Genomic DNA, 102,559 nt, shown 5'->3' with positions numbered 1-102,559 from the left:
AACGTATTCTAATTGCCCGTATTTGACAGTTTACGTGACATTTTAATATTATCGTGTAATACTTTATTGGACGGATAAGTTTTATCCAAGCATTGAAAAATCGGCCCTAATACAATTAAACTTTTTTATAATTATATTATGCTATTTAAATAAATACCTAGTAATATTATGTATTACTTATAAATACCAGTTTAAAAAAAATATCAACGAATTTTTCCGTTAAACAAAATAAACAACAAAATAAATTTCTTTAAATCTTAATACATATATATAAATCTCGTGTCACAATGTTTGTCCTCAATGGACTCCTAAACCACTTAACCGATTATAATAAAATTCGCACACCATGTGCAGTTCGATCCAACTTGAGAGATAGGATAGTTTAAACATGCAGGTACCACGGGCGAAGCCGGGGCGGACCACTAGTTTTATTATAAAACATGCTTATACTAGATACTTAAATTTTAAATATCTATTAATATATAATATTAATATAATTTTAAATATATAACTGTATATTAGAAGTATATTACTGTATATTACACGAAACCTTTTTAAAAGGGTTGATAAATTTCTACATAATTGTTTTAAGTAAATAATGATTTAAAATAACTAATTTTAGATTTTTATTTTGGTAAGACAGACGCTTGTGTATTCTGTTCCTTTGTATTTTTTAACAAAAATGCCTGTTAAATTAAAATAAGAAAATATGTAGAAAAATTGTAAGAATATTAATAATATGTTTTCGTTTTTATTTGTTCTAAAAAAAAGGTATTTAAAAAAAATTATATTTATTACTAATAGACGCAATCTGTAGTAATCTTATATATAAAAATGAATCGCAAAATGTGTTGGTAAGCGCATAACTCGAGAACGATTGAACCGATTTCGATAATTCTTTTTTTATTATATTTCTTGAAGTACGAGGATGGATCTTATGTAGAGAAAACGTAAACATGTACCACGGGCGAAGCCGGGGCGGACCGCTAGTTTAAAATAATAATAAATTTTTAATAATAAATTTTTAATAATAATAATTAATGCCAGTGAGCGAAGCTTTGAACTAAAAAAAAGATTAATTAGATATTTGAAATTTTTAATTAAATTTATCTGACTTAAGTTCCTCAATTTTGGTGTATTTTGACAATTAAATATGTAAGTACTATCAAATAAGTACATAACGTTAACAAAATATTATTTTATAATAATAAAAATGTTTTTATTTGCTACTTATTTGTCATGAAGCTTATTTCTTTATATATTGTACACATCAAGAAGCTTATATCTAATACACTGGAGATTGCACTATGAACGTTGACTTGTCACGGGAAGGTATGACCTTGAATGACGCCTGGTTGTTTTTTGTCCCTTTCACACCTAACTTGGCAAGTTGGTGTGAAAGGGATGAAGGAACAACCAGGCGTCATTCAAGGTCATACCTTCCCGTGACAAGTCAACGTTCATAGTGCAATCTCCAGTGTATTAGATATAAGCTTCTTGGTACACATTGTGCAAATTATCATTATAAATATTTATTAGGTATGTATGTATGTTTATCAATTGTCTAGTCGATGTATAGACATTGCGCTTCTAAAAAAGTACTCCTTAGAGCTCTTTTCATTCTTTCTAGATCTTCCGTTTAGCTTATCTGTCAGTTAAAATAACAAAGTGTATGGGAATACATCAAAAAGTGGTAAATAGACTATCAGGAACATAACTGTCAAATGACTTTTCTTGTAAATTTTAATTTTGACATAACCTCTATGAGAAAAACGTTAAAATTCAACTTTAAGATTTAAGAAGGATTCGTTCCTAGTACTCGAAAGTACATATTTATATTTAAGTAATAAAAATAGTGGGAAAATAGCTGAATTATGTATTTTTAAGACCTTTTTCTTATATTCTAAGGGCTTTTTGTAACTGTCGTAGTTAATAATTTTGACAGTATTGTTGCAATGTGATGTCAAGAAAGCTTATGTCAATGATAAAACTAAAAAAAAAGTTATTTTTTTTAAAGAAGAGCACGTGTGCCGAGCACACCTGTCAGAAGTGAAACTTCTTAGCAAGATTCAAAGAAACCAAAATCGTCGCCTTAATCCATGACGTGACGGTATTGCCATGACGCGACCTTGAAATTTTACTCTCAATGTGACTAAAGAAGTTTCACTTCAAAAATGTCTTACCTTGCTGTATTGTAAGAAAAACATATTTTTAGATTATAGAAACTGACACATAAGTGAAATGCTGTTCACATTCAATATTATTTTCAATGTTTAATAGTTAGCGTTAGGGAGTTGCGTCGCTACGTGTGCGTACTTTCTTACTAGCCCATAGAGTTGATGGGAGAGACTCAATAGTGAAGGAGACAAAAGTTGCTCGTGCGCGCTAGCTCTAAGTCAGAGTTTCTTAACAATTGTGATTTTCATATTGTACCTACACAAAACACAAATTGTTATGCACATTTTTTAGATAATAAATGAATATTCCGAATGTTTTGTTTTTTATTTTAAACCTTGTATATAATATAAGTTTAAGTAGTTTAAGGAATAATAGTTTTTCCTGACAAGAGTCATTTTATTAGACAACATTTGACACTTCAACAAAATTCAACAACGTAACCTTGTAACGACGGGCATAAAATAATATATTATTTCGTTTCGTTCTAACTGCACATTGGCTTCTAGCTTACCGCCCGGGGCTTCGCCCGCTTTGTCTAAAACCTAATAAATTATATACTAAAACCTTCCTCTTGAATCACTCTATCTATTAAAAAAACCGCATCAAAATCCGTTGCGTAGTTTTAAAGATTTAAGGATACAAAGGGACATAGGGACAGAGAAAGCGACTTTGTTTTATACTATGTAGTGATGATGACCGATACGAGTTATTTAGACGAATATACGATGCGATGTTTTTAAGCGTGTCACTTCTGGAAGGTAAAACTGATAAGACGTCAAATGTTGCCTATGAAAATGACTCCACATTCCACAGTCCATTGAAATGTTACATTTTTTAGGCCTAACCTACCGTTTTGAAGAGTACTGAAAAATAGTACTCATTTCGGAGCGCTGTAAAACCTTAGCTATTGACTTAATGAAAAAATGTTGCATATAAAAGATGTTCCTCGAAAAACAATCTACAGAAATGGTTTGATCTATTTTTTTCGTACTATTTGTATGTTTTAAACCAAAATGTGTGTGTAATATGTACTGTGTACCCATGTGTACCTATACAATATACATCCATATGCATTCAGTAAAACGCGGTTTTGTTTTATATTACAGACACTCGCAAGTTTATTATTGGTAGGTATATAAATAAAAAAACTCAAAAATTGTATTCAAAATACTTTATTAAATTACAATTTTACACTTATCATTCAAAAATTAACAAATCTTACATACTATCAACATTATGCTTAAGTAACGGTCTTCTCAACATCGTGTTGTCTCTCTCACTTCCAAACAAAACATAGAAATAGAAAGAGACAGACTATATTGAGAAATACGAGGTAAAATTCGTCTTGAAAAAGTGACATATTTGCTTATTTCATTCATATCATATTTTTACATATTTGGTTTATTGAGTTTTAAGTATTATATCAAATCATACAATTAGAATGGAATAAAGGAGGACATAATAAAATCAATAAGTAATACGAATATAGCAAATAATCATATTTCACAATAAACAGATACAACCAGTAGGGAAACTTCATACGACATGTTCAAAATGACTCACGCACACAAGCAAGCGTGTTTAAGAGAATCATAAGGGCATTATCACACTTCACAGATATAAGAATACCCTTACGATTCTCGTAAACGCTTGCTTGTGTGCATGAGCCATTTCGAATGTGTTGTATGAAGTTTCCTTACTGGTTGTATCTGTATATTGTGCTTTTAAGCAATATTATATACATATATAAAAAGGTGTAAAATAGATAATAAACACAACATTTAATCTTCACACGGCACACTAACGTCAAAGTGAGATGGCATGATTCAACTATCGTGTGCGAAAGAGACAACTGAAGTAAATTAATTTTGACGTTGAATTGTGGCCAATTAGCCACATTTCAACGTGCCAGTCCCGGGATAATAACTGATCTAAGCGTTTTATAATATAACATAACTTTTCGTGGACTATCATAGTAAATAATATGCAGTAGGTATACTATTTTTCACTTCTACTGACTAGTACATGGTATATTATCTGAATTTATGACAAAAGGAAAGTAAATAGAGATTTTATAGTAACTTTGCTTTACGTTTCAGTTTCAAATTGTATTTAATTTAACTCAAATGAATGCAAAATAATATTTTTTATCTATATGGGCCGGATTATGACCTCTTATTTCCAGACAGTTTACGCCGTGAATTGAACTGACTTGCAAATTCATATAATACAGCTTATCGCCCGCGGCTTCGCCCGCTTTCTCTAAAACGATTTGAGATGTAAATTATCTTATCTCTCAAGTTGGATCTAACTGCACATGGTGTGCGAATTTTATTATAATCGGTTATGTGGTTTAGTCCATTAAGGACAAACATTGTGACACGAGATTTATATATATTAAGATAATTAACCATGGCTGGTTATAGTGATCATAATATGAATTTGCCAGTCAGTTCAATTCACTGAGTTATCTGTCCAGAAATAAGAGGTCCTAATACGGTCCGTTTTTAAAGAAACATATTTAATGGTTTTCGATTGACGTAAATACAAAACAAACAAACATATAAATTTACATCCTCCTTACGGCTAAATCAATCATTACATTAAAATTATATTATAATGAGCATCATTATCTCTTGATAGATGGCATTCTCTTTATACACTATAAAATCGATGAAATCGAAACATTGACATACTATTAATATAAAAAAAACACGATTAAACTCACGAAATTATTGAATTGTCACCGATCCGTACCGTACACAAAGTTTCAATTAAATCTGTCCATTTAAAATGGTTCAAAATCGAGTCTAAAGGAATCACACTTACAAACACACAGGTAAAGCTAATACAAGCGCAGACGAAACCACAGGCAAAAGCAACATAATATAACATAGCTTATCATATAAGCTACATCACTGTTAAATCTTACTAAAATTCGTTCAGTGGTTTTTCCGTGGGAGTAACAAACATATTTAATATACATCCTCACAAACTTTCGCATTTATAATATTAGTAGGGCTAGACTTAGAACCTCTTACTAAAAGGTCTACAAAAATGTCCGAACAATATAAAATATATTCAAGCAAATTAGCACCTTATTTCGTGGCAGTAATGTTCAAAGTCGTAGTAAACGCTCATTAGAAAACTCTGCTTAATAGACGAATAGGCAGACATTTGCTTTGGACGATTTTTGATCGTAATTGACTATTTTTTTATATGAATAGTACGTCAAAGCTTCGATTTCAAATATTATGTTGGTCAGACATATTATAATCATTTTAAAAATATTTTAAAAACATTGATACAAATATTCTTTAAACATCAAATTACTTAAAAATCATAAGCGAAAGCTTTTCCATATGTTACATAGCATTGTATTTTTTAAATTATTTTAATCATTTTTAACACTGGATTGAGTTGGATTTAAATTCGTGACTATTTAATTCAGGTTTTTATACATTACCAAATGTATTATTAATAATAATAGAATCTAGTTCTAGAAAATCTTAACAGCGCTTAAGACACTTATAGAAAACAAATATTCTATCACTGAGGCCAAAACAGCAAAGAAAATTAGTCGTCAATCTAAATCAGTCTTCGTTCCCGCAATCTGTTGTAGTACTAATCAATTTGGACTTTAATTTCTCCGCAGCCAAATACGTATTCATTACTGGCATTTCATTTTCTTGAGGTTGAAACTCCGTGACAACTACTTTGTCTATATCAAAGGTGTTTTCTCTATGCCCTCTCATGTGAACACCAAGACATTCACAAAGCAGTTGTAGGTCACATATTTTACAGCCTATATATTCTGTGGAATCTAAAGGCGTGTGGTTGTTAGTATGCTCCCAACACATATCGTAGGATGTGAAATAAACATCGCAGTTTGCACATTTAAACAACGTTGGCGCCTCTGTTTTAATAACCGGCGGAATTTCTTGCTCTATGACTATTTTCGTAGCTTCGCTCGAAGAAGGCATTTTCGCGGTATTTTCCACGCTTAAAGGTAAACTGTCTACATCGTAGAAATACGTTTCCGATGTATATATTCTCATTTTAAAGTCTACCGGTTTTAATTTTAGGATATCATGGTGCATAAATGTATGTCTTTGTAAGCTCAGTTTTGTAAAAAGCAGTCCGCATTGTAAACAGGGCATACATTTTGAACCATGCGTTCCTGCGCTCATGTGTTTGCCTATTGTATCTTCGTGCAGGAAACTTAACTTGCATACTTCGCACTGGTAGATCATCTTAAGTTTTTGTATAGGAGTTGTAGACAATTTCCGAATTATACGACTCTCTTCAGCTGTGTGATATTTACGTTTGAGCTCAGAAACATCGAATATGCCTTCAACATTTTTGGGCTTCTCCTTAGGAACCTTCACCGGCGTCGGTATCCTTTCGGTTTTAACTGGGATACTTTCAAAACTATAATTAGACGACGAGTCCTGTGACTCCCTTTTTATCGGTCTTTCTTTAGGATCAGAGACGACTACAATTTTGAAATCATTTATCGTATGTTCTGACGCGTCATGCCGCCTCAATACGATCTGTGTGAAATTCAGCCCGCAATACTTGCAGGGAAACCTTTTATGATCATGCTGATTTCTTTCGTAATGATAATAAAGTGTTTTCCGCTGCGTAAAGTGCAAGTCACAATCCGAACACTTGTATAGTATCGCGGATTCGAATTCCTCTTTCACACTACTAGTACTTAACTCAATCGAAGGACCAATTCTCAAATTTACCAAATCAGAGGTGGACATGGCACCAAAACTTTCTATATTAAGCTCTGATACAGTGAGTTTCATTGTTTCGTGATGTTTGACCACGTGTTCCCTAAAGCGCTTTTGAGGGATTCGCACATTACACTCTGTGCAAACGCGAATCATCCGTTTCAAGTGACCTTTTGCCATGTGTATTTTTATACCTTTGACATTCATGTAATATAGGTTACACTGAGAGCAGTTGGCTATCCAATGGTCAGGGTCGTGTGTGTGTTGGTTGTTAACAACAACTGTGCCAACCAAATAAAACTTATTTTCCGCACATAAATTGTCCAATTCGTTATGTCTCTGTATATCTTCTTTGTGGAACTGCAATCCGCATAGCTTGCAAATGACGGGGTTACGGTCACTTTCACATATTTGCATATGCTCAGCCAAATTAAGTCTATTCTCAAACAGTAAATTACAGGCACACTTGTATAACACAGGCATTCTTCCATAATAACGCACTAGGGGGTCTTCGGCCACTGTATTCGATTCAGTTTTGATCTTCTTACGAGGCGTTGCGATCTCGTCTAGTTTTCGTTTACACGTTTGGTCTGGCCAAAGATTGTATTTCACTACCATTACATTCGCTTTGGTCATGCCTGGATTTTGTTTGTGTATGTTCTCGTGAAGACTAAACTTTACCCTACGGAAGAGTACTTTACATACAGGGCAGGGGACTAGGAATTGCTTGTCTTTCACACATGAGTGGTTCTTTCGTTTTGATGAACTGCTAACGCATGCTTTACATTTCTGACATTGATATAGTGTCAATAATATATCCTTATCTCTCTTCGGCGCAGGCTCTTCGCTTTGCTCGTTTGGCGAGTCACTTCTTTCATTATCAAAAGGTATTACGCTGATCGTATTTTTATTGAAGCTGGGTTTCATTTTATGAAATGCGTAATGTTTCGCAAGGAAGGACTTTCTAATTTTCAAATTACAGAGTTTGCACACTTTGTACAGCATAGGTGACGTGCGCGTCGGACATTTATGTCGTTTGAGATTGACCGAATTAAAAACTGTTCCTTTACAATGCATACATTGGTATACATCATATAGTTTCTGCTTAATCCCTTTCTTTATGGCATATGTCACCTTTTTAGGCTTATGTTTCAGTAGGTGCTTATTGTAGTCTTGCTTCTTGATCAAGAGACTACACTCTTGACACCAGTTGAATTTCAAACTGTCCTTTCTGGGCAGGTTGCACATTACGAAATTTGTCGAAAAATCGTTCACGTCATTAAAGGTAACTAGACGAATAGAATTCTCCTTAAATCTATTGGTATTATGATCGCGTTCGTGTGCAAGTTTTGTGTTTTTATTCTGAAACACCAAATGGCAGTATGAGCACGCAAACCTTGGCTTACTCTCTTCGCACGCATCTTGATTCTTCGCGTGTTCCACCACACAATCTCTATCAATTATATTTTTACAAATGTTGCATTTAAACATCGTACTGTTGGAAAAACCGTCTATTTCTAGCTTAAATCTTATAGCTCTCTCTATATTATACGCGCTTTTAGCTAATATATGGCCTCTTTGCTCTTCCGTTATCGGCTTGAATATATCAAACCACGCATCATTTAGAAGATTTTCATAGTTAAATTTGAGTATTTGAAAGGAACTCTTCTTTACAGGATTCAAATGAATGTCCGCATGATTTTTATACGACGCTTCGTCAAATTGCAAATTGCATACATAGCACTTTTCGATTTTAACATCGAAACTCTCCATATTGCAAAAATGATCCTGACAGTGCTCTATCACTTTGTCGTAATTATCGTAAACTATATCGCACACTTGGCACAGATAAATAATGTTCCATAAGGATTGCATTGATTCGTATTTTTTAAGTAAATCCGGTATTTCGACCTCTTGATTTATTTCGACCTCCTCTTCCTGCTGCGTATTAAAAGCGTGAAACGGAGCGTGCAGCTTGTATGCCAAGTCACTAAAACCTTCGTCACATTGGGCACAAATCTTGAACTTCTCTTCAAAACAGTTATGTTTACTCAGCGCTCTTTGACCGACGAAATTTATGTTACACTCCAAGCACTTTTTCCACTCTGGCAGCGGTGGAGTGATTCTCCGTTCCGTTTGTAGATCCAAAAACTGAATGTTGCTCAATTTGAAATTCTTCTCTTTGTGTTCTCTAGCAACATGAGTCGGGAAGGTTTTAATCGTGAAGCACAGACCACATATTTTACAAGTGCGCCGTTTCACACAAGTCATATCAGAACACGCTCCCGTTAAATGGAACTGCGTTTTGGAATGACAATACGTCTTGCACGAGTTGCAATAGTACAAAATGTTCCCGTTTCTATATTCGATAGTAGTCGGAGTTATATACTCCGATTTAACTGGACTTTTATACTCAATTTTAGGCATCCTATACTCTGCACTCGCGCTCTTTTTGACTGTCACTTGTGTATTCAAATCCATGTGGCCGGAGACAAATTCGATTGTCAAAATTTTCAAATTTTCCGCGTGCATTCTGTCATGTTTTAACACGGAAGAACGTTCAATTTTCAAACCGCATATTTCACACCGTTTCGACACCGTCTTATCGCATTGTATCGAGTGACACCTCCAAAATGTTCTTTCACTGAATAGTATACCACATTTAGGGCATTTACACACTACACGCTTCGTCAAATCATGCGTGACGGTTATAACATTGAATTTCTTAAACAGCCTGTGTTGTACCTTATGCTTTAGTTTGTCTGACGATCTAAAGGCGCGTTTACACAAGGCACACGTCCATTCGACTGCCGATTGAAGGCATCGTACGGAGTGTGAGAACGCCGCGCAACTAGCGAGAAAATGTAACGGGCACTTGTCACATTTGAACAAAATCTCCTTTGGCACGACACCAGTATAAAGCGTGGAGGGTACTTTAATAGGCATGTGCGCAGCTACTTTATGTATGTTCAGCGCATTTGCTGATGTGAACGTCAAGTCATGCTCAGAGCAGGCATATTTCTGCGTATATAACTTCCTAAATATTTTATTATGCACGTGTTGAAGGTGAAAATTGTACATTTTGATGTTAATCGTTTTGTAAAGGCAAAACGCGCACTGTCCGTTAAAACACTCATTGATTGGGGTCAAATCACTAGTCCCGTGGTTCTTTATAAAGTGACCCTGTATATGTCTCTCGCTTGAATAGTAACACTTGCAAACCGGACACTTTTTTAGGTTCACCATACCGAGTACGTTCGACGCACTTTGCTCGCTAACACTAAACACTTCTGTTCTCACTTTTGCCGTACTTTTTACGGCTTTGTTATGTCTAAACCCACTGTAATTCAACATGGCGACATTTTTAGTTGTACTTTTCTTGGCCTTATTAACTCTCGGTGGTTCCGCACTATCTTCAAACAAATTATCATACTCTTGCACTGCTATAAGTAACGAATGAGCGGCCATTCTGTGAGCATCTATCGTGTTCTGCGTAGGGAAAAGTATCATACATTCTTGGCAGTAGAACTTATGTTTGTTGAGAAAATATTTCCAGTCTTTTAACGACACATGTGCGGTATAAGGATCTCTTTCAGGCACAGGTTTCGTTCCTAGGATTATTTTATTCTGCGACACGTGGTGAAAGCTCGTTGTATCTATTAGATGTATGTCATTTATCTCTTCATGTTCATCGATGCTATTGTTTGCATTGATTCCGTCGAACCTATCTGTGTCTTCGCCTAGATACATTTCTTCTAGGTTATCATTGTCATCCGCGTATTCTGGCATTTCTGAAACGTACAATGAATAAATTAATAATAATGAAGATAGTTATTTTATACAGAGAATGGACATTCAAGTAGATAAAAAAGAGCATATTGTGTGCCGAGCACACCTATCTAAAGTGAAACTTCTTTGGAAAGATCATTGTAATGAATAATGATACCAAAGTCGCACCACTCCATGACGTTACTGTATTCCCATGACGCGACCTTGAAATTTTACTCTCAATGCGCCTAAACAAGAAGAATTAGTATAAAATACCTATAGTATATGTATTTTCCTGCCTGTGACAAGCATAAGATTTTAGATGAGGATATTATTAAAAAAAGTTTGGAAAATCCAAAAGTGCACGCCTCATAATCTCATCCTTTACAATAAAATTGATTATTTATAAAGGTGTATATAATATAAGTATGTAGATATTTATGAATACGGTGTAAATAAATAATATATATAGATATACTAAAATTATGGAGAACAGTCGATATTTTTGTGGCGTGGCGTGGCGTGGGGAGTGTAGGCTGACAGTGATGTGATGATGATGATGAAACCACATCGAATCAGACCCTGAAAAATGAAAGGGTTCTATTCCTGAGCATACTCAAGCGTAAGAGAAAAAAAAGACTCGATTAGTAAAGTATTTCGGTCGCTATCGTGTTAACAAGAAAATCCTCCGCACATACAGACACACGGACGTCCAAGACAGAACTTTTTTAAACTGTTTTTTAACTAGTTTAAATAACAAAAATGACATCAAAAATATCATGAATGTTAAAAATAGTGTTTTTTCTTAATATGTGTGTGTATGTATTATCTTACAAGTGCAATGTATGATACATAACGACATTTTAAGTTTGAAAAATCAGATGTTTTGCGCGAAGTGACAGTAGTACCCACCTCAACGCTTCGCTTATGAGGCGTGCATTAAATGATAGGAATGATTTTTAAGCTATTGCATAGCTACTATCGCGGGCCTTGCGCGCGGGGACCGAATCGAGAAATTCCGTAACGAAAAAACCTCACGCTCCCCACTGAGACGGGTGGAGGTGTGGCTTTGACATAGCATGCATGTCGTTTTTTTGTTTATTAAGATTGTATTCCTAGTATTTACTATTGAGCAGCAGTCTAATAACAATAATTCACTTAGCAAAGAAACAGTTTTTTGAATTGAATATAATATCCGTGCGAAACCAGGGTGTAGGTATAGAAGCACTTTTGAATCGTCATAACATATTTAAACATTTACCACCGATTCGGAAAGCAGTATCTATGGAGAAGAACGGGCAAGAAACTCCATAGTTGCTTTAATTTTATAAAAAATGTGGAACGTAATAAATAATAAGAGCTCTAATAAAAAAAAACATAAAAATATTTATGATAGCGCAAATTTAAAGGAAATGGTCATCCAATTTGCTATCATAATCTCTTTCCGCTTTTATAAACATTTTTGTATAAACATGATGCAAGTAATATTGTTTACATTCTTTAACATTATGCGATAATTAATGTGTTTTTTAATAGTTTTGTTTTCATGTACGTATAGATAACTCGAATATTGTTATGAAATACTTTAAAAAAGTGTGAAAAAGTGAAGTCCATGTCCCCAAGTTGGGTAAGAGGCAAGTGCATTTTGCATACATCTGTTTCACTGATCGATTTTCTTTAGGGACAAGTAGGTGATCAGCCTTCTATGTCCTGCCAGACCGAGACATTTTCTTTCCTTCGTCTCCACCGGGAATCGAACCCAGGCCCCTCGGTTCTACGCTCACGCATCAACCACTGTACCAAGGAGGCGGTCAAACTTAATAATTACTTTAATAACTATATTTTAATACAATTATTATTATTAGACTCTTTCAAGGAAAAAACACTGAACGTATTTTGATAATACTTTGCAGTTACGTAGTTTATGTAACCAGAATAACACATAAGCTAACTATAAAAGTTTGTCCGCAGGTGAAACCGCGTGGGACAACTAATACCACAGGAATTAAACACAATGCATGTAACTACAGTCTAAATCTAATATATTATGATACTAACTTTCTCCCGCGGCTTCGCCCGCGTTTCCAAAGAAAACCCGCATAATTCACATTCCCGTGGGATTTCCGGGATAAAACCGATCCTGTGTGTTAATCCAAGTTAACCTCTATACGTGTGCTAAATTTCATTGTAATCGGTTCAGTAGTATTTGCGTGAAAGAGTAACAAACACACACACTTCTTCACAAACTTTCGCATTAATAATATTAACAGGATAGGACAGGATATGATAAGGCTAATATTTTCCTGCCAGGACATCATTATAGCTTGGGTGTAAAAATTACTTAATATTATATAAAGTGTACAAACTGTTTTAAGATAAGACCTATTGCATGCAAATTACATAAAGATGGTTATTATCAGTGTGAAATAAGTATCTATACTAATACTAGCTTACCGCCCGCGGCTTCGCCCGCTTTCTCTAAAACGATTTGAGATTTAAACTATCCTATCTCTCAAGTTGGATCGAAGTGCACATGGTGTGCGAATTTTATTATAATCGGTTAAGTGGTTTAGGAGTCCATTGAGGACAAACATTGTGACACGAGATTTATATATATTAAGATTATAGAGCTGAAAAGTTTGTTTGTTTGAATGCGCTAATCTCAGGAACTACTGGTCTAATTAGAAAAAATATAGCAGTGTTAGATAGCCCATTCATCGAGGAAGGCTATAGGCTATATATCATCACGCTTAGACCAACAGGAGCGAGGGAATGTGGATAAAACCGTACAGCACACCTAGTAAAATATATATATATATGGATGTACTCACCCTCATCATCTATGTCCACAATTTCTGTCTTTATACACGAAATGTCCGGAAATATTGTCTTTATCTTCGGATGGTCGAACACGTTGTGCTCCTCGATGTCAATGTCTGACGACATTGTCTGAAAAAGATTTATAATATTAAGAATGTTTATATTAATTAATTAATAATAGAATCTTCGCCCACTTTGTCTAAAACCTAATAAATTATATACAAAAATCTACCTCTTGAATCACTCTATCTATTAAAAAAAACCGCATCAAAATCCGTTGCGTAGTTTTAAAGATTTAAGCATATAAAGGGACATAGGGATAGAGAAAGCGACTTTGTTTTATTCTATGTAGTGATTAACTCTTATATTCTGCATTTGAAATTTAAATTTTATAAGCGAATGCGCAAAACAATGCTTTATTTATCTATGCATTGCAATGGAAAGATTTAAATCTCTCCATGTAAATGATTTTTGCAAAAATCTACTCTATTATCTAACATTTTCTATTTGTTTCTATAAATATAAATATATTAGTGTATTTGATTGTCTTTCACATTGATTTTGAGTTATTAAAGTTTAAACACAGTTTTTAAGTATTTTTTTACACATCACTTTGCCCACATTGTCTTAAATCCATACTATTAATTATTAATACATTATCTATACTAATATTATAAAGCTGAAGAGTGTGTTTGTTTGAATGCGCGAGTCTCAGGAACTACGGGTCCGATTTGAAAAATTCTTTCGGTGTTAGATAGCCCATTTATCGAGGAAGGCTATTATAGGCTATAATATAGCCTATTGATATATTATATCATCACGCTATCACCAACAGGAACGTAGCAATCCGGGTGAAACGGCGAGGCAAAGCTAGTAAATTATAAATAGGAATGACATGATAAAACAATAAGGTCATTATTACACAAATAGGTCCTGAGCCTTTAAGAATAATAATTAAGTATCATTTTTAACAGAAAAAAGAATGGGATACTCATTGAAGTTAATTTTATAACAGAATCCAATGGTAAAAACCTAAGTTATTTATAAATCTTGGTCATCCTATCTGTAGGGTCACCTTGAATAATAATATACAGCATAAAATATAACCTTAAAAACTGCAACCGTTGATATTTAAATCATGACTATTCATATTAAAAATGTAGAATTATTGTTCTATTCACTATTCAATTGTTTCAAATGTACAATTAGCCAATTATATGTATAATTTTTCTAATGTTGGATAATGTACATGCTTAGTTAATGCTTTCCCTTAGTTTAATATTTCAGAAATCTGTGTTAGTTTTAAGTATTTGGTTTCCTTGCAACAGATATCAATTATTGTACAAGTGAGTTTTTTTTTTATACTTTTTCTATTTATGTTCACTGTGAGACGTAGAGGAAACAATTGTTAATGTTACCATTGTATGTCATTAATATATATATTTCACGGGTTTAATTGTTTCTGTAAGATCTCCAAATGAATAAATAAATATTATTTATTATTAACAAAATATAACCCCAATACGATGTTTTTACTATTGACTTATATGTTGATATTTAACCCTTAAATGCATGATGATGTATATATACATCGGTGTTTTCGTCCTTAAATAATTTCTAAACGGTAACTCAAATACAGTATTTTTTACTTTTAATAGGTGTTAAAAATATTTATCTTAGTTTTTGAACGCAAGCTTTCACAATATGACAGTTCACTTTTTTACTTATCATAAATTGACAGCTTGGTGCCACATTTTCTAATACACACTTTGGCGGTCAAATTGAAATGTTATTTTAGTGGATACTAAATAGTATTATTACGTGATAAAAGTGATTTACGAGAGGATAAAGGTAAGGAGATCCCGTTCCATTTTTTTTTTTAGAATACAATCACAGTTTTTGTAAATATCAGCGGCATAATTGTGATGTAGAAATACATCAGTATGCAAAATCGGCAACAAAAATTTTTATTGACGGTATAATATATATTTTTTATTTTTGACTTATTTGTATACAGATACATAATATATTCATACGAATTTTATGATTTTTTATCCAGAATGTCCCGTAAAGTGGCAGATAAAGACATAGAACAACTTCTGGCAGCTTTAGAAGATGGAAATATTTCTGAGGATGGCTTGGAAGATGAAAGTGAAGATGAAGAAACCTTTTTCGCTAATGCAAGAGAAATTATTCAAGAGTTGGAAGACGAGGATGCAGAGGACCATGAAGATCCTACCTATAGTGATCCACCACTAGTACAAGATTTGCCTGGCCCATCAAGTCAAACTATTATTTCATTACCCATGCAAGAAGGTCATCAACAATATGTAGAGTTTGATAAGAGGAAACTCGTTTGGAAAAAAGACAGTTTGTTGTTTGACGAATCGAAAATAATTCACCAACCAAGCACAACAGACTCTGCTATAACTGAACTTGATACACCATATAAATGTTTTTTGCACTACTTCACACCTGAGTTTCTTCAAAAAATTGTTGATGAAACTAACTTATATGCAGTACAGAAAAACCCTGCAGTATCTTTCAATATTACTGTTGGGGAGTTAAAAAAATTCATAGGTATTCTTTTATTTATGTCAGTGGAGCAATTCCCTAGTGTACGCTCATACTGGCATTCCAAGTTTGGGTACGATCCTGTAAAGAGCGCGATGCCTGTAAATCGGTTTGAGATGATTAGGAGCTACTTACATTTCAACGATAATAATAAACATCTTCCGCGAGACGATTCCGATCACGATCGCCTTCATAAGATTCGGCCGGTGATAGAACAGCTAAATACGACATTTTCATCAGTTGCAATAGACCAACGACTTTCTATTGATGAGCAGATGTGTTCCACTAAAATTGCACATTTCCTCAAGCAATATTTACCAAATAAGCCTCACAAATGGGGCTATAAGCTTTTTGTTCTCTGTAATCTTATGGGATATGCTTACAGATTTGAGATCTATTCTGGACAAGAAGAAAAAAAAGACAAACCAGCCGATGAACCTGATCTAGGAATAACAAATAACGTCGTTATACGTTTGGCGAGAGCTATACCAAGGATGAACAATCATATTGTATTCTTCGATAACTTTTACACGTCCCTGCCTTTGGTAAATTATTTGAATAAACAGGGTATACAATGTGTCGGAACTATTCAGCAAAACAGGCTACCGAATTGTCGACTCCCTGATAAAAAGGAACTTATGAAAACTTCTGTTCCGAGAGGCACATATTATGAACGCGTTGCCCATTCAAATGGAGTAGACTTTTCGGCCACTGTGTGGAAAGATAATAAAGTCGTCACTCTTTTATCGACTTACGTTGGCGCCGAGCCTGTTGGAAAAGTATCAAGATACGACAAGAAAGCTAAACAAAAAATTGAAATCGCTTGTCCCAAAATTGTGCAAGAGTACAATATGCATATGGGAGGAGTCGATCTAATGGACAGCTTTTTAGGACGCTATCGAATTCGAGTAAAGAGCCGGAAATGGTATTTACGCTTATTTTATCATCTACTGGACCTCACTACAATCAACTCATGGGTGCTTATGAAAAAAAATCTAATTGCTAAAGGTGTCACAAAAAAGCAGCTGCCTAATCTTGGGGAGTTTCGTAATTGTTTGGCTGACACACTGTGTAATATAGGTATGTCTGGAGGTAGTAAAAGAGGGCGCCCTAGTACTTCCTCTCTAGAACGCGACCTTCAAATAAAAAGGCATAAAGGTCCGCAACATCCGCTCCCGTCAAAAGATGTGCGCGTAGATGGATTCGAACATTGGCCTGTATTTGCGAATCGATTACGGTGCAAGATGCCCAATTGTAAGGGCACCACACAATGGTCGTGTACCAAATGTAATGTACCGTTGTGTCTAAATCAGAGAAACAACTGTTTCAAAGATTTTCATTCACTGCAGTAAGCCTAATTCCATAATTAGGCTAATTCTAATTCTAATAGCATAGTACTTAGGCTACATTATTATTATTAACTGTAATGCATAGTGATGTAGATCTACATCAGTAAGTTTTTTTTATAAAAATATACTTTTTGCAAAATAAATATTTTTTTCTTTATTTTTCCCTTTATCTATGTTTAATTACCTACCTGTTTCAATTTATGGTATTTAAAAAGGAAAAATCATGCATTTAAGGGTTAATTCGTTTAAACGGTACTATAATATTTGTGTGTTTAAAAAAACAAGCCGAATACTTAATGTAGGTTAAAATATAATAATGTTAAGTATGTATTTATAGTAAGTTTTATGAAGCTTACCAAAATTTTCCTCAAAAAATCAGGCTTTTCGAAGGCAAGTTATTTCTTGTATGGCGTCGAAATAGAACGTAAGTAAACAGATAATATTATGTTTTACTCCACATATTGCAAGTTTTTAATAATTCATCATGTCAAAATTAAGGTCCAAACAACACGACAAAGTCAAAATCTAAGAGCATCTTAGGTCAAAATCATAAATTCAAAATTCTTATCATGTCAAAACGGAACGCGCAGACCACAGAGAAACTTTGGTCAAGACACAGACTACATCACTACATTAAATAACAATATTATTTGTCTGTGTTCGATGACAATTTTTTATTAAATAAAATGCTTGTTAAAATCGAGATGTTATTTCTCACAGTTATTTCTAGTATTTCTAGAATTTTGAAATTATCGAAAACAAAAATCAAAATTTATTTATTACTCATTTATCTGCGCATTCTATTGGCGCGTGTGTGGGCGCGTGATTGGCGCCTTATAAACACATAGGTATTTGTGTAAAAAAACTAGTGACGAGGTGAATGGTGCTAGAAAAACACGAAGTAAAAAATGTGTGTACTAGTGTACACACGTAAGAAGTGAAACTTCTTTATGACCTTATTTTACAAAAAATAATTTACTAGAGGCAACTTTACAGAAATACGTCGAATCACGCGTGGTAGGGATAAGAAAAAGATGGCGCGTAACGGAAAAATGTCACGCGTAACGAAAAAATGTTACACTAAATTTTTTCCAACCCCGATACAGAAGTTTCACTTCAATAATTTACTATATGCAACTGTACAGAAATACGTCGAATCACGCGTGGTAGGGATAAGAAAAAGATGGCGTGTAACGGAAAAATGTCCCGCGTAACGAAAAAATGTTAAACTAAATTTTTTTCCATCCCCGATAAAGAAGTTTCACTTCAAATAAAGGTATCATTATAAAATTCTAGCCGATAGGACATGTTTATTAGTTATTACAAGGTTTTGGTAAAGCAGGAATTGGGTGGATTTTAAGGCAATGATATGACATATTTCAATAAAATATAATATTCAGTAACCGCCTTGACTATTCCTACGACTTTAAGGTTTTCCAATTACGCAAAAACTCAAATAAACTAGAAATGTAGAATTCAGCGCCATTTAGCGGAACATTGGCTGGGAACAGATCGTAGCAATCACCTTAAAATAGGCGGCACGCAATTGTAATACAAAATTAATATTCGTGCATTACGTCAGGTTCGTTGTTCGCGTTTTTCTTCGCAAATGTGGAATAGGCATGACGACAGTATCCATAAATGATCATATTAGTGTTTTCAAGGGAAAATGTATACTAAATAAGTTAAATATAGTGACTTAAAAATCTAAAAAACATTAAGATTAATGAGATTATCAATAAAATAAAACATTAAAATTCTGCAGTTGGCCATTTTGACTAAAACACGCGTGACGTCACGTTTAAATAAACAACTCACGTCAGATGTATTTTGTTGTTATGAATATGTTGAGAATACGCATTTTTATTTATTTTCTTTTGTTTCACGTATGCTTTATCGACTCAGAACAGAAATATAATTGCGAATTCACAATACGTGGTTTCGGGGTTCTCCGCACCCACTTTATACAATCATTTCTTATTATTTTCTCGCTTGAAATAATTACTAACACATTTTTGAGCATTATTTTTATGTGGATTCACACTGCAATACTGCACACCACTTATAAACTTTGAAATTCGTTTCTATAACACATATTAAATAAATATTTATTTAATTTTCTTCGCAATGCGTACAAATAATTACGTATTTACTAAAGAGTGACGTCACACCTACGCCATGACACCTGCGAGCTGTTTTGGCACAGTTTATAAATATTTTTTGAAAAATGGCTTTTATCTTCGTTAAATTTAAGTATATTACCGAAATAGTTTTTCTTGTATATTAAACGTATACACACATTATGGAAGAGGATTTCAAAATCTTTCGTCATGCCTATTGTGTGTGGAATTATCAATAACGACACCATCTTATAATATATAAAAATGAATCGCAAAATGTGTTGGTAAGCGCATAACTCGAGAACGGCTGAACCGATTTCGATAATAATTTCTTTATTATATTTCTTGAAGTACGAGGATGGATCTTATGTAGAGAAAACGTAAACATGTACCAGGGGCGAAGCCGGGGCGGACCGCTAGTAGAAGAATAAAATATAATTTGAAACTTCCATAAACTGACCACAAATTTTGTACACACAGTTGTACTGTATAAATAATTTTGATTTAACATGTTATAGTGAAAAAAAAAACCTCTCAGTTTCAATCAAAATTTTGAGCTTTGAAAATTAAAGCAGCATTAAACCAACTTTGGATAAGCATTAAACATTAAACAAACTTGCAGGTGGAAACGCGGAATTAGACTTGCAAGTTGCTGTCAGACAGACTGTCGGACAGTTCTTGCAGAAGTTTACTTGCAGGTGGAAACGGGGCCTTACTTTGTTTTGTTGCTCTAATGCCTCCTCCACACTACTCGCGAAGTTCCTCGGCGAAGTACTCGGCCGAAGTTGACTGAAGTCCGCGGTGCTACACTACACACTCGTTCAACTTCGCGAGGAACGCATACGTTCATATTCAGAACGAACTTCAGGTAACTTCGTGCCCTTTGACTCGGGCGCAAAAACCGACAACAAACGGAAGTCGGCCGAGGCGAGGTAAAGTTGGACGAAGTAAGCCGAAGTGCCTCTCTACACTATTCTATTCGTCTAACCTCGTTCAACTTCGCGAGTAGTGTGGAGGAGGCATAACTTTTTAAATTTGACACTGGCAAATAGTTCAATAGCAAATTGCCATATAAAACATCTAGAATGTCAATTGACATGTGACAGTCGACACTCGACAGCGGTTAATTGGCATTTGGCGCCAAACTTTGTGTTTTGCTCAAAGTTGATAAAAAAGTTATAAATTGATAAATAAAGATTACCGATTAGAAAATATCATACAGGTGGTTTATGTAAGTTAAGACTTGACAGGTGTCAACAGCAAAGTTAACATCAGCTGTTAGATTTTAAAATATAATATTATTTAAAACTAATTGTATATAGTGCTTAAATAGAAAATATTATTAATTATTAACCATTACATTGATGTACAAGTGAAAATTATTGTGAAACACACCTTCTATGGGATCTACGCAACGTTTAACTTTTTAACGCGGAGGTCAACGTGTCAACGGTTATCCCAATTCAAATATCTTCGATAAACCAGGGGAGTACTAGTTTTATAATTTCATATTTAATTATAAACAACACCTATATTCATTTGTATTACCAACACCGCTCATATTTAATGAGCTACGTCACAATAAATACATTGGCACAAAAGTTACCGTCTCACTTTGCTTGACAAGTTGGAAGCAATTTAGAAGACAAAAACTTATCGCCCCAGACAATATTATTCTTTACTCTTTACTACATCATACCGTTAATCACTTATCAACATTCAGTACTACCATAATAGTATTCAAATATAATTATCTCATACATTTTCTTTCATCTGTTTCAGCAACTACAAAATACAATATGCTGACCCGCAAGGCAGTAGCTAAGGACATGGAGAATAAATTAAAAGCTACACTCCATGATTTGAAAACATCACAATCTTTATGTGAAAAACTCATACAAGAGCGGGATGAAAGTGAATTAGAGATTCAAGAAATAATTAAAAAGAACTCTCTTCTAAAGGCCGAGCTGGCAGAACTACACATGAAATACATTTATAGTGAAGACAAGTGCAAAGCCCTCCAAGACATTGTGGACAGCTTCCAGCAGTGCTCTAGTGACCATGAGATGGCTCTTAGCCGTATCGCTAAGTTGGAATGTAGCCTAATGGAAGTGCAAGAGGACAATCCCAAGCGGCAATGCAACACACCAAGTAGTCTTCATGATGAATTAGTTGAATGTGGACAGTTAAGTGGCTCTGTAAACTTTAAAAAAATCAATTTCTCTTCACATAAGAAGTTGAAAAAATACCTTAGATTAAGTAAGTTTATCAAGCGTACCCAATCAATTGTTAGAAAGAGTTCTTTTAAAAATGTAGTTCAATTAGAGAAAGTCAATAAAAATCTGGTTCAAGAGTTAGACAAATATCATAGGGATCTAGAATATTATAAAATCTTGTATGATGTAGAAACAAATGAATTAAAGGAGAAGATAGACTCTTTAAGTCAAATGTTAAATGATGTCAACCAGAAGTATTCTGCTGCCCAAATGCAAATAAACGAGCATATACAACAGGCAGATGACTTAATTAAGTTGAGTAATGAAAATATGGATCGCTTTGAGTCGCTGACCAATAAATATGTATGTCAGTGTTCAAAAAGTGACAATGAGCAAACGTCGCCCCATAAGCTTGACTGCACAGACATACATAGTGTTAAACCCGTGACAACAATTTCAACTAGTAAAACTAAACACCTTTCCGAGCAGGAAATTATTGTGTTGTCAGATAGTATTGGTCAGGGTTTTGGCGCTATGCTCAACAATTTAGGGCTTAAAGTCACTAATATTTGCACTCCTAACAGTTCATTTAATTATATAATCAAATCACTTGATCATTTTAGCTTTAATAAGAATAATATTGTAATTATACTATATGGAGATAGTTTAAATATAAAAAATAAGGATATTGATGTAGGATTTCAAAAAATGTTGGAAATTAGTAGTCAGACTAAATGTAAATTTATGTTGTGTACATTGCCGTACCTACCTGGTTTGACACAAGAACAAAATAGATTAATTCATAATATGAATTTAAAATTGTATAATGTAACAAATCATCATCGTGATGCATTTCTTTACTTTGACATTAATTTGTGTATTAAATCTTTTACTTTGACAAAGAATACAGTGTATCTGCCATCTAGATATAAGCGAGAACTTGCTATGTTAATAGCATATAATATTAACCAGTCTGGTACATGTTTGTTATCAGACCCTGGATCTACTATAATTTTATGTAGTAGTAATAATAATTATATACACCAACCTTGTGTTGACAGAAAATCTAGCCCTAAGCTAGATTTAAACTAGTATATAAGACAACAGCTAAGCAGACTTTTTCTATTGTACATCAAAACATTCAAGGCTTGGCTAGCAAATTATTAGAAATAGAATTATTTTTAAATCATAATAGAATTAAGGTTTTTTGTGTAACAGAACATTGGCTTAAACAATGTCAGTTGGTAATAAATATTGATAATTATACATTAAAAAGTATATACTTCAGGACATATGCTATTCATGGAGGTTCTCTTATTTTTGTACACAATAGTGTAAAATGTAAAGAACGAACTGACATTGTTAGTCTTTCTGTAGAACGGACCATTGAACTGTCCTGTGTTGAACTGGAGCGTTACATTATTGTTTGCGTTTATAGACCCCCTTCCAGTGACTATAATATGTTTGAGACAGTCATGGAAGAAATATTAAAGCGTTTAAGTAGGAGTAAAAAAAAAGTTATAGTATGTGGTGATTTTAATATTGATATACTTTTACAAACACAAACGGCTACACGAATTGTTAATTTGTTTCAGTCATTTAATCTGTATAAACTTTTTAATGAACCCACACGAATTACACCTACTTCTGCAACCTGTATTGATAATATATACTGCGACTGCTTCTGTTTAGAGAAAAATATTCTCAATACACTCACTTCGGATCACTGTGGCCAGAAAGTAGTTTTTGAATGGGATTGCTTACCTGAATTTAAAAGAATTAATGTTAGGCCTATAAGTAAAAAAGGCATTAATAAATTTAGAGATAATATTAATAAAAACCTGCCCGTACTGAATGATCAATCCTGTAATAATAATCCTTGTGAAATGTTTAAAAATCTTTTCAATTTAGTTCATAATGAATTTGAAAAAATATTTAAAGTTAAATCTTTAAATATTACCAAGGATTTACCATTTAGTAAATGGGCGACACCTAGCATACATAGGTGTAAGATCGTTCTTTATGAGTTATATGGTATGAAGCAATATAATAAAGACCCATCTTTTCTTAGTTATGTTAGAAATTACTCAAAAACTTTTAAAATTGTTTGTTTTACTGCGAAGCGATTGTATATCAGAGATAAAATACGCGAATCGGATAATAAAGTTAAAACAGTTTGGTCTATTATTAATGGTGAAATGGGTAAAAGCAAATCAAGTAATACTATAAAACTTGTAAATAATGACAGGGTTATTGACAAAAGTGCTGATGTTGCTCTTGCTTTTGAAGAATTCTTCAGTAGTGTCCCTGTTACTATTACTAATAGTTTAAATTCGTCTTCAGCACTTGCAGAAACCTTTTTGAGGGACCATGTTGCGGGGTGCAGTACATTATTTGAATTACGACACGTAACTGCTAGTGATATTGTTACTGCCTTTAAGACGCTTAATCTAAAAAATACTTGTGATCTTTGGGGAATGTCCGTAAATTTAGTTAATAATATCATAGAAAATATTGCGAAAAATTTAGCTTTTATATTTAATAAGTGTTGTGACTATGGTACATTTCCTAATTTACTAAAGCTTAGTAAAGTTATACCTCTATTTAAGAAGGGCGATCAAGAAGACTGTAACAATTATAGACCTATCTCTATTTTACCAACATTAAGTAAGGTATTCGAGAAGTTAATATTAAACCAACTGAGTAGTCATTTTGCATCTAATGATTTACTGCACACCAAACAGTTTGGTTTCACAAAGGGGCGCTCAACCACAGATGCTGGGGTTGCACTTCTAACACATATATATAAAGCATGGGAAAACTCAAAAAATGCTCTGGGGATATTTTGTGACCTCTCCAAGGCATTTGACTGCGTTGAACATTGTACTTTGTTACGTAAACTTAATCACTATGGAATTAAAGGAAAAGCACAGAACCTCATAGCGTCATACCTGCATGATAGGATACAGACTGTAGTTGTTAATGGAGAACGTTCTAGCGGTGCGTCAATTAACATTGGTGTTCCACAGGGGTCAATTTTAGGTCCCTTCTTGTTCTTGGTATATATCAATGATCTTCCCTATTATTTGCAGGATAGGTGTGAAATAGTTCTGTTTGCAGATGATACCTCATTAATTTTTAATGTTGATAGGCATGACCCAAATGTTGACGAAGTGAACAGTGCTCTTTTACACATATCTGAATGGTTTAATGCCAATAATTTATTATTAAATGCCAAAAAAACCACTTGTGTTGAATTTCTACTTCCTAACGTAAAAAAGTTGAACAGAGATATTACCTTGAACGGGGAGGTATTGCATCCTACTGAGTCTACTGTATTTCTAGGGTTAACATTGGACGAGAAACTACAGTGGGGAGCCCATGTCAACACCGCTGCAGGTAAGCTCAGTTCAGCTGCATATGCAGTCCGAAAAATAAGGCAACTCACCGATGAAGATACGGCTAGACTGGTTTATTTCAGCTACTTTCATAGCATTATGTCCTATGGAATTCTACTGTGGGGCAGGGCTGCAGATATAGAAACTATATTTATCTTACAGAAAAGAGCCATTCGCTCTATATATAATTTACGTGCTCGGGATTCACTAAGAGATCATTTTAAGAATACTGGTATCCTTACTGTACCATCACAGTATATATTTAATAATATTTTGCATGTACACAAAAGCTCCGACTTACACACAAGAGTAGGAGATAGACACGATTATGGCACAAGGAACAGGAATAGAATTGAAATGCCATTTTTCCGATTAGCTAAAGTTAAAAATTCATTTATGGGTCAAGGTATACGCTTTTACAATAGAATTCCTCACAATATTAAAGAGTTTAGTAGTTCTAAATTTAAAACTTATATAAAAAATGTATTAGTTCAGAGAGCGTACTACAGTATTCAGGAATATATGGACGATAAAAACCCATGGAGGGTTGTCGCGTAAAAACCACAAGACAGTTCATTGGCATATTATGTAGTTAGATATAAGTTTCATATATTGTAATATTTACATGATTTTAAAAGAGCAACTATGGAGTTTCTTGCCGATTCTTCTCCATAGATCACTGCTTTCCGAATCGGTGGTAAATGTTAAAATAATTATGTAATGACGATTCGAAAGTGCTACTAAATAGTAGTCTAATTGAATAAATGAATGTTTGAGTTTGAGTTTGAGTTTAAGTGTGTGATATAAAATGGCTAGAACAAAAGCATCAGTGGGTGCAAAAGGTATACAGTGTAAATTTATCATATAAACATTTGAGAAACATTTCGTTGTCTACCAAATTTGAAATTATCATAATATTGTAACTAGCGATCGTAAATGTAAAACAAATGTATTTATTATATATCCTCTTTTTCATTTATTGAATAGAATAAACTCACAATAAACTGCGATATGTTTGTTGTTGTGTATGCGTATCCCTATTAAGTACATACACTATAATATTATAAATGCGAAAGTAACTGTCTGTCTGTTTCGCTTTCGCCCTTAAACTTCTCATCTAATTTTGATGAAATTTGGCACAGACAATCTTTAGACCCTGAGATCTTTCTCAGGGTCTAAAGATTGTCTGTGCATTTTATTGCGAAATATGTACCACGGGCGAAGCCGTGGCGGACCGCTAATACTACATAAATACATAATGTATGTTATACTTTGTGACTCATTGATAGAATTTTATAGTGTTTTGTGGATAAAAATCAAAAGATAACTAGAAAAATAATTGATACTTGACAATTTTAAATGTTATGTTACCTTTTAGATTTATGTTATTCAATTAATTCCTTATTACATTTATTCATCATTATAAAATAGCCTTCAAGAACATAAATTCTGTTAAAGTCTATAAAATAAGTAATATGATAAAAAGCTTGATTTTTTATTAAATCTATATTCTATAATAGAAAAATGAATCACAATATGTGTTGGTAATCGCATAACTTGAGAATGGCCGAACCAATTTCATTAATTCTTTTTTATATTCCTTGATGTATGAGGATGGTTCTTATGGAGAGAAAACATAAACATGTACCACCAGCGAAGCCGGGGACCACTAGTTGTAAATAAATGAAATTAAAATTTATTTGTTAAATAAAATGTTTTCTATTGTTTTCAGTATCGGCAGGAAAGAGTAGTAAAGCCAGATGTAGTGTAGCGCCTCCTTCTAGTAGCAGTAGTTCTTCAGGTATATTCCTACTTATATTATAAATTCAAAAGTTTGTATGTTTTCTTATTACTTGTAAATGCAAAAACTGCTGAACCGATTTTCATAAAATTTGGAACACACAGAGTGTATCTTGAATTGCCACAGATTTTTATCCGGTAAATCCCAAAGGAACGGGAACTATGCAGGTTTTCCTCTGTCTCCGAAGATGCAAGATCTTTTTACTGTAAGACAATAATGAGAAACCATTTGAGTAAGTGTAGTCCCATGTCCCCTAGTGGGGTAAGGGGCAGATGCATTATGCATCTGTTTCACTGATCGATTTTCTTTAGGGACAAGTAGGTGATCAGCCTTCTGTGTCCTGCCAGACCGAGACATTTTTTTACTTCGTCTCCACCGGGAATCGAACCCAGGACCCCTCAGTGCTACGCTCACGCGTCAACCACTGTACCAAGGAGGCGGTTAACCATTTGAAAAACTATGTATTAAATTTCTAGTGTTATACCACTCAAATCCATACTAATATTATAAATGCGAAAGTAACTCTGTCTGTCTGTCTGTTACTCAATCACGCCTAAACAACTGAGCCAATTTTAATGAAATTTGGTATGGAGTTATTTTGATACCCGAGAAAGGACATAGGTTACTTTTTATCGCGAGAAAATGACGCAATCCCGGAAATCCCACGGGTACTATGCGGGTTTTTCTTTGACTGCGCGGGCGAAGCCGCGGGCGGAAACCTAGTGCTTTATAAAGGAGAAATATTTAAAAAATGAAAATATTCTTCACGAGGTGGGATTGGAACCCGCGTCTTTTGCCATACCGTGGCAACACCTAGACACTGCCACCAGTGACAAAAATTATTATTAGTACTCAGAAATAAAAAATAAACTATTCAGAAGAAATTAATTATAATTTTAAACTAACTGGTGAAAATATTAACTTTATCATCTACAATAATTAAATAATTATTTTATTCATTAACTGCAGGCGGCGAGAAATCATCCCGGAATTATTCAGGTGGCAACCCCGTGTGTCCGAGAGAAACTCCCAAATGGCAAAAACCGATCACTAACTTCTTTATAACAAATCAAACAAAACCGTGTGATGATGGCGAAATTGGTAAGTTAATTCATTGTAAACTAGCTCACCGCCCGCGGCTTCGCCCGCTTCGGGTAAAACCTAATAAGTTATGCACGAAGACCTTGTGTAATTTTCAAAGATCTAATTTTAAGCATACATACATCCAGACAGACGCGGCAAGTGTCTATCACTTCTTCACGCCAAAACCCTTGAACCGATTTGAGTAAAACATGTAACAAATGTAGTTTGAGACCTGAGATAGACACATAGAATAGGTTTTATCCCTGAAATTCCGTAGGAACGGGAGCTATGCAAGTTTTCCTATAACTACTTGAGCAAGCCACAAACATTTAGCTAGTTTTCCAAATATAAAAAGGCGGTAGTAATCATTTATATCATAATAATACATATAAGAAACAACAATTTTAATATTTACAATCTAAATTTCTTATTTTGCAGCTGGCAGTTCAAAATCAAAACCAAAAAGGAACATAATTCATTCAGACGAAGAAAGTGATACGGAAAAAGAAAACAAAGAAAGCAAACAAGACGAGAATGTAAGCAAAGAAGTCGAGAATGAAAGCAAAGAAGTCGAGAATGAAAGCAAAGAAGACGAGAATGAAGGGAAAGAAAGTATGAAAAGTACAGAGAATGAAGCGGAAAGTCAAGAATATGAATGTAGTCAAAATTACGAAGATTCGCCGCCAAAAAATAGAGAATTAGATGAATCTATCGTTCTAGAACCCCTTTCTGGTGAAAATAGTCATAAATTGGAGGAATATTACACGAAAGATAAAGGAAAAGGTAAAGGAAAGAAAAGCAAAGAGGACAATAATAACAGGGTATCTTTTAAACGACAGTCTGAAGATATAGAATCTCCGATACCTAAAAAGATTCGAGTTAACTAAACTATTGTTATAAAAAGACATCTTAATTTAAATTTTAAAACCATTAACTTTAGTTCTTTTTTGTTTTATGTAAGTTACTAAATTTAAAATAAGTTGGTATTTTCTTTTGCATTTTTTATTTATTTTTTACTGTTCTTGACAAAACCTTTAAATTTTTAGCATGAAATATATGTGAAGGAAAAAAAGCAAGTTTTTTAAGCATCAATTTTGAAGGAAAACTGCAAAAATGATATTTTACTATGTATAACTTTTGTCCTAAGTCTTTGTTCATACCTCATTTTATGTGATACCTTTGTTAAGTTTTATTCGAACTAGTATCAATAAATGAATTAATTGTTTCTTGTTTCTTTTTCAATCCCATTTCTTTTTTCCGGTGATGTCGCACTTGCATTAAGCAACGAGGGGGGCCGTTTTAAATTCTTGTGATTTTACACCTTGTAATTGGTTTTAACTACTTAGTTTGCATTAATCATCATGTAAATTAAAATTTTGCACCTAATCACATTTAGATTTTTCGATTGAAGCCTTATGAATAACTAGCTTTTCGCCCGCGTTTACAAAGGAATACGCGCATAATTCCCGTTCCCGTGGGATTTCCGGGATAAAACCTATCCTATGTGTTAATCCAAGTTACCCTCTATATGTGTGCTAAATTTCATTATAATCGGTTCAGTAGTATATGCGTGAAAACCATACATACATACAAACCTCTTTATAATATTAGTATAGATAAATGAAATTTTCAGGGTTAGGAGTTATCTGATAAAGTATAAATTTATAAATATTATCTGATAGAGAGCAAGTTTTTAAAAGCCAACCGGAAATCATTTTTATGTGATTTTACGGGCCCTTGAAGTTGTGAACATATTGGGTAATTTTATCATTCTTGGCCTTTCTTGGCATTCAATTCTTTTTATATTCCATTCAAAGATCTAACGATAGTAAATATTACCATACTGAATTGGCCTGTCTTTCAGCTTAGCACACAAAAAAAATCAAGCATCTACCGTAATAAGTTACGTCACCATAAATAAAAATCTCATCGTACTCGGCGACCGGAAGGAAGTTAGCGCGGAAAGTTTTTTTTTTATTATTATTAATATCTCAAAAAATTGCTCCTTAAATGCTCCATCAGAATCTGTAATTGCTCCACTTCTATAATTATTAGTTTATTTATAATTAATTTTTAAAAAAATCCAAATACTGAAAACTTGATTTCCCTATAGAATGAAAAATATTCACTTTTCATAAAAAATTTTTTTGCAAAAAAATTGCTCCCGATTTGCTCTATCAATTACAAAAAAAAATTATTTAATTTTGATAATTTTTACAATAATTAACTGAAAAACTATGTTTGCATAGTAAACTACTGCGCTGTGACGTCATCAATTATTGTCGTTGCGACGCATAAGGGCCATATTTACATGTATCAGCACTGCAGCGATATGTATAGACCTTAATGTTTATGTTTTCTTATTTATATTATTCACTAGATTTCCGCCCGCGGCTTCGCCCGCGTTTTCATAGGAAAACCCGCATAGTTCCCGTTCCCGTGGGATTACCGGGATAAAACCTATCCTATGTGTTAATCCAAGTTACGGTCTATATGTGTGCTAAATTTCATTGTAATCGGTTCAGTAGTATTTGCGTGAATGAGTAACAAACACACACACATCCTCACAAACTTTCGCATTTATTATATTACTAGCGGTCCGCCCCGGCTTCGCCCGTGGTACATATTTCGCAATAAAAGGTAGCCTATGTTCTTTCTCAGGGTCTAAAGATTGTCTGTGCCAAATTTCATCAAAATCGGTATAGTAGTTTATGCGTGAAAACCATACATACATACATACAAACCTTTCCTCTTTATAATATTAGTATAGAAGTATAGATTAGTAGGATGGTATTACTTAAAAGGTTATTAATTATTATCATGTAATTATTTGGTTCTGATCACAGATCACAGAAACTAAAGGGTTCTGATGATAAGAATAATAAGAAATAATTATAATTTTTGTTTTATTGAGTCTTCAAGTTAGGATTGCAGGTTCGAATGATAATAATTTTTGTATACCATCGTATATATTACATATAACATAATATGGAGACATTTCATCATGTCCACAACAATATCAAGGTTAGTAATAAATATTTCTACTATCAATTATCATCAAAGTATTAAATCGGTAATAAGTATTTTTATAATTGAATTTGAATTTCTGTTTACTATAAGAAAAATTAATAGGCACTTTTTATTTTAGGGTGTGAAGGGATTCAGTCAAGGAGTTTTAAATTATTGAAGAGTGGTAATTATTTAGAAGTAGGGTTCGCGAAAAAATTGAGCCCTACTTTTATATAATCACCTGAAAATTTTTCACTAGAGTATAAATAATAAAATATGTGCTAATTATAAAGAATTTTATTTTTGACAAAAGGTTTTACATACAAGACATAACTGCGTTAAAAACAACCGACTTCAAACTTGAACTTGCAACATTTACAAATACAGACAAAAATGCTCATAAAATAAAATACTGGGCCTATCCTAATAAAATTTTTATGGGACCAATTCGACACCATCCCGCATCGAACAAAAAAAGAATCACGTAAATGATAAATCATTAATAATATCACAAATAAATAATTCACAAAACACGAAGATTGAATTTGATATTTTTGGTTTTATGACATTCAAATGCTTTATAAATATAAATTTATAAATATAAAGAATATAAACATTCGATCACGAAATTATGCGGGTTCGAGTCCCGCCTCGTGATCGAATTTTTTCTATTCTTTATAAATTTATAAAACACGAAGATTTTAAAAATGTAACCAATGAACACAATCAATATTAGATTAATTGTAATGGTGTATAAAAAGTATTATGTCCTATGGAATTCTACTATGGGGCAGGGCAGCAGATATAGAAACTATATTTATCTTACAGAAAAGAGCCATTCGCTCTATATATAATTTACGTGCTCGGGACTCGCTAAGAGATCTCTTTAAGAATACTGGTATCCTTACTGTACCATCACAGTATATATTTAATAATATTTTGCATGTACACAAAAACGCCGACTTACACACAAGAGTAGGAGATAAACACTGTTATGGCACAAGGAACAGAAATAAAATTGAAATGCCATTTCACCGGTTAGCCAAAGTTAAAAATTCATTTATGGGTCTAGGTATACGCTTTTACAACAGAATTCCACATTGTATTAAAGAGTTTGGTAGTGCTAAATTCAGGTAAAACTCATGTAAAAAATATATTAGTTCAGAGAGCCTATTATAGCATTAAGGAATATATGGAAGATGAAAATGATATATTATGAAGTTAGATATAAGTTACAGATTATGTAATATTGACATGATTTTAAAAGAGCAACTATTTAATATGATTAATTACCTTAAAATGACATTAATAAGTTTTATGCTGGGAATAATAATATTATTATTTAATACTTAGTACTTACCTTATGTTGCTATTAATTATAGGTACTCTAAGAATATCTAAGCGCCATATTTTAATTATTGAGTTTTCATCTAGCAAAATTTCAAGGAACAGATATTATTATGTACCTATTTAAATCATTCTTATTATAGGTATTTTTATAAACATTTCCCTACCCATCCCTAAACTCGTACGTTTATTCGTATTATTAAAACTTCAAGTAATTATAAATTAATTTGTGTTTCAGTCGTTTGTTTCATCTTTCGGTGTCAAGTTGCTATCGTTTGCGTTAGCGGGAACTACCTATGCGGGTTTTTATGAAAAGTAAATATTTTTCATTCTATAGGGAAATCAAGTTTTCAGTATTTGGATTTTTTTAAAAATTAATTATAAATAAACTAATAATTATAGAAATGGAGCAATTACTGATTCTGATGGAGCATTTAAGGAGCAATTTTTTTGCAAAAAAATTTTTTATGAAAAGTGAATATTTTTCATTCTATAGGGAAATCAAGTTTTCAGTATTTGGATTTTTTTAAAAATTAATTATAAATAAACTAATAATTATAGAAATGGAGCAATTACTGATTCTGATGGAGCATTTAAGGAGCAATTTTTTTGCAAAAAAAATTTTTATGAAAAGTGAATATTTTTCATTCTATAGGGAAATCAAGTTTTCAGTATTTGGATTTTTTTAAAAATTAATTATAAATAAACTAATAATTATAGAAGTGGAGCAATTACTGATTCTGATGGAGCATTTAAGGAGCAATTTTTTTGCAAAAAAATTTTTTATGAAAAGTGAATATTTTTCATTCTATAGGGAAATCAAGTTTTCAGTATTTGGATTTTTTTAAAAATTAATTATAAATAAACTAATAATTATAGAAGTGGAGCAATTACTGATTCTGATGGAGCATTTAAGGAGCAATTTTTTGAGATATTAATAATTAAAAAAAAAAAACTTTCCGCGCTAACTTCCTTCCGGTTACTCGGCGATAGGTGAAAATTTAAAAAATAATGGGCGTAAATGTGTAGCGATGAATATGCTTGTTAAGAACTAATCGCATCTCTTTATTTACCTCGCATCGCTAAGCACAGCCTTGGTGGAAAACTGGAAACGGCTCAGCCGTGCTATCAAGCGAGAAATGTGTGCGAGGTTTTAATCACTTCATAGTATAAAACAAAGTCGCTTTTTCTGTCCCTATGTCCCTTTGTATGCTTAAATCTTTAAAACTACCTAACGGATTTTGATACGGTTTTTTTTAAGCTATTGCATAGCTTCTATAGCGGGCCTTGAGCGCGGGGACCGAATCCAGAAATTCCGTAACGAAAAAACGCTCCCCACTCCGACGGGCGGAGGTGTGGCTTGAAGACATGCTATGCAATAGCTTTACCGCGGCAGTCCCCGAGTGCCACACGTCTTTTTTAAGATAGAGTGATTCAAGAGAAAGGTTTTATTATATAATTTATTAGGTTTTAGGCAAAGCGGGCGAAGCCGCGGGCGGTAAGCTAGTAGTTGTATATTGTATAATGTTGAGTAATAGAAGACGTCATTTCCACGCATTCTCGCACCGCATATTTGCCTCGCACAGCTTTGGTGAAAAATCACCCTACTAAGCATAATATGTTGTGATATTGTTGTGTTATCCTGCCTTTTTTTAGTCGATCTGAGTATGTATGTATCCTACTAATACCCATAATATACAAGTAAAAAAATAAACATTTTACTTACATGTTTAGTTGTGCTGTTTCATTTGAATCCAATCAAACATTATTATCTACTAGCTGCGTCCTGCGGTTTCACATAAATTTATTTATTAATCATGAGGTCCTTTGTCCTTATGAAATATCAGAATAGTCCTTATAACAATAACATCAGCTTTATTTAAGTGAAATTCCCTTCAAAATTGGTTTAGTCGTTCCAAAGATTATCCGAAACAAGACATACAAAAATTGTAAAAATTACTATTTTGGTATAATATGCACTATCTACATACATCTACATATATGCATTTAGTAAAAAGCTGTTCTTTTAATTTTACAAACAGACACTCCAATTCTGTTATAGGTATTGACGAGGAATATCGAAAAAGGTAGGTGAGGTACACAAATAAAAAACGTATTATTTTTGATATTATTTATTTCAATACTAAGTACAATGGTTACAAAATTGATTTAATATAATCGAGATATTACAATATAACATTATGAGTGATTAAAACAGCGTATTATTCATACATACAATTTTATTTCATACTGTGACAATGTTCGATATAAGTCTATAAGAGTATATAAGTATTTTCTTATGTAACTTTAAAATTTTAATGGATTTTAAACGCGATTTAATAGTCTTCAACCATGACCATGCTTGCTGCACACGTCGAGATATATCTTGAATAGATCGCGTTTAAAATGCGTTAAATTATTTAATTTCTAACGGTCTTACTAATAAAATGTTACCCATTCGCTATGCAATGGATTCGTTATTGCAACAACCTGTCTTGTTTTTATGATTGACGTTTCATGTGAGCACAGCTATGGTAGAAAATAGTTGAAATTTATCCATTGTTTAACTTTTTATTAGTAAGGCCGTAAATGTTTAATAATATTTGGGAACAGTGTATAATTGTTACTAAAGATACAAACGGTGTGACAATTTTTACGTTATTAACTTTTAAATTATATTACACTTAATAATAATATAATAATATGAGCTGCCAATAATTGCATAAATTACTAGTCTAGTACGAAATAAGATCAATCTTAACCTATCTGAGTACGTATTTAAAAAAAAATGTTATGGGCACTTTTTGATAGGCAAGTGATTATTTTTAGGCATATTTGTATATATAAATCCATACTAATATTATAAATGCGAAAGTAACTCTGTCTGTCTGTTACTCAATCACGCCTAAACTACTGAACCAAGTTGCATGAAATTTGGTATGGAGATATTTTCATACCCGAGAAAGGACATAGGCTACCTTTTATTGCGAAATGTGTACTGGTTTGCCACTAGATTGTATATAAATTATCTATAATGTTAGACGTAACTTTTGATTCAATATTTTTGTGGATGAATAGTTGTCGATGTAGTTGTCATTATTTCATATCTGAACATGCTTAGCTGTCGAATACTATAAAAAGCCGCGTTCCTTTGACTCGTGGCGCATTCGTACGAATCGTGCCCGGTGGTGGTGCGGGGGGGGGGGCTTGGACGTTGTTTATACGACGTTCGACCCAACTACCCTCACTTTGCTAATAGTCGTTGACTTGCTGCGATTTGTTATCAACTACCTACATCAATTAGGTAGCTGTGTAGAATCGCAGTACATTCTTATTACATTTCAAAATTCAAACTAATATTTAACCATGCCTCCGTTTAATTTCTAATAAAAATGAATCACAAAATGTGTTGGTAATAAATGTATCGTTTCTCAGTGTCAAAAATAATATATTTAACTAGCGGTCCGCCCCGGCTTCGCCCGTGGTACATATTAACGTTTTCTCTACATAAGAACCATCCTCGTACTTCAAGGAATATAATAAAAAAAGAATTATCGAAATCGGTTCAGCCGTTCTCGAGTTATGGAATTACAACGAAAAGTGGCATTGATTTTTATATATTAGATTGCAAAGAAACAATCGAATACAATAATATATTTTAGTGAATACATCTTTTTGTTACTTAACATTATGTGTATGAAAAAATTCTAAATAATAAAAAAAAACTAATATACCGTATAATAATTAGATACTTATATAATCGCAAATAGGCAAGCAATTTCATTCAGGATGCTTTTCCACCAATAAGCGAGGAATGTGTTTGTAAATAACCAATAGTATCGCTTCAAACTTCAAACGAAATGAAGCGATATGATTGGTTATTCACAAACACATTCCTCGCACATTATTGGTGGAAATACACCCTTATATTGCTACAAATCTTTATACACTGGAGATTGCACTATGAACGTTGACTTGTCACGGGAAGGTATGACCTTGAATGACGCCTGGTTGTTTTTTGTCCCTTTCACACCTAACTTGGCAAGTTGGTGTGAAAGGGATGAAGGAACAACCAGGCGTCATTCAAGGTCATACCTTCCCGTGACTTGTCAACGTTCATAGTGCAATCTCCAGTGTATTAGATATAAGCTTCTTGGTCTTACCACAAAACAATTTAAACACAGTCTAACTTTAAACCAGGGATCTGTCACTTTAATTGTCTATGTGAAATACGACAAAAAGAACCCGCAAAGTTAAACCCTGTTTAAACTTTTTTGTGGTAAGACAGTATATTTTGATTTCACATCGATAGCATTGAGAAAAAAAAATGTGTGCGTGTACTAGTGTACACACGTAAGAAGTGAAACTTCATTATGACCTTATTTTTCAAAAAATAATTTACTATATGCAACTTTACAGAAATACATCGAATCACGCGTGGTAGGGATACGAAAAAGATGGCGCGTAACGGAAAAATGTCACGCGTAACGAAAAAATGTTACACTAAATTTTTTTCCAACCCCGATAAAGAAGTTTCACTTCAAAAAACTTAAATAAAACAATTATTGTAATGTTTTAAATTATTTTAATAATTATAATTGTCAATATAATACTTTTGTCATGTAAGTCGATATAAAAATGAACTACAACTACAAGCTATGCTAATCTAATGAAAATTTTATTAAATACGTATTTAGCTGTTCTGACTCCGTTCATTGTAATTTTTGATAAGATCCTACTAATATTATAAATGCGAAAGTTTGCGAGGATGTGTGTGTGTGTTTGTTACTCTTTCACGCAAATACTACTGAACCGATTACAATGAAATTTAGCACACATATAGAGGGTAACTTGGATTAACACATAGGATAGGTTTTATCCCGGAAATCCGACGGGAAAAGGAAATATACGGGTTTTTCTTTGAAAACGCGGGCGGAATGCTACTATAACATAATTTGTACTCAATCAATGGCACATATGTCCCAGAAACGGTATTCTAAGCCCCAAGGAGGTTATAGTTTTGCATACGCTGAGTACGTAAACAATACTTATAAAATTCCAGACCCATTTTTGACAAATAGATGAATTCTTTAAACTCTATGTGTACACCCATAACAAGCAACCCGCCCAACTTTGCCACCAGCACGTGAGCTATCGTTTAAGATTATGTTTTCATAGACAAAATGCTCACATTAGAGAAGCGGTATATTTTCAGGAAAAAATTAGCAAAAATTTTTTGGCGTAATTTTGTTGTTTAAGTATTTTTTACGTGATCAGTGTATGCAAAACTACAAGTCCCTTCGCGCTTAGTATACCGATAGTGGGACACCTTGTAAAAAAATAAAAATCAACGATCATAGTCAGAACAGCTACAGTCGACTCTCGTTAATTCAAACCTGTAGTATCATTCGGTTACTGTAGAATACCATTTAATCTATACTAATATTATAATGCTGAAGAGTTTGTTTGTTTGAACGCGCTAATCTCGGGAGTTACTTGGTCCGATTTGAAAAATTCTTTCGGTGTTAGATAGCCCATTTATCGAGGAAGGCTATAGGCTATATATCATCACGCTGCGACCAATAGGAGTGGAGCCAATAAAGGGGGTGAAACCACGGGGAGCAGCTAGTAAATGCATAAATGATTAAAGTTTAGAAGTTATATTTATTTTCTCTCGCAAATTTCGAACCATTTGATATTTCAAACTCTTGATAATCCATACTTTATATTATAAATGCGAAAGTAACTCTGTCTGTCTGTTACTCAATCACGCCTTAATTACTGAACCAATTTGCATGAAATCTGGTATAGAGATATTTCGATACCCGAGAAAGGACATAGGATAGGTTTTATCCCGGAAATCCCACGGGAACGGGAACTATGCGGTTTTTCTTTGACAACGCGGGCGATGCCGCGGGCGGAAAGCTAGTTCGTAATATTTCGAGTCCCTCGAGTTTTGTATTAACGAGAGTCGACTGTATATCTTAAACTAAGTTACAATAAATTATCTAGAAAAAATTTGGCTCCTTTTATTGTTTTGAGAAAATCGTCTATATTTCCACAAACTCGGCAATTTTGAATAAATACGAATTACAATATTGATAATAATATAATATATTAAATAAGTAATATAATGTCGATACTTAGCGGTTGTTGTCACAGTCATCTGTTTGAATTTGCTATTTGATTGAATGACTAGCGTGTTTATTGAATGACGACATTAAATTGAATGCAATGAATTGAATGCAATCGAAGGCAATGCTAAATGACGTTTAGTCAAAACATTGAACGTTACATTCAACAACTTGACTGAGTTATCCAATCAAATAGCAGATTCTACCAGGTGACTGCGACAATTACACTAACTTCTTAACCTAAACGCTCGGCTATTTAACCAAGATATTTTAATCATCTGCCTAGTCTACATGCTCAGCTATTAAGACAAGATATTTAATCATATGCCTAGTCTACACGCTCGGCTATTAAGCCAAGACATTCATTCATCCGCCTAGTCTAAACGCTCTCGAATATTTAGTCATCTGCCTAGTCTACACTCAAATATCGATATTTGCCTAATCTACACGCTCTCAGATATTTAGCCAAGATATTTAATCATCTGCCTAGTCTACACGCTCTCGAATATTTAGTCAACTGCCTAGTTTACACACTCTCGAATATCATTATCCGCCTTATCCCCACGCTCCCAGACATTCAATCACCCGCCTAGTCTAAACGCTTTCAGCTGGGCTCTGGAACTCGGCCAACGCGTGCACAGGGCTCGGCTGTTTCTTCTGACTCCCGCGTCGCACTTTGGCCCGAACTTCTTCCGGTTTCTCCGGACGGATCAACGGCTTCTTTTCCGGCGCCTTCATACGCCATACTACTATCGGCGACTGGTGGAAAAAAAAAATATATTCAATAGGATATCTACAGTAAAAAAAAAACAACAATTTAGTAAGATATCGGTGGTACAGTGCCACAAACTTATCTGACCCGGTGGTAAAAACTGGAACTACGTGCCGCCATTTTGAAATGTCACATTTTCTCAGACTTTTCATACGGAATATTTTGTTTAAATAAAAATAAATCGACATCAGTGACACTGTCACCAGAGCCCAAGAAGCTTATAACTAATACACTGGAGATTGCACTATGAACGTTGACTTGTCACGGGAAGGTATGACCTTGAATGACGCCTGGTTGTTTTTTGTCCCTTTCACACCTAACTTGGCAAGTTGGTGTGAAAGGGATGAAGGAACAACCAGGCGTCATTCAAGGTCATACCTTCCCGTGACATGTCAACGTTCATAGTGCAATCTCCAGTGTATTAGATATAAGCTTCTTGCCAGAGCCTTTAGTAACGTAAAGTTCAATATAATCTATTCTATTGAAGAATATTGTAGTCTACTACGAATGTATGAGATTGACGTAAGTCGTCTATTCTATCAAACTTTACGCTAACAGAAAGCCACTTGTCTAGGGGGGCTGGTCAGATAAGTTTGCGGCACTATAAATGTAAAAAATATGTAAAAATATGACGTTTCAAAAGGGCTCCTCGAAGAAGTCTGATTGAATAAATAAATGTTTGTATGTGTTGAGTTTGAGTTTGATAGAAAGAATAAACATTTAACACGCACACACGTTAATACAAAAAAAATATAGTAAGGAAGCATGCGGTAATATCAAACCAAGCTGCTCAAAAAATAAGGAAAAAACGTAAAAATGTACATGGTGCTACAAAATACCCTCTATAAAGTAAATAAAAAAATACTTCATAGCTAAGTGCTATAAAATTACATTTATTAAAGCACAAATAAATAAATAAAAAAGACTATTACAAGAGTCGGGATTCGAACCCGCGTCTTTCACCTACGAATCTCGCCTTGTAATAGAATTATTGCTATTCATTAAAAATCTCACAATTATAAAGCATTTGAATACTATAAAAATAAGTAAAAAAATGTGTGCGTGTACTATAAGTGTACACACGTAAGAAGTGAAACTTCTTAATGACATAATTTTTCAAAAAATAATTTACTATATGCAACTTTACAGAAATACGTCGAATCACGCGTGGTAGGGATAAGAAAAAGATGGCGCGTAACGCAAAAATGTTACACTAAATTTTTTTCCAACCCCGATAAAGAAGTTACACTTTTTTACAATTGAAATGAGCTAACTATAAATTTACATTTATTGAAGTGAAACTTCTTTATCGGGGTTGGACAAAAATTTAGTGTAACATTTTTGCGTTACGCTGTAGGCGTGACATTTTTGCGTTACGCCGTAGGCGTGACATTTTTGCGTTACGCGCCAACTTTTTCTTATCCCTAAGTTTCACTTCTTACGTGTGTACTCTAGTACACGCACACATTTTTTATTTTATTTATTTATTTAGTGCTATCCCATTCATCTAGCACTTACATAGTTATTCTGCATCGCCGGCAAGCGGGGTATAAATATTATATTAGCTGTATAGGCTAAGCTAAGCTGTATGCACCAAATATATTCCTTCATGACACAAAACTGATGGACCGATTTCGATGAAACTTTTTTTTTTGTTTTGTTGATTTTGTTGAGCGTCGTTTATATATCTGGTTTGCACATGCACATTAATGGCTTGATATATATGATATTGCTCCCACACGCACTCAAACAGCTCCCACACGCTTCCCCACGCACTACTATTGTAGTTACATATATAGTTATAGCTCCCACATGCTCCCACACGCAGTACAATAGCTCCCACACGCTTACCCACACTAGAAATATAGTAATTTCCAATATTTGTGTAATTTTTATTAAATTTTATTATAAAAATCATATTCAACACCACACTTACCGCTATAGTGCCCTGCCTCGTGTATTTAGTGGAGGCCACGTATGATGCCTTCACTGTTAGCACTACGGCGTTCATCAGATTCTTCGCAGCTTGTATCAGTGATGTGGCGCTGTCAAGCTGAGAAACAGTGAAATAAAGTGGTGAAATAATCTTATCTTAATCTATATATATATAAAACTTAAAAATGACTGATATAGTGATCTATCAACGCACAGCCCAAACCACTGGACGTATCGGGCTGAAATTTGGCATGCAGGTAGATGTCATAACGTAGGCGTCCCCTAAGAAAGGATTTCCCGAAATTCTTGCGGGAACGGGGAAAAACGGGGATGCACGTACAAAGTCGTGGGCGGAAGCTAGTAATAATATATATAAATCTCGTGTCACAATTTTTGTCCTCAATGGACTCCTAAACCACTTAACGGATTATAATAAAATTCGCACACCATGTGCAGTTCGATCCAACTTGAGAGATAGGATAGTTTAAACCTCAAAACGTTTTAGAGAAGGCGGGCGAAGCCGCGGGCGGTAAGATAGTAATATTATAAAGCTGAAGAGTTTGTTTGTTTGTTTGAACGCGCTAATCTCGGCAACTACTGGTCCGATTTGAAAAAATATTTCAGTGTTACATAGCCCAATTATCGAAGAAGGCTATAGACTATATATCATCACGCTACAACCAACAGGAGTGGAGCCACGCGGGTAAAACCGCGGAGCACAGCTAGTATACACAAAAATAACTCACCCCGCTAACAATAAGCTCGCCGGATATATTCTGCACGTCCGCCTTCACTTTGCTCGTGATCTGTATCTGATGGCAGTACAGCGCTATGCGTTGGAGGTACGCAAGGAGATCTTGTTTCGTCGACGATTCCGGGCACTGACGGACAGACAGACAAACATATAGATTAATAGTAAGTTGTCGAGATAGTAATGCTAACGCGTAAGTTGATTGGATAACAATTCTGGGCACTGGACAGACAGACAAACGAAATATGTTTATTATAATGTTATACGTAAATTGTTAGGTTAACATTTCTGGGCACTGATGAACAGACAGACAAACATATAGATTCAGAATAATTTGTCTATTGACTAGATATAATTTTAATAACGCGACTGAATGATATAGAATAACATTAAAAGAAGGACAAAAATAAAAATAAGCAAATAAAAATTAAGAAATGTGATAAAAATCAGAAATTTCTGAACGATACAGAATGAAAATGAACAGAAATCGTAAAAATTACGTCAATCAAAATTAAACAATTCGTCTTAATTTAAATGATGATAAGGTGATAAATTGTCAAAAATAACGCGAGTATTGGATTGGAATTTCGCAATTGGGAATTAAAGATTTTAACTTGCGTTAAATATAATGAATAAATCACGTTTAAAATCCGTTAAAACCTTAAATTTCTAAATCCGTTTTATATTAAAACACACCTGTTCAGCGATCTCTCTCGTCAATTTGTCCAACTTCGTACCGGCCTCGGAGATCTTCTTCGCTGCGTTGATAACGTCCATTGTTGTCTTCAACGGACCGCGACCCCTGTTATAAAGACAAATATTGTAAATAGATAACACTTTTTATTTCAAACTACTTCAGATGTAATTATAACAATTACTAACTCACTTACAAATTACCTACAACTGTAACAAACAATACTATAACATCGTCTAAATATGAAAACTAAAGTAAGGCCAACGAGAAGCGATACAAAAGGTCATTCACCTAAAAAAACAACTGTGTCGTTGACAATCTAATATCTATCTCTTTCCATCTTGTGCCTTTGTCGTAATGTCTCGTACTCCCGCCAAAAACATAACAACGTCAAGACGGATTCGCCAACATTCGGGCGGCAATTTTATAATTTATTATTCTTATTATATTTTATGATTCAGAAAATTATTATTATTCGCGTTATTTCATCTACATTATACAATAATTCAAATTATGATAAAATTTCCTTTTTGGTATTATTACAATTTACCGGATATTTTTTAAAACTATATAAATCCAACTTTCAAAAAGTTACGCACCCCTGCAATTCCTAATGACCTTGCATGTGTTTTGTTTACATATTTTGGTATCGCTTCTCGTTGGCCGTACTTTATCTAAAAACTACATGCTACACGAACCTGGTGAAATCCGTCATCTCGAGCATAATCATGCACATGTGCTTCCCCAACATGACGATATCGTTCCCCGCATGATCCCACTTACTCACCTACTAACTTACTAACTACCAATTACCAACATAGCCAAACTGTACAACATTGACTATATATGAAAGTTAAGTTCTACACTGACCTTTTATTTCTAGTGGGTAAAATCTTGCATAGATACCACAGCCTCTGGGATAGAAGCCGCACTTATTTGCCTACACACACCCTACTTTCTGTACCAAACTACACAAAAAATCGTCTATATATGCAACTATATGCCACACGAACCTGGTGAAATCCGTCATCTCGAGCATAATCATGCACATGTGCTTCGCCAACATGATGATATCGTTGCCCGCGTCATCCCACTTGGCCACCTCGTTGTCGAACGTCATCTTCTCGCGACGGAACAGCTCCACTTGCTGGAGGATCTTGCGCTTGTCCTCCTCTGTCATCTTGCGCATCGCTTCCTGTAATGACAATGTTTTGTTAAAATATGATAATATTAATGAAATACAAGTATTAATATGATAAATTATTGTATGTATGATTAAAGATGATGTAAGAATTTATTGTTGATACGGTAATTGAGTATAAGGTTAACAAATGATTTTTTAGTAACTATTAATTTAATGTCGTGTTTCGTGCAAATTCTTGAAGCAAGAAATTAATATGTTCGAGAGGTAAAGCTATTAAGAAACAGATAAGAATTTATTATTTATGGAGGAATCCAATACTATCAATAATTTGGCAGGTTCAACAACCAATGTGATGAAATGAATGTAGATAATAAAATCTGTCATGTGGCCAATGATCACCTACCACTTCATAAAAATTGGTTATTTTATAGCAATATTTTGAACTACTTGTGTACTTTTATTAAATTGGTATATTATAGTGTAGTGTATGTCCTTCGCTATTATCGGCTCTTAGACGCACGTGCCCTCTGACTCCGACCGCCTGCAGCCAACTGAGCTATGTCACCGTTGCACGTGCGAAAGAGAAGACATAATACTTCCCTCTCTTTCACTCACATACACTACATATAGCGAAAAGATAAAATTAAGAATAAACTTACCCTAGCGTTAGTAATTCCGCTGATGTCAGGATATTCATCCACGCCGTGCTCACCCGTGTGAGCGCTCGCTGTACAAACAGACAAACATACGATAAAATCACTTGCTTTACGCTAACATTATTAATACTTCCATTGATAATATCGATTTAAGACAAAGAATCGTTAATTATTTAGTAATAATAAAACTATAAATTTGTGAAATTTGTCAAAAATTTATCGAGAAGTAAAGTGGTTGGTCAATTACTTCTATTTCTAATTTCTTCCATGGTCCGATTCCTATCTAAGGGCTTGATTACATATATTTATTAATAGTTATTTGAAATTTAAATGAATAAAATAATTATATTATGAACAAGCAAAATCTATTTAATTTTCATGCATTCAATATACATTTATCTATATTATTTAAATCTATTTTTCAAACATGCTTAACAACACAAACATTAAAAAAAACGAATAAAGCAAGTCAAAATATATAATGTAACGATAAATGAACCCCAAGTTTGTTCCCATATTGACTATGCGTTTGGCCTCTTTATGATATGAATAACATATTAAAAGGTAGATGATGAGTTTCACAAACTATATTTTTGCAGTGAAACTTTTTTAGGCGCGTTAAGACTAAAATTTCAAAATCGCGTCATAGCAATAGCGTTACTTCATGGAGTAAAGGAAAGATTTTGGTTTATTTGAATATTGCCGAAGAAGTTTCATTTCTGACACGTGTCATACACGCTCTTATTTATCAAAAAGAGGCTACACACTAGCCAATAGCCATCAGGGGTCACCAACCCACAACTCCCGACCCCCATGACCCCCATACTCACATCGACTCCGCGTCTCCATAGTCATGTCCTCGACGGGCTCGAACTCCGTGTCCGTGTCGAGATCGTCGCTCGTCTGTACACAGCGTGCAAGCATGCTCTATTATTGTGCGGGTATTGTGATAGTTATTTTTAAACGCGATTTAAAAGGTGTTTAATTCTTTTTTAAACGCGATTTAAAAGGTGTTTAATTCTTTTTTAAACGCGATTTTTTTAAGTTTGTAGTTATTTTTTTACTATTATCATGATCATCAGCCTATATACGTTGCCACTGCTAGGAAACGGGCCTCCTATGAGTATACACCTTCCTTTGTATTCGTAAAGGGCTAATAGATGTATAGATTCATTAAACGAAGTTAATATAACTCAATTCGTAAAGTATTTCTGTGACTATTTATTTTATTTATTACGATTCGTCAACAGTTTCAATTGTTATTGTTAGACTTTCTCCTTATACAACAATAGTAACTGTTCTATAATTTCACACAACAATAATTGCATGATTAATATTTTGATAAACTATTTTGTAAAATATACACAGAATTGCTCCCTAATCAAAGGTGAATTCGGACAAAATTTTTCTCTATAAGCAGCCTAACGTGACGATCACGTAGGTTATACGTCTTACTGACGATATTAAATTAAGAACTATCACAATAACCGCACAATAATATACAACATAAAACATAATATAAATGAAATGGAAATAACGATCCGAACTTTTAATTATCAAATAACAATAGAACAAATAACAAGATATTTTCATCGAGACATTAAAAAATTCGGATCAATGCAATGATAAAAACATAAAAGACAACACAAATGAAATAAATATCGACAGCGACGCAAAAACGAACGAACAAACGAAAATATATCATGCAAAAACGAAACCCTGAGACATTCGGCATATAACACCTAAGAGACAGGTCTATGACCATACACGATGAACATTAAGCAGTTAATATTGGATTAGGAGTAATAAATAATATCTCATTAATAAGATTATCAAATTAATTCCGAAAACCGTTATTAAATCAGTTATGGAAGTGAATCTTGCCAAAGGAGTTTCACTTCTGACACATTTTTATTTATTACAAATTATAACTAACGCATAATTAAGAAATAATAACAACAGCAAATTAAATCAAAATCTGGTCCTTCGAGACTGGATACCAAAAAATACAATAAAAAATACGTGTGTCACTCGGGGACTGCCGCGGTAAAGCTATTGCATGCTATGCCTTTAAGCCACACCTCCGAACCCGTCGGAGTGGGGAGCGTGAGGTTTTTCGTTACGCAATTTCTGGATTCGGTCCCCGCGCTCAAGGCCCGCGATAGAAGCTATGCAATAGCTTAAAAACTTATTTACCATTATTTCACGTAAATAATGGCAAATAAAGAGCTGAAATCAGAAATTTACTCTAAACCGCGTCTATATCTTCTAAACTCTACAAATCCAACATAAACAGCCGCATGCAAACAAAGCGGAACGCAAGACAAGGACCCTAATGTTTATCGCAACGCTCACATTTGCTCCTCGTCTCTAGCGTGTATTGTTCGTCGAGTTCCACGTCCTCCGGGTCTAAATCTTCTTCGTCCTATAATTATTCATTTGTATTGACCAATCGTTCTTCTACACTAATATTATAAAGAGGAAAACTTTGTTTGTTTGTTTGATTGTAATGTATAGGCTCATAAACTACTGGACCGATTTTAAAAATTCTTTCACCATTCGAAAGCTACATTATCCACGAGATGGAAGGATAGCTTTTATCCCGGAAATTCCACGGGAACGGGAACTAAGCGAGTTTTTCTTTGAAACCGCGGGCGGAGCCGCCGGCGGAAAGCTATACTAGTCGATACAGCATCGTCCGGGATACAAAACGAAATATTACGAAATATAAAGCAATTTTTTTTTTAATTTCCAAATAGTTTCCAAAATCGGTCCTGTAGTAAATGAATTTACACTTTTGTTTTTATCAATAACAAGCTGCTCCGCGCGGTTTCACCCGCGTGTCTCCACTCTTGTTGGTATTAGCGTGATGATATATAGCCTTCCTCGATAAATGAATTATCTAACACCGAAATAATTTTTCAAATCGGACCAGTAGTTTCCGAGATTAGCGAGTTCAAACAAACAAACTATTCAGCTTTATAATATTAGTATAGTAAAGATGCATTAAAATTTATTGTAACATTCAGGCCAAATAAATGAAAACTTTATTGACATAACGATGTCTTTTTCTAAAGGCCATTGACGTTTCTTTATTTATTTGGATTGCATTAAACAAGTGTTGAGTTAATTATTAATCTATACTAATATTATAAAGCTGAAGAGTTTGTTTGTTTGTATGAACGCGCTAATCTCAGGAACTACTGGTCCGATTTGAAAAATTATTTCGGTGTTGGATAGCCCATTCATCGAGGAAGGCTATAGGCTATATATCATCACGCTAAGACCAACAGGAGCGGGTTAAACCGCGGAGCGCAGCTCGTATTGGATATTAATTAAAATCACTCTATAGTCCCCTACAACCAGGCCTACCAACTTCATCATTACTTCGCTCAGCATCCTAAATATCAAACGCCTCCCAATCCCCCTGACCCCTTTCAACCCTTCCAACCCTACACTCACCCGATTCATCAGCACAGCCCTTCGGATCTCACGCACAGCGTCATACACAAGTCTAGACGCGTCTATAAAGTCATTCTCATCTAGACCACCGCCACCGCCTCCTCCAAGAGCAGATACTGCGGCGTCCACACGGACCGCGAATTTGGACATTACTGGAAGAGAAAAAGTGATATTATGTTTTTACACTGCACATTACTCTGAAAGTAACATGCTCATAAAAATCATCATCATCATCATTGGCCCATATACATTCCCACAGTTGGGACACGGGCCTCCTATGAGGGTACAGGCCATAATCCACCACGCTGGGCAAATATGTAACCGTATTCGCAAATGTAAACGAAACCAAACGTTTAATGTAATGTCAATCAATTTTAATATGATTTAATTTAAATTGAGACAACATTTGCATGCCTTAGGCCGGTTGCAGAGCTTCACCGAACATCAGTGCGTACGTCAGTCGCGCTTGTCATATTATGTATGGAAATACGCGTGCGTATGGTCGGTCTAGCTATGAACGGTTTTATGAATTCTAAAACATGAAGAACAATTAAAAATTTTTCATCTCTATGTACCGTGTTTTAGCAAATAAATATAATTTTATTTAATTTTTTACACTGTTACAATATAGAACCCATATCGACTACTAAAATCGTCTGAAATTCACGCAAACGACCAATGATGATGATGACGATCTATACTAATATTATAAAGCTGAAGAGTTTGTTTGAACGCGCTAATCACAGGAACTACTGATCCTATTTAAAAAATTATTTCGGTGTTAGATAGCTCATTTATCGAGGAAGTCGGTATAGCCGTTCCAGAGATCAGTCATTACAGTCAAACAGAACTTGTACAAAAAAAGTAATGAAAAAAGCAGCAATTTACTCCTTATTCCATCAGCCATCTGCCAGTGAAAGTTCTGCCAAAATCAGTGCAGCCGTTCCAGAGATCAATCGTAACAGACAAACAGAACTTTTACAAAAAAAAAATATTGAAATTTGCACCGTGTATGCGTCAATATGTGTTTAGTAAAATAGGTTATTACAATATTAAAAAAACAAACACACCAATTGTATTTATTTGTATAGATGTGACTTTTGTATGCGATTATTGATTTTAATTTCAATTGTTTTCATTTTAATTATAATACAAATATAATGAACTTCAGTGTAATACAATTTTGTTTCTCGCGAAAGTAAGATGTGTGACGTGTATTAAATGTGTTTATTATCAAAAGGTTAGTACTTTATATTGTAAACCGACATCAAAAAAAGGAGGATGTTCTCAATAAGGCAGTATTGTTATTTGATTGGTTTGGATGTTTATTTTTTTTTTAAATCTAGTGCCTTACAATTAGTCCTATTTAATTTTTGTCATGTTCTGACCGAAGTGAAATTAATATCACTACATAGTATAAAACAAAGTCGCTTTCTCTGTCCCTGTGTCCCTTTGTATGCTTAAATCTTTAAGGCCGAGATTCATAGATCGCACTTTAACTTTACTTTGATGGAAAGATCTACTTTCAACCAAAAATATATTTCTTAGTCGTGTCAAGCTCATCTTTACTTTCCAGAAACTATACTTTACTTAGTAAAGGCTAAGGAGCCGATAATCATGACTTTGGTCTCAAAGTAAACTTTACATGACTATGCGTATAAATCATGTAGGCCTTCATTTTAAACCAATTTCCTAGAACAGAAACACATTTTAATATGGTTGGGTTATAGATCGAAACGTCATGTCGAGTAACATTTTTTTGTTGATGTGTTGATCGTTGCATTGTTTCGTTTGTCTTATAACATTATTATAATATTTTTCTGACGAATTTTGCGGTGTCTACCAGTTTTTGATATTTCTGCTATAATCTTCCTACATAATGGTTTTTTTTCTAAACATTTCATTTTTGATATAAAATAATAATGTTATTATTATATATAATATGTTTTTTTATGGAAATATAACTTAATTTAATAATATTATGTTCTCATAACATAAATTATGCGTATAAAGTAACAGTTACACGTCTTACCCTGTACTTTACTTTGGGGCCGTACTTTTCTAAGGAAAGTCAAGTAATTCTCTCTGAAATTAAATATGTTGAAAGTAAACTTCGGCCATACAAAGTTTACTTTGTGAAGACTCTTTTGCTCTAAAGTAAAGTCACGATTGTGAATCTGGGCCTATAACTACGCAACGGATCTTGATGCGGTTTTTTTAAATAGATAGACTCTATCTGATAGAGTGATTCAAGAGGAAGGTTTAAGTATATAATTCATTAGGTTTTGGGAATAGGAAATCGTCCGCCTATAGATGATTCACATCAAAACATTAAAGATCATAAAATGCAATTTCAAACAAGTGTTTTTAACGTATTTATTTATAGAGTTCACATGAAAATATTATTGATACAGTTGTCTCGAGTTCATTTAACATTTAATTAACTTTATTTATATACTAGACTGTGCCCCGCGGCTTTACCCGCATTGCATCGCTCCTCTTTGCCTGTGTGATGATGCCTTCCTCGATAAATGGACTATCTAACAATGCAATGATTTTTCAAATCAGACCCGTGTTTCCTGAGATTTGTGCGTTCAAGTAAACAAACACACAAACCAGCTTTATAATATTTGAATAGACGGAGAAGTGGATTGTTTGTCCGTTTGTTATAAGGGAACGTGTTGTATATTGAACGTATACATATTTTTTTAATTTAACACACAAATACCAACCAGTAATATTATAAAAGCTGAAGAGTTTGTTTGAACGCGCTAATCTCGGGAACTACTGGTCCGATTTGAAAAATTGTTTTATGTTAGATAGCCCATTTATCCGGGAAGGCTATAGGCTATATATTATCATCACGCTAAGACCAACAGGAGCGGAACAATGCGGGTGAAACCGCGAGGCACAGCTAGTATCCAATAAAGTCGGTTAAAAAACTTAAAAACACAATCGACCTTGTGTGTCTCATAAATAATCAAAATATAGTGATCGAAGATTCATATTTCGACATCACACAGCACCAAGGTTGAGGTCGGGTCACTGAATCTTAAAATTGGTCGTAAAAATTTATTAATATACTGCCTTTATTATGAATAATGAATAAAAATAATAATTTAAAAATTGTCATCGTTGAATTAAATTAAAAATATTTTACATTATGTATTTTAAAAATTGTCATCGTTGAATTAAATTAAAAATATTTTACAGTATTAAATCACTTCACTACAGAGTATAAAACAAAGTCGCTTTCTCTGTCCCTATGTATGCTTAAGTCTTTAAAACTACGCAAGGGATTTCGATGCGGTTTTTTTAATAGATAGAGTGATTCAAGAGGAATGTTTTAGTATATAATTAATTAGACAAAGCGATCGAAGCCGCGGGTAAAGTATATAATATTATATAAAAGTCACTTGTTCAGACTTCGCCTGGAGATAAAAACGAAATGTAATCGCAATAAAAAAAAAAAACATTTTTTGAATCACAACAAACAATTTAATATATTCTCCTCATATTTTATTAGTGGTCTGTGTTTTCAACAAACATCCGTCACACGCAAAAAATGTGATTTTTTTGTTGTAAAAAATATTTAAAGTAGGTACATAATAAAAATATTTAAAAGTCAAACAGTTTTTTTAGTTAATCCTAAAAAAACAAACATATCAATATTTATTGCTTATACATAATATTATTTTAAACAAAGACAAAAAATCCTACTAGGTAATATTATAAATGCGAATGTTTGTGAGGACCTATTTATTTATTTATTTATTGACACAGAATCATTCTTTGTACTTACAGTAATAATACCAAAGCATACATAGATTGTATATTTGTTACTCTTTATGTATGTTTGTCCTATGTATGTTTGTTACTCTTTCACGCAAATACTTCATACTACTGAACCGATTACAATGAAATTTATCACACATATAGAGTGTAACTTGGATTAACACATACGATAGTTTTATCCCGGTAATCCCACGGGAACGAGAACGATACGGGTTTTTCTTTGAAAACGCGGGCGAAGCCGCGGGCGGAAAGCTAGCATACATATATTATATGCTTTTTGTCATAAATTAATAAAAAATTGACATAATATTACTAAAAGCCTGTGTCAAGGCGATCATGTGACGCGTCACATAACGGTATGCGACGTTTGTCATTAAATATAGCGTCATCTGGACCATCAATCTTAATATATATAAATCTCGTGTCACAATGTTTGTCCTCAATGGACTCCTAAACCACTTAACCGATTATAATAAAATTCGCACACCATGTGCAGTTCGATCCAACTTGAGAGATAGGATAGTTTAAATCTCAAATCGTTTTAGAGAAAGCGGGCGAAGCCGCGGGCGGTAAGCTAGTTTATTATAGACTAGCAGCTCCGCGCGGTTTCACCCCCGTGGCACCACTCCTGTTGGTCGTAGCGTGATGGTATATAGCATATAGCCTTCCTCGATAAATGGGCTATCTAACACCGAAAGAATTTTTCAAATCAGACCAGTAGATCCCGAGATTAGCGCGTTCAAACAAACAAACTCTTCAGCTTTATAATATTAAGTATAGACTAGCTTTCCGCCCGCATCTTCGCCCGCGTTTTCAAAGAAAAAACCCGCATAGTTCCCGTTCCCGTGGAATTTCCGGGATAAAACCTATCCTATGTGTTAATACAAGTTACCCTCTATCGGTGTGCTAAATTTCATTGTAATCGGTTCAGTAGTATTTGCGTGAAAGAGTAACAAACATACACATACATCCCCACAAACTTTCGCATTTATAATATTAGGAGGACTAATAAATATTAGTAGGAAGGATAGGATAGATGTCAAATCAAATAAAAAGAGCGTATGTGCCGAGCACACGTGTCAGAAGTGAAACTTCTTTGGCAAAATGCCAAAATCGTCGCCTCGCTCCATGACGTGACGGTATTGCCATGACGCGACCTTGGAATTTTACCCTCAACAAACCAAAACAAAATTGAGAACCTTCTTCGTTTTTTGGTGTCTTGCCATTAATGGTCCTATTTAAATGTTTATTTCTGACATCTCGAAGGCGATTTTTTTGTTTTTTTTTTTAATAATTTTCTAAACAGTAAGTAGGTAGGTATATTTTTTTTGGTAGGTAAGTAGGAAGGTACATTTTTTTCAAGTCAGTTAAATATAAATATGACCAAAATTTTCAAGTGTGAGTTTCGCAACGATGCAAAAATCGTATCTTATCAAACGAATCCAACGAGCATGCTCTTGAACCACTTGAAGACAATATCGATATATCTATATTCTATAACTTCACTACATAGTATAAAACAAAGTCGCTTTCTCTGTCCCTATGTCCCTTTGTATGCTTAAATCTTTAAAACTACGCAACGGATTTTGATGCAGTTTTTTTCATAGATAGAGTGATTCAAGAGGAAGGTTTTAGTATATAATTTATTAGGTTTTAATCAAAGAGGGCGAAGCCGCGGGCGGTAAGCTAGTAATATTACAAAGCTGAAAAATGTTTCTTTGTTTGAACGCGCTAATGTCAAGAACTACTTGAATGGTCCGATTTGAAAAATTCTTTCGGTGTTAGATAGCCCATTTATCGAGGAAGGCTATAGGCTATTAATGATCACGTAAAGACCAATAGGAGCGAAGCGATGTGGGTAAAACAGCAGGGCGCAGCTAGTATATAAATAAAGTTAATTAAATGTTAAATGAACTCCAGACAACTGTATCAATATTATTTTCATGTGAACTCTATAAAAAAAAGACGTGTGGCACTCGGGGACTGCCGCGGTAAAGCTATTGCATAGCATGCCTTCAAGCCACACCTCCGAGCCCGTCGGAGTGGGGAGCGTGAGGTTTTTTCGTTACGGAATTTCTCGATTCGGTCCCCGCTCTCAAGGCGATAGAAGCAATGTAATTGCTTAAAAATATGTTAAAACACTTGTTTAAAACTGCATTTTGTGATCTTTAATGTTTTCATGTGAAACACGTAAAACCGATTTGTGGCGGAGCGGAGCAATGCGGGTAAAACCGCGAGCTAGTAGTAGTAATAAATATAATAATATAGTAACAAAATATGATACGTATGTAGTAATATGATACGAGTGTAGATCGTATATCTTTAAAATTATTGACACATCTTACTAAGTACTAGCTTGCTTGAATGCGCCAATCTCCTGATCCACGGGACCGATTTGGAAAATCATTTCACTATTAGATAGTCCATTAATCGAGGAAGGCAATGCGGGTAAAACCGCGGCACACAGTTTTTAAGCTATTGCATAGCTTCTATCGCGGGCCTTGAGCGCGGGGACCGAATCGAGAAATTCCGTAACGAAAAACCTCACGCTCCCCACTCCGACGAGCGGAGGTGTGGCTTGAAAGTGTGGAGGAAGGAAGGTGGAATTCCTCCATCGAAAAAAGAGGTTTCCCGACCAGTCTACTCGACTGGCCGGCCGTTATAGCCCCAATGGATGATGTCGGAAAGTTTTATATATAGCTCTGTACCGAAAAAATTTCGCTTGCGCGATTCAGAGCGAGGTGTCGCTACAAAGGCATAGCATGCAATAGCTTTACCGCGGCAGTCCTCGAGTGCCACACGTCGTTTTTTTTATTATATTAGTTTTTAACTATAATCAACTTTAGTTAAGGAAGTGCGGGTATTCCAGATTTTCTTCTAAACTTATCAATAACTGACTTTATAAAAATATTATTGTTTTTTATTGTATTGTACGGAGTTTCTTGTCGGGTCTTCGTAGGCACTGCTTTCCGAATCGGTGGTAAATGGTAAAACTACGTTATGACGATTCAAAAGTGCTTCTACTAGAAGTCTTATTGAATAATTAAATGTTTTAGTTTATCAAATCCATACTAATATTATATATAAATGCGAAAGTAACTCTGTCTGTCTGTTATTCAATCACGCCTTAACTACTGAACGAATTTTCATGAAATTTGGTATGGAGATATTTTGATACCCGAGAAAGGTCATAGGCTACTTTTTACCCCGGAACATAGGAAAGGTTTTATTCCGGAAATCCCACGGGAACGGGAACTATGCGGGTTTTTCTTTGACTGCGCGGGCGATGCCGCGGGTGGAAATCTAGTGTAAAATAAATCAACCTATTACCCCACCATTCAAACTTAAATCTGCCTATCTTTAAGAGCCCTCTTCACAATGGGCAGCGTTGGGCGTGTAGAAGCAATCACGATAGTCTAGAGGGCCTAAATGTCTATAATCGACCGACATTGTAGATACATAAGTAAGGGCGGCCAACGTCGACGATCACTTGTTGAGCCAACGCTGCCCATTGTGTAGAGGACGCGTTATTTTTTAGCCCTATCTTTATATACCTAATCACGACACTTAATCTTATCACGCCAACCCATCTTTAGCGACCAGACCATCTTCCATTCACCACCATGCTACCGTTCGTGCTGTTCCTACTATTCGCTGCTGTGGAGGCGAGGCTCCGTTTGGACCCTTTGGTCGACACTAAGCAGGGCCTGATAAAGGGATTACGAGCTGACGATGGAGACTATTCCATGTTCCTGGGCATTCCCTACGCTGTGGTCGATGGCGATAATCCTTTTGGGGTGAGTTTGAGCCAATTTTTGAGCTATTAACATGCTTAATGCAATTTAGTCATTTTTAACACGCTTGTATTAGCTTCACTTACATGTTCGTATGTAACCGATTCCTTAAAATTCGACTGATTAACTTGAAAGGGTGATAGTGGTAGTTACTTTGAAAGCCCAAACGGTGATAGATTGCTAGTGATAGGTGATCATAAAAATAAACATGAATGTCCATAAAAACAAATATCTTTTTTAATAATATATCTTCTTCTAATCGATCGATTATAAGCGACTAGCAGTGCCGCGCGGTTTCACCCGCATAGCTCCGCTCCTGTTGGTCTTAGCGTGATGATATATAGCCTATAGCCTTCCTCGATTCTAACACCGAAAGAATTTTTCAAATCGGACCAGTAGCTCTAGAGATTAGCGCGTTCCAACAAACAAACAAACTCTTCAGCTTTATAATATTAGTATAGATAATACGGTTCTCATTATCGATCATTTGAACAGGAAATAATATAATTTAATAAATTTATCCCATTGCAATATATAATTTATATTTTTTACATAACTTGCACAAAAAATATAAGAAAAAAAGATAACTAGATGCGATTTCGCAACTCCGATAAAAGATCACGTATTTGTAACTATCAGTTTAAGATAAATATCAAGGTTAAAATACTTAAGAAAATACTTAGTTAAGCAGTTTTATTTTATTATTTTTCCCCTATATATTGTGAATAGTTTGTGACTAAAAATGTTTATATGGTATAAGGACATGATCGACATGAAGGGAATTTTATTGCCATATTAATTACAATAAGTACAGGAATAAAACAAACATATGTAGATGAAGTTTAAAGTGCTTTATCATTACGTGGCATATATTATGCACTAGCTGTTCCCCGCGGTTTTACCCGCATTGCTCCGCTCCTGTTGGTCTTAGCGTGATGATATATCGCCTATAACCTTCCTCGATAAATGGGCTATCTAACACAGAAAGAATTTTTAAAATCGGACCAGTAGTTCCTGAGATTAGCGAGTTTAAACAAACAAACAAACACTTCAGCTTTATAATATTAATATAGATTATCACTACATACACATTACACATAGTATAAAAACAAAGTTGAATCCCACTGTATGTCTGTCCATATGTCTGCTTAGATTTTTAAAACTACGCAGTGGATCTAGATGCGTTTTTTAAGATAGAATGAATTTCACATTCATTAAAATCGCTACATATTAAACTCGTGATAAAATAATAAAAACCGCTGCACCGATTTTCATTTTGTTTTCAGTTTTAATATTCGTTAAAACTTGCGTATACATTGACACCAAATAACATCAATAGTATACGTTACTATTTTTTTAAGATAATATAATATTATTCCCTTGAATAACACAATAAATAATCTTGATATAAATTTTTTTTTATTCTCGTCCCGCCAATAGTGATCTTTTTGCTGACGCCAAGTTTGTTATACTCTATTTTACCTGTAAATAGTTCTAACAACAACTTTTAAAGTGTTAAATAAATAAATAATCCTCCCCAGGTAGCACAACCGCACCCTCAATTCGAAGAAGTCTTCGAGGCGTACGACGACTCAGCCATATGTCCCCAAGTCGAGGAGTTCGACCACTCCATTGTTGGTACATTAGACTGCTTACACTTGAACATTTACGTTCCAAACAAGGCCAGTTCCCGACACCGTATGCCCGTACTCGTCTGGATACATGGCGGTGGCTTCGAGATTGGATTCTCTGGCCGATATCTATATGGTCCAAAGTACATAGTGCGCAATGACGTCATTCTAGTAACCTTAAACTACCGTTTAGGTCCGTATGGTTTCATGTGCTTGGACACGCCAGATGTACCAGGCAATCAGGGCTTGAAGGATCAAGTATTAGCGCTAAAATGGATCAAGGCGAATATCGAAGAGTTTGGTGGTGATATCAATAAGATTACTGTGTTCGGAGAAAGCGCTGGCGCTGCGTCTGTTGAATACCATTTGGTATCGAACAATGAGAGGCTTTTCAACCAGGCTATATTGCAAAGCGGGTCTGTGTACAGCGGTTGGTCTATCAAAGACTCTGATAGTTCTGTACCGTCTAAACTGGCCAAACAGCTCGGCTTCGAAACCGACAGTATTGACGAAGCATTAGCCTTCTTGAAGAAGACAGACGTGAAACTAGTCATAGCTGCTGCGAACGAAATATCTCTTAAATTCCGTCCTTGCGTCGAACACGAGTTCGAAGGTGTCGAGAGCTTCCTGACACGCCATCCCGTGAACGTAGAACAAGTAGCTAAAGCCAAGAACATGGCCATACTGAGCGGTTACAATAACCACGAGTATCTACTCCAATACGTGGAAAAACCAGAAGAGTACTACACTACCAACGATCCGTTCGACGCTTTGCTACCCTTAATCTTCAACGTGGAAGACTTGAACGGCCGAGAGCAGCTGGTCCGCCGTTTCTACATCGGAGATAACGCAATCAGCCAGCAAATGAAGTGGAACATAATCAATTTCTACTCCGACTTCTCCATCAATCATCCCGTGCAACGCAGCGTGGAAAGATTTATCAACAGCAACGCTAAGAAGGTGTACCACTACATATTTTCGTATAATGGCGGTCGGAACTTTGTGAAGAAGCGTGCCAACGTCACTATTGGAGGAGCGGCTCATGCTGACGAGTTGGGATATCTGTTCGACATGACTATCTTTGATAAGGACGTGAGTGAAGAAGACCAGCTCATCGTGGACAGGATTACTGAATTGTGGACCAATTTTGTTAAGCACGGGTAAGATTATAATGTATTTTAAAATCAATTAAATCAATCAAATGTATTTTAAAATCAAAAAAAGTACATTGAACTAACCTATCTCTTTTGGACAATGTTATCCAAGTACCTAGAAATCTTACATTCCTAAATCGTAAGATCGTCTTTACTACCTCACCCTTATTTCTCACACCTACGAAACCATTCACACGACAATTTATTGCACGACGATGCGAAGCATCAGAGAGCCTCATTTTAATTTTTATTTCAGCAACCCAACGCCAGAAACCTCCGACCTCATCCCTACCATCTGGCCAGCGGTCACAAAGGACAGTCTCAACTATATGAACATCAACACTATGGTTCATTTGGGTACTAGGCCTTATTCTAACCGTCTCGCGTTCTGGGACCTTTTCTACGACACGAATAAACAAGCTGTACGGGGTTATGATAATTGAAGACTGCAGATTCTGGCATTGAGAATAAGAAGCTGATAAAGTCAGGATGAATTTAGAGTCATTGGTATTTAAAATTGTTTTCTTAAAGTATACTAGCTGATAAAGACTTGATGCAATTTGACATCAACATTGTTGGATTTTCAAACATATACAGGGTGTCCCACTGTTGGTATACTAAGCTCAAAGGAGGGTTATAGTTTTGCATACGCTGAGTACGTAAAAAATACTTATAAAATTCCAGACACATTTGTTTTTTTAAATATGAATTCTTAACTCTTTGTACCACCCCTAACAAGCATTCCGCCCAATTTTGCCACCCGCACGTGAGCTATTGTTTAAGATTATGTTTTCATAGACAGAATGCTCACAGTAGCGAAGCAGTATATGCCGGCTGCGCGAAGCTAGAGAAGAAAACATTGATTACAGGAAAAATTTAGCAAAAAAATTTTGACGTAATTTTGTTATGTATTTTTTACGTTATCAGTGTATGCAAAACTACCTTCCTTCCTTGTCCCTTCGCGCTTAGTATACCCATAGTGGGACATCCTGTACTTTAAGATTTTTGCTGAAGACAGAAAGCATGGTGTATGTTAGAAATTATTATTTATTTTGCGTCACGTGAAAATAATATATTATGCCAGTCAGTTTGAATTATTTGTTATTTAATAATTTACAAATTTATGTGATTTACGAAATTATATAAGATTAATTTAAGGAAACAACCAAGTTATGTTAACATTGTTTAAATAAACTATTTATAAACAAAATTGTGTGTTTTATTTTTTAGTCCCTTGTCCGCAATAGCAATCCGATCATTTTTCGTGTAAGTTACATTAAAATTGAAATTGGATTTTGACTGACAAACATAAATACAGACGAAAAATAAATTCCAAACATTATTTATGTAATTTAAAGATCCCAGTTAACATTCGACTCTATATAATTCTATAACTGTTTTTTGACAAAAAAAATAGTCTATTGTTCTCTGAGGTTCTTCTGTATCTAAATAGCAAAATAATTAAGTGAACTATAGCAATAGCCATATTATTCGTATCATCACTACTAATATATTACCTACTAGCTTCCGCCCGCGACTCCGTCCGCGCGGAAAAATGAAGATTTATTTTTTTCTACGTAATTTTCCGGGATAAAAAGTATCCTATTTTATGCTCAAGATAATAAGGTATAATTATACCAAGTTACATCGAAATCGAACCGTTAGTTTTCACGTGATGCCTGAACATACAGACAGACAGACAGACAAAAACTTTTTTAATCACATATTTCGGTTTGGTATCGATCCAGTAACACCCCCTGCTATTTATTTTTTCAATATTTTCAATGTACAGAATTGACCCTTCTACAGATTTATTATATGTATAGATAAATGCGAAAGTAACTCTGTCTGTCTGTCTGTCTGTTACGCTTTCCCGCTTAAACCCCTCAACCGATTTTGATGAAATTTGGCACAGACAATCTTTAGACCCTGAGAAAGAACATAGGCTACCTTTTATCAAAACACCACCTTCGCGGGCGAAGCCGCGGGCGGAAGCTAGTCAATAATATGAGCACATACATGTAGTTCAGATGAAGATATTTTCAACACACTCAAACAATAAAATATTTCCAACAAGACATGCATTTTTTCCTCTTGACATTATTTCCTTACGCAACATAACCTTTAAAAATGGCATACACATTATGTATGGTGTCCTAACTAATATTTTTATGAATATATTAAATTTATATCTATTGTTTAAACTGCTGAATCGATTTCGGTGAAACAACACTATTAATCATGGTAAAAGTTATTCCCACATTATGTGAGTATGAACGTTTTTAAAACCATTTAAATTCCAAGTATTTGTAAAGTTAGCAATTGGCTATATTATACAGGGTTACTTGTAAAACATCGGCAACCTCGCAGGACAAGATAGCTAACATCATAAGCAAAAACATTTGTTCTACGACTTTTGATAATTTGTTAGATTTTATTTTCATACAAAAATAAATATTCATTTAATTTTCCGTTTGAATATTATAAACTCTACGCCTCCCAAAAATTACGTAAACAAGAAACGAACGAGAGGTGGAAGGGGGCGTCGCGTCGTCCATCCGATAATGAATAGAACATAGACTTACAAATGTTAGGAGAGTACAATAAAAGTTTAAAAATCATTTAAAAATAATTTATTGCGTTATGCCAAAAGTCGTAGAACAAATGTTGTTACTTATGATGTTAGCTATCTTGTCCTACGAGGTTGCTGGTGTTTTTCAAGTAACCCTGTATATACTAATAAATGGTTTAAAAAAGTATGTATGAAATCTACACTAATATTATAAAGGTATCAATACTAGGGAAGGAACAGGGGCCTTAGACAAAGTAACAATTACAAAACGATAACGAAGTTAGAAATCGCAAAAATGTATGGGATTGACATTAGATAGACCACGTGATCTAACGCGGCGTATGTCAATCCCATACATTTTTGCCTTTTTTCTAACTTCGTTATCGTTTTGTAATTGTTACTTTGTCTAAGGCCCCTGGTCCCTTTAATACTTTATTTTTGCAAACGAAACTCCACTGAGAGTCCGGTCTATTTGACCTATTGTTATATAATGTAAATGGCATGCATACTTCTTTTATTTTTTTTTATCGTTGTAATTTTCATATTGTTTTGTTCTATGCATGTTACTTTGTTGCTTTTTCTTTGTATGTTTTATTTTTATTTTTTGTGTGTTGGATTAAATGTTTTTTCTTTCTTTCTTTCTTTCTTTCAATACAGGTTATACCTAGTAAGGGGGCCTGAACCTCAATCCAATATGACAAACTTATGTATTAATTCAAATAAAGATTTTATTTATTTAAAGCTGAATAGTTTGTTTGTTTGAACGCGCTAATCTCATGCACTACCGGTCCGATTTGAAAAATTTTTTCTGTGTTAGATAGCCCATATGAGGCTATAGCCTTCCTCGATATGTGGACTCATAGTCCATGATGATAATATATTTATAGCCATGCTCAGACCAATAGGTGCGAGTAAAACCGTGAGGCACAGCTAGTATTATCTAAAACTCTTACGCAAAATTGTAAGTAAAAATCTATCTCAATACATTTTCAGTGAAATATTTTGATAAGATATTGATAACTAGGTATGATCAAATAATCTTAAGCTACTTGTCATTCTTCAAAGATAAAATTTCCGATGATCGTTTTTGTTGGTTATTGCATCACTTTGGAACGGCTGGATCCATTTTGATATACTTTACTTTTGTTTAGATATCTAACGTATGTATATGTGAATTCTTTGGCATAACGTTTTGTCAAAATCCTTGTTTAGTTTTTTCAACTCGACCTTAAAACTATTTTTTTATTTTTTGTTCAGTTTGCTTTTGAATATTTAAAAGAGGCTTTTTATTCTTTAAAATTATAATTTACTAATTAATTTTTAAGATTCATTTTTATTATATAAAGAAGACTAGCTGTGCCCCGCGGTTTTACCCGCACTGCTCCGCTCCGGTCGGGCTTAGCGTGATGATATATAGCCTATATCCTGCCTCGACAAATGGACCATCAAACACAGAAAAAAATTTCACTTCGGACCAGTAGTTCCTGAGATTAGCGCGTTCAAACAAACAAACTCCTCAGACTTATTATAAGTTATAAACAAAGCGGGTGAAACCGCGGGCGGAAAGCTAGTAAATAATAAATTTTAAAACGCGTGGGTGTATTAATACTTTATGGCCGGACAATACATATTTATCTTGCGTATTGAAATTTCTTTTTCGGCTTCAAGGTTTTGATAAAAAAAATATAATATATGTTATGATGAAGAATTTTTTGGGGGCATCCCTTATTCGTCTACATCACTACGTAGTATAAAACAAAGTCGCTTTCTCTGTCCCTATATCCATATGTATGCTTATTGCCTACATCTTTAAAACTACGCAACGGATTTTGATGCTGATTTTTTTAATAGATAGCGTGATTCTCGAGGAAGGTTTTAGTATACAATTTATTAGGTTTTAGACAGAGCAGGCGAAGCTGCAGGCGGAAAGCTATTATATACTATGATAATAAACAGCTGAAGAATTTGTTTAAACGCGCTAATCACAGGAACTACTGGTCCGATTTGAAACACTATTTCTGTGTTAGATAGCCCATTTATCGAGGAAGGCTATAGGCTATATATCATCACGTTTAGACCAACAGGAACGGAGCAATGCGGGTAAATCCGTACGGCACAGCTAATATATAATGACCCAAAAAAGACGATCCATCAATACTTGTACGTAGGTCACCAAAAAAGCACAGAGTGCGTGACCTTAGCAGTATAGTAAGTATATATATGGGCACTGGGTCATGTCACAGTATAGTCGTGTACCAGATACCCTAGTGACAACATGGTTGGTTCATTTTCTTTTTTTACGAGTGATTTTAATTATTTAAGCGAGTTTTTAAGTGGGTTTATTTCGAGTGTAAATATTGATTGATTTATTTAAACTAAATTCATTATTTACTTGTCCCTTGTGGGCACAATACTTGCATTTTTTAATCGTTTTAAACCGGGATTTATTTTGTTGACGAGTGTTATATCATATAGGAGATCATCGGTTATTGAAATGAGTTTAAAATTAGGTTTGGTGTTGTTTATTTTTATAAGATTCATTATTTTTCTATTGTGCATTACCTATTTGCAAATTTTTGACCATTTTAAATTTGTACGATCAGTAGTTTAAATAACATATTATTTTAAAATTTTAAGCAAAAATACAAAGCAAGACTGTTTATCATCCGAATTAGTCCACACTCTTAGTGAAACGCGAGTGATTTTTACATTTTAATGTGCAATTTATTCCTAAATTAATGTTTAACTTTAATTCTAAGAACTGATTTAAAATATTATAATGTGTGGTACTCTTATAAAATATTTTTAATCGAAATCTATCTCTTTACTAAACTCAATCAAAACTTGCTTAGCCATCAATGTACGTCCGAAAAATATCCCCAAGTCCAATAATTATTGTTCACAAAAGCTAACATACCAATAAGTTATCGAGAATCGAACTTAAAAATAAACCAACTTAAATATAACTTATTTAACAATACCACGCTAATTTCAAGTAAGCCAAGTTATTACTTAAACCTAACTTACGCAACTTGTATATTAAATAAATAAAGCATCATGAATAAACAAAAAAAGATGAAATTTTAATGAAGCGAGCGTCTCACAAATGTCGAGGTTACATATTTGCGTGACCGTGTGGTTATAGGCACGAGCGGAGCGGATAGCGATTTTAATTTACTTTTTTTAGTTAGTATTTTAATAAGCAATCGATAATAGACTGCATGACTTTCATAATTGGATGCTTTTAAATAAGCATATTTTTTATTAATAAGAAGCCATATTGTATTTTAACTAGCATTTTTTAATGTTTGATTAGGCGAAATATGTAGTTTGATTAGATTTCGTGATTGTATGTTTTAACAAAAATAATTAAAACTAAGTAAGTGCTACATTTTAGAAATACTTCATGTAATAAGACCGGAATATAATTTAATTTGAAAACAATTCAATAGTTCAAAACAAGTGATAACTGCGTTAAAAACAACCGACTTCAAACTTGCACTTTGACAAAAATGCTCATAAAATAAAAACTACTTGGCCTATCCGAATAAATTTTTTATGGGACCAATTCGATACCATCCCGCATCGAACAAAAAACGAATCACGTAAATCGGTTCAGAAACCATGGAGTAATCGGTGTACATACATAAAAAAAAAAACATATCGGCCGAATTGATAACCTCCTCCTTTTTTTGAAGTCGGTTAAAAATAGTCTGATTCGATCAAATAAGTCAATTGATTGAAGAAATCATTCGAAATTGTTTTGAATGCCTATTAAACTACTGAACATACTATCATTCTTATAAATACCATTACTTTTAATTATCATAATTCATAACTTACTAAGTACTGATACGTATACGTATAGGTACTTAGTAAGTATGTATAAGTCCGTAAAAAAAAAATGTGTGCGTGTACTAGAGTACACACGTAAGAAGTGAAACTTAGGGATAAGAAAAAGTTGGCGCGTAACGCAAAAATGTCACGCCTACGGCCTAACGCAAAAATGTCACGCCTACGGCGTAACGCAAAAATGTCACGCCTACAGCGTAACGCAAAAATGTTACACTAAATTTTTGTCCAACCCCGATAAAGAAGTTTCACTTCAATAACAAATAATCCAAACTAACGAAAAATCGCTATCCGCTCCACACACACACACCCAAATTACCATCAACACTACTACACTTAAACACTATTGCATCAACCATTACGCCCGCTCATCTCAAAGGAAGCGAGAGGTCGACCGCCCGGGGCACCGTACATGGTGACCTTTGGGTGAACGGTATTGGAAAATATATATTTACGACATAAACATCGATAAGGCAAAGTTAAGTTAAATTATTCGGGTGTTGAAGGATCATTAGTATTATAATTACCTATATGGTTTTACAAAACTAAAAAATACTCTTAAACTCATGATATTATCGTAATTAATAGTAATGTCACCGATCCTTGATTAAACGTATGCTCTCGTTAAACGCTGGAAACAACCATCTCGTTACTTCCGGAAATACCAAAAGCCTTATACCATTTATACCCATGTTTTAAACTTGAATTGAAATTGAATAGATCGACTTTGAAGTTCTTTAATTTCTAAACTTGTTAAACACATTAAATAACAATCCCATTCGCGTTATTTATAAAAAATCCTATTTCTAAACATATACTCGCGATAAACACAAGAAATAACGATTCTTTCAATCCCCAGAAACATAAATTAGAGAAATAACGATTCATTCAATCCCCAGAAACATTAAACCCAAGAAATAACAATTATTTCAATCCCCAGAAACAAAAACGAAAGAAATAACCGCTCCTTTTAATCCACAGAAACTCCTGCTTATCTCTTGCCTAGTGGCGTTCGCTGCCGCCGACGTGTCTCACATCGTTGGACACAACGAGCGTAACGCTAACATTTTGAATCAAAATTTCGACGTGGGAGTAGAAGGGCAGTATCAGTGGGCGATTGAAACTGATAATGGGATATCTGCGCAAGCTAAGGGCGCTTTGAACAACCCACAAGCCGTAAGTATAGAAATCTATTAACTATACCACTCAAGTAGTAATAGAAAAGTCAGGAGGGCTATATGCTAAGATCCTGAAGCAGGATTTCGATTTGGGAGTAGAGGGACATTATCAGGGGGTAGTGGAGACTGATAATATTATATCTGCGCAAGCTAAGGGCGCTTTGAACAACCCACAAGCCGTAAGTATAGAAATCTATTAACTATACCACTCAAGTAGTAATAGAAAAGTCAGGAGGGCTATATGCTAAGATCCTGAAGCAGGATTTCGATGTGGGAGTAAAGGGACATTATCAGGGGGTGGTGGTGACTTATTATGGGTTATCTGCGCAAGCTAAGGGCGCTTTGAACAACCCACAAGCCGTAAGTATCGCAGACTGTTTACTATACCATTCCACTAGGAATAATAAGCCAAGTGAAGGGAATGCTAACATCCTGAAGCAGGATTTCGATGTGGGAGTAGAGGGACATTATCAGGGGGTGGTGGAGACTTATTATGGGTTATCTACGCAAGCTAAGGGCGCATTGAACAACCCATAAGCCGTAATTATTCATAACTATGTACTAAGCAAAGGGAATGCTAAGACCCTGAAGCAGGATTTCGATGTGGAATGAAATAAAATGTTGACTCGACTGTTTGTTATATACATGCAAAAATTTAAGTACCTATATCCAATATCCATGCAGCATTTTTTGACTTTAGCCTGGACATACATACAAAATTTCTAAAACTATATTTTTGGCTTCGATATCGAGGGTATATCACGCCCCAAGTATTCTTTTTCAAAAATATTCAATGTACACTTTTGACTTTCCTACGATTTTATTAAGTGTTCACTTTTTCCGATTTCACAGGAGAACCCATCCCAGATAGTGCAAGGCCAGGCGCAATGGAAATCCCCCGAGGGTGAGGTGGTGCAATTCGCGTACACGGCCGACGAGAACGGCTATCAAGTGCAGGTAAATAATAACGCGACTTTACACTTATTATGATCATCAAAGAACTACAACGTTACACGTGCATAGCTGTAGTGCATAGTCAGAATAAATCTATACTAATATTATAAAGCTGAAGAGTTTGTTTGTTTGAACGCGCTAATCTCAGGAACTACTGGTCCGATTTAAAAAAATTCTCTCGGTGTTAGATAGCTCATTTTTCGAGGAAGGCTATATATCATCACGCTAAGACCAACAGGAGCGGAGCAATGCGGGTGGAACCGCGGAGCACAGCTAGTGAAATATATTAATGATATTTTCCATTACAGGGCTCCCACGTGCCAACCCCACCCCCAGTACCAGAGGCCATTATCCGCTCGTTGGAATACATCAGAGCTCACCCACCAAAACCCGAAGCTTGATAACCGCCTATTTCCCTTAACCCACTTAATATTAACGGAAATATTCATTCCACTCAAATAATTACTCAAAAATTGAATTCTCAAATGGTACTCAAAGTTGAGTAACTCAAGTTTAGTTTAACTCAAAGTCGAGTAACTCAATTTTTTTGAGTGTCGGTTGAGGATTTAGTATTGTCACCAATGTTGTCATTCTAAGTGTTATTATAAGTGTATAGTGTTATTTTTATATACTTTTATAAAAATATTAATTATTTAAAAAATGCTGTCGTTTTATTGAACACCTCGATTATGATGTTTATTTATTTATTTATTTTAATTAGGCACACCAACAATAAATACATTTGACATTGATATAATTAACATTATTAATTAATTAATATTATGTACTTATCAATAAAAGGTGTACACAGCATTTATAAATTAAATAGAATTATTTATGAACATAACAGATAATTAATTACATTACAATATAAATATTTATTTTTTATTAGTGTTATCTATAATTAAGTATTTATAAAATTATTATTAATCGTTTTACAAATTATTATTAATCAAGCAATTAATAATTTTATGTTTGTATTGTGCAAGAGATCCAAAGAATATATCAAGGTCCGGTATAGAAGTGACAAATTGGTTATATGCTGCACACATTCGAGGCAATGGTGCTTGACGTACTAAATTAGTTCGGCTCACTGGTAAATCAAAGAGATTACTAATCGGTTTTCTGGGTAAATTAGACGGGATTCGAAAAGTGATACCAGAAACAATATCCTCACAGGTAGTTAAACCATTTACACAGTTAAAAAGAAATACCAAGTCGTGTAATTTACGGCGATCTCTTAACGTCATCATTTTGAAGTAATGTAAGCGCTCAGCATACGGACAACGATGTGAGATACCTGGGGAGGTAAAAGCCAAATGCCTAGTGAACGATCGCTGTATGGATTCTATGCGCTGCGAGTGCACGGCGTGATGGGGATTCCACACAACACATGCAAACTCGAGGTGACTCCGTACGAGTGCATTATATAAGGCAATTTTTGTTGATGCTTTAAAGGATGTAGCATTTCTTTTAATAAACCCAGTCATCCTTGCAGCTTTCTTAATTATTATATCAAGATGAGATGTAAGTTTGAGTTTACTATCCAAAGTTACACCCAGGTCGACAATTTCATGCTGGTGAAGAAGAGGAACATTGTCGATACTGTAAGTCGAATTAAATGGTACTTTTTTCCTTTTAGAAATTAAAGACTTTTTAACGGATTTTAAACGCGATTTAATCATTATATTATTTTCCCGACGTTTCGAACACTTTACAGCGAGCGTGGTCACGGGGAGACTGAGATGTTGTACGTCTTGACGGTCATTCACAAATTGTTATTTGTAAACTACCTCCACCTATTCCTCCGTAGTTGGTATGTGGAGTATTTTTCCGGATGTTGGCAGTATTGGCTGATCGTGTCTTCTAGTCTTTTGGTATGTTTGACATGGGATTTTAAATTCTTAATAACAGGATCCCAGGTGTTAGAGAGTTTCAAACCATCTTCTCTATTGAAATTTGGATGTTTTTTAATTTCAATAGCCTCGCGCACAAGTCTTGGAAAAAATTTATTTTCTCTGGCAAGGATTTGTGGTTGGTCAAATCTTATGAAGTGGTTGTTGTCCAGTGTGTGTTCACATACCGCAGACTTCTTGTGACGCCGATGCTTGATATCCGCAATGTGCTCCTTCAGTCGGTTAGCAATGCTTCTTTTTGTTTGGCCGATGTATGAGAGACCACAATCACAGTCTAACTTGTACACGCCTGCTTCTTGTAGAGGAATATTACTTTTAATTGGTCTCAAGAATTGGTTTATCTTCTTGTGCGGCTTATATATAGTTTTAATTGAAGCTCGTCTTAGGATTCTTCCAATTCTGTCAGTAACTCCCTTCACATATGGTAGGTAGGCCGGTTGTCTTTCAACTGTGTGTGGCTTCGTTCGACTCCTGTGATGCTGTGGAGGCGCCTGCAGCTTGTTGTTACGTAGTACCCGCTTGACATGCTGCAGTTCCCCGCTGAGGTGGGCAGCATCACAGAGGTGGCGGGCTCTCTGAAACAAAGATTTACCGACAGAAGCTAGTTGGCAAGGGTGGTGGTGAGATTCACCATTGAGGTACCTATCAGTATGAGTGGCTTTCCTATACACTGTATGGTTGAGCATGCCATCCCGTCCCCTCATTATTAAAATGTCAAGAAAGGCTAGACGGTTGTTAGTTTCTAACTCCATAGTAAATTGGATGTTTTTATGTATGGAGTTAAGATGTTCTAAGAATGCAGGTATATGTTCAGTAGGGAGTATTGTGAAGGTGTCATCTACATAGCGTTTATACAGTCTCGGTTTGACTGGTGCTGTGGCCAAGGCTCTCTCCTCGAAGTCTTCCATAAAAATATCAGCGACAACGGGTGATACTGGAGAGCCCATGGCCACCCCATCAACCTGCATGTAAAATTCACCATTCCACAATAAATAGCCAGATGTTAGGCAATGTTCTAAGATCTCTGCATATTCTAATGGCATATTGTGTTCATCTAACCTTCTCTTAACAATATTGATGCAATCAGTCACCGGGAGATTAGTAAAAAGAGACTGCACATCAAAGCTAACCATGGTTTCATTGTTTTCGATATTTAGGTCTTTTAATATCTCAACAAAATGGTATGAGTCCTTAACATAAGCACTGGTGTTACCTCTGAGGGGAGCGAGCACCCTAGACATGTGTTGTGATAGTTTTTGAGTGGGTGTATCAATTTGACTCACAATAGGTCTTAATGGAGTATTAGTTTTGTGTATTTTAGGTAAGCCATACATCTTAGGGGGTTTCACGCAAGATGGAATAAGATACTTAGTGTCAAGATTTAATGTCGTTTTGTGTTTATTTATAAGGTCAGTTGTTTGTTTCATTACCTTGTTTGTTGGGTCCTTGTCGACTTTTTTGTAGGTGTTTTCGTCCGACAGTATACTGTCTATCTGTCTATCTAATACTGTCGGACGAAAACACCTACAAAAAAGTCGACAAGGACCCAACAAACAAGGTAATGAAACAAACAACTGACCTTATAAATAAACACAAAACGACATTAAATCTTGACACTAAGTATCTTATTCCATCTTGCGTGAAACCCCCTAAGATGTATGGCTTACCTAAAATACACAAAACTAATACTCCATTAAGACCTATTGTGAGTCAAATTGATACACCCACTCAAAAACTATCACAACACATGTCTAGGGTGCTCGCTCCCCTCAGAGGTAACACCAGTGCTTATGTTAAGGACTCATACCATTTTGTTGAGATATTAAAAGACCTAAATATCGAAAACAATGAAACCATGGTTAGCTTTGATGTGCAGTCTCTTTTTACTAATCTCCCGGTGACTGATTGCATCAATATTGTTAAGAGAAGGTTAGATGAACACAATATGCCATTAGAATATGCAGAGATCTTAGAACATTGCCTAACATCTGGCTATTTATTGTGGAATGGTGAATTTTACATGCAGGTTGATGGGGTGGCCATGGGCTCTCCAGTATCACCCGTTGTCGCTGATATTTTTATGGAAGACTTCGAGGAGAGAGCCTTGGCCACAGCACCAGTCAAACCGAGACTGTATAAACGCTATGTAGATGACACCTTCACAATACTCCCTACTGAACATATACCTGCATTCTTAGAACATCTTAACTCCATACATAAAAACATCCAATTTACTATGGAGTTAGAAACTAACAACCGTCTAGCCTTTCTTGACATTTTAATAATGAGGGGACGGGATGGCATGCTCAACCATACAGTGTATAGGAAAGCCACTCATACTGATAGGTACCTCAATGGTGAATCTCACCACCACCCTTGCCAACTAGCTTCTGTCGGTAAATCTTTGTTTCAGAGAGCCCGCCACCTCTGTGATGCTGCCCACCTCAGCGGGGAACTGCAGCATGTCAAGCGGGTACTACGTAACAACAAGCTGCAGGCGCCTCCACAGCATCACAGGAGTCGAACGAAGCCACACACAGTTGAAAGACAACCGGCCTACCTACCATATGTGAAGGGAGTTACTGACAGAATTGGAAGAATCCTAAGACGAGCTTCAATTAAAACTATATATAAGCCGCACAAGAAGATAAACCAATTCTTGAGACCAATTAAAAGTAATATTCCTCTACAAGAAGCAGGCGTGTACAAGTTAGACTGTGATTGTGGTCTCTCATACATCGGCCAAACAAAAAGAAGCATTGCTAACCGACTGAAGGAGCACATTGCGGATATCAAGCATCGGCGTCACAAGAAGTCTGCGGTATGTGAACACACACTGGACAACAACCACTTCATAAGATTTGACCAACCACAAATCCTTGCCAGAGAAAATAAATTTTTTCCAAGACTTGTGCGCGAGGCTATTGAAATTAAAAAACATCCAAATTTCAATAGAGAAGATGGTTTGAAACTCTCTAACACCTGGGATCCTGTTATTAAGAATTTAAAATCCCATGTCAAACATACCAAAAGACTAGAAGACACGATCAGCCAATACTGCCAACATCCGGAAAAATACTCCACATACCAACTACGGAGGAATAGGTGGAGGTAGTTTACAAATAACAATTTGTGAATGACCGTCAAGACGTACAACATCTCAGTCTCCCCGTGACCACGCTCGCTGTAAAGTGTTCGAAACGTCGGGAAAATAATATAATGATTAAATCGCGTTTAAAATCCGTTAAAAAGTCTTTAATTTCTAAATGTATAATACTCGCGTAAAATCAAACCCTAGAAAATACTTTTTTCCTTGTAAATCGAATGAATGAACACTTATTAGAGTTAATTATCATATTATTATTTTTACACCACTGACCTATATTGTCTAAATCATTCTGGATAGCAGCTACATCCGCCAAGCTGTTTACAGTTTTGTAAATTTTTAGGTCATCAGCGAAAAGTGCATAACTGCAGTGTTTGATAGAGTCACAGATGTCATTGATGTAAGCAACGAACAGAAGTGGACCCAGATGAGATCCCTGGGGAACACCAGATGTACCAGTAAACACTTTAGATCTGAAACCTTTTACAACAACTTCTTGATTCCTTTTATACAAGTAAGATGCAATCCATTGTAAAATAGGACCCGATATACCATAGTTTTTTAATTTTGTGATTAAAGTCAGATGATCCACCTTGTCAAATGCGCTACTGAAGTCTGTGTAGACTACGTCCATTTGGTTACCGATGTCCATCACATGCGTCAGGTCAGACAAAAACTTAACAAGGTTAGTTTGCACTGAGTGACCCTTCCTAAAGCCATGTTGATGTGGAGTTATAAATTTATCTAAATATCGAGTCAAAACTGGACAAATCAACGATTCAAACACCTTTGATAAAGAAGATAAGATAGTTATGGGCCTGTAATTACTGACTGCACCTAGGTCGCCTTTCTTGTGTACGGGCACAATTATAGAGGTTTTCCAATATTCAGGAAATATACCTTGTTTAAGTGACTCATTAATAATTATAGCGAGAGGGGAGGCAATTGCGACAGCGGCGCGTTTAAGAAATACAGGAGGAATTTGATCTGGACCAGCACCCTTATTTATATCAAGTTGTTTCAACTTGAGAAGAACCTCTTTTTTTGATACAATAACCTTTGCACAAGAATCCCAAGCGGCTTCTCTATTCTGAACACAAATATTTGATAAGGGTTCAGAATATATAGAAGAAAAATGCAATGCAAAAAGATTAGCTATATCAGGGCCGTTAGTCGCGATTTTGTCATTTAGGCACACAACAGAAGGTATGGAAGATGTCGGATTGTTCCGTTTACTATTTATAAACTTCCAGAAAGCTTTACTATCCTTCGAGATTGCATTTTCGATCTTTAACTTATAATTTTGATGACACTGTGCAATTAATTTATGGGAACGTTCACGTAATATACTAAATTCTAACAAATCGCGGGGATTTTTATATTTCTTATACTTGAGTCTCATTTTTTCCTTATCTTTGATAACGTGAATTAGGGCGGACGTAAACCAGGGAGGGTATTTACTTTTCTTCATTTTACTCTTAGGCACATGGTTATCAATTACACTTCGCATAATGTCGTAAAATGCCCCTAACTTATCATTAATATCAACGAATTTAGCGAATTTGGAGCACCAATCAATATTCTCCAATTCCCGCACAATACAATCATAATCGGCTTTAAAAAAGTTATAGCTAACGTAGTCATCACATCTTAGTGTGGAAGGTGCTTCAGATACCAGACTCAGAAATAAACACGGATGATGGGGATCAGGTTTGGTCAATATATCAATCGCAGTAGATATCTTAAAACGAGGAACATTAGTTAGGGCTAAATCTAATATTTTTCCATTTTGATTTGTAATATTGTTTATTTGCTCAAGGTTATTTAAGTTGATAAAATCGACCAAAGCACACTCCACACGACCGTGACATGCAACAGGAACCATTCCACAAGTACCGCCTTGACCATAGGCCCATTCTATATTACCTAGGTTAAAATCACCTAGTATTATTACATTTTCCATATGTTTAAATATAATAAATGAATATATGCCATCAGTTTTAAAAGTCGTACTTTATATTTCTTTGAACATATCCGCAAATTATTAAAATCCATGCAGTCGTTTAAGACAAGGTAACAAACATCCAACTTTGTCATGTCGAATCGAATTCAAAATTTATCCATTTATATATTTAGAATAAAAAAAAATTGTTTTACTACAAAAATGTGTTAACACAAAAAAAATCAGACGTGCTGTATATTTGCACAGATTTGTATGAACATAAAAAAACTAAACAAAAGAATATTCAGTTTTGCATGAACATAAAACAATTTAAACTCATAATAATTAATAGTATAAACATTTTTTGTATCAATACAAACATCTCACATAAAGCTCTCACGTACAAATTTACATTCAGTTTTGTATCAACATGAACCTCATTATATTATTATGTATATTAACATTCATTTTTTGTATCAATACATACGTTTGTATCAATACAAACACATACCTTGATCGCGCAGCACAGTGACGGCCTCCAAAACTCTCTTCGTGTAGATGCACGGCTCGTAATTGTCCATCTCTTGCGTGACTACCGAGCACACACTGACAGACAGACAGACAAAAATATAATTACTTAGAGCTAATAAATATTCGATAATCTTATCCTTCGAGATAAATAAATGTATAATTTCACACAAACCTATCTAAAAATGTATTAAAGTATGTAAATAAATGTTGTACACACGCTGTTAAGTTTAAATTATTAAAATTAAGCAATTCAATGATTTTATAAACATTATTGTTCTTCTCAGTAGCCACATTTATACCATTATCAAATAAAATGAGGCAAAAATTAAATACTTTTACGATATCATTACTAAGTATATAAAACAAATAAGATAGGGCCTAGAATACGGGTAGTATAGAATGTGGGACACATTTTGAACATTCGTATTCTGAATTAAATACACTACTTTTTTATTTAATTAATGTTCAAAATCATATGCCTGTCTCTGGAAGCTATTAAGATACATATTATGTACATTATTTTTCAACTTTTAATCCAGTAAATATTCATGGAATATGAAGTCAAACGCTTTTGTTAAGTCCATAATAAGAAAACTTACCGGTTAGCTCTACCGCGTATAGCGCCAGCGGTGCGCTCGAGCGAATCCGGGTCACCTTCTTGTAGTGCTACGACACACTTGTTCACATCTTCGAGGATGTGATTCTCTATATACGGAGAGATGGATGTAAAAAAAGTGTGCGTGTACTAGTGTACACACGTAAGAAGTGAAACTTCTTTATGACCTTATTTTTCAAAAAATAATTTACTATATGCAACTTTACAGAAATACGTCGAATCACGCGTGGGATAAGAAAAAGATGGCGCGTAACGGAAAAATGTCACGCGTAACGAAAAAATGTTACACTAAATTTTTTTTCCAACCCCGATAAAGAAGTTTCACTTCAATAAACAAAAAAACATATTTTAGAAAAATAGCCTTCACAATGTTAATAATACTTCATTTAACAAAATTGCGTCTTGTCAGCCTCATAATGAACAATCAAAAATTGCATAAATTCCAACTAAAATATAAAAACAACAAGTGATAACTGCGTTAAAAACAACCGACTTCACACTTGCACTTGCAAAAATGCCCATAAAATAAAAACTACTGGGCCTATCTGAATAAAATTTTTATGGGACCAATTCGACACCATCCCGCATCGAACAAAAAAAGAATCACGTTTTTTTTGAAGTCGGTTAAAAATTGCATAAATTCCAACGTAAATATAAAAAAAACTCACCGCTAACAGCCAAAAAGTCGTCGATAGTGGTGAGATCGTCGACCGCGTCGGTGAGCAGGCGCACGGCCGCCTCCCACGCGCGGGCGAACGCGCGTGCGTTCTCCTGCGCGACCCGAGACCGACTGCGGGCCGCTAGCACGCGACACGCGTTTATCACCTACCCGCGTTTGTACTTGTATAGTGTGTTTTTAATCTTATAGTAATATTATGTGTGTAAAAATATTACTTTTTGATGATTTTTAATATATTTTTGATGATAAAAAAGAAATAGATACGAAGTATACGGTATGGAAATTTTCGATAGAAGAAGGCCTATTTGTGCTGATTTTAAGAATGAAATAACAAATTTCATTTTTTTTTTAGGAAATTCTTATCCCATCGAAAATTTGCACACTGTATAGTGTAAAATATCATGATAAAATAAAAAACACTGTTTCCATAACAAATAATAAAAATGTGCGTGTACTAGTGTACACACGTAAGAAGTGAAACTTCTTCATGACCTTATTTTTCAAAAAATAATTTACTATATGCAACTTTACAGAAAAACGTCGAATCACGCGTGGTAGGGATAAGAAAAAGATGGCGCGTAACGGAAAAATGTCACGCGTAACGGAAAAATGTTACACTAAATTTTTTTCCAACCCCGATAAAGAAGTTTCACTTCAAAAATCCAAATAATTATTATTATTCCATACCTGCGGGCATAAAGCTTCAATCTGCCCGGCCGCGTGTCGCACCATTTTAACTCCGTCTTCATTGTTCGACATTGAGCACACCAAATTAGCGACCTTTTGGACAAAAACATAGTTTTTAGTTTTATTAATACATATAGAAAAAAAAAATTCTAAAAGTCGCTTGTTATATACGTAGGCTAGCTTACCGCCCGCGGCTTCGCCCGCTTTGTCTAAAACCCAATAAATTATATACTAAAACCTTCCCGATAATTCTCTATTAAAAAAACCGCATCAAAATCCGTTGCGTAGTTTTAATGATTTTAGCATACAAAGGGACATAGGGACAGAAAAAGCGACTTTGTTTTATACTATGTAGTGAAGATGCATGTTGAGCGAATAAATAGCGAGTTCGAAAATAATAAAAATTCCTGATATTTATACATTCAAACTTAAACAAGCAGTTTCGCCCACTTTGTCTAAAACTTAATCTATACTAACATTACAAAGCTGAAGAGTTTATATGTTTGTTTGAACGCGCTAATATCAGAAACTACTGGTCCGAATTGAAAAATTATTTCGGTGTTAGACAGCCCATTCTAATGACAGCCCATTCTTATGACTGACCGGTTAGCTTGGTTGGTAGTGGCCCTGCCTTCCAAGCCGAAGGTCGTAGGTTCGATTCCCACCCGGGGCAAATATTTGTGTGACGAACATAGATGTTAGCTCTAAAATTATATGTATGTTTATCAGCCATTTGGTTTCCATAACACAAGCGAAAGCTTAGTATGGGATCATATCGTGCTGTGTGTGAAATTTGTTATTCATTCATCGAGGAAGGCTATAGGCTATATATCATCACGCTAAGACCAACAGGAGCAAAACACTGCGGGTGAAACCGCGAACCGCAGCTAGTTCCTGATAATGACGTGTTCAAACAAACAAACTAATATACTTAATATGACATACCTCAACAAGTTTCCCCGCATGTTCACCGAACACAATCGCATATTCTTCCACCTCTTTCTCGTTACCGCCTCGAGCCGCTTCCAGCAGTACCAGTAGGGGTACGTTCGTTTCTAGAAAACTATGGAAAAATAATTTAAATTATTATAAAGATCATAATCAGATTAAGAAACATAAATACATTACTTCAAAATCAGTATCGTTTTATGAATAATTTCATACAAATATAGAATCAGAATCAAGACTATATTCGGAGTAAAAATAATTATCAGAACCGGAACAATTTCATAATTAAGACCAGAACGATAATAATTTCAAAATGGGTTTTAGAATCCTATTAATATTATAAATGTGAAAGTTTATGGATGTTTGTTACTCTTTCACGTAAACTACTGAACCGATTACAATGAAATTTAGCACACATATAGAGGGTAACTTGGATTAATAGGATAGTTTTTATCCCGGAAATCCCACCGGAACGGGAACTATGCGGGTTTTCCTTTGCAAACGCGGGCGAAGCCGCGGGCGGAAATCTAGTAAAATATAAACATAAAATCAGAATCAGATTAATTAATCGGAAACCGAAGTAAAAATGAGAACGATAAATATATTCATAATCAGCCCACACGTCGAAATAGTTTGTCACACATGTCGACACTATAGTTATTTAGTGTGTTTGTCTGTCTGTGTGTATACCTGTCGGACACGTGGTCCACGACGGCCTTGCGCAGCTGCCGGCGCAGGTCCCGAGTCTTGCGGCACATGTGCTCTAGCGCACGCTCTAAGCCCTCCGATTGTTCCGCTCTACCCGCCTAGAGTAAAATCCCTACTAATATTATAAATGCGAAAGTAACTCTGTCTGTCTGTCTGTCTGTTACTCAATCACGCCTAAACTACTGAACCAGTTTGCATGAAATTTGGTATGGAGATATTTTGATACCCGAGAAAGGACATAGGCTACCTTTTATTGCGAAACATGTACCACGGGCGAAGCCGGGGCGTTCCGCTAGTAGGGAATAAATACAGGGTTAGTTTTCAATGACCAGCCAAAATTTAAAATTAAGATCTAGATGTTAAACCAAAGGTACATTTGAAACATTATTGTCGAATAAAATAAAATAAAAATAATATTTAGCATTCATTTGAAAATGTCTTAAAAATTTCCTAAATCGTAAACACCGCCAGAGTCAATGCACTTGTGTGCGTGCGCGCATCGCCAAATTTATGTGTGTGCTAACTTCTACCTATCTAGGTTGTTGAACTGAATTGTGTTTTTGTAATGTCCACACGTTCGCTTTTTAGTGGCGGACAGGAATGAAATCTAATTTAAAAAAAAAACGTTTTTTTTTTTTTCATTAGATCTACAATGTTATCGATTCTAAACCATTTCTGAAAATTTGGCCGGTCATTGAAAACTAACCCTGTATAGAGATTTTAATACATTATAACAAACAAACAAACGAAAATACTTTATTATGCAGCAGGAAATAAAAATTACAAAAGCAACCATTTATAAGAAAGCAAATTCATATTACAAATCTCCATGATTGTTTGTTGCGTTCATAATATGAATTTGCCAGTCAGTTCAATTCACGGCGTAAACTGTCTGGAAATAAGAGGTCATAACACTGCCCCAGAACAATTATAAACAAATTTTGTGTTTCTTTATATTTTGTATTGATGCTCACAAAGTAACAATTACAAAACGATAACGAAGTTAGAAAAGGCAAAAATGTATGGGATTGACATTAGATAGACCATTTTTGCCTTTTCTAACTTCGTTATCGTTTTGTAATTGTTACTTTGTCTAAGGCCCCTGGCTACAAGTCTATGTGCATCTTGGTTCAAATAATTTATATTCAATTTACTGTGTTAACAGCATTATTGCCATAAGTATCAACAAAATTGTATGCTTGATTTTTGAACAAATACTTTAAAATTTTACTTTTAAATAAACAGACAAACTAACTCACATTGCTCATATATTCGTGCAAGAGCTCTTGCAACGCTTGACGAACCGCGTTACACTCGGCAACTATGCGCTCACGACGCTCGTCCCTGGGAAGAGGTAAATTCATATTTTAGGTGTATTTCCATACAATATACACACAATTTGACAGAAAACAATAAACATTATAACACAGTTACACGTGTAGAATACAAAGTGGAACACGTGTAGAATACTATGTGGAATACATTTTTAGTATGTAGGATACTAAGTGAAACACGCGTACAATAGTAAGTGGAATACATTTAAATTAGTATGTAGGATACTAAGTGAAACACGCGTACAATAGTAAGTGGAATACATTTAAATTAGTATGTAGGATACTATGTGAAACACGCGTACAATAGTAAGTGGAATACATTTAAATTAGTATGTAGGATACTATGTGAAACACGCGTAGAATAGTAAGTGGAATACATTTAAATTAGTATGTAGGATACTATGTGAAACACGCGTAGAATAGTAAGTGGAATACATTTAGAATGGTATGTAGAATACATGTAGGATAATAAGCAGTTTGGAATAGATTCTGGAATACATCTAGAATGTAAGACATTTTCATTGAAATTTGTATAATATGTTTATACCTGGTACAAGAGCTATCAGCCATAAGTGCTGCGCCAGAAATGATGGACTCTAGCCGCTCCTCCAGCGATGGTCTAGTTCTCAGTTCGGAGTAGGCCAGCGGCTCCATTACCATTCGCTCCTGAAATATATATTGTGTTTAAATATTAATTTACTTCCATCCATACTTAATATTATAAATGCGAAAGTAACTCTGTCTGTCTGTCTGTCACGCCTAAACTACTGAACCAATTTGCATGAAATTTGGTATGGAGATATTTTGATACCCGAGAAAGGACATAGGCTACTTTTTATTGCGAAATATGTACCACAGGCGAAGCCGGAGCGAACCGCTAGTGCGTTATAAATTAAAAAAATCGATATCGAGGCGACAGAACAAAAACAGACGCGAATTCGAATCTCGCCATGTGATCGATTTTTTTTTAATTCCCATTTTTTTCGTCATAAATTCAAACTCAAACATTTCTTTATTCAATTAGACTTCTTCTAGAAGCACTTTTGAATCGTCATTACATATTCTTTTTACATTTACCTACCACCGATTCGGAAAGCAGTAATAAAAACATACAATGGCTCCCTATACAAGAAAATCTGTAATAATTTAAATTGCGCGTGTTAGACATATCACAAAAAGACAGAACAATATCTATAACAAGTGATAACTGCGTTAAAAACAACCGACTTCAAACTTGCACTTGCAACATTTACAAATGCAGACAAAAATGCTCATAAAATAAAAACTACTGGGCCTATCCGAATAAAATTTTTATGGGACCAATTCGACACCATCCCGCATCGAACAAAAAAAGAATCACGTAAATCGGTTTAGAAACCTCGGAGTAATCGGTGTACATACATAAAAAAAACATACCGGCCGAATTGATAACCTCCTCCTTTTTTTTGAAGACGGTTAAAAATAAAAATAATACAAAACTCACGTCAAAATCGTCGAGCGCTTGAGCCAACTCTCCCGGACCTTCGACTGGAACACGGTTAGTACCTGTGATGCGTAAAAACGTATGAAAAACATGTAAAAATGAGTTTTTTTTTTGTCAAGTTGAACATCGGAACGGCTGAACAGATTTCGATTAAATAAAATTCAAGCGATCGAATTAAAAAATCGAGTAATTTTTTAAAGACATGCATAGTTCAGACTCTCACTAAATATCACCAATATTAAAATAACGAGCTTTTTTATTAAATATTATTTAATAGGTTTTTATTTTGGGACAAATTATTGACGATAATCATCAATATTTAGAAGGATCACAAGTTTATTATACTCACCGCGAGGAAAAAACTTAGTATAATAAACGGAGACAGAAGGATATTAACTGTCTTACCACAAAAATCTTTAGACAGGGTTAAACTTTAAGCGCGGGTTCTCTTTAATCTGGTTTTATCGTATTTCACATAGACAACTATTAAAGTGACAGATCCCTGATTTAAAGTGGGACTGGGTTTAAATTGTTTTGTGGTAAGACCAGAAGTCTCAATTAACAAACAAAAAATGTTTGCGTGTACTAGTGTACACACGTAAGAAGTGAAACTTCTTTATGACCTTATTTAAAAAAAAATTACTATTTGCAACTTTACAGAAATACGTCGAATCACACGTGGTAGGGATAAGAAAAAGATGGCGCGTAACGGAAAAATGTCACGCGTAACGAAAAAATGTTACACTAAATTTTTTTGCAACCGCGATAAAGAAGTTTCAATTCAATAAAAAAAATTAAGTCAGTTAAAACAACAAATAAAAACAATAATCTCACCACCATTAGGCGTAGGCCTGCCTTGAGCGACCGCCGATATAGTATCAACGGCGGAACAAACCGCGCGCAGTACGAAATCTCTGTTCGCTTTGGCTGCGGCCAATTCCGGGTGACGAACATATACCTGGAATAAATTAAATAAGTAAATAAATATTTCAGGACAATTTTCACACACAGCACGATCTGATCCCATACTAAGCTTTCGCTTGTGTTATGGAAACAAGATGGCTGATAAACATTCATATATGTATAATTTTAAATAAATACTTATATAGATAATGAACACCCAGACACAGAACAAACATCTATGTTCATCACACAAATATTTGCCCCGGGTGGGAATCGAACCGAATGAATGATCCCACGAACTCACCTCAAATCAAATCAAAATGTCTTTATTTGCTGCATTTAGTTACAAAGCTGAGATACAAAATAAATGGGTTCTTAAACTGTGTTCTATAATAGAGTAATAATTAATTATTATTCTGATTGTTTATTAAAAAATTGAATTTATTTGACTCCACAAGACAGAAGAAAGAAAAAGTTAAATATGGCAATACAATTAAAACAATAGAATACAATCAAGACAATAATTGACGTAAATTTTAAATATATTTAACAGTCAGAAGTAACGAAGCCGGCCCTAAATACATGTAAAATAGTGCGTAGAATACATGTAGAATAGTGCGTAGAATACACGTAGAATAGTGCGTAGAATACACGTAGAATAGTATGTAGAATAGGCGTAGAATATAATATGTACAATAGAATGCAGAATAGAATGTAGAATACATGTGGAATAGTATGTAGAACATTTGTTGCAATTTGTGCAGCTGAAATCCTGTAAAATATAGGATACTAGCTGTGCCCTGCGGTTTTACCCGCGATTTTCAAATCAGACCAGTAGTTCCTGAGATTAGCACGTTCAAACAAATCAGCTCTTCAGCTCTATAATATTTTTATAGGTTAAATTGGCTAGATAGCTCGAACTGATGTCATATCTAACCTTGGAAGCAGTCAGCAGCATGGTGGAGTGCTTCTTCAGAACAGCCCTGGCCGCAGCCAGCTCATCCTTCATCCTCGGCTCCTTCAGTTCCCTCTGTCTCTTCGCAGCTTGAGCGGCCAGTTCGCTCGCTGAACGGCCAAACTGACGGGCACTCTCTATCAATTCCGATTGGGACGAGGCCGATTTCAGCTTGTCGAGGTCTTTTTCAACCTGGGAAGGGAAATTATTTGTGTATTCATTGATTTTAAATTATCCTACTTATATTATAAATGCGAAAGTTTATATGTTTGTTCAAGTGACTTTTTTAGGCGCTTCATTGCAATACCGTCACGTCATTGAGTAAGGCGACGATTTTGGTATCTTCGAATCTTGCCAAAGAAGTTTCATTTCTGACACATGTGCTTGGCACACACACTTTTTTTTACTATAAAATAAGAAATATTCTATATTGCAGGTCATAGCTATTTCTCGTCTGTTGAAACTGATGATTGCAGCGACCTGATGCTGCACAGGATCTCACCATTCTCTGCTTCGACAGCAGCAGATGCACATCAACCATGTCAGCGAGGATCAGGAGCCTGGTGACAGCAGACAGCAGGCTCCTGGCAGCTCGCACCATGCTGGATCGGACTGATGATGCACAGGGCTCTTCGGAGAACTCACGGGCTGCTAGGCTCATCGCTGCACCTGGAAGTGACAGAGGAATTACATTATTCTTAAAGCTATTGCATAGCTTCTATCGCGGGCCTTGAGCGCGGGGACCGAATCCAGAAATTGCGTAACGAAAAACCTCACGCTCCCCACTCCGACGGGCGGAGGTGTGGCTTGAAGGCATAGCATGCAATAGCTTTACCGCGGCAGTCTCCGAGTGCCACACGTATTTTTTTTTCTTACCAAGTAAATATAAATAAAATACATATAAAAACTACTCTATAATATAAATCTATACATATAATAAATCTGTAGAAGGGTCAATTCTGTACATTGAAAATATTGAAAAAATAAATAGCAGGGGGTGTTACTGGATCGATACCAAACCCAAATATGTGATTAAAAAAATTTTTGTCTGTCTGTCTGTCTGTCTGTATGTTCAGGCATCACACGAAAACTAACGGTTCGATTTCGATGAAACTTGGTATAATTATACCTTATTATCCTGGGCATAAAATAGGATACTTTTTATCCCGGAAAAATACGTAGGATAAAAGTAAATCTTAATTTTTCCGCGCGGACAGAGTCGCGGGCGGAAGCTAGTAAATTAATAAAATAAATTCTGCTACGCATTTAATTGAAAAACAATCGCTCTTTATAATCTGTAAGGTTATATATAACCTTTTTTTGATATATAAATCAAAAACAATTATAAAATTGTTCAAGTAAATTGATGTGAACTTGCTTTTGAATAGAACTTGTATAGGGTCAATGTGGACAATTATTGTGAACAGGAGTTATTAGGAACAACTCCACTTACACTTTTAATACCTACTCTAAATAGCTCTTCTTTGACAATTACCGCAAATAATATTTCATTTTATAGTTCCAATTCCAGTTTTTCAAATGTTTGCAAAGTCATCTGACTGATTATAGAAAAAAAATCTTGTTAGGCGTTTACTGTCACCCCTGTTTACCATTCCATACCCTGACTATATAAACTTGACTTTTAATAACTCAGCCCCCGGAATCACAGACACAATAGAAAATCTATTGTGTCGTGAACCGATCGGGCCGCTCGGGGCTTAATAGGTTAATAAATGTCAACCTGACTTTACCTTGAAATTAAACAACAATTTTTACATAATATGTAATGTCACAAACTCACCAGCCTTCCGCACCTCCTCCACAGCAGTCAACATCTCCTGCGTGATCTCCGGATTCTCGTACGCGATGGTCTGACCTCGCTCTATGAAAATCTCCGTCGCCCGTTCGACGGTGGCCACTAGAGCGCTGGCCCGTTTCGATTTACCGGCTGTGTGAAATAAAACATTGAAAATAGTTATCTCCTTTATCGTACTGGTGGTTGACGCGTGAGCGTAACACCGAGGGGCCCTGGGTTCGATTCCCGGTGGAGACGAAGAAAAAAAATGTCTCAGTCTAGCAGGACACAGAAGGCTCTGATGGGGTCACGGATGAATTCTACACATACCCGTGGCCCTGTCGCTGATGCGGCTTGACGGAACACAGTGGGGTTTTGGTCGGTAGGAATCCGACATAACCCACGGCCTCTTCCCCGGAGACCGTGGATATCTATGCAAGATTTCCCCACTAAAAAAAAAAAAAAAAAAAAGGACACAGAAGGCTGATCACCTACTTGTCCCTAAAGAAAATCGATCAGTGAAACAGATGTATAATGTATATTCTGCCCCTACAGTCTACACTAGGGGATATGGGACTTCACTCTTTTTATCATACTAATATTATACTTCGAAAGCTTGTGAGTACGTATGGATGTTTGTTACTCTTTTACGCGAATACTACTGAACCAATTACAATGAACTTTTAGATAACACACAGGACTGGTTTTATCCCGGATATCTCATAGGAACGGGATCTAAGCGGGAAAGAGAGTGTTTAATTTAACACTAGCTACTTATATCAGCTTTGCTCGTTTTGATTTTGTAAAATAAAAAGTTAAAGTTGTTCTTTAGAAAAGGTATACCTGTTGCAAGTTAAAACAAAATTATGATTCTTTCAAGTTTAAATGATAGTTAGATATATCATTTGTGTGCGTTCTCACTGCAAATGAAAATGAGGTATATATAGTGGTATGCATAATCTGTATTTGACTTGACTTTAGATAAAATATTTGTTATCTGTACGCGCGTCTTTGTTGTCTCCTTCCTTTTTGAAATAAAACGTGGCACCGAACAGTTTGTTTTATTACAATTCCCGAATGTATTGCAGAAAAGAAGCTTAAAAATGTTTACATACAGGTGAATAATACAAATATAATAATACCAGCTTTCCGCCCGCGTTTTCAAAGAAAAGCCGCATAGTTCCCGTTCCCGTGGGATTTCCGGGATAAAACCTATCCTATGTGTTAATCCAAGTTACCTTCTATATGTGTGCTTAATATCATTTTAATCGATTCAGTAGTATTAGCGTGAAAGAGTAACAAACATACATACACATACATCCATCCATCAATATTAGTAGGAAGGATAGAATTGACTTTGGTTTAAATATTTGTTGGTAGAATGTATTAGCACTATAATATTGTAATAACAACAGCTGTATTTGTAACTGCATTCTTGCAAAAAAAAAAATGTGTGCGTGTACTAGTGTACACACGTAAGAAGTGAAACTTCTTTATGACCTTATTTTTCAAAAAATTATTTACTATATGCAACTTTACAGAAATACGTCGAATCACGCGTGGTAGGGATAAGAAAAAGATGGCGCGTAACGGAAAAATGTCACGCGTAACGAAAAAATGTTAAATTAAATTTTTTTCCAACCCCGATAAAGAAGTTTCACTTCAATAATTTGCATTTGAATCTTATAAAAGTTTTAAAATAACTTCTGACACTAAAAATGATAAAAAATAACTCACGTCGCTTCTTCTTAGCCGTCTTATCCTTGCTATTGACCAGCGTGGTCACCTGCAACACTAATGGTTCAAGCGTCCGCTCCACGGACATGGTGCGAATCTCCAGGTTCTTGGGGTCCCATTTGAGGGACAGCGTCCCCGTGGTACCGTAGGGGTCGGTTATTGTCGACATTACGCTGGAAGTTGAAATATTGTGTGAAAATAATGCTGCAAAATCTGTCTGTTTGAGAGTAAAAACTAGGAGAGCAAATTTGTTTTCAACAGAAGCTATGTCATTCAATAATTATCAAGGAAGCTTTGAATATATAAAAAGAATTTCAATGAGTTGAATTTAATATGAGATACTAGATTTCCGCCCGCGGCTTCGCCCGCGTTTGCAAAGGAAAACCCGCATAGTTCCCGTTCCCGTGGGATTTCCGGGATAAAAACTATCCTATGTGTTAATCCAAGTTACCCTCTATATGTGTGCTAAATTTCATTGTAATCAGTTCAGTAGTTTTTACGTGAAAGAGTAACAAACATCCATACATCCATACTTACAAACTTTCGCCTTTATAATATACTAGATATTAAGATAAGAATTTCATCACAGTCTGATGATTGATGATATTAGTTATTAAAAATCTATAAGAAATTACATGTGAGGCCGGGTTAAATATTAGTTTGAATGTAATGAGAATCTGCTGCGATTCTACACTAGCTACCTAATTGATATAGGTAGTTGATAACATAATAATTGTATATGTCATATATTCCGACTTTCCATACAAATGATTTCAACACATGTGTAAAGCCGTTTATAACTTTGAAAGTTCGTGTAAAGCGTTATTTCATAACAATTTAAGGTATTTTAAAACCTACTGAGTAATTAACCCATTGACCACCGAGCGGCCCAATGAGACCATGACACAATAGAATTTCTATTGTGTCTGTGGTTCCGGGCTGATGGGTTAAATTGTACAAACAAACAAAAATATAATATTTATACTAGCTTCCGCCCGCGACTCCGTCCGCGCGGAAAAATTAAGATTTATTTTTTTCTACGTATTTTTCCAGGATAAAAAGTTTCATCGAAATCGAACCGTTGGTTTTCGCGTGATGCCTGAACATACAGACAGACAGACAGACAGACAGACAGACAGACAAAAATTTTTTTAATCACATATTTGGGTTTGGTATCGATCCAGTAACACCCTTTATTTTTTCAATATTTTCAATGTACAGAATTGACCCTTCTGCAGTTTTGTTATATGTATAGATAATATTTTTATTAAATTGACTAATATAATTTAAAATCTGTAATAGTAATGCTTGTTTGATTTATACAGGGTTACAGGTTAAGTCGACCTATTCCTGTTAAGAGCGTTTTGTAGGGGTCAAAACAAACTGATTTGATCTTATAATACCATATCCAAAAGTTAGTCGTTGAAGAGTTATTGCAATTTTAATTTTTTTCTTGAAAATGCCACTTTATCTTCGCATTTAGCGTTTAATTTTTTATTTTACTTATTTGGTCTGGGTTTTTTTTAGTTTTTATGTAAAGGTTGAGTTAAACAATAATTCTCAGCAATAAAAATCCATATCGCTGCAAACAATTCAAAGAAATGGCTTTTAATCTAAAAATAATAACATTAAAGTAATTTAGTTAACTCGTTTTAAAGAAAGATATTGAAAAAAATCTCTATGAAAATGTGTCTGCAGATGTTTTTAAAAACATGTACATGTTCTTAGCTATGTAAAAAGGTATGATAACCTCAGGTAGCATTCGTAGATTCCAAGAAATCGGGGATAAACATGGGACAGTGGTAGTAAAGTACAACATCAGAATAAATGTTGTCATAATTTATTTTTCTTAAAAACTTTACAGTTCCTGCTCAACATGACTTCCTCTATTGCGAACACATATTCGAAACCTTTTCCGCAGAGTACTCTTAGTCAAGAGCCAATTAACAACTGGGGTAGTCACCCCAGTTGTTAATTGGTTCCTCATCTTATTGGCTGCATCGATAATTTTTTGTCGTAAAATATCAACAGATGGAATCGGGTTCGGCTCATTGTACACCAGACTCTTCATATGCCCCCATACGTAAAAGCCCATGGGGGTTAAGTCTGGACTTCTAGCCGGCCATGGTATGGACCCACCTCTTACGATCCATCTGTTTGGATAGTTGATGTCTAACCATTCTCTAACACTTCTTCTGTAATGTGCAGGGCAGCCATCATGTTGGAACCACATGTCTCTTAACAAAGTCAAGGGTATGTCTTTAAGTAGGTCACTTAAATGTTGGCGCAGAAAGGTCTCATAATTTTCACCATTTAGGTTGTCCGGAAGGAAGTATGGTCTAATTAATTTATTTGAAATTATCCCCATCCACACATTAAGACTGAATCGTCTTTGTGATTTTTTTGGATTCTTCTTGTTAGGATTGCCACGTGCTTTCGGAGCCCAATAGTGAGCGTTGTGGTAGTTTGTGATCCAAGTTCTCGGGCAACGGTTGCCCGAGAACTTGGTCTGTCTCAGTGGTTGGTTCACAATGAACACTTCAGGATATTACCCATATCACTACATGCCCGTGCACGTGATGGAAGAATGAGATCCTTTAAGAGGACTAGATTTTTATTAGATTCATGTTGAATGCGGATCTGAAAAACCCCTCGTTTTTCAAAAAAAAAATTATGGACAGATGAGTCCAAATTTTGTCGTAAGTAAGATCGTAAGAGGTGGGCCCATACCATGGCCGGCTAGAAGTCCAGACTTAACCCCCATGGGCTTTTACGTATGGGGGCATATGAAGAGTCTGGTGTACAATGAGCCGAACCCGATTCCATCTGTTGATATTTTACGACAAAAAATTATCGATGCAGCCAATAAGATGAGGAACCAATTAACAACTGGGGTGACTACCCCAGTTGTTAATTGGCTCTTGACTAAGAGTACTCTGCGGAAAAGGTTTCGAATATGTGTTCGCAATAGAGGAAGTCATGTTGAGCAGGAACTGTAAAGTTTTTAAGAAAAATAAATTATGACAACATTTATTCTGATGTTGTACTTTACTACCACTGTCCCATGTTTATCCCCGATTTCTTGGAATCTACGAATGCTACCTGAGGTTATCATACCTTTTTACATAGCTAAGAACATGTACATGTTTTTAAAAACATCTGCAGACACATTTTCATAGAGATTTTTTTCAATATCTTTCTTTAAAACGAGTTAACTAAATTACTTTAATGTTATTATTTTTAGATTAAAAGCCATTTCTTTGAATTGTTTGCAGCGATATGGATTTTTATTGCTGAGAATTATTGTTTAACTCAACCTTTACATAAAAACTAAAAAAAACCCAGACCAAATAAGTAAAATAAAAAATTAAACGCTAAATGCGAAGATAAAGTGGCATTTTCAAGAAAAAAATTAAAATTGCAATAACTCTTCAACGACTAACTTTTGGATATGGTATTATAAGATCAAATCAGTTTGTTTTGACCCCTACTATACGCTCTTAACAGGAATAGGTCGACTTAACCTGTAACCCTGTATAATGGTTCTTTAATTATTATTGTTATATACCTAATATTTTTTAATAAAATGACAAATTAATATTGAACGCTGTAATTTCCTGTAATTAAAGGTACAGTAGATTATGTATTTTAATAAGATGTAATAAACGTGAACTGTGTCCTTTGTTGGAAATTCTTTATTAAATAAATAATATTTTGTCCTCATTCCACTACAAAACATTATTATTTGTACAATGTGAACCTTAGACACTCCTACAGCCTCCACTTCAGAAATAAGGCAGTTATATGCTAGTCAAGCAAATTTCAAATCTGTAGTTAGTTTTTTGATTATTTACATTCGAAAATACAAATTCATTAAAAAACATTAGCACACAGACGTCTATGGATTTTATTTCAGTGATACAGCTTTTTTTTTAAATCAATGACACTTGAAACCTGAACATACTTTATTAGCAAAATGTAACTTGCATTTGCAAGTACTTCGTGTGATATTTTATCGGCCTATTTTGCCGTTCCGTTACTTTAGTTGTTTACTTAACATAATTGAGTGTAACTAATGCGAAATTTGTAACTCAAAAGGAGATCTAAATGTATATGTTTTCTATAAAATAAGTACTAATAGGTACATAAATAAAAGTTTTGTTTCGATAGCACAAAGCCTCTAGGCAAATTTTTATTGTGAAAGTCCTGCATTGATGACTCATATTATATCGTAATTTGAGTCGATGTATTTACTTAGCGAAGGGCAAAGTAGAAAGAGCATACTTTAAAACTGTTTTATTATCGTTAAATGAATGATGGAACATTTGTTTTAATTAAAATAAACAAAAATAAAGCCAAGCTACAAATAACACGATAAAATTACAACTAGGTCGAATCCAATAAATAATGTATTGATGGCATAAACCTCTCAATTCGGCCGGTTTATCGTATTGACATTTAAGTTAGGTCATATTTACCTGTTTTAGGTTTTTGCAACTTTACGAACACCTAATTTCACCTTAAATACACTAAGAATACAGTAAATACAAGGAATTAATACACAAAACACAATTTAAGAGAAATGGTACCTATACAAAATTATCACGTACAAGGCGTGTCAAAAACAATATCACACTGTGTTGCTTTAACGAAAAATATAACGTGAAAGTTATAACTTAGAATTGTGACCAGAATAAAAAATATATAAAGTAATTTAACTAATTTTAACGCCGAGTTACTTAATAAGTTTATAGCAAAGAGTATAATGTATTTATAGGGGTTTATAGTCAGCTGCCGCGGTAAAGCTATTGCATGCTATTTATGCCTTCAAGCCACACCTCCGCCCGTCGGAGTGGGGAGCGTGAGGTTTTTTCGTTACGGAATTCCTCGATTCGGTCCCCGTGCTCAAGGCCCGCGATAGAAGTTATGCAATAGCCTAAAACGTCCCTAAGATAGACCCCTGCGGAACACCGATGTTAATCGGCGCACCGCGAGATTTCTCTCCATCATCAGTTTGTGTCCTGTTCTGAAGATATGAAGCTATGAGATCAGGAATACCATAAAAATTTACTTTCCGTAATAGAGTGAAATGTTCTACACAGTCGAAAGCCTTAGAAAGGTCGCAGAATATCCCCAAAGCATTCTTTGAATTTTCCCATGCTTTGTATATATGTGACAAAAGAGCTATTCCCCCATCAGTGGTAAAAAAGGTCCCCCAAAGTTTGGTTTCACAAAGGGTGTGAAAAAACCCTCCTTTGTGAAACCAAACTTTTTGGCGTGCAGTAATTCAAAATGACTACGTAATTGGTTTAAAATTAATTTCTCAAAAACTTCGCTCAAAGTTGGTATTATTCTATATGGAAATTGCCACTTTTAAATAAAGGATTAGCTTTGCTAAACTTTAGTAAATCAGTGAAAATACTACAGCCACAACGCTGATTAAATATTAACGCTAGATGGTTGGTAATGTTTTCTATGATATTGTAAATGAACGCACAGAAATCTAAATAACAAGACCAAGAAGCTTAGATCTTAAACACTGGAGATATTGTCTAGGACCGACGAATGGGAATAATGACAATTATCATATGTTTTTTATTACCTACTTTCACACCCAAGTTCACACCTAACTTGGTATTGCCAGTTTGCCACTGATATTACGAAGTTTTCCCAAGGCTATGTATTCTGTGCAAAGGTTAGTTTTTGTAGTTTGTACATGAGTTGGTGAGCTCTTGGTCTATATTATATTACTTGCTGTGTGCTTTGGTGAGCTCATAATAGGTACTTGCTCTATGGCAGTGCCAGTATGGCTCAGTGCTCTGTGGTGAGCTCGCAATCGAAGTCTGACTACAGCTGACTAAAGTAGCCTACTCACGATTCAATTTCAGTAACAATCTGCTGACACAATCTGCAGTGAGCTGACAGATTGTGTCGTGAATAGTATAGTTGAGGGCACGTTGGGGGCGTAACCCAACATGTTGTGTATTGGATCGGCGCGGAAGCAACCCGACAAATTGTCTCAGCAGATTGTGTGCGTGTTGGAACGTGAGTATTGTGATTGCTCCAATCTCGCAGTGTTACCAACTCTCAAAAATATTTATCCCTAAAGTTTGTGTCAAAAACTCCTAAAAACGCCTAAATTATTCAGTTGTCCCCCTAAAAAAACATACAAATATAAATTCATGATGATTTAGAAATAATATGCTGTAATATGTTTCAAAAGTCTTTTTATTACAAGTTATTTAATACATAAAATATTTCGTCTTCATCTGAAGATTCAGCGTTTTTGAAATCATACATGTTGAATAAATTTAACATTTTATTGGATGGATTAAAATATGTTGTACAAGATCCACCATTTCGATTTAATGTAAATCGGACCATCATGATGCTTTGCAAAATTTTATTTAATTACGTACTGGATGTCGCTATGAGTCGCTAGGTCAAGAAATAAATATTAAAACTAGTTATGTAATTATCAATTTAAAAATATTAAACAGTCAAAAAAAAATCCCTAAAAATACCCCTAAAAATTTCAGACCCCTAAAAAATTCCTATCTCACTTATTTACCCCCTAAATCTGGGGGGAAAACCCCTAAGTTGGGAACCGTGCAATCTCGGCTCAATCGCGCAGCCGCGTTGCGGCTGGGAGTCACTTATGAAAAAGTGTAACGCTCGGTAACGTTACGATGTGTCACCGAAAGAGGCACGCGGGCATGGTTAGCCCGCCTAAGAGCGAGAGAGACAGACATAAAAAGTCGTTGTCACGTAAAACTTTCGCCCGTATACCGACTTTACAGGCAACCAATTATTTTTATTTTTGTTACATTTAAAGATCATCTAGAAAAATCTGCTTCTTCTAGAGTTTCAGTACCTATGTGAAGAATAAATTTCTGTGATAGAAATTTTGGTGTGCATTGTGGTTTGGGCATATTTAATGTAAAACCATATTACTTCACAAAATTAATTAAAATACGTCAAGCTAGAAGCTACCCGCCGCGGCCGCAGCGTAAAGCGTTGCCAATACGTAGGTACTGACAATTATTGTTTTTGTACACAAATACAGAATAAACATATAACCTTTTGAATCATCAAATCATACTTTATATCAATAGTAATAAAGTTTATAATCAAAAATATTCAAGAAATAGACAAACAACGGAGAATTCCCGAATGTTCGTTGAAACAACATGACACAAAATAAATCTTCCTAGTGGTTGAATGTCGTACCTTACCACTAATTGAACTCATCTAAACCACTAGGAAAATCCACCAGCCACTAAAACCAATATTTGTCCGCTAAATGGGGGAGCTAAACCACCCAGATCTAGTGGAAATTCCACTGAGTTGGCAACACTGGTCATCAGATTGAGGGTTGGATGAATCGTGAGTAGAGAACGCTCAATCGCGACTGCAACAAATTGTTTCAGCAGATTGTTGGTTGTGTTGAACCGTGAGTAGGGCCTTTGATATATAGTTATCAATTATCTGTGTATTACTTACTCTGTGCTTCGAAAAGCTCGTTGTCTCCAAGAGACTCCAAGTTGTCAGAGCAAATCTGTGGCAAAGGTGGTAAATCTGGGCAAATCTCAGAGCAATATTATTGCTCTGAGCTCGTTGTTGATTGATTGAATTATAATATATAATTAATTTACCTAAAGAATGTATTGTGTTGTGAAAAATTGTAAAAGTTTTTGGAAACCAAATTCTGATATAAAATTTCACAGGCAAGTGTATATTTATGTTATTTACAATATTCCTCAATACCATGCATGCATTTACCTGTTATGAATTATTTTAATGGCAAAAAACGTCAAATTTATTGCAAATTTATCATCATTTTAGTAAGCAGTCATGTTAAATATGTTCTTTTCGTAATACTTTCATCATTTTTCAATAAACAAATTTAACAAGTAAGGAACCATGACTTTTTATGAATAGCGAAGAGAATATTATATTGTAATAACCTTGGTATTAATAACAATATTATGATGAACATGTAGAATCCTATATTACTTGCTCTGTGATTTAGAAAAACCATTTAAAAGTTTTTTTTTTACTAGTAATGAAACGCACGACATCCACATCAGTATTGCACTCACATGTGGTTCCAAATTTGTTCTTTTTTACATAGAAATTTATACTTTTTTTAACTTACTATTTTATTGTTTTACTTATTTCAGTTTTCCAAAAAATGAAGTCAAAAGAAAAAAATGGCTGTCCATAGTGCCTATCAAGGGTAAAATGTATCAACACGCCAGAATATGCAGTTTACATTTTAAGCCTGAAGATTACGACCCAGGAAAAAAATTTCTTTTGAAAAATGTTGTTCCTTTTTACTTACCACATCCTTGTAACTGCGGTTCAACTGTGATGACTGATGAGGTAATCTATAATCTATAATAATATTATAAAGCTGAATAGTTTGTTTGTTTGAATGCGCTAATCTCAGGAACTACTGGTCAGATTTTAAAAATTTCTTCGGTGTTAGATAGCCCATTTATCGAGGAAGGATATCCATAGTTATATTATAAATGCGAAAGTAACTCTGCATGTCTGTCTGTTACTCAATCACGCCTAAACTACTGAACCAATTTGCATGAAATTTGGTGTGGAGATATTTTGATACCCGAAAGCCCGAAGCCGGGGCGGACCAATAGTAGGCTATATATCATCATCTTAAGACAGTAGCGGAGCAATGCGGATGAAACCGCAGGGCACAGCTAGTTAATTATATAACTAACCACCATGAAACCATTATATTTCATTCAATATTTTATACTAAAACTAGCAAACCCCGTTTCGCCACCAGAGACACCTTTTCTTTGCTATAAACCTCACGGAGCCCGAGACCTTTCCAACGAATGCAAAACTGTGGAAATCGGTTCGTGTATTCTGGAGTTATAGCGCCAGGAAGGAAAACCCACCTTATTTTTATATAGTAGATAACAAAAGTACTTGTATAACCTTAAAATGTGTTTTAGGCATGTAGTGATTGCATGGAACTTTCTACGAGTACAAATATAGAAGATGATGGCGATCCGTTGTCCGTTGACATGAATACAACTCAAGACGAAACAACTCTGGAAGAAAGTGAAAGAAATGATGTAAGTTATTAATTTGAGCATTTCCTTTAGCCAACCTTGGTGTCATTTGCGACAAACTTGAGTAAATTTGTCTTGTAGGAATAAAATTACCTAATTTATTACTTACTTTGCTGGCTTAAGTTTACCAACTGAGCAAAGACTCGCCATTATATTAAGGGTTTTTTTTAATAAAAAAATGGAAGATACAGAATAAATTGCGCACAAGAGTGAGACCAAGAGGTCTATGTGTCGTCGACTCAATATGTCGGTTGAAACACGCGACAACTGCAAGCGTCACATTCTGTCGACGTATTGACGGCTGCCGTCGACAGGTGGCACGGCTGAAGTAGTCTCTGCCGTTCACAACTTGCCGTTCGTCTGTAAAAATGCTTACGGCTGCCGTCGACGTATTGACGGCTGCCGTCGACGTATTGACGGTTGCCTTCGACGTATTGACGGTTGCCGTCGACGTATTGACGGTTGCCGTTGACGTATTGACGGCTGAAGTAGCCTCTGCCGTTCACAACTTGCCGTTCGTCTGTAGGAACACTATATTTCATAAAATGTTAAACAAAGTACCTATATAATCTTAAAATGTGTTTCAGGCATGTAGTGATTGCATGGAACTTTCTACAAGTATAAATGAAGCAGATATTAACGATCCATTGTCCGATGACTCATGTCAGTCGTATTCATATACAACTCAAAAGGAAACAGCTCTGGAAGAAAGTGAAAAAAATATTGTAAGTTATTATTTTAAGCATTTCCTTTGTTCCAAATGTCCCCAAGATTGGCTATCTTGGGGACATTTGCGACAGAGTTGAATAAATTTGTCTTGTAGGGATAAAATTACCTAATTCAATACTTTGCTGGCTCGTCGACCGAAAGTGGGAACTAGCCTCCAATCTTGAAATTATAAGATACTAACGGCCCGCCCCGGCTTCGCCCGTGGTACATGTTTTCTCTCCATAAGAACCAATCTCTTATTATTATAAAAAAAAGAATTAACGAAATCGGTCGAGCCGTTCACGCGTGATGCCGTAACCAAGGGAAATATGGATTCATTTTTATATACATATAGAGAATTTTGCCATGCCACTAAAGGTCTTTTTAATCTTCTTAAACTGTTAATTATTTAGTGCCAACACTTTTTTTTAATTATTCTTCACAAACTATGATATCGAATGGTTGTCTTAGCGACTCAAAATCATAATTACTTATTTATATATTTATGTTTAATTCATTTATTTAATATTTTTTCATGCAGATATTAAGGGCATTGTTGGAACAGAAGATTGACTCACAACAACAGAATTCTCAAGCAAAACCCGGACCATCAAAAGACAGCATTGCTAAAGTAAGAAAAACATATTATAAAAATAATACTGTAATAATATTATAAAGGTGAAGAGTTTGTTTGTTTGAACGCACTAATCTCAGGAACTACTGGTCCTATTTCAAAAATTCTTTCAGTGTTAGATAGCCCATTTATCGAGGAAGGCTATAGGTTATATATCATCACGCTAAGAACAACAAGAGTGGAGCAATAATAATAATATCATAAACTAGCTGCTCCCCGCGGTTTCACCCGCATTGCTCTGCTCCTGTTGGTGTTAGCGTGATGATATATAGCCTATAGCCTTCCTCGATAAACGGGCTATCTAACACTGAAAGAGTTTTTCAAATCGGACCAGTAGTTTCTGAGATTAGCGCGTTCAAACAAACGAACTCTTCTGCTTTATCTTTTTATAATTCAAACTGTTACATATTTAAAGACTTCACTTTTTTTACATTATTTATAACAAACTATGATTATTAATGGACGTCTTTTGTGACTCAAAATCATAATTACATATGTATTTATGTTTAATAATTTTTTTTTAATTTTTCAGTTTTTGAGGACATTGAAACCGAAGATTGTCTCACAACAACAAACTTTTAGAGCCGGACCATCAAAGGATAGCATTACTGTAAGTGAAACATATTATAATAAAAATAAAAAAATGTGTGCGTGTACTAGTGTACACACGTAAGAAGTGAAACTTCTTTATGACCTTATTTTTCAAAAAATTATTTACTATATGTAACTTTACAGAAATACGTCAAATCACGCGTGGTAGGGATTAGAAAAAGATGGCGCGTAACGGAAAAATGTCATGCGTAACGAAAAAAATGTTACACTAAATTTTATTTCCAACCCCGATAAAGAAGTTTCACTTCAATAACTACGTTAGAAATAACCGACTTCAAAAACGGAAAAGTAATAAATAAAAAAGATTTGATATTATTAATTACTACATATTATTTAGATGTGCTATTGCACGCCTCATAAGCGAAGCGTTGAGGTGGGTACTACTGTCACTTCGCGCAAAACATCTGATTTTTCAAACTTAAAATGTCTTTATGTATCATACATTGCACTTGTAAGATAATACATACACACACATATTAAGAAAAAACACTATTTTTAACATTCATGATATTTTTGATGTCATTTTTGTTATTTAAACTAGTTAAAAAACAGTTTAAAAAAGTTCTGTCTTGGACGTCCGTGTGTCTGTATGTGCGGAGGATTTTCTTGTTAACACGATAGCGATCGAAATACTTTACTAATCGAGTCTTTTTTTTCTCTTACGCTTGAGTATGCTCAGGAATAGAACCCTTTCATTTTTCAGGGTCTGATTCGATGTGGTTTAATTGTTATTAAATAAACAAAAAAAAAAATATCGACTGTTCTCCATAATTTTAGTATACTTATCTATATATTATATTCTTTATTTTATTTATTTTTTTATATTTATAGTGTACTCAAAATTCACCATTATAAACTCGATTCTTTATACTATGAGCCAAGGTTTAAAAAAATAAGTTGGTAGTCAGTCCCTTAAACCTGCGCAGTTTCACATCTAGGTGGGGCCACAAGAAAAATAGCTCAATTATTACGGTACCGCTTTCTTTACTTTTCCAACTGTTTTATTTTATTTCTTTTTTATATATCAATTTTATTGTAAAGGATGAGATTATGAGGCGTGCACTTTTGGATTTTCCAAACTATTTATTAAATAAGTTTGATGTCGGTGCACGGGCTTAATACTAAGTGCTTAGTGCTTGGCACCGACTTAAAACCTATTTAATAAATAGCACATCTAAATAATATACTGGCCGAATTGATAACCTCCTCCTTTTTTTGAAGTCGGTTAAAATAATTTGTGATTTTATATATTTATGTGATATCAAGATACAAAGTGTAGTAACAAATGGAACGGCATTCATTTATAAAATATTCGGGTTCGATTCCTGAATTATTGTTAGGCATATTTTTTTAGGCTAAACTGTACTTACTCTTTTCAGATATTAGTTTAAAGTTTTTTGATATCTGTAATAATTACGGAATAATCGCCTGTGCACACTTTACGATTACACCCTGTATATAGATAAATACAAATAAGTGTAATTATATATGTTGCCTTTTATTTCCATAGGTGAATATTGACACACAAGACGAACCACCAGCAAAAAGAGCATGTTTCAAAGATTTCAGTGTACAAGTGAAAATTAAGACTCCTCGTGAGATATCTTTACTGAAGAACAAAAGAGCGATGCAGCGAAAGATCAATCGGCAACAGGAAAAAATAAAAAAGTTGGAATCTTTACTTTCAACTGTAAAAAAATATACGAACAATACGGAAATTGAGAATATATTGCAAGGAAACTTTGCTAATATTTGCAAATTGTTTGATCAAGAGCCCAAAACTAAAGTACTGAAATACAGCGATGAAGTGAAAGGGTTCGCTTTGACCGTTCATTCTTATTCCCCGCAAGCATACGAATATCTCAGAAATGTTATTTCCTTACCGCACACTTCGACACTTTTTCGGTAACCTATGACAATGGAAATGGCTTTTGACCGCCTCCTTGGTACAGTGGTTGACGCGTGAGCGTAGCACTGAGGGGTCCTGGATTCGATTCCCGGTGGAGACGAAGAAAATAATGTCTCGATCTGACAGGACACAGAAGGCTGATCACCTACTTTTCCCTAAAGAAAATCGATCAGTGAAACAGATGTATAACGCATTTGCCCCTTACCCCACTAGGGGACATGGGACTTCACTTTTTTAAGGCTATGGAAATTGGAAATCTCGATTTTTTGTTACCCGAATCTGAAAACCCCGAAAATGGTTGGTAGAACTTTTAAAAGATAGGTGTTATTAATGACAATTTTAAAATTCCTGTTTTAATTTCCCTGATGAATCAATTTCCAGATGCAATAAAACCAAATTTTTAAAATGTGTTTTTTTGTTTCCCGTATTCTCATAATCCATACAATAATATTATAAATGCGAAAGTAACTCTGTCTGTCTGTCTGTTACTCAATCACGCCTAAACTACTGAACCAATTTGCATGAAATTTGGTAAAGAGATATTTTGATACCCGAGAAAGGACATAGGATAGGTTTTATCCCGGAAATCCCACGGGAACTGTGCGGGTTTTTCTTTGACTGCGCGGGCGATGCCGCGGGTGGAATGTTATAAAATGCGTAGAACTTAACTTGATATGACTATAGCTCATCCTTTGCATGGTTTAACTTAACCTGAGATCACTCCTAAGAAAAACAATATATTTATTTATTTAATTTAGACATACCAACAGAGTACACATGAAAATTATCACAATTAAAACTAAACAACTATATTATTAAAATCGTACGATCAGTGACATTTTCCTTAATCAATTTGATACTTTAAAGTATTATGCCTTTACAAAAATTAACAATAATTTAATCTTCTCAATATATTTACTTAAAATCCTATCCTATCCTATCCTACTAATCAAGGTACTAATATTATAAATTGGAAAGTTTATGAGGATGGATATGTTTGTTACTCTTTCACGCAAATACTACTGAACCGATTACAATGAAAGAGCATGGGACATTTTAGTATGAAGCCTGGTATACCTACCAATTTGCGATAAAAAAAAAAGTCATTTTGGCGGCAAGAGATGAAACATGTGCCAATCGATAGTACATCAAAATACAAATAGGAAATACTCTTTGGTAAAATGTCGTAATTGATACGGTTTCGGAATAAATAAGAGTTTAAAAAAAATTTTTTCTTTTTAGTTTTTTGAATTATTTGTTACTTCTTACACTTAAACGTTAAGACAAAGCATATACAACTTCTAATTTGTAATAGGTAAGTGACGCACCGCACGTGCGTATCCCTAGCCCAAAGTTGGTTTATTACTTTGGTTTAGATAGTAATGCAACATTTTATAACCCTTTTTTTACAAATTAGAAGTTTTATATGCTTTGTTTTAACCTTTAGTGTAAGAAGTAACAAATAATTCAAAAAACTGAAAAAAAAAATATTTTTTTTAACCCTTATTTATTCCGAAACCGTATCAATTACGACATTTTACCAAAGAGTATTTCCTATTTGTATTTTGATGTACTATCGATTGGCACATGTTTCATCTCTTGCCGCCAAAATGAAGTTTTTTCAAAATTTCCAACTTTAGGTATACCAGTTAGGTTCCTTGCTTTTTAGCACACATATGGAGGGTAACTTGGATTATCACATAGGATAGGTTTTATCCCGGTAATCCCACGGGAACGGGAACTATGCGGGTTTTTCTTTGAGAACGCGGACGAAGCCGCGGGCGGAAAGCTAGTCGAGATATAAATATTTCAGGATTATTTTCACACACGGCACGATCTGATCCCATACTAAGCTTTCGCTTGTGCTATGGAAACCAGATGTCTGATAAACATACGTAATATATAATTTTTTTAAGATATATATAAGTAGATACCAGATTCTTAGAATACATTTTTTTGTTTCCCTTCGTATCATTTTACAAATAAACTATTACCAAATTTTCATAATGTTTTTATTTAATTCCCTTACAATCGTATTCCTGATGTATTAGGGTCAACTCACACCAAAAGAGCGTCGAAGCGCGGCGAAGCGCAGCGCAGTTTCCGTGTCATATGAATTTTAATTTTATTTTCATTACTATAATACTCATTATCGCATGAGAAGCTCGAACGAGTCGCGCGGATGCCCGCGGCGCCGCTGGAATTCCGTGGAATTCCAGCGGACGGACCGTGCGACTGCGCGAGAAGTCGCGGGAATTCCAGAGAATGCTCGAGCATTCGCGAGCGGCCGCTGGCAATATCCTGCCCCTCGCGCCCGCTCCCCGCACGCGTCTGTGCGCGCGAGCATTCGAACTGCGCAAAGAGCGACCCGTGAATTCATCGCGGGAAGGCGCGCGGATTCCCGCGACTGCTCGAGAAGTCGCTGGAATGCTCGAGAAGTCGCGGGCCTCCGCTACTCCGCGCTTCGCCGCGCTGCGCTGCGCTTCGCCGCTCTTTTGGTGTGAGTTGACCCTTAGCTGTGCCCGGCGGTTTCACCTGCAATGCTATGCTGCACCTGCAAATGCTGGTCTTAGGGTGGATGATATAGCCTTATAACCTCGATAACTGGGCTATCTAACACCCAAAATAATTTTTCATATACTATGTTTTATACTATGTAGTGATAAAGTTTTCAATCATTGTTTAAATTAAAACCACCATTCAAAATTGTATGTACAACCATGATCATCTGTGTAAAACATTTTTAAAAATTGTACGCCACATTGCAGATCACAGCGGATCACCTAATGTAATAACCCATAATACCTGTGACTCACAACAATAAATAATTTTTGAATTTGAATTTGATAATTATGTTAGTAATAGTCTGTGTATATATATGCCTCTACACTGGTAGAAAGTGTAATTACTGAATTATATTGTACATAAATAATAATAATGTAAAAAATAAAGACTGTAGATAAATAATATTGTATACTTTGTTCTTGTTGATTTATTTAAAGATTAGTGAGTTAATTTATTACATTACATTAGTATAATAAATTATGTTTATATTAAATATTGAATGTTTTATTTCGCATCTGATCACCTATAAATAATTATTATTACCGTGATGTACTAAAGCACGTAAGTACAAAGACATACATGTATGAATGTAATATCGTTAGATACCACACATCAACACTAGGGATGCAAATCCCTTTGGCATTTTAAGAGAAGTTTTTAGACTTTGAACACAATATACAGATCAGAAGCGTAGCGTGCCTTGGCCCCGTATAAAAATTTGTTTGGAACCTTAGAAAAGGTAAAGATTTCTCAGAAATAAAAATCGTAGTATGAGATCAAAAGTTATTTAAAACTATCATTCTCTAC

General features: G+C 34.8%; 6 protein-coding genes across 6 annotated transcripts; 4 read left to right on the top strand and 2 right to left on the bottom strand.

Moving 5' to 3' along the window:
• Positions 1–5,071: 5,071 nt before the first annotated feature.
• On the bottom strand, positions 5,072–17,956 carry LOC123704750 (zinc finger protein 91-like). The gene is made up of 3 exons (XM_045653221.1): positions 17,785–17,956; positions 13,517–13,634; positions 5,072–10,708 (listed from the first exon to the last, which is right to left on the bottom strand). The coding sequence occupies exons 2-3, from the start codon at positions 13,629–13,631 to the stop codon at positions 5,772–5,774; spliced, it is 5,052 nt and encodes a 1,683-aa protein (XP_045509177.1). The 5' UTR covers positions 13,632–13,634; positions 17,785–17,956; the 3' UTR covers positions 5,072–5,771.
• Positions 17,957–20,665: 2,709 nt separating this feature from the next.
• On the top strand, positions 20,666–29,271 carry LOC123704751. Its single transcript, XM_045653222.1, has 5 exons — positions 20,666–20,783; positions 25,952–26,004; positions 26,895–26,963; positions 27,933–28,064; positions 28,485–29,271. Exons 2-5 carry the CDS (start codon positions 25,971–25,973, stop codon positions 28,931–28,933), a joined length of 684 nt encoding a protein of 227 aa, XP_045509178.1. The 5' UTR covers positions 20,666–20,783; positions 25,952–25,970; the 3' UTR covers positions 28,934–29,271.
• A 9,631-nt stretch (positions 29,272–38,902) lies between these two features.
• Positions 38,903–90,848, bottom strand: LOC123704749 (catenin alpha). The gene is made up of 23 exons (XM_045653220.1): positions 90,699–90,848; positions 86,221–86,393; positions 84,490–84,636; positions 83,191–83,357; positions 82,671–82,880; positions 81,665–81,788; positions 80,831–80,892; positions 79,895–80,013; positions 79,273–79,357; positions 77,996–78,111; positions 77,303–77,420; positions 76,358–76,450; positions 75,660–75,816; positions 74,975–75,080; positions 74,356–74,450; positions 47,951–48,102; positions 45,319–45,391; positions 44,492–44,559; positions 43,702–43,883; positions 42,691–42,796; positions 41,990–42,124; positions 41,245–41,361; positions 38,903–39,295 (listed from the first exon to the last, which is right to left on the bottom strand). The coding sequence occupies exons 2-23, from the start codon at positions 86,387–86,389 to the stop codon at positions 39,131–39,133; spliced, it is 2,766 nt and encodes a 921-aa protein (XP_045509176.1). The 5' UTR covers positions 86,390–86,393; positions 90,699–90,848; the 3' UTR covers positions 38,903–39,130.
• LOC123704747 (esterase FE4-like) lies at positions 55,253–59,182 on the top strand. Its single transcript, XM_045653217.1, has 3 exons — positions 55,253–55,542; positions 57,081–58,330; positions 58,581–59,182. The coding sequence occupies exons 1-3, from the start codon at positions 55,369–55,371 to the stop codon at positions 58,765–58,767; spliced, it is 1,611 nt and encodes a 536-aa protein (XP_045509173.1). The 5' UTR covers positions 55,253–55,368; the 3' UTR covers positions 58,768–59,182.
• LOC123704748 (larval cuticle protein LCP-17-like) lies at positions 63,083–67,573 on the top strand. Its single transcript, XM_045653219.1, has 4 exons — positions 63,083–63,174; positions 65,730–65,924; positions 66,779–66,883; positions 67,189–67,573. The coding sequence occupies exons 1-4, from the start codon at positions 63,172–63,174 to the stop codon at positions 67,279–67,281; spliced, it is 396 nt and encodes a 131-aa protein (XP_045509175.1). The 5' UTR covers positions 63,083–63,171; the 3' UTR covers positions 67,282–67,573.
• A 2,914-nt stretch (positions 90,849–93,762) lies between the features above and the next one.
• LOC123704708 lies at positions 93,763–99,593 on the top strand. Its single transcript, XM_045653146.1, has 7 exons — positions 93,763–93,947; positions 94,404–94,605; positions 95,205–95,327; positions 95,912–96,049; positions 96,574–96,663; positions 97,199–97,276; positions 98,789–99,593. The coding sequence occupies exons 1-7, from the start codon at positions 93,883–93,885 to the stop codon at positions 99,185–99,187; spliced, it is 1,095 nt and encodes a 364-aa protein (XP_045509102.1). The 5' UTR covers positions 93,763–93,882; the 3' UTR covers positions 99,188–99,593.
• The last annotated feature ends 2,966 nt before the right edge of the window (positions 99,594–102,559 follow it).

The sequence above is a fragment of the Colias croceus genome, chromosome 30, assembly GCF_905220415.1.
Source record: "Colias croceus chromosome 30, ilColCroc2.1".
NCBI lineage: Eukaryota > Metazoa > Arthropoda > Insecta > Lepidoptera > Pieridae > Colias > Colias croceus.
This window is presented reverse-complemented; position numbering and strand designations above follow the sequence as displayed.

Excerpts from the sequence above, each read along its gene's own strand:
- LOC123704750 (XM_045653221.1), bottom strand. The coding sequence starts at position 13,631 with ATGTCGTCAGACATTGACATCGAGGAGCACAACGTGTTCGACCATCCG. Across the intron at positions 10,709-13,516 it reads TGTGGACATAGATGATGAGG|AAATGCCAGAATACGCGGAT; the intron begins GTGAGTACATCC and ends TGTACGTTTCAG.
- LOC123704751 (XM_045653222.1), top strand. The coding sequence starts at position 25,971 with ATGGCTAGAACAAAAGCATCAGTGGGTGCAAAAG. Across the intron at positions 26,005-26,894 it reads AGCATCAGTGGGTGCAAAAG|TATCGGCAGGAAAGAGTAGT; the intron begins GTATACAGTGTA and ends TATTGTTTTCAG. Across the intron at positions 26,964-27,932 it reads TAGTAGCAGTAGTTCTTCAG|GCGGCGAGAAATCATCCCGG; the intron begins GTATATTCCTAC and ends CATTAACTGCAG.
- LOC123704747 (XM_045653217.1), top strand. The coding sequence starts at position 55,369 with ATGCTACCGTTCGTGCTGTTCCTACTATTCGCTGCTGTGGAGGCGAGG. Across the intron at positions 55,543-57,080 it reads ATGGCGATAATCCTTTTGGG|GTAGCACAACCGCACCCTCA; the intron begins GTGAGTTTGAGC and ends AATCCTCCCCAG. Across the intron at positions 58,331-58,580 it reads ACCAATTTTGTTAAGCACGG|CAACCCAACGCCAGAAACCT; the intron begins GTAAGATTATAA and ends TTTTTATTTCAG.
- LOC123704748 (XM_045653219.1), top strand. Across the intron at positions 65,925-66,778 it reads CTTTGAACAACCCACAAGCC|GAGAACCCATCCCAGATAGT; the intron begins GTAAGTATAGAA and ends CCGATTTCACAG. Across the intron at positions 66,884-67,188 it reads AGAACGGCTATCAAGTGCAG|GGCTCCCACGTGCCAACCCC; the intron begins GTAAATAATAAC and ends TTTCCATTACAG.
- LOC123704749 (XM_045653220.1), bottom strand. The coding sequence starts at position 86,389 with ATGTCGACAATAACCGACCCCTACGGTACCACGGGGACGCTGTCCCTC. Across the intron at positions 45,392-47,950 it reads GGGCTGTGCTGATGAATCGG|ACGAGCGACGATCTCGACAC; the intron begins GTGAGTGTAGGG and ends CGCTGTGTACAG. Across the intron at positions 42,797-43,701 it reads GAGATGACGGATTTCACCAG|GGGTCGCGGTCCGTTGAAGA; the intron begins GTTCGTGTGGCA and ends TCTTTATAACAG.
- LOC123704708 (XM_045653146.1), top strand. The coding sequence starts at position 93,883 with ATGTATTGTGTTGTGAAAAATTGTAAAAGTTTTTGGAAACCAAATTCT. Across the intron at positions 94,606-95,204 it reads CAACTGTGATGACTGATGAG|GCATGTAGTGATTGCATGGA; the intron begins GTAATCTATAAT and ends AATGTGTTTTAG. Across the intron at positions 95,328-95,911 it reads AAGAAAGTGAAAGAAATGAT|GCATGTAGTGATTGCATGGA; the intron begins GTAAGTTATTAA and ends AATGTGTTTCAG.